This window comes from Suncus etruscus, chromosome 12 (assembly GCF_024139225.1).
Source record: "Suncus etruscus isolate mSunEtr1 chromosome 12, mSunEtr1.pri.cur, whole genome shotgun sequence".
Classification (NCBI taxonomy): Eukaryota; Metazoa; Chordata; class Mammalia; order Eulipotyphla; family Soricidae; genus Suncus; species Suncus etruscus.
In genome coordinates, this window is record NC_064859.1 from 59,868,853 (window position 1) to 60,013,031 (window position 144,179).

Genomic DNA, 144,179 nt, shown 5'->3' on the forward strand with positions numbered 1-144,179 from the left:
TTATCATAGAAAACAGCCTTAGATATAATTCTCTATCCCCAATTTAACAATTGGGGAAAATAAAAATGCAGTGATGCTCAACTTCTGAGTAGAGGAAAGGGCTTCTCAAATTTGGGGCTTTTCTTAGTTGTGTGTGGTTCATTCCTTGTGGTTGCTTAAATAATACATCTATGTGGAGATAGGATGAGTGGTTTTAATTTTGAAGTTGGGGGGGGGTGTTTTGCTTATGACTGAAACCCAACTACAATTATGCTTGTAATCATGGTGCTTAAATAAAGATTAAAAAAAAAAAGAAACTCGTCGGGGACCAGAGAGATAGCATGGAGATAGGGCATTTGCCTTGTATGCAAAAGGATGGTGGTTTGAATCCTGGTATTCCATATGGTCCCTCGAGCCTGCCAGGGCAATTTATGAGTGTAGAGCCAGGAGTGACCTCTGAGTGCTGCTGGGTGTTTACCCAAAAAAAAGACAGAAAAAAAAAAGAAAGTAATGAAAATTGTTAAATTGTTTCAAATATTCCCTTAACTCATTGATACTTTTTTTTTTTTACTTCCTTAAAGAAGTTACCCAGTATAGTAAGAGCTAATGCTTCCTGGCTGCTTCCCAAGCACCAGGATCTAGAGCAGGTGTTCTGCATCTGTTTACTCATTTACTCTCAGCAACCTTAGAGGCAGGAATTCAGTAATATAAAAATAATCTAGTATTTTAAGCTTTGTTCCTTGGAAAAACTTGCTTACATATGAGTACCTATATCAGGAACAAAATCATCTGCTATTTCAATCATTAACCATCATATACCAAAAATGGTCACATTCAGTCAAAGAAGAACATCTCAAACTTTGATGTTAAAATACAGGTAGTGATTCAGTGGAACCAAGAAATTACACGTGCGGCTGGGACTATTCCTAAGGACACACATGGAACAGCAAGAAAGCAGATTGCAGAGATGACATGAGCCACATGTCACAGGAAAGTCACCCACAGAGTGTTTGCACATTAAAGAACTGACAAAGCTAGATGATGATCTAGGCAGGGTCAGCACAAGGACACAAATGAAAGCAGGCTTTATTCCAGGTGCCTACCTACATCTACAGGGTATGTAAACCTGCCCTGCCTTCATTTCTGTTCTCATGCTCTGATTTATATGGCTAATAAACCCCTTCTAAATAAGCAATATTATTTGATGCTAGTAATTCCAAGGTGGCAGATCATTATGGTTCTTCATTAAGATTCTCAGGTAGTTGTTTTTATGCCTTATGTCTGAGATCAAGTTCAGATTCTTTGGTGAAGAATAAAGAAACCTGGGTACCCTGTACCCCTAAGAGTTTTCTTCTGAGAATAGCCAAAGGTTCTGTCCCAGAATAAAAGATAAGTATCCAAGGGAAGTTTTGTGGGTATTCACTTGGCAGAGAGAATAAAGATACTGAGACATGCCATGCTATAATGTAGAGAGTTGTCTAATTTATGTAGTGTTATATCCAGGAACTCTTGACTTATAGAATGCAAATTTATTTCTTAAAATTAATTCATTAGGCAGGGGCATTCCACTAATGGCACAAATGCATTTCCTCCCCCTAGTCTGTACCATTAGCATTAATTGCTTTGTTAAAAAAAGGAATTGGACCAGAGACTCTCCCAGTTAAGTGAGTGAAGAGATCCCAGGCCTATTACTTACCTATAACATGGTTGCTAAGGAACACTTTGAAAATGTGCTATTCTGTAATTCTATGTTTGGCAAATTACAGAAAGTTTGTAGAGATTTCTCAGTTCATGCAAGTGGAGAAGCCATATTTTTCCTAAATATTCCAACTCTAGAGATTATGTTTTCAACAAAATAATGAACTCTTTTCCAGCTGGCACTATCTACAAAATCCTCCTTATTCTTGCCTTTCTTCCCCAGTACTCCTACATAAATAGAGTATCAGTGGATTTCTCTGCACTTTCGCTCCTATTAACTTGGTGACTAGGCCAATGGGGATAGGTGGAAGGAGCAGAGAGAGGAGAAAAATGATGCTGAGACTATTTTCTGACTGTTCTCTTCCTGCAGATCACCTGTGTCTAGACTGACCCTGGAGCAGGTGATTTCTTTATGATGATCTCCTTTTCTTTTATCTTTCCTCCCTGGGTTTGAGTAAACCCTCCTTCTCTTGGTACTTCAGAACCCACTAGTCCCTGGTGATCCTTAGCACCAAATCCATATCTTTATAAATGTCAATTTCTCTTTAATTTGAAAGTAGGATATGTTTGCTATTAATGTTAATGTATGTAAAATATTTTTATCAATCCAATGCAACCCTCCAATCATCTAAAAAATCATACCAATTAGAAAAATTCTAATTTGAGATAGTGGTGGAAACCTGTAATCACTTTTTTAAATTTAGTCCAGTGGTTAGAGTGTGGGGTCTGTTTTCTGTTTGAACAACAGCATTCTTGAACTGATTATTCAGATGTATCTTCAATCAGCCTTATTAAATTCAAGTCAAATAAGCTGAGTGTGATACCTGGGTGTGATCACAAGAGAAATAGCTGACTTTGTACAAGAGAATGGCACATTGCTTCAAAGGCTTTTGGATGCTATGCTGAACTTCCATATTTTAACAGGTCTTCCTTATTTAAAAAAAGGTAAAGATCATCTAAGCCCTATATAACACAATGCCCTCTTTGCCTAGAGTGTCAGAAACAGTGGCATTTAGGATATTTTGAGCCTTCCTTCCTCTCAGTTCTCTGGGACACAAATTAAAACTGTCATGTTCAATTAACAGAGAAACCAGCTATAAGGCAGAAACAATGATCTTTTCAAGGTCACTGCAATTTGATGACCAGCAAAACAATGAAGCTCAGACTTTATGCCTTTCCCATAAATTACAGAGACTTCTAAAAAAAAAACAACCCGTGTAGTATATCCATTTTCTGCCTAGTGAGATTAGGTTAAGGAAAAAGCTCTATGGGAAAGGCAAATAACTAAAATGCAATTTCCATCCTCTTTGTGGAGAAATTGAAAACAAATTGAAGAAACCTAACTCTGAGGTTATGTATGCACAAATGTTGAAAATTGGTGGTAGCATTCAGCAACTTGCTGAGATATATTAAGCTGCTCCCTCTCTCTTCCCTGCCCCAATTCTTCTATTCCCCACATAATTAGAAAAATTTTCCTAGCTCTAAAATGGCAGTGGGAGTTGCTATAATGTACCAATTAATAAGAGCTAAATGCGCTACCTAATATTTTCTTTGAATTGAATTGGATTTTAACCTGTGTTACTTTTATTTTATTTAAAGGCTAATTGAGTTTTCTATGGTTTATTTCTTTCTTAGTTTCTGAACTGATATAAGAAGACATTTCCTACCCTACTGTGATCCTTGAGAGATTCCTGCTATTTCCACTCCCTGTCTCTCCATGAGCCTTTGTGGATGCTAGAGGCAAATGTCCATGAACTGTCTGAAAGTAGCTGCCTCACATCCTCCCAAAGACAGCCCCCTCTTTTCTAGATGGCTATCAGAAACTGTTGGAGAATAGAGGGAAGGCTTAATAGAACTGAAGAATTTTCACTATGGATTAAAGCACAGGGATTTCAGACTATAATTGATATTGTTTGTGTCTACCACCCAGAGATATTAAAATGCTTAACCAAGTGTTCTGACTTTTAGCAGCTATTACAAATAAAATACAAAGTGCTGCAGCTTATCTTATCTATGCTTAAACCCTGAAAGCATTCAGCTTAAAGTTTACAATCTCTTTTTGGCTGAACATTTCAGAGGAGTTGTAAACAAGAAATACATAATTTTTTAATTTTTCTATACTTTATTATAAAAAGATTAAATGTCTAACAAAATTGAATGACTATATTGAGCCAGAGACAAGCTACCTAAAATATGCCTGAATAGCCCAGTGGTTATTTAGAAACAAGATGAGAGGTTGGAGCAGGTATTTCCAAGAACAATAGTAATTATGCTAATTTTCTATTTTCTTAAAAACATCCCTAAATCTTCTGTGAGGTAGCTTGGAAAGAGGTAGGTGTGGGAGAAAATAAAAGATAGAGGAAAGAAAGAAAGAAAGAAAGAAAGAAAGAAAGAAAGAAAGAAAGAAAGAAAGAAAGAAAGAAAGAAAGAAAGAAAGAAAGAAAGAAAGAAAGAAAGAAAGAAAGAAAGAAAGAAAGAAAGAAAGAAAGAAAGAAAGAAAGAAAGAAAGAAAGAAAGAAAGAAAGAAAGAAGAAAGAAGAAAGAAAGAAAAGAAAGAAGAAAGAGAAATAGAAAGAAAGAACAAAGAAAGAAGAAAGAAAGAAAGAAGAAATAGAGAAAGAGAGATAAAGAAAGAAGGAAGAGAGAGAGAAAGAAAGAAAGAAAGAAAGAAAAGAAAGAAAGAAAAGAAAGAAGAAAGAAAGAAATAGAAAGAAAGAAAGAGAAAGAAAGAAGAAAGAAAGGAAGGAAGAAAGAAAGAAAGAAGAAAGAGAGAAAGAGAGAGAAAGAAAGAAAGAAAGAAAGAAGAGAGAGAAAGAAAGAAAGAAGAAAGAAAGAAAGAAGGAAGAAAGAAAGGAAGAAGAAAGAGAAAGAAAGAGAGAGAAAGAAAGAAAGAAGAAAGAGAGAAAGAAAGAAGAGAGAGAAAGAAAGAAAGAAAGAAAGAAGAAAGAGAGAAAGAAAGAGAGATAAAGAAAGAAAAAAGGAAGAGAGAAAGAAAGAAAGAAAGAAAGAAAAGAAAGAAGAAAGAAAGAAAAGAAAGAAGAAAGAAATAGAAAGAAAGAAAGAAAGAAAGAAAGAAAGAGAAAGAAAGAAGAAAGAAAGAAGGAAGGAAGAAAGAAAGAAAGAAAGAAAGAAAGAAGAAAGAGAGAAAGAAAGAGAGAGAAAGAAAGAAGAGAGAGAAAGAAAGAAAGAAAGAAGAAAGAAAGAAGAAAGAAAGAAAGAAGAAAGAGAGAAAGAAAGAGAGAGAAAGAAAGAAGAAAGAGAGAGAAAGAAAGAAAGAAAGAAAGAAAGAAAGAAAGAAAGAAAGAAAGAAAGAAAGAAAGAAAGAAAGAAAGAAAGAAAGAAAGAAAGAAAGAAAGAAAGAAAGAAAGAGAAAGAAGGAAGAGGAAAAAAACTTACGAGGCTTGATTTCCATGCATGTGGATCTGGAACACTGGAAAATTACTTTTCTTTAAACCAAAACATCTTTTGTTCATTTTTCCCTCTCCAAATTTATTTTTTCCTTTCTTGAGACTATATATTTTAATTGAGGTGACAAAAAGGAAATTTTTATTATTCTGGGTATATAAAGATAATATAAAACTTTATAGTTAAAAGTTTTTTGCCTTGCTTGCTAATTACTTTTATATTACTTTAATTAAATTAACAATAAAAAAACTTAGAAGGGTAGAGGAATAACATCTTTTCCAACAAATGCTAGAGTGAACATCCATAGCTTGAATATTTTCCAACAACCCTAATTCATATATTAAAATGCTATCCCCCAAACCAGCCCAGTCTCTAATTCATAAAGTGTCATTAATGAGATAGCTAAGTGGTTATGAAGTGTATCTTAAATCCAATCTGTATTTTTTTTTCTGTTTTCTGTTTTTTTTTTTTTTTTTTTTTTTTTTGAGGAAGGTCACACTTGACAATGCTCAGTGGTTACTTCTGGCTCTGCACTCAGAAATCATCCCTGGCTTACAGGACCATATAGGATGCCTAGTAAGCACCTGAGTTCATTTTCAATCAGTGGTATGCAGAGCAAATGCCCTGCTACTGTGTTACCATTCCACACCCTGGATTTAATCCAATCTGATTGATATTTCTATGAGAGGAATAAGTTTGAAGGAAATTAGGCACATGAGGGAAAAGTTAGGGAGAAAACAACATGTATGAATCCTCAGAAGAAAATTTTCTAGCTCTATGGGTTCTTCTTGGACTGAATGAGTAATTAAGACAGTATTAAAACACTTAGCAAAGGAAAATGATTTAACAACATAAATATGGAGAACTTACATGACTGTGAATTCCCAGGTAAATGGGCAAACTTGAGAAATATACTCTATGCTAAGGGATCTGGGTCATCAAGGAGAAAGGAAGATGATACTCACATGACAAGGAGAGTGTGGTAAGATGAGATGCTAGGAGGTAAGATGAGATGCTCAATTATAGAAAACATACTTACCTGACCGTCAAGATCCCTACCACATTATATTTTTCTGGGTCATAAAGGAGTCAAGCAATAGCTTCTTTAATTAGAGAGAAGGGCAAAATCTTGGAAGTAATGAATCTTTGATTAGAAAATCTTTGATTAGTAAAGTATGAAGATGAGAATAAGAGTCTCTCTTAATTAAAAACGACGTATAACTTTTCAAAATAATGACAGACTTTCTGGGCCCTACACAACTACTCTTAATCCTAATACCACAGTCCACACTAACACTGAGTTATGGTTGCAGCAATTAAACACTCTTGGGGAGGGAATGGTGTTTGTATGCTGTATACATAACCCTATATTGACAGTAAAATTAAATAAACAAAAATGAAATGATACTTATCAGAAAGGCCTACTCTACAAATACCGAGTAAAAGCTATCTGACTTTTAGGAAAAAAAAGCTTCACTCTGGAGTGCTCAGGTTTTATTTCTGGCTGAGCTCAGGAACCACTCCTGGTGGTTGTGGAGATAATGTGGGAGTACTGGGATCAAACTCGAGCCAGATGTGTACAAGGCAAGCATCCTAGCCACTGTACTTTCACTCTGACCCCTCTACTAAGATAATTTTCAAGCTATATCCAAGACCCATTTGATCTGTTTAGCTCAGTGCTGGTCCCTGTTACCTGAATTTTAGGAGAGCTGTGGCTCTCAGGCTCAGGTGAGGAAAAGAAAAAGTTTGTCCTGGCCTCCACCTAGGTTTCCTTAACTGTCAGTCATTCCAGCTTGACTTAAATTACGTACTGTTATTGCCAAAAAGGACACAACAAATGTTATGCTTCCCACTTAAGGAAAAATGGCCCCCAGATAATTGAGGGGTGCCTGTGTTATCAAAAAAGAAAATTGTCTTATGTTACAGTTGTGTTTTTGAATACATAAGCTTTCACATAAATCTGCCTTATGGGGAGTATGAAACTATATTTATAGAAATAGCAGTTCATTGGGTATTGGTAATTTATGCTTGGAGTCAGGTCTCACAGTAGTTTCCTTGAGAGAGAAGTCATATGAGCATCTTTCAGATATGGGAGGAATGGTGGAAGAAATGATGAGAAGAGGGATATGCAGAAAAGATTGTATAGAAGGTAGGGAAGACACTTGTAATTCTAAGTTGGGGACAAAGTTTCCTAGGTTACTAGGGTAGATTCTTCCCACTTAGGGCAGATAGGACTTTCGGGGCCTGATGGAGAGCAAGTCTCCTTCTGTACAGAGAGCATCATTCTGCCTCCAAATCCTCAAAACAAATTAATGAGAAAAAAGAACCTGTCTTCTTTTTTTTTTAAATTTACTTCATTAAAAGAGCATGTATGACATAGTTGACATAGTTTATTGCAATACATTTCTTTCTAAATAAGTGAGAGCAAATTTGTTAAAATCAAATAATAGAAAGAAGAAAAAGAAAGAGAAGGGGAGGAAGAAAAAAAACAGAAGTAGAGCAACAAGCAAATTTGTGAAAGTTATTGTACCTCCAATAGGTCATTACATCATTGTCAGAGGGTTAGTAAGCTCTTGTTACTAACTGGTCATTCTGTTTCTTCACTTATTTTTGAACATTAAATGATTTCAGCTACACATTGGCATCTAAACTGGTGTGTCCCTATGAAGATGACAGTATTAAACAAATGAAGTTGTTGCAAGACTGCAAATATGGCCAGGAATTTAAACCACTAGTGTTGATTCTGTGATTTTTGAAGGTGTGGTTATGGCTACCAAGACTCTCAGAAGTATGAGATGGTGTCTGTACTCACCCCCTAAATGTCCTTATGATATCAGCCCAAATACAGGCATACCTGGAGTTAGATAAGTTTGGTGTCTTTTCAGGGAGTTATAGATGAGTGGTGAGCAGGGCCATAGGCAAAATGGTGATAATGGGTGATAGATACAGAAGGCATGGCTTCTGTAGGGCAGGGGCTTGACCCATTCTCTATTCCTGAGTTTGACAACTTTCATCTGCATCATCTGGTTATGAGGGCTAGCAAGAACCTGACTGACATCTTAAGAATTGATTCTGGTTACCATCTTCATCCTGAAGATGGCAGGCTCACCTGGTGATAAACATTATTCAAGATGGTACCCCAGACCCAGATGACACGTCACATTTAGGATAATGGCCTCAAGTTTAAAGTCTCTGCTGTTAGGAACATCTTTCTGAAACTATTAAACTAGACTGCTGGCACAAGCTCTTGTTCCTTTAGGAAAGATTCTAGAGAGAAGTTCCTTTCATTTCGCCTTTAGAAATACTGTTTGACAGCCCTGAGATCTTTTCTTAATCTGCACTTGACATTTAATAAGTACTCTGTACTGCTAGCAGTGATCAGCATGCGTTTCTTCTGTATGGGGAATTGTATGCCTGAGGAAAGAAAAGTGATTATGTATAAAGATAATTACTTTTTTTTCTGCTAGGTTATACTGAAGGTGTATCTAAATTTTAATGATAAGCACTCCCAATTTCTTTTTAAAGCTTTCTTACCTGTACCTATTGAACCTATTCTTTGTTGATCAACTTGTACCTTCAAGTATTATTCTTACTTTCAAGATTCAGCCTGACTGTTTCTGATGAGACTTACAGTCTAGTACTTATATTTTTCCTGCTCAATCACTCAGCATCACTCCTCTCCTCTGCTTACAAACAGTCCTTAATCACCATGTTTGAATGAAAACTTGAATGCTAGAATTCTGTTTACTTCTTGGGATGAACATTATCCTTTGTTTTTCAATAGTCCAAATTTCAAAATTAATGGGTAATTTCAAAATTAATGGTTTCTCTGTAAAAGATAGTTGGAAAGCCTTATTTGGGCCCCACGAATTTGTGGGGCATATCACTGTGCTAAGATATATTTCACCTCTGTTGCCTTCTACTTTTTTTTTTTTTACTGTTTGTGGGGCACACATGGCAGTGCTCAGGAGATCTATTTAAATCAGGATTAGTAGCATGCAAAGAAAGTGCCTTCCTTATCTTCTGCACTATCTCTCTGACTCCTACTCTTACCATTCTTCACCTCTGTCTCTGCACCATCTAAATGATCTCTGCCTCATGCCACTACATACACGTCTACATTTTCCCCCAAATATGCAAATCAAAGCAGTCCATAATGTAAGGAAACAGTCAGCTTCTGATAAAATATGCATTTAATTGGATTTATAGAGATAGGTATTATAATATTTTATAAAAGCAATTAAAAGTAAGAATAACAAAATGCTAATATACAATAATATATCTTATATAAAATATATATTTTGAACCACTATTTTTTAACATTTTGGTTTCTCAAGTTAGAATTGTGAGAGTTGTGAAAGATGTCTACTTGATAATCACATTATTTTTGTGAATCTCATTCAGTTCCTGTGAAACCCACAAGACTGCTCTTCCTAAATCCTCTGGTGCCAAATGAAATGCAGAAATCAATTCTGAGCTTAATGCCTTTTGGAAAAAGGGGAAACTCCTCTAAAGCATATCTTCTTTTATTTGTTTTCATTTGTTTGTTTGTTTTGGGGCCACACCAGGTGATGCTCAGGGGTTACTCCTAGCTATGCATTCAGAAATCGCTCCTAACTTGAGGGACCATATGGGACACCGGGGGTGGTGGTGGTGGGATGAGGTGGGGACAGAACTACGGTCTGTCCTAGGTCAGCTGCATGCAAGGCAAAAGCCCTACTGCTGTGCCACCGCTTCGGCCTTAAGCATATCTTCTGGCAGGCACAGGGCACCATATGGGACGCTGTGATTCCTTTGTATGTATGTATGTATGTATATATATATATATTTATATATATCTAGTGAGTTTTTGGAACTGCTGTTAGGTGTGGTCTAGTGTTGTCTGTGGTTTGAGACTGCATGCTTTTGGAGTCCCTAGGATGGGGCTGGACTGCCTTATGGAACATGTTCACAGCAAGAAGGATGAAAACTTTGTCTGTTCATGGAAGGTTCCTGAGACCCGACTTCCTGGCCTGGAGGTCACATGCATACATAGAGGAATTTTCTTTGATCTGGAGGCTGGCACAGTTCTCATAGTATGGCAGTGAATCCTTAAAACTCTCTTGTCCCCAACAGCATGCCACTTGGTAGTAACTGAAGTTGAACTTTTACCATTATAGTTGTGTAGTTATGCATTTGTGGTATCAGGGTTAGCAACACACAAGAAACATGATGTATTTTTATACTGGTCCCATTATTTTTTTAAAGTTAAACCCACTGTATAGACACATGACATACAAACAGCTATATATACTGAATATATACAATGAATTTGGAGGGAAATTGAGACATAAAACCATTTTCACATTCAATGTTTTAGATCCATAACTTCCAAAAGTGTTCTCCTGCCTTCTTTCTTTATTTTATAATAAAACTCTTAACATCAGACTGATTTCTTAGCAAACTTCTAAATATACAACACATATGCCATGCCACATATTGTACTCGTATGTCTTATTTATCTTGTATTACTTGAAGCTTTGTACTCTTTGACTGATACATTCCAATTTCTCTTCCTTGATCTCTGACATATACTTTTCTACTTATTGCTTCTCGAATAGTTTAACATTTTAGAGTCCTTGTGTAAGTGACACAAGTAGTAACTGTTCTATTTCCTCTTACTTTACTTAACATAAGGACCTCTAGGATCATCAATATTCTCAAAAATCGGAGTATTTATCTTTCTGTAAGTCAATGTGGCTAATAAAACACTTAAAATTGCATATATGGATCACATTCTGTTTTCATTGGACAGAAATGCTCTGGAAAAAAACAACCTTTTGTTTTTGAGCCACATGTGGTAGTTCTCTGGATTTATTCCTGGTTCTGTGCTCAGGAATCACTTCTGCTGGAACTCTGGGGCCCATATACAGTGCTAGTGATTAAATTTGAGTCTCTATTATGAAAAACAGGTGAACTTCCCACTGTATCATTACTCCTGCCCCACAACAGTCTTTTTTTTATAAAAAAAATATGTTTTTTTGGTAAGGCATTTGTCTGACATGTAGAAAGCCTTGAATTCAATCTCTGGCACACATACACTCCATTCATTTAATATTTTAAAATTCACACTAGTATACTAATAATATTCACACTAATAACATGCTAGTTTAATTTCAGTAATTGATCAGGTGCTTCTATAATCCATATATTGTTATTTGTTATGAACTTCCCATGACTGATGCTCTATGGAACTAGCAAAGAAGTCAATTACAGTTTGCTTAAGTAAACCTCAGTAATTGATTTTAAATTGAGCAAAATAGTCTGGAAAAAATCAGAAATGGTTCCTAACTTAGTCTTACAGAAAAAAGGCATCAATCACCGATGATAATAATTAAACTTTAGGGGCCAATGAGGCATTCCACTTTCAGGAAGTTGACTCAAGACAGAATTGGGGAGTAAACACTTTACTCACACTGTCTATAAGTGATTAGATGTCATGGTTCTTTGCTGCTCCTGGTTTAATAATCATTGATTCATAAATTTTATTATGGTGACTAGAACATGATTGGTATATTTTATTAAATTACTTTGCATGTTCCATTGGTTATGAAATTAAAAAATGCTATTTCACTTGGCTCAACTGAATGTGAATAAATTCATGTGAGTAGATTAGTAGATTGTGATTATGAAAATATGATTTTTTAAAGGGGAAATGTATTAATATTTTATTGAGATGCTTAATCAAAGCAATAATAGTGAGATAGGTCAATGGACATACTTTGTAGGTTAAAACTCCAGGATTCTATTCTCAGCACCATGTTACACTAACAGATGTAATTTCTAGTTTACAAACAGGAATAGTCCTCAAGCACTTCCAGATATTGCCCCAAATAAATCCAATAAACTGTAGTATATTTTAAGAATATTCAGAATTTTCTAAAAGTATAGTCTTCATTAAACTTCAATTGCTTCCTTGAATAAATAATACTGCCAATCTTATTCTCTTCAAAAAAGTTAATATTAAGTAGTCAAACTTTATTCCCATAAGTTACAAATTCTAACACTAAGAAAATCACATATTAACTTTCCTATTCTGAACAACACTTGATAATCTCATAACTGTCGTTATTATAAATATAATGGAATCAATAAAACACCCATTATAGTTTCATTAGGTATTGTATGTTTTGTCTCAATCCTCCTAAAATTCCTCAGCTGAATTAGGTGATAATGATTACACTAAAAAAACAGACAGCTTAGGCAGAGAACAAAGGAATCTCTGACAAGTAATAGAAGATATTAGATTGAGATTTAAAATTAAATGAGTAAATCAATGAGCCAGAAAACAAATAGGAAGACTGCTCATCCTCCTCTGCAATTTTCAGTAAAGTAGGAGTGAACCTTCATAAAGTAAGAGTCTGAGGTTTGAACTGGATAAATGTCTGTACCAGAAAGGCTACAGCTCAGATAGCACAGAGCAGCTCCATCCTGAGAAGTGGGTGTTAATTATATGTTAGCCCCATTTTCTTATGATGGAGTGGACCCAAACATCAGTTAGGAAATGGACACAGTAAATCTATTATGCACTAAAGTCCAGAAAAGAAACTACCTAGTTGATGCTATATTAGCATACTCACATCAGTTGACATAAAAGTTGGAGATTGAGTTACTATGTTGAGAAATTGCTACATGGAAGACTCTTATGTGTACAGCCATCTTCTTATTTTTGGCAACACAAGCTCCTATTGAAGAATATCAGTGAAGTTAGGTATTCTACTAATTTACCAGATCAACATAAACTCAAGGGAAAAAAACTAAAAAAAAAAAAAAAAATCCTTCCCTTTAACTTTAGCATGGGGATAATTTGAATCTTTCTTCTAAGATGACTTGTCTCCCTTTTGGTTAATTATTGTAGCAAATCTTTTTTTTTTTAATTAAGTCATGAGACTCCTTTAATTTAAAAGAGCTGCTACTGAAGTGCTGTTTTCAGGGGAAGGATTTAGGAGTCTTTGATTTGATAAAAAAAAAATAAATAAAGACCTGCCTGGAGCTGTTAGCTTTGCCACTAATTTCAGAGATGATGATCTAACTTCTACTCAAAACTCAGTGTACTCAAACTTCTGGAAAAACCTTTTCTCCTTTCTTTCCCCCCATCATGTCACCTCTGCTCATAAAAATGGTATGGTAGGACTCTAGAGTTTAGGGGTTTAAGCACTTACTTTCTTATGACCAACTCCAATTTGATTCCACAGCATTGTATGCAATCCCCCAAGAACCTCAAAAAATAGTTCTTGTGAACTCTGAGCATAGAAGTAATCCCTAACCATAATTGGATGTGGCCAAAAACACTCCCACCCTACCCCACCATTCTCCCAAAAAGTAAGAATATTTTCCCTGTACAGGCATATTCCTCTTGAAATCTTTGCAACATTAAGTGAGAACTGCTCATGAAGATTTTTGCTTAATATTGGCTGAGGTAGATTCTCTGCAGATTCTTTTTTTTTTCAACAGAAAAATAAACATACTGGACCTGCTGTTGAGTATGACTGTATTTGAATACTTTTGCAAGGCTTATTTATTGAACACAACAACCCAAAAAGTGATCACTTTTAAGACAGCTACCTTTGTCTCACTGGAAAGAGAACAAGTATAAGAACAAGTATAAACACATACTCATGAAAAATAGAATTGACTTGAATTACCAAAATTTAAACAAGTTGTTTGGTCTTTCTATTCTCTCCAATTTGTTACTATTGTTATTAAACTATACTGAGACTTTTCAAGAGATCAAGGACCTGTCACAGCACTCCAACATTGGGAGAAATGCCTATCCTAAAGTGAAGTCAGAGGGCCAATTTCTGAGCTGGCATCCCAAAGGAAATGTCCTTTGATAATAGCAGTTAATGATGTTTATCTCTTAGCTAGCTTCTCCAAATGATTTGTAAATAGTTAAGAATATCTCACTTTTCAGAGAGCTGTGTGTTGTGTCCCATTGTTTTTCTAGATTCATATGGGGGAATCTAGTGTGGGGTTCAAAGAAAGGACAAAATAAGGAATAGTGAACATTGAGCAACCATTTATTAGCACATTTTTCTTCTACCCACAATGAATGAGAACATCTGGTAATTGTCCTCCCTCTGACTTATTTCACTTAATATAATACTCTCTAGTTTCATCTCTACTGCAGTGAACTGCATGATTTCATCTTTTCTTATAGCAGCATAGTGTTTAATTGTAGATGCATATCACAAATTCTTTATACATTTATATATAATTGAACACTTGTTTTTGTTTCTATATCCTGGTTATTGCATTCAGTGCTATAATAGACAGCTGTGTATTGCAAGATATTTTTATCTGTCCTATAAGACTTCCAAAATAAAGAGAATTTCTGTTTGTCTTCTTTGAATTCCCCACCTGCTACAATAATACCTAGCAAATAATACAGGCTTAATGTTTTTGTTTTTTAAGAAATACATTTTAAGAAATCATTTAAAAATTTTGTGGTCTATTTTGTGAGTAATGAAGCCCAGTATTCTATTCAAGACTAGTTTTTAGAACAAAATGAGAGAAAATGTTTGAAAACGATTCAAGATAAATGGTCTTAATCACAACATGTTTCATAAACAAAAGTACATAAAGCATTTTGGCCATTTTAATAATTTATCAGCCATTCTTATAAACTGTGACATTTCATAATATTCACACATATATAATTTTAGGCTCTTATTAATGCAAATCCTGACCTTATATTTACATATTATTGAGTTACAACAGTGATTATTGAAATGCATGAAAAGAACAAAATGAACAATGCTGTTATTTTATTCTATTTTTTGCTTAGGACCACACCTGGAGTTTTTAGGACTTATGCATACTTTCGTGCCCACAGATCATGCCTGGAGGCTCCAGAGTGACACATGAAATGTTGGATATTGAACCCAGATGGACTGAATGCAAAGCAAGTGCCCACCCATAGCATTATATTTGACCCAAACAATGCTATTTAATACAAGGAAATAGAAATGTTAAATTTTTACTATAGAAATTCTGGTGACTGATGTAAGTATAACCTTACTAATGAAGTAAATTGAGACACATTTCACTCTTATTTTTAAATTTAAAGCACTATAATAATTACTTGTTATGAACCTTTTATGCAGAGGTATGCTCAAGTATGTATACCCACTGCCCTGAGAATGCTGTGGTCTCAAACTTTCTAAGACTATTATTTATGAATAGGAATTACACAGAGAGTTAGCCATTTGAATGTAGTTCTTTTGAAATACAACAAAGGCAGAAATATTTAAATCCAAATTAAAATATAAATTAATTTGTCTCTGATCTGCAGCTTTATTAAAGTGAAAAGATAATTTTCTAGGTGCAATAATCTTTTTCCCCCTCCCTCTCTAGGAACAACAATCTTTTTAAATGTACTTTAGAAGAATAGGAAAGAAAGCAGATATTTATTGTGCATGTACTGTTGGACATACCAGTAACTTACAAAAATGTTTTGCACAAATAAAAAAAGTCTCAGGGGTTACTCCTGGCTCTGTGCTCAGAAATCACTCCTGACAGGCTTGGGGGCCATTATGGGATGCTGGGAAACGAATTTGAGTTGACACCATGTAGGGCAAATACCCTGCTCACTATCCTAACAGTCTGGATCCTGCATAAATACTTTCAAACAATTCCTAGATACTAGGTACTACCCCCAGGAACTGAAATACAAGAGTTGTAGGAATAAGGCTTAGAAATCCGTGTTATAATAGTATCTTGAGAACCAAATTTTGAGAAATACTTTGACCATCTCCCACCACCAATTTCTTTGTTTTGTGTTCTTTTTGGAGAGATGAGATATATTCCAGGCTGTGCTCAGGAGATCCAGGGCCCTGCTGGAAATTTTTGCCTAGCAAGGCCAATGCTTCAGCAGGGACAGTGGATACCATAATGCCAGAACCCTGTAGTGCCAGGGAAACCTGGCTCACCCCAGTGGTACTGGAGGTTTCCAACAGTGCTTGGGGGCTCCAGTGCTTTGCCTGACTATACTCAGGGACTATGTGGTGCCAGGCACATACCAAGCAGGCACCATGTTACTGCACTTTTAGGTCCTTCCTACACCTCAAAATTAAGTTACCTCTAGATTTGTCCCAAGTCATCAGCTCCTGCTTTTCTAACTTTTCTCAGTTGAGTTTGCAATGAGACTGTCCCTTTCCCTCTACATGTCCAGTTAGTTCAAATAAGTCTCTCAGTTGCCAGATATTTGCTGTATGGGAAGGCAAGTTTATCAGGAATAGCCTCTACTTCCAACGTGGTCTGTCTTTGAAGGGATACAGGCAACAGTTCACTATATTTGAGATGTCCCTAGGCCTACTTAGAAGTTTGAGGTTGAGTTTCTGATTTATAGCTCTCCCTCTCTGATGTCTCAGAACTGAGTCATTTCATTCTGGCACAGAGGATTGTAAACTCCTTTCAACTTTTGAGTGGGTTTGCTTCCTGTCCCCAAAATTCAGATCAAGGTTTCCCCTTCCCCCACAGAACAGGATCTCTTTAGGGTAATAATAGATAGAAACTGAAAGAATAGGTCAATGGGCTTACATCACATTGTTCATTGAGCACCACTAGAATCATCCCTGAGTAGTTCTTGAGCATTTTTGAGAGTGGGTCAAAATACAAAAATATAATAATTGTAACAGGAGAAGAGCTTTATTGTGTATGCATATGGGAATCTTTTTTTTATGATGAAATAGGAAAATTTTATTTAAATTAGAAGCAACAAAAGTAAAAGCAGATTTATTGACTTGAAACAGTGTTGGGGACTGTTTGGAATAATTAAAAAGCCCTCTCACTAATCAAAATGGAGTCTCTGAAAGTCTGAGCCAAAGTGCTGCATGCAAGTAGATGTGGCCTTTTTGCCCTTGGACCCAAAGAAATAGAAATAGCCTAGAGCTAGGGAGTCACTAGGCTCCAAGATGTCCTTGTAAAGATGGGTCAAAAGGCCCAAGCTGAGATTAGATTTTGTATTTTGTTGCTCAAAGATAATGTGGATCTCCTGACTGATGATAATCTTATTAACCTTGGAAAATCAAGATGTTCCCATGGAAAGTTACAGCCATTCCCATTGCGCCTCGCCCCTACTCTCTTTGTTTTGCATTGTCTATAAAAGGTCTATTTTTCCCTTTATTAAATGGACTCCTGATCAGAACCCTTCGTCTCGAGTCTCTTTATTTCCCAGTCCCTCTTCTATTTCAGGCCGGATTCCTCTTCGAGAACTGCGAATTACTGACGTGGTCCCCAGCTATACCCGCTGGTCGGGGTCCCTAGTGGGCTACAAAACAGTATGAAAAGATACTATCAAAGAAAAAATCCATGACAAAAGGAGGCCAAAAACGAGTTGAAATATTAAATTTAGGGAAAAATACATGTTTACTCATGTAAAATTTCAAAATTTAGCTAAAGTATAGATAAAACTTAAGATACATAATAAAGTAAAGTGGTTAAAGTGGTTAGAAATTTACATTACACATATCCTCTTAGAACTATAAAAAGCTACCCTAGTTATTTATTTTTGGATCAAATGTTATTCTCCTTTTCTGATCTATACCAAGTTTCCAGGGAGTGAGTAACGAAATCAGAAGTTTAAGTTCAAAACTCTTGTCACTCACTTTTTTTTTATAATTATCTTTATTTAAACACCGTGATTACAAACATGATTATAGTTGTATGATTACAGTTATGTAAAGAACACCCCCTTTCACCAGTGCAACATTCCTACCACCAATTTCCCAGATCTCCCTCCTCCCCACCCACAGGCTTTCTACTTCCCTCTTTCATTCACATTGTTATGATAATTTTCAGTGTAGTCATCTCTCCAATTGCACTCATCACTCTATGTGATGAGCTTCATGTCATGAGCTGCACCTACCAGCCCTCATCTCTCTTGTCTCTGAGATACTGTTAAAAATGTCTTTCATTTTTCTTAAAGCCCATAGATGAGTGAAACCATTCTGCGTCTTTCTCTCTCCCTTTGACTTACTTCACTCAGCATAATAGATTCCATGTACATCCATGTATAGGAAAATTTCATGACTTCATCTCTCCTGATGGCTGCATAGTATTCCATTGTGTATATGTACCACAGTTTCTTTAGCCACTCATCTGTTGAAGGGCGTCTTGGTTGTTTCCAGAAAAAATGTGAAGGCTCAAAATGACCTGGGATATAGGCAATTTTCACAAAGAATGATAATTTTTATTTTCTTCTTACAAAAATCTGTATTTAAGCACCATGATTACAAGCATGTTTGTAGTCGTGTTTCAGTCATAAACATAATACCCTTCCTTCACCAGTGCAACGTTTCCATCACCAATGCCCACCCTTTAACAATGTCATGTTATTTGTTAGTGTAGTTATTTTCCTAACAGCATTCACCACTTTCTGTGGTGAGCTTCAAATTGTGAGCCAGTCCTTCCGACCCTTCCAGCCCTTAACTCTATTGTCTCTAGGCCTTATTCCAGTAATGTCTTTCATTTTTCTTAAAACCCATAGATGAGTGAGACTATTCTGTGTCTATTTTTCTCCTGATTTATTTTACTCAGCATAATAGATTCCATGTACATCCATGTATAGGAACATTTTATGACTTCATTTTTTTCTGACAGCTGCATAATATTCCATTGTGTATATGTACCATAGCTTCTTTAGCCATTCATATATTTGGGGGGGGGTCACACCTTGCAGTGCTCATGGATTATTCTCTTTCTGTGCTTAGGAATCACTCCTGGTAGGCTGGGGGGACCATCAGGGATACTGGGGATCAAACCTGGCTTGGTCATGTACAAGTAAAAATGTCCAACCTGCTGTGTTAATTGCTTTGGTCCTAAAGAATGATATTTGTTTTAAAAGAAAGAATGATAAATTGTGGAGAATTAACAAGACAAATTGGTTTCTAGAATGGCAAATAGGATAAAAGTAATTATAAGAAAAATAAATGATGATAAGGACAATTTCAGTAAAATTTTAAGGCTGTGCATGATTTATGTTCAAGGCTGACATTCTCCTCCTGGCTAGAAAAGGAGAGAGTGAAAACTTAAAATCATAAATAAGGGGGAGATAGAATAGGGTTTAAAGTGCTTGTCTTACATGTAGTTGACCTAGATTTGATCCTCAGCACCACATATGGTTCTCTAAACAATAACCAGGAGTGATCCCAGAGCATCATCTTGTGTGGTCCAAAGAAATACTCTCTTTTTATGCAGGGAGGGAGAGATGGAGAGGTTTTCTGCAATTGTTCTTTCTTAATTGCCATAAGTTCAAATATACTTTAAGTCAAGTGTTGTATTTTGGGGTGACATGCCGGGTTCCCCATAGTCAAGACTGTGAACTTTAATAGTCCACTGTCTGCTTGCCCCATACTTGGGAGATGAGAAGGGAGGATGAGACTCATGTTATGGGATTAGTGCAATAAAAGAGTGGACAAAGCACTTGCCTTGCACATGGCTTACCTGGGGCTCTTCCTTGGCATCCCATACAGTTCCACATGTACTACTAAGAGTAATTCCTGAGCCAGGAGTAACTCCTGAGCATCGCCACCCTCCCCCAAAGAGTCACAGGTCTGTACGTTTTGTGTGTGTGTGTGTGTGTGTGTGTGTGTGTGTGTGTATGTGTGTATGTGTGTATGTGTGTGTGTGTGTGTGTGTGTGTGTGTGTCCACACCTGGCAGTGCTCAGGATTTACTCCTGGGTCTGCGTTCAGGTATCACTCCTGGCAGGCTCATGGAACTTCATGTGATGTTGGGGGTTGAAATGGGTCAGCTGCATGCAAAGCAAATGCCTTACCTGATGTACTCAGTCCCTTTAGGGTTTTGTTCTTCCACATATTCTCAAGGTTTGGTGATGATTTGTTCAATTCTGGCAGTGTATTTTCTGACTAAATCTCATCTTGTTTCTCATGTCAGGATTCCAAGTACAATTGTGGTCAGAATTCTCAAGCTTAAATTGTATTTTCTTCCTGAACCAATTTTCCTTTGTAGAAAATTTCTTCTGGTGGAAACCACCAGAGATCACATAAAATAACTACTTGGTAGAAAGTTATAATGTAGACCCAATATTTGCCTTAGAGGTGCGTGGGTCCCTTTACTTAAAAAAAGCATAATAATACTTTTTGTTGTTTTTGCTTAAAACCATTTGAGACTCTTAAATTGGTGTCTAAATGGTACCAACTACTTCTGTTTTGCTTTGCTTTGCTTTGGGAAATGCTCTGGGGTTATTCTGCCCTCAGGAATCATTTCTGGTGGAGCTAAGGAGACCATATAGAATGCCGGGGTTGGCTACATGCAAAAGGCAAGTGCCTTACCCACTGAACTATCTGGCCCCAATAACCACTGTATTTTTTTAACCTTCACATCTTAAATTGATGCAAATTCACTGTTCCCTTTATTTTTTATTTGAAAAGTATCAATGATCACCTGAATTTATATATATTTAAATACTTAGTAGAGTTGATAAAAGTGCTGCTGTTTTCAATATGTGGCTCTACAGATGATAGGCCTTCAGCTTCAAGTTAGAAAGCAAAAAATAACTTGCAAAAAATTTCTGAGGGGGTTTGAATCTACCAGGCAGGGATGTGACAGAGACTATTGCTGCTCAGATTCCACTGGCAATATTCAGTATGATGACTCCATACAAATGTAAGAGAGGCTGGTTAGTGAAGCCTAGTTATTTATGTGCTCAAATCCCTGGAAAATTACCATGTCCAATAACTTTCCACTCACTCAACAAAAATCCCAGTATAGCATCCTATTCCTTCCCATCATTGCCCCTCCGACATATGGGTATTTGGTATCTCACTTGCTAGTTTCAGGTTTGGAACTACATATTGATCCTGACTCCCCACAATCTTGAATGTCTAGAGCCTCCATATAATGCCTATGACAATGTTTGGCACAATTAGGAAAAAAAATTCTTCTCATATTTGAACCAGCTTCAAAAATTTATAGGAGGGGAATATCAGAAGCAATGTGGTACTGGGGACAAAATCTGGACATTGCACATCCCAGGCAGTACCCCAGCTCTTCTCATTATTCCAGCTCCCTGCAAAAGAGAAATTTTTTACCTCTGGAGCTTGACTTTTGTTTTGCTTCCTTGGGTGAAGATTAGAGAGTTTTCTATGACAAGCCTCCTCACTTGTCTGATATTTTTGTCTATTTTATTTGTCTATATAATTTTGTCTATTATCTTGTCTATTATTTCTTGTCTCTATACAAAGTTCTATAAATAATCTTGTATTTCAATTTTAAAACATTTTAAATTACTCATATTTAGGAAACTGACTTCTTGTTTATTTATTTGTGGGTCACACTGTGCTCAGGGCTTATTCCGGACTCTGCACTCGGAAATTACTCCTGGTGCTGCTTGTGGGACCATATGAAATGCCAGGGACCAAATCTGGGTTAGCTGCATGCAAGGTAAAGGCCCTATCCCTGTACTCTCACTATGGCCCTGGAAAGTGATCAACTTTAAAATATTTGGCTTGTATTCTATAATCTTCCTATTAATTTTTATCTAATTTTTTGTTTTCCCCCCTTTGAATTATTTGCTAAAATAATCATGTCATCGATACATAGTTTTCTTTATTTCTCCCTATATAAATATAATTTATTTTTATTGCATAGCAATAATTTTTAAATAATTCTAAATAACAGTAATTTCTCATATAACACAACAATAATTTGGTTTGTTTTTGAAAATGAGTGATGGACACATTCTTTTATGAGAGGATGTTGGGGTTCCCCCCAGGGTTCTCTGAGCTTATTCCTGGATCTGAACTAAAGATTACTCCTGGTGGACTTGGCAGATGCCAGGGATTGAACCTAGGATGGCCACATACTAGGCAAATGCCCTACCTACTCTAGTATCTCCCTTAACCCATAATGAAAACATTTTTGACTTGAGCATGATCTTGGTAAGAAACTTTTAATATTACACCATTAAGGATCATTATAGTTGAAATTTTATGTATATATTCCATATAATATTGGGAAAATACCTATTATCAACTTCATACTGTTTGATAATACACTTTGATAATATGGCAGAGATTCTACATGATTTGGAGTCTTGTTCTAAAGATCTTTTACCTATCGTCAAGACTTCTGTAATCCATCATCGGTGTGGAAGCCTGCATAACTCATCTGAACACGAATATCTTTGTTCCATGGAGCAGAAAAGAGAGTAGTCAAACTATAGTCACACATCAGTTGTGAGAATGAGATAAATCAGGAGCTAAGACATTCACTTCCTGGGTATGGCCCCACAAATACACCAAAGAGGAACTAGCAGGGAAATCATCCAATTAACCTTCAAAAGCATGAGGAATATTATATCATTCTTATTTTAAGCTATTATGGCTTTCCACACACCAGTAAGTAACATTGATCAAAAATAGAAACCATCAGATACAGTGAAAATAAAACTAATATTAAGTGTGCTATTTAAAACACTTCATTTGCTCCCGTTATTTTGTGGAGTGATTCTGACAAAAAAATTTTAGTTATGGTTGGCCCCTCTTTTAGGCTCACTTGATCACTGCAGGTGAAGATTTTTTTGTTTGGAAATACAAGGATAAAAACAAGAAAAAAAATCAAGAACATATTTTCTAGTTTCCTGTAGAGAGTCTTGAAAATAAATCAATACAAAGACTTTGTTTTATCCTACTTTAAAAATTTAAACAGAAGAGACTTCACTGAAAAGCAATCATCTACAATGTTTAACATCCATCAAATATTCTATATTAATATTTAGATATATTAGACTGAGATCAAAATATAATAACAATGATAACAAGACTAATAATTCATATTCAATTGATGTCAGACCCGATGCTCAATAATTTACACACAATCTAAATTAATAATTACAATAATTTAACAAGTAGGCATTGCTGTTATCTCCATTTTTATTTTTTATTTTTTTGGTTTTTGGGCCACACCTGGCGGCGCTCAGGGAATATTTTTGGCTCTGCTCTCAGAAATTAGTCCTGGCTTAGTGACCGGGGACCATATGGGATGCAGGAGTTTGAACACAGGTTCATCCTGGGTGCTCAGCAGCACACAAGGCAAACACCCTACTGCTGTGCTACCATTCAAGCCTCATTTAATTTTATTTATAAATCATTTTTATTTTAAAATTACATTTTTTATTTAAATTTTTCATTTATAATGTTGCTACAAATCCTTTTTATGGATCCATCATTCCAACAGCACCTCCATCTTAGAGTCCATTTCCCTCTACAAGTGTCCCAGGTAGCCCTCCTATCTCACACCCCATTAATCTTAGCTCTGTAAATCAAATCTTTGATTCTTATGAATTTGACCACTTACTACTTTTTCTTTATTGTGTTTCTTTTTATTTATTTATTTATTTTTTACTTTTTGGGGCCATACCTGGTGATGGCAGGCATTACTCCTGGCTATGTGATCAGAAATCATTCCTGGCTTGGGGGAGAATATGGGATAGTGGGGGGATGGGGGTAATCTGTCCTAGGTTAGCACATGCAAGGCAAACACCCTACCTCTTGAGCCACCGCGGCAGCCTCTATTTTAAATTTTTTTCTCATATTTGGGATAGACCTCTCATTTTTTTAAATTATGGAAAAGGTTACACATATACATATATAGAAGAATTAAGCTAAACTGAAATTTCAAAATAGTAATTCAATGTATTATCTCTATTTTAAACATGAAGAAACTGAACTACAAAATGATAGGTAATATAAATGATGTAATATGGCTAGTATAGTAGGGAGAGAACCCGTGTCTCTGATCAATTATTTACTACACAGGCTAGAAACTGGAGTTGGTTGTTGATGGCAATGACTGATGGGGCACTCACCTGTATTTGCAGAAACTTTGCAGCTCCTACTCTTTTCCCAATTGAATAAAGTAATGAATATGTAGGATGTGAACTTTCTCCTCTGACAACTCAGTCTGATGATGACTCTGGGTATTTTCAAATCTTATATTGCGATTTTATTTGTTGATATTTTTAATTTGTGATATGAAGTGCTAGGATAAGATCAAGCCATTTAGCTTTTTTAAATTATCTTTATTTAAACACCGTGATTACAAATGATTGTAGTTGTATGATTTCAGTCATGTAAAGAAAACCCCTCTTCACCAGTGCAAAATTCGCACCACCAATGTCCCATATCTCTCTCCTCCCCACCCCACCCACACCTGTACTCGAGACAGGCTTTCTACTTCCCTCATTCATTCACATTGTTAGGATGGTTCTCAGTGTAGTTATTTCTCTAACTGTACTCATCACTCTTTGTGGTGAGCTTCATGTCATGAGCTGTACCTTCCAGCCCTCATCTCTTTTGTCTCTGAGAATTATTATAAGAAAATAAATTAAAAATAAATCTTCAATCTATTTTCTTCTTCTTTTCCTTCTTCTTTTTCTTCTTCCTCTTTCTGAGATCAGATGAGATCGGGCACATTCAGGGTGGCATGGCTATAGACTCTTCTTCCTTTTTCTCCTTTCTCTTATTCTTCTTCCTTCTCTTCTTTTCTTCCTCCTCTACTTCTTTTTCTTTCTCCTCCTCTTCTTCATTTTCTTCTTCCTCTTCTTTCCCTTCTTCCTCATTTCTTGTCTTTTTCTTCTCATCTTACTCGTCTTTTCTTCTTCCTCCTTTTATTCTTCTTCCTCTTTTTCCTACTCTTCTTTTTCTTCTTATCTTACTATTCTTTGCCCTCTTCTCACTCTCTTCTCTTCCTCTTCTTTTTCAGAAGAAAAAAATAAATCTTTTTCATCTATCCCCATATTCTTAATATTTTTCACAATAATCTTACTCCTCTTGGCCTTATTCTTACTCTTCTTTGCCTTATTTTTCTTACTCTTCTTCACCTTCTTAAAATTCTTCTTCTTCCTCTTCCTGTTCTCACTCTTCCTCCAACTCGTTTCTGGGACTTCATTGATTCTTATATTGTTTCTGTTGAGTTTCTCAAAGACATCTATTTATATCATTTCACATTCTTTGAGTAGTTTAGACATTGTCTGATCATTTACTTTAAAGTTTTCTTCCAATCTTTTCTGTTGTATGGAATTGTTCTCCATTTCATCCTCTGGCTCATTGACTCCGTTTGCAGCTGCCATTATTCCAGTGGAGCAGTTTTCCATTGAGGTTTTCAATTCATAAGCCGAGCTTTTCAGACCTGTTACTTCAGAGTGAAAATTTCTAATTTCAGTCGTCAAATCCTCTTGATGCTTATTTGTGCTCCATTCAAGTCTATTGATGCTTTTTTTTTTTTTTAGCTCCCTGAACATCTTCCATAATTCTACTCTAAACATCTTATTTGAGAGGATACCTAACTGTTTGATACTTTTTGGATTATCAGAGAAACCTTCTTGATTCTTTAAACATGGGGTTGTACTACAAAATTTCCCCATTGTTAAGGTTGTAGATTGCTTTTTACAACGTGGAGAAGTGGGGTTCAAGGGTCAAAAGATAAGTGTGGCCACGGAGCGAAGCGGAGTGGCTGCTCCTTGGGTGTGGGTCCCGGAGAGATTATGATCCTTGGTGTTTCTGGGCTGGCTCTGCAGAAAAAGAAAGCCATTTAATTTAGCCGTGATCCTGAAATAATCACCTTAATTCCAATTATTATTATTATTATTATTATTATTATTATTATTATTATTTTGGTTTTAAGTCATGACTAGCAAACTTGGAGGCCACTTTCAAGTGCTCTGGAGACCATGTAGTGCAGGAGATCAAATCTGGGCTTTCTAAATACAAGGTATGTTGGGGCTGGAGCCATAGTACAGCTGGTAGGGCATTCAAATTTCAAGTGGTTGGGCTAGGTTCAATCTATGGCTTCCCATAATTATTCTTAGCATCACAAAGAATAATTCCTTATTTGTAGCCATGAAGATGTAACCATTGAGCAACACAAAGTGTTATCCCCCAAAATGAAAATCAAAAAAAAGATCTATAAAGCATGTTAGCAAGCACTTAGCCTATTAATCTCTCTCTGGCCCTATTTTCAAATTATGTAAAAAAATCATCAGTGACACATTTATATGTGGAAGATTTATTTATATTAACAGTTTTGCATATATGAGAAATTATAATTCAAATGAAATTTTATATCCTACCACATTATATCACAAACTTTGCCCAGGCCATAGCTTTCTTTCTAGCCATGTTTTTCAGACTCTATAGACTTTTCTTAAATGATTGGTTCAGTCATTCTATTATGTTTATCAAAGTTAGAATAAAGAAGAGTCAAGGAAATTTCTTTATTCATTATAAATTAGGTGATATTCATTATAGTGTCTCAATTTTTTACATTAATGAAAGTTCTGATATTTATTCTGCATTAATTTTATTCATTAGACAGATAAATTGAATGAAATTCAACAAATTGTTGATTGAGAAGACTAGCTTTTGAGTCCTGCAGTCAATGGTTAAGTAAATGCCTCCAGGCACAACATCCTCCCAGTATATCCAGCGAAGGTGATGAGATCTGCTTTCCAAGAGAGTTTCAAGGAATAATCTTGCCGAAAAACTTGCTACGGAGTAAGTTGTTATCAACTTTCTGTGTAAATTGTCACATTACTTTTATTTTATATATGTAATATTTTTGGAGAAAACTTCGATAATATTCATATCCTGACTATCTCACATTGTCCATTAAGTACCGATAGTGTTTTTAAAGATAATTTAGTGTGATGGGGAGCTCCTTTTAGCAGCTAATAGAATAATACCATGATGACCAAAAATCAGGACATTAAAACCAGCCACCTGGATCAGTTCAACTGCTATTAATAGCTTTCAAATTATTATTCAATTATTCTGTTTTTGTTTTTCTCATCTGTCAAATGGGGGAAATGCACTGCATCTGTAATTGCAAATAAAGGTACAGGTGATGTGGTGGTAATAATAATTACTTAATCATTTCATTTTTTATTATCAGACATCACATCCTTGCAGGGCACCACTTCACTGATGTATACATATTTTTATGGTACATATTCTCTGATCTACTTTCCATAATGTACCAGTTCATTAACAAGCAACTCTGACTTGATGGCCGCCTCCCTGTCTCAGCCTTATTTTCTCATCGCTAATATATTATCTTCTTTTGCCTGAAAAAAGACGATTATATTCTATGTATTATTTTATTGTTTTGCCTAATTTTCTAGTGCTTAATAAATAATATTTGAATTAATGCATATTACATTTAGTGCCTGTTCATATTTTATTTTCTTTCTTTTGGAGATTGGTTATACCTGTCTGTTCTGTGCCTAGATTTTTTTCCGGTTCTGAGCTCAGGTATTGTTCCTGGGACTGCTTGTGGGATCATATGCATACTTGGGATTGAATCGTGATTATCCACATGTGATAAAGATATCTTAATTCCTACTTCATCCTGTTTATGTTTCATTCTCAAAAATCTTAGATTATCTAAGTCAGTAGTATACTCAGTCTCCAAAGATTAATTCTATAAGCATTTCAAGGATCTTCATTTTTTCTGAATTACTATTACTATGATTAAAATCACTTTGAGTATAATTACAAATACTTACATCATACATATATGCATATATAAACTAACATATGTATCTTCATATCCACATATGCATATAGGTGCTCCTATTTGAGACATGAGTTAAAATTACTTAGGGTTTATCACTCATTTTTGTCTATTTCTTGAACATTTTTGGAGCAGTGTTTTGCAAAGTAGAATTTACAAACTTATCAATTCCCTCATGTGCATTATTGTTTTATGTGTTTATGCATATTTAAAATGTTATGCTTTTATTTCAGCAATAGAAGCAATGATAAATTGAAAGTGTGACTTCAAACTTTGCTAGCCCTCCCACTGAGAGGCCTGGTCTAATTATCCTTCCCTTGAATCTGAAGTGGCTTTAGTGCTTGCTTGACATTTTGAGTCTTGGAGGACAGAGAATACAAAACCTTCACTTCTCAGGGTGAATTGCCTTTAGGAAGCCTGTTAAGCTATTCTGCTTTCTGAGGAGAAAGAACTCATGTAGCCTTTTTTCTTTGACAGTCCTTGTTGAACCAGCCCTAAAGCCCTCTTTGAAAAGCAGCAGACATGTGAATAAGACTGGCAGGAAGCCCTCAGACCAGCCCATTTACAATCTGAGTATAGCAAGCAGAAGAATCACTTATGAAAATATGAACAAGAAAAATCACAAAACTTTTTAAGAAGATCATTGTTCAATTTAAAACTTATTAGTCATACATAAAGACCTGGCACAGGCCTCAGAAGAATGGGCATTCTCCATTCACCCCTGATCTAGAGAAGACATCTACAAAACATCCAAGGTTGTCTATAACCTGGAGGCAATCCTCTACAAGGGAAGACCCTACAGCTGCTCTGACATCGATCTACTCAAAAGAGACTTCCCTTAATACTGAGAAGACTTAACAAGAACAATGACCTGCTTACTGGACAGGGCTTGCTCTATTGCACCTTAATTGTGAGGTGAAACTAGAGGATACTCCACACCAGCCTGACTTCAATGTAGGATGTGCAGATTCCAGGATCTTTAATACAGAAACCTGATGCCAACAATAGGACTGTGTGAAAAATAAAACTGTACTGGCACTACAGAAATGACTTGGATTGAATAAACTAGTTTGCCTGGAGCCTAGAGTTGGTCTTATGCCAGGAAACTTCAGGGGTAGTGGTCTCCTTGTATTTAGACCAAGGCTATTCCTTTTTATGACCCCCATATTTTGGTGGGCCTATGCAAACAATATTTGCCACTCTTAACACCGTTTTTACTGTGCCCTTTTGACTAACCCTAAAAAAAAAAAAAACCTCTTAAACTTTTGATGTTAACTTAAACTAATATGTATGTGCATGAATATATAAAAATACTATGCCTTCAAAGTTAAGGAGTCACATAAATCTCATGGCTTTAGGTTGCTTTGTGTACTGCTAAGAAATGTTATAATGTACTACAATCTGGGGACTTGTGGACAAAGTAATTGTACATGGGTTCTGCCTTATTTTTCTTAATGTTTTTTTGACTGTAAGTTCAATATTTAGGCGTCAGCAAGGGGATTTCTTCTGAGAACTCTGTTTATGGGCGATAGTTCTTTCACTGTAACTTTACGTTGTCCTCTTTGCATCATTGTTCTCATAATTAAAAATAAAAAATAAAAAAAACTTATTAGTCATAATTTTTAAAAAGAAAAACCAGATAATAGTGACCATTTATTCTCATTCTTCTTGAATTAGACCTGTACCCAGTTTTCCATAAACAAGCAGTTAAGAAATATTTGGGCTTTGAGAAAGAAGTATACATTGCACATTTCAGTTATATATAGTCATACAAGTTGTACTTTGAAATTACAATATAGAAATAAATGTGCTTAACTGTGTTCCAACAGCTTTATTTAAACAAACAAATAGTAAATTATGTTTAGTTGTAGATCATGGCTTGAGCTACATGCTTGACCAAGCATTGCTATAGTTCAACATATGAGCTTTTTTACACTTAATACTCACTCAATTCATGCAATGTGATATAATTTAAATATATGTTATTGAGACATTAAAAAAGTGATGGCTGATAATGTACAAGGATCCAACAACATAAGTAAATCTCACATGATGTCAGGTTTATGTCAGGAGAAAGTGCTAGGAGAATTATAGTTACAAGAATTTAAAGAGCTTTTTATCACAGAAATTCTTATCCTATTCGTGTGATTCAGCTTCAGCAAACCTATATTATCTGTAACAGTGATATTGTAATAAATATTTAATTCATTTGATAGATTATTGTTATCTAATGTCAACAGAAGTTATATACTTACATGAAATAGTTAAGCATGCAGAGATTTTTCTATGATTATTTGGACACATTCCATCCTTGTTATATCAAAGAAAGTTTTATTTGGCACTGGGGGTACAGGAAAAATAGTTTTGTAAAATATGCTGTGGAAAAAATACAGGAATTACTGCTTACAGGTTAACAACTCCACAGAGTTCTTCACAGTGGCAAACATTGGTTGATTAGCATATCAAGTGCCACTTATCTGCTAGTGGTGGCAGAAAGTGACAAAAAGAAAAGTAGGAAGATAAATTTTGAACTTAAGGAATTCAAAAATCAGCTCAGTGCTTTGTTTTATTGTTCTTTAGGTATTACCTTGGTTATAATTTTATGTTGAACACATAATAAAGATATATTTTCTGCAGAGATAAAGTTAGCGTATCATTATTCTAAAGTTTCACCAAAGCCTTCAGGTACTAAGAGTCATTAAGTTGACTACAACACAAGTACAGACCAAGACTATACATAATAATTTCTGATTTTCACTTTGCCAAGAACTTGAAAATTTGGTATGAAAACATGTTATAAACTAATTTAAGATTATTAACTCCTACTTTCTACTACTCGTTTCTCTTGTCAAAACTCAGGAAGATTAGGAAATATATTATCGCTATTTCTCCAAGAAGGGCAACAACTATAAATATATAGAGGAATAGAGTCAGATTTCTAACTTCTGATTTCCATTGGTTATAGGTTGCCTTTAAAACTTAAGAACATGATACCATAAATATCATAAAATCTATATTTTCATCTTTGTCCAGTTTGGCTAAAGATTTTCCAAACTGATGATGAAAGAAAAGTAGAAAAGCAAATACTGGGAGGGGGGGAGTCTGTCAGAATGGTGGATAATTAGAAATGTCAGAATCTCCTTTCCCCACGTTTTTGTAATCAATGAAGTGAAATTCAGACTTTGAAAAATAACTCGATGGCTGGTATCACAGGGAGAGAAAGAAGGCAGCAGCAGAGGAAATCAGAGAGAATAGGAATTAATATAAAGGAGATCATTCCTGCACCTATGGGACTACGTGACTTGCATAATGGAAGAGACTGCCAGTCAGCGCATGTCCAGGTATAAACCAGAAAGAATTTCTGCCTGAAATCAGTGTGACACTGATGTCTATTTTAGAGCCAGAACTAGGTCTGAGAGCTAGCAGATGTAGCCCCTCAAATGAGAATAAACCAAAATGAATAAAATACATATGTTAGTGGCATTGAATATTTGGTGCATATATCACTATTATCAAGTTGCAAAACATTTATTCTTATGATGCTTGAAAGAAAGTAGATACCAATATTCAGTTATTTTCTATCTCCTCTTCTTTCCAGAAGCAAGGAATCATTAGCCTACTCTATCTGTAAATTATTTTTTCTAATTTTGAAGAATTATAGTGGAGAATACTTTGCCACTAGTATTAATAAGGTTGCTATGGATATTCATGTATAATCATGTTTATAATGCATTGTACTTATAATTATTTGTAGGCCTGTAATCATTTTCTTTAGCTGCTATAACAAATGACCACATATAGTGCTTAAGACAAAGTTTCTTGCTACTGTTCTGTAGTTAAAATAGGTCTTACAGAGCTAACATCCAAGTGTTAGCTAAGCATTCCCATTCCTGATCGTACCACTCACAATTCTCTCCATTCCGAGAAGTTTCCAGCTTTGGAAGTTGTTGTAGTCTTCAAGGCATGACAGACTTATCACCAATGACTGCTATTTCTCTGTTATCTTTAGATCTAGCTCTCATTTTTCATCATCCAGGATAATCACCTTAAATAATTATCTTTGCCATGTAATTTATTATAGTCACAGGTTCCAGATATTAGAATATATGTATAAATATTTCAATTAGTCTACTTATCATTTGTGTATACAAGTACTTTTTTGTTCACTGTATTTTAAAATAATTTTGGAGGGTCCACCTCCAGTAGTGCCAGAGCTTATGCTAGGTTTTGATCAGGGATCACTCCTGGTTAGTTTGAGGAACCATATGTTGTTCAGGGACTGAACCTTGGCTGGCTATGTACAAGGCAAGTGCTCTATCCACAGTATAATCATTTGAGCCATAAAACTTCAATTTTTTTGTGTGAAATTGCCAAAATATTCTCCTAAGCTAAAATATCATTTTATATGTGTATTTCTACCAACAATGAATGAGAAAACTTATTTTTATCTTATAAATGTACATTTTTATGATTTACATTTATATTTCCAACAGTTTTATAATTTAAATATATTAGAACCCTAATTACTGTGAAGAATAGTGGGTTTCACTTACATTTTCTAATGACTAATATTAATATTTTTTCCATGGACTTAATGCCTATGTGCATGTTTTCTTTTTAGAAGTACATAGAGATATTTTTTTCTCATTTAAATTTGGTCTTTACGGTTTCATTGCTTAACTGAAAACGTTCTTTTCATATTATGGATATTAGAATGTAATCAGATATGACTTTTATACAATTTTTCTAAAATTATGACTTGTATTTTGCCACTAGAAGATTCTTTGAAATAGTATAGTTTATTTGTGAAAAAAATTTATTAATTTCTCACATTTCATTATAAAATGTATGTTGCAAACAAGTTGATTAACTTATGTGTGTATTTTTTTTAAACCCGTGGCTTCAAAAACTCAGGATTTCCCTGTCTTTTATCAAGCAGAAGAAGACACTGACTATTGCAGTCAATAGGTTTTCATTTTGCTCTTTATTTTCTTCTCTCAAGCTTTGAAAAAAAAGTCCTCTATATAAATTAAACAAAAAAATGTAAATTCTATGTCATTACAGTCAACAATTATAATAATCATTCAAAATGTGTGGCCATAAAATATCAGGTATGTTTGAAAAAAAAAAACAAAAAAAATGACATTCTAGCCTTGTTAAAAAATAATGTTCTAATATTTTTATTAACAGGTTAGCAAAATAAAATCCAATGGAGTACAACATTTGCATGTTATTTGAAAAATAAAGTAGTGATAAAAGCATGTCACAATTATTTCCTTTATGTTTTTGGGCCACACCTGGTGATAATCAGGGGTGACACTGGCTCTGCATTCAGAAATTGCTCCTGGATTGAGGGACTATCTGGGAGGCTGGGGATTGAATCAAGGTCCGTCCCGGGTCAGTCTTGTGCAAGGCAAACACCATACCACTGTGCTGTCGCTCTGGTCCTGGCCCCTCACAATTCTTTTCTTTTTTTTTTCTCCTTTTCTCTCCCTCCTTTTTGTTGTTGTTGGTTTTTTCTTTTTTGGTAATGAAACACAATAGTTTTAAATTTTAGAAGGATCACTTTGGATGTTTCTATATGCCTTCATTATTTTTCTTCATGTTAAAGTATGTCTAACATATTTATATACATCCTCAACACTTACAAATGTCTTTATTATTGCATTCTAATGTGTGCAAAGGGGTATTAGCAAATGTATTTGTTTTGCTTTTTTTGGGGGGAGGGCACTCCATGGTTGTGCTTAGGATTAACTTCTGGTTTGACACCCAGGGAATACTTCTGTCAGGCCCCTGGAACCAAATGCTGAGGACCAAATCCGGGTCTGCCACATGCAAAACAGGAGCCCTACTTGCTGTGGTACTGGTATTAGAAATTTTTATTTAGCAAGTTTTATTTCAGATACTGTAGTTTTCAATGCCGAAATTTTACTTGTTTACTTAAAACATCTATGCATCAGTAATTTTCTATTTCCGTACATTATTCTCTTCTTAGTTAGACATGATCATCCTTAGTCTTTGAACATATTTATAGCAGCTGGCCAAAAATCAATTTCTTCCCTTTTTTTTGATTATTTTTTTCATCAACAATTTTTATTTTCAGTGTTTAACTGGGTAAGAACACAGACATGGCATAGGTTTGGAGTCACTATACTTTTAAACAGAATGCTTAAATATTCAAGTCACACAAAATAAAAATGCTATTAAAATTTGCAATATAAAATTTAGAGAGCAATTTAGAATGGTTAGAGAATAGATGTTCTGTATCTGCTTGTGTTGAAGCTGAAAAAATGGTGTGGAATTTGATACCAATAAAAAGTCTTTATTCTGGGGGCTGAATCAATAACACAGGGGATAGTGTGTTTGCCTTATACATGTCAGACCTGAGTTCAATCACGGCTTTCTATATGGTCCCCAAAAGCCTGTCAGGAGTGATTCTCAAGCACAAAGTCAGGTGTAACCTCTGAGCATCACCTCGTGTGGCCCAAAAAGAAAAAATAAAGCCTTTATTCATTCCATGGAAATGATCTAATTTTAACAATATGACACCCTATGCAACTTAATGTGTTTTCAGGATGAGGCACTTTTATTAGTGATGAACCCAATGAATAGGTTTGCTGCACACATAAACCAGCTATTAATCATCAGGAAGCTTGGAAATATACTTTGTAGGTTGCAACAAATACCTTGCTTATCTGTTTGCAACTACTCGATATATTTTTAAATATATATATTTGTTTCTATGGCTGTAGGAATGCACTGTAAACCTCTTTCACAGTGCAAAAAAAAAGCTCAAATGAAGGCAGATTAATAAAAACTCTTGTACAAGCAAGTGTTTACAGAATTTCAGAGATATGTAACAGTAGCTTTTTCTGAACTTGATGGAACTGTGTTTAGCTGCCTGAGGTTTCTGTCAGTTTGTGAAGTTGGGCATGGGCTGCAGAACTTGCATTCAGAATGGCATTCTGGAAACTTTCTTTGTTTACTTCAATGGTTCAATGGTGCTTAGTGACTTTCCTGGATTAATCAGATAAATTCTGTATTTTTGCTGATTCTTATTGCAGTCTATATTCAATTATATAATTATAGACAGCAATTTCCTTAAACTGACTTGACTTATAAAAGACACTTTAGCTTTTTCTACATGTCCTATATGTATTGTCACATAAAACTTGTCTTTCTGCTTGAAGAGAGACATGGTTTTAGATGTTTTCCATGCACAAATGTGCATGGTTTTCTGAATGCAGATGAATAGCTCAAAGTCCTTCAAAGTTTAATACAGACATTTTCCCCAGCGTTTTTTTTTTCTTATAAGGATTTTTGACTAGCTGTTTGCTAGGACCACTATTTCAAACAGCTGCAGTGTTCTTCCATGGATGCTATTTGTTTTTAACAAATATGCTAGCAATGGGGTCACAAGCCCAAGATGGTTTTGAATCAGGAAAAATAAATCTCTAAGAAAGAATATTATTTCCTGAGTTGCTTAGAAGGTCAAAAACAAGAATGTTCTCCAAGGTTATTGTCTTTTTTTTAATAAATAAATTTTTAAATTGAATCATCATGAGACACACAGTTACAAAGCTGTTGAAAGCTTTAAGAAAGCTCAAAACTTGTGATTCTCCAGAGACTGCTACTGTAAACAAAAATAACTTGTTTTTAGAGCAACTATAGTTATGAGACTATTGTTCAGGTCTCTCATGGGAAGAAAGGGATGTGCTTAGGGCACTACCAAAACACTCACTGTTATAACTGAAATCTAGTCACTTTTTATTCCCGAAATAAATATTGGGTTGCTGCAAGATCTTACTTTTTAAAATGTGCTGATTTTATTTCTATAATTTTTGTCAGTGTTCTGATCAGATCTCAGAAATCCCTGTGAGACTATATCAGAAGTTGATTACTTAATACAGAATTTCAGAAAAACTCTGAGTAAATGATGGAGTTAAACTCAAGCCAGAACATAGGTTTTCATTAATATGTAGCTGTTTTTCTTCATGTTTTAATATCTCTGAAATAGATATACCATGTCTAATTTCCAATTTGAAGTCCTTAGGAATTTGTAAATGTCCACTTATGGACCTCAATTTGATAGTCACTTAGAAAGAAATAAAATAAAAAATATTTGTAGAGTACTGTTATAAAAGTGGCATATAATCATTAAGTATGATATTGGACAATATCTTAAGCCATATACTTGTATATTTAAAGTAAATTTCAGTTGGTCATGGTATATGCTCTACATCACTAATCATCATTGAGATGCAAATCAAAACAACTAGAAGTACTATCTCATGCCACAGAGACTGGCACACATCACGAAGAACAAGAACAATTGGTGCTGGAGGGGATAAGGAGAGAAAGGAACTCTCATTTACTGTTGGTGGGAATGCCTTCTAGTCCAGCCTTTATGGAAACCAATATGGAGATTCCTCAAAAATCTGGAAATTGAGCTCCCATATGATCCAGATATACCACTTCTAGGGATATACCCTAGGAACACAAAAATACAATTAAAAATCCCTTCCTGAAATCAAGCTCTGTTTGCAGATGACATGATACTATATTTAGAAAACCCTAAAGACTCTACCAAAAAGCTTCTAGAAACAATAGATTCATATAGCAAAGTGGCAGGCTATGAAATTAACACACAAAAATCAATAGCCTTCTTATACACCAATAATGATAGAGAAGAAATGGACATTAAAAAAACAACCCTTGGAGCTGGCGAGGTGGCGCTAGAGGTAAGGTGTCTGCCTTGCAAGCGCTAGCCAAGGAAAGGACCATGGTTATCCCCTGGTGTCCCATATCGTCCCCCTAAGCCAGGGAAAATTTCTGAGCGCGTAGCCAGGTGTAATCCCTGAGCATCAAATGGGTGTGGCCAGAAAAACAAAAAAAAATTAAAAAACAACACCATTTACATTAGTGTCACACAAACTCCAAATCTTGAAGTCAACTTAACCAAATAGATGAAGGACCTATACAAAGTAAAATACAAAAACACTGATTTAAGAAATAAAAGAAGATACACAAAAATGGAGACACATTCCCTGCTAATGGACTGGGAGGATTAATATCTTTAAAATGACAATGCTCCCCAAAGCATTGTACAGATTTAATGCAATCCCTTTAAGGATACCCATGACATTCTTCAAAGAAGTGGAATAAAAACTCCTAAAATTTATTTGGAACAATAAACACCTGTGAATAGCTAGAGCAATCCTTCGGAAAAGGAAAATGGGAAGAATCACTTGCCCCAACTTTAAATTGTATTACAAAGCTATAGCCATTAAAACCACATGGTACTGGAATGAATACAGACCATCAGATCAGTGGAATAGACTTGAGTATTCAGAGAATGTCCCCAGACATACAATCAATTAATCTTTGATAAAGGGGCAATAAATGCAAAATGGAGCAAGGAAAGCCTCTTCAACAAGTGGTGTTGGGAGAACTGGTCAGCCACTTGCAAAAATGTGAACTCATATCTCCATCTATCACAAGGTACATATGTCAAATCCAAATGGATTAAAGACCTTAACATCAGACCTGAAATTATAAGGTATATAGAACAAACGTAGGCATGACACTCCATTACATTGAGACTAAGGGCATCTTTAAGGAGGAAAAGCACTTTTCAAACAAGTGGAAGCAGAGGTAAACAGATGGGACTATATTAAGCTCAGAAGATTCTGCACCTCAAAGGAAATAGTGCCTAGGGTACAAAACTCAGCCACAGAATGGGAGAAGCTATTCACCCAATACCCAACAGATAAGGGGCTAATATTTCAGATATACAAGTTAGTGACAGAACTTTACAAAAAAATAATCTAACCCCATCAAAAAATGGGGAGAGGAAATGAGCAGACACTTCCACAAAGAAGAAATAAAAGTCCCAAAAGACACATAAAAAAGGCTTCATATCACCTATCATCATTGAGGTGCAAATCAAAACAACAATGAGGTACCATCTCACCCCACAGAGACTGGCACATATCACAAAGAACAAGAACAATTGGTGCTGGAGGGGATGTGGAGAGAAAGGCCTTCATTCACTGCTGGTAGGAATGTCATCTAGTCCAGCCTTATGGAAACCAATATGGAGATACCTCAAAACTGGAAATTGAGCTCCCATATGATCCAGATATACAACTCCTAGGGATATACTCTAGGAACACAAAAATACAATAAAAAATCCCTTCCTCACACATATATTCATTGCAGCGCTATTTGCAATAGCCACTCTAGAAACAACCAAGATGCCCTTCAACAGAAGAATGGCTAAAGAAACTGTGGTACATACACACAATGGAATATTATGCAGCCGTCAGGAGAGATGAAGTCATGAAATTTTCCTATACATGGATGTACATGGAATCTATTATGCTGAGAGAAATAAGTCAGAGAAACAGCATGACAGAGTCCCACAAAACTTGCTGATGAGGGCCGGAGTGGTAGCACAGCAGTAGGGTATTTGACTTGCATGTGGCTGACCCAGGATAGGCACAAGTTCGATCCCTGACTTGCCATATGGTCCCCCTATTCAGGAGCGATTTCTGAGTGCAGAGTCAAGAGTAATCCCTGAGTCTGTGGGATGTGGCCCCAAACAAACAAACAAACAAAACACCCCCAAAAACAACAACAACAAAAACTTTCTTATAGAATATTTGCTTGGTGGCATTTTCTCTTCAATTTTTTGAATACATCATGTTATTCCTTCTGGCACACACAGTTTTAGTTATTAACTTTGCATTGAGTACTATGGTAGTTTCCTTATTTATGATTTTATTTGTCTCTTGATGCTTTTGATTACCTATATCTTTGCTATTTTTTCAACTTAAATCACAAAGATTCTTATGTGCTGGTTTACATTTTTTCAGGGAAAATCTTTGGAATTTCGTGATCTGGATATGTCTCTCTTTCTCAGTTTGAGGACATTTCTTCAACGAAAAATTCTATCAATGATTTTCTTCTTATGAAACCTTTATGATGAGAACCATTCTCTTGATGGTTCACAAATCTTTTATGTTCTTTTCATCTTTTAAATTTACTTTTCTTTTTCTTTTTTCTTTTTTTTTGGGGGGGGTCACACCCAGCAAAGCTCAGGGGTTCCTCCTGGGAGGCTCAGGGGACCATATGGGATGCCGGGATTTGAAACACTATCCATCTGCATGCAAGGCAAATACCCCACCTCCATGACATTTCTCTGGCCCTGTTATTTTTCTTTCTTTTTAAAAATGGTTTCCATAAACTTAACCTCAAGCTCACTAATTAAATCTTGGCTTTTTGTCACTATGCTATTTAGTCCCTCTATTTTATAGATTAAACAACATATTTAGCTCTGTGATATCTGTTTGGATTTTTCACATACATTGTTTGTCCTTGTTCATGTTCTATTCCATTGACATTCTCATTTCAGGAATCACTATTAGGAGTTTGCCACAATGTCATCCCTAGGGAGTTAAGAAAGCTCTCACATGCTTGGTTCTTCTGAGTCTTTGTATATCAATGGAAGTGGATTTTTTCTTTATTCATTGTGACTGGCGCTATTATTTGTGAGGATCTGAGTTTGAATAGTAAGATATGATGAGCAGGAGTTTATGATCATAAATTACTGGCAGTGACTGTGACTCTCAGTTTCTGTGGGTCTAAATGACTGCCAGGAAATTGTGGTCACAAATGCCCTGAAGCAGATTCACTGCAAAGGCCAAACAGTTCCTGATACTGACCCATAATTCTCAGCTGCTATTCCCAGGATAGGACATTATTAAAAAATGATCTGGACTGGGAAATGACTTGTAATTTTAGTCAGAAGTGCCCCCCTCAGAGTTGCAGTACTGAGAAGAATTTTATATCAACTGGAAGACTGTTTGCCCAACCTGGCAATGGTAGTGCCAAGTTCATGGTAGCATCCTATGTTCCAAAATGTCAAGCTTTTGTTGAGCCCCTGGCGGAAACTAATTCAAAATTACAATTTCCTTGGGGTTCTTCTGCATCCCATTTGAGCAGAAATGGACAATAATGAGAATTGAGCTACCAAGTGCTAACGGCATCTGATTATCAAGCTTGAACAAGTCTGGAGGAAGAAAACAGCATTCAAAATTGTTGCAACCTGGATATTCCTGTGTCTCAAGTTATAGGAGTTATTGTTGGTGACTAGCCACAAATGCCCAGGAGACAGTCTGTACTAACTTGGACAGGACTGGGGAATAATCTTGATATATGATTGTGAGAATCAGGGGCATGTAAACAATAATTTCTTACAGAACTGGGTGGTGAATTCTAGGAGTTTGAACTTGTGATTGCATGGGGACAACAATGCATCAACTTTGGGAAAATCAGGGTTTATTTGAGTAATGCCCAGAGACATTTGTGCCCAGACACACAATCAAGAGGTACTGAGTCACAACCAAGGATTCAAAACAACAGTTTTTGGCAAACTTCCTTGCTAAGGTCATGCAGGAATGGGAAACAATTGTGAGTGGCTGGGTTAAGAATAGAAGTGGAGGAGCTGCAATGAATATAGGTGTAAGGAAGGGATTTTTGTATTGTATTTTTTTATTCCTAGGGTATATTCATAGGAGTGGTATAGCTGGGTCATATGGGAGCTCGATTTCCAGTTTTTGGAGGAATCTCCATATTGCTTTCCATAAAGGTTGGACTAGACGGCATTGCCACCAGCAGTGGATAAGAGTTCCTTTCTCTCCACATCCCCACCAACACTGCTTGTTCTCATTCTTTGTGATGTGTGCCAATCTCTGGGGTGTGAGGTGGTACCTCATAGTTGTTTTGGTTTGCATCTCCCTGATGATTAGTGATGTGGGGCATTTTTTCATGTGTCTTTTGGCCATTTGTATTTCTTTTTTGTCAAAGTGTCTGTCCATTTCTTCTCCCCATTGTTGATGGGATTAGATGTTATATTCATTGCAGCACTATTTACCATAGTAAGACTCTGGAAACAGCCAACATACCCTCCTTGGCTAAAGAAACTGTGGTACATATACACAATGGAATAATATGCAGCTTTCAGGAGAGATGAAGTAATGAAATTTTCCTATACATGGATGTACATGGAATCTATTATCCTTAGTGAAATAAGTCAGAGAGAGAGAAAGATGCAGGATGGTCTCACTCATCTATGGGTTTTAAGAAAAAATGAAAGACATTCTTGCAATAACAACTTTCAGGCACGAAAGAAAAAGAGCTGGAAGTAACAGCTCACTTCATGAAGCTCACCAGAAACAGGGATGAGTTTAGAGAAATAACTACGATTTGAACTATCCTAATAATGAGAATGTACGAGGGAAATAGAAAGCCTGTCTAGAGTACAGGCGGGTTTGGGTGGGGAGGAGGGAGATTTGAGACATTGGTGATGGGAATGTTGCACTGGTGATGGGTGGTGTTCTTTACATGACTGAAACCCAAACACAATCCTGTATGTAATAAAGTTGTTTAAATAAAAAAACGAAAGAAAAAAAGAAGTGGAGGAGCTAGAGTGATAGCAGAGTGAGTAGAGCATTTGTCTTGCATGCAGCTGGTCCTGTTTTGATCCCTGTTATTCCATCTGATACCCCAAGTCTGCCATGAACGAATTCAGAGCACAGAGCCAGGAGCAACCTCTGAGCACCATAGGTTGTGACCCAAAAACAAAAATGAAAAGAACAAAAGTATGTCATTAAGATGTGATGCATATATACAATGAAATATTACATAGCTGTAAGGAATGATGCAATCATGTAAATCACTGCACCATAGATGTAACTAGAAGAAGATATGAATTTAAATGAAGCCAGAAGAAGGACAAATAAAGAATGGTATTACTTATATATAGTATTTAGAATATTTAAAATAGTATTTAGAAGTAATGCAGTGTTTTAAATGGAGATGTCTAGAATACTCTTCGCTCCAGAGTATAGAGAGGGTAAGGAAAGAAATTAAGTGGAGGTGGAGAAAGACTGATGTGAAATAACAGGGGACAAGTGTCAAGGGGACTCAGGTGCATTTGTGGTGTAAAAGAAGGACAAAATTAAATATCAAAGCCACAGAGTCAACAATAATAAAATCGTGACACCAAAACTATAAAAACCAAATTTATAGAAGTGTCTGCTATGATGACAGGCTGTGGTGGAGTGGTTGATGGGATGGGATGGACTCTGGGAACACTGGTAGAGGGAGGTTGACATTGGTGGAGGGATTGGTGCTAAAATATTGTATGTCTAAAACTTAACTGTGAATAACTTTGTAAATAACAATGCTTTAAATAAAAAATCAATTAAAAAAGGCTGGATCTCAGTGGCCCATGCTCTCAGTGGTTAAACAGGATAGCCTAAAGTGAGTCTTCTCTTTGGTGGTAGCTTCAATGAGTCTCATACACACATAGAGGAATTACGCTACCATACTTTTTGTTCCATAAGATGTATTCACTCCCCCCCCCCAAAAAATGGGGGGAAATGTCTGTGCATCTTATATGGCAAATGCCGCTTGGAACTGAAGCATGGGTATTTTTCATTTTTTTATGTTCTGATAAAAAAAAAAACATCAGGTAAATGTGTTAAACTAGCTGTGGCCTGACATATTGTAAATATACTTCGCCCTTGCAGGCTGATTGTTCCTAGCAGCTGATGGCACCTCATGTTGCACCATTTGCTTTAGAATATTTTCTCACACCCGGCAGTACTCAGGGGTCACTCCTGGCTCCACACTCAGAAATCACTCCTGGCAGGCTCAGGGAACCACATGGGATGCTGGGATTCGAACCACCGCCCTTCTGCATGAGAGGCAAACACTTTACCTCCATGCTATCTCTCCGGCCCCGAAACTGGTTTTTTTTTTTTTTTTCATTTAAAAATTTATTTTATTTTTTTTATTTTTTTCTCTTTTTTTATTTATTTTTATTTTTATTTTTTTTATTTAAACACCTTGATTACATACATGATTGTGTTTGGGTTTCAGTCATAAAAGGAACACCACCCATCACCAGTGCAACATTCCCATCACCCAAGTCCCAAATCTCCCTCCTCCCCACCCAACCCCCGCCTGTACCCTAAACAGGCTCTACATTTCCCTCATACATTCTCAATATTAGGACAGTTCAAAATGTAGTTATTTCTCTAACTAAACTCATCACTCTTTGTGGTGAGCTTCCTGAGGTGAGCTGGAACTTCCAGCTCTTTTCTCTTTTGTGTCTGAAATTTATTATTGCAAGAATGTCTTTCATTTTTCTTAAAACCCATAGATGAGTGAGACCATTCTGCGTTTTTCTCTCTCTCTCTGACTTATTTCACTCAGCATAATAGATTCTGTGTACATCCATGTATAGGAAAATTTCATGACTTCATCCCTCCTGACAGCTGCATAATATCCCATTGTGTATATGTACCACAGTTTCTTTAGCCATTCGTCTGTTGAAGGGCATCTTGGTTGTTTCCAGAGTCTTGCTATGGTAAATAGTGCTGCAATGAATATAGGTGTAAGGAAGGGATTTTTGTATTGTATTTTTGTGTTCTTAGGCCGAAACTGGTTTTTATTTTATACATTAATGTGTGCTTTCTGCTGTTAAGTGTGTAAGAATCTGATGCCTTTATTACACCAGTCATGTAGAAGTTATGTAATCATTGCTGTACTCAAATATTGGGAGCTTTTTTAAACTAATAATTATTAATTTTAAAATATGGGAATTGATGTCCTATTATATATGTTTTATCTAAAGCTTATGTATTTAGATCACTTGTTTGGAGGCACCAGTAAACAATATGTTTGAACATAACAAATAAAAACACATTCCAAATAAAAAAATATTTTTCTTTCTTGCTTTTCTCATCTAAGAATTATGTGCATCTTATGGTCAGGTATGTCTATAGAGCAAAAAATACAGTATATGCTTGAAATTTTGTTATGAACTAGTGATAAATCAATACAAAATAGAAGTAAGTTAAATTACATTTTTAAAAATACATACCCACTACAGAGTTGAAGTGAGAGTTGTTCAAGGTACCATTGTTGGTTTCTCATCTTGGATAAGCTCTTTGAATTGCTCCTTTTTCTTTGTCAGTGAGACTATGGTAGTTCTGTCACTATTGTCCCTTGTATTCAGGCCTCATATGCAAAGAGAAGCCTCTGGATGTCTTGCTCTAGTGCTTTCTTGAAGTCACTCAAACAAGTTTCACAGATGAGAATAGGAACAGTTCAAAAGTTCCCTCACTGATCTCTTTATGCCAGAATGATTTTCAAAATGTTTGAGAGGTATGCTGCTGTTCTAACCCATTCTCCTCTGTCAGCAAGTTAGAAGGTTTATTTTCCAAAGATATTGATTTTTTGGTTTACTGTAACTTTTTTGATCAGTTTCTCAGTTGGTGCCTCATTCTCCAGATTAAATACTATTTCTTTCCCTAGTATGATACAATTTAGTTAGGACAGTGGCAGCAAAAGGAGTGTGTGGAATTTTGACTCTTCCTGTCAGTTTTTCTATTTTATATCAGAGGCTGCCTTTTGATTATTTTGTGATAGAGAGCTTACTGCTGATAACAGAAAAAAAACTGAGCCTGACTGACATATAGAGTGAAGACACATCTCAGTGTTCTGGAGGTTTAGAGAACTAGAAAAGCTTGGTTGATCCATATATTTCAAGACAAATTGAAAACTATCCCAAGTATAATTATTCTTCCAAGATAAGACTTTGCAGTATGGTTGAGGTATGAAGAATTTGAAAAACTGAAGCAGTATATCAGGGAAAATCTGCTTTGTTTGTTGGTTTGATGTTTTGGAACTACACCCAGTGGTGCTCAGAGCCTATGAGACCACAGACAGGTGCATGCAAAAAAAATGCTCTGTTAGCTATACTCTCTGACCCAAAGTGAAGAGTCGCTTTACAAAGCTTAGCTTGATATTTACCTTTGTGGGCTTTGAACATTAACAAGACTGATTCTTAACATGGCATTGTCAACACTTGACAGGTCAACCAGACTGAAACACAACAAGAATATACTAGACCTGAAAAGGGAAATGGAAGAAAGAGGCCTAGTAGATATATACAGGACAGTCCATCCCCAGAAGCCCGTATACACATTCTTCTCTAATGTATATGGGACATTCTAAAGGATAGACTACATGCTAACACATAAAACATACCTCCATAATATCAAGAGGATAGAAATTTTGCAGGCTACCTTCGCTGACCACAAGGCCCTGATATTATATGTGAACTACAAAGGGACACAGAAGAAAAACTTTGATACCTGGAAGTTAAACAGCGTAATACTGAATAACCAGTGGGTCCAAGATGAAATCAAATAGGAAATCAAAACCTTCCTAGAAACAAATGACAATGGAGACACAAACTATCAGAATCTATGGGACACAGCAAAATAATACTGAGAGGAAAATTTATAGCTTTGCAAGCGCACATCAGGAAAGAAGAAGGGGCATACCTGAATAGCTTAATGACGCAGCTCATAGAATTAGAAAGTGCTCAACAAAAGGACCAAAAAATAGGGAGGTAGTGGGAATAACAAAGCTGAGAGCAGAAATCAATGAAGTGGAAACCCAAAAAACAATCCAAAAGATCAATGAAAGCAGAAGTTGGTTCTTTGAAAAAACAAGATTGATAGACCACTGGCAAAACTAACAAAGAAAGAGAGAGAAAGAAACTTGATAACTCATATTAGGAATGAAAAAGGAGAGATCTCTACTGATATGGTAGAGATCCAAAGGGTAATCAGAAACTACTTTGAGAAACTCTATGCCACTAAAAATGAAAACCTAGAAGAAATGGATAAATTTTTGGACTCATAATCTTTCACGGTTGAATGAAGAGGATGTAGCATATCTAAACACACCCATCACTATTGAAGAAATTAAGACAGTAATCAAAGTTTTCCCAAAAACAAAAGTCCAGGCCCAGATGGATTTACTAATGAATTCTTTCAAACCTTTCAAGAAGAACTTCTATCAATCCTGGCAAGACTCTTTCATGAAATTGAAAAAACAGGAACACTTCCAAATAGCTTTCATAAAGCCAACATCACCTTGATACCTAAACCAGACAGAGATGCTACCAAAACAGAAAATTACAGACCAATATTGCTGATGAATACAGATGCAAAGATCCTCAACAAAATCCTGGAAAATAGATTTCCATGCCTCATTAAGAAGATCATCCACTACGATCAAGTAGGTTTCATCCCAGAAATGCAAGGCCGGTTTAACATCTGAAATCTATCAACATAATACACAACATCAACAACAAGAAACATAGAAATCACATGATCATATCAATAGACGCAGAGAAAGCATTTGATAAGGTCCAATACCCATTCTTGATCAAAACTCTCAGCAAGATGGGAATGGAAGGAATCTTTCTCAATATAGTTAAGGCCATCTACCACAAGCCAGAGGCAAATACTGTACTCAATGGAGAAAAACTGAAAGCCTTTCCTCTAAATTCTGGCACAAGACAAGGCTGTCCTCTCTCACCACTCCTATTCAACATAGCACTGGAAGTACTTGCTATAGCGATTAGGCAAGTAAAAGATATCAAGGGAATCCATATATGAAAGGAAGAAGTCAAGCTCTCGCTGTTTGCAGATGACATGATACTCTACATAGAAAACACTAAAGTCTCTATGAAAAAGCTTCTAGAAACAATAGACTCATATAGCAAGGTGGCAGGCTACAAAATTAACACACAAAAATCAATGGCCTTTCTATACACCAATAGTACTAAGGAAGAAATGCACATTAAGAAAATGACCCCATTCACAATAGTGTCACACAAACTCAAATATCTTGGAATCAACTTGACTAAAAATGAGAAGGACCTATACAAAGAAAACTATAAAATTCTGCTCCAAGAATTAAGAGAAGACACACGGAAATGAAGCACATACCCTGCTCATGGATTGGCAGGATTAACATAATTAAAATCACAATACTCCCCAAAGCATTGTACAGATTTAATGCGATCCCTCTAAAGATACCCATGACATTCTTCAAAGAAGTGGATTAGGCACTTTTGAAGTTCATTTGCAACAATAAACACCCTAGAATACCTAAAGCAATTATTGGGAAAAAGAATATGGGAGGAATTACTTTCCCCAACTTTAAACTGTACTACAAAGCAATAGTTATCAAAACAGCATGGTATTGGAATAAAGACAGGCCCTCAGATCAGTGGAATAGGCTTGAATACTCCGAGAATGTTCCCCAGAATACAGTCACCTAACTTTTGATAAAGGAGCAAGAAATCCTAAATGGAGCAAAGAAAGCCTCTTCAACAATTGGTTTTTGGCACAATTGGCTAGCTACTTGCAAAAAATTGAACTTAGACCCCCAGCTAACATCATGTACGAAGGTTAAATCCAAATGGATGAAAGACCTCGATATCAGACCCCAAACCATAAGATATATAGAACAACACATAGGTAAAACACTCCAGGACATTGAGACTAATGGCATCTTCAAAGAGGAAACTGCACTCTCCAAGCAAGTGAAAGAAGAAATTAACAGATGGGAATATATTAAACTAAGAAGCTTCCGCACCTCAAAGGAAATAGTGCCCAGGATACAAGAGCCCCCCACCCCCACTGAGTGGGAGAAACTATTCACCCAATACCCATCAGATAAGGGGCTAATCTCCAAAATATACAAGGCACTGATAGAAATGTTGCACTGGTGATGGGTGGTGTTCTTTACAGGACTGAAACCCAAACACAATCATGTATGTAATAAAGTTGTTTAAATAAAAAAATTAAAAATAAAAACAAGACTGATTCTATCATTTCCTGGTGTGATTATAGGTTGATAAATTAACATCTGTAATCCACACTTCCTTGGGACTCATAAGTCAACATTAGAAGTGATTTTTTGAGGATCATAGAGATACCATATAGCTCTAGTCTTGCTAAATAGTTCTTGATAAATTGTATTTTTAATCAAAGGTTGATTATAATCAATGAAGGGCCAGAAAATATTTAGGCTTTTTATATGATAAGTCTCTGTCACAATGATACTTAAATATAAGTAGCAGCTATGAGCATTAAACAATGTAAACAATGGGTGTAGTTATATGTCAATAAACAAAAGTGACCTATGGGCCAGCCACTTAATTCCTGACATAGATAGAGGGACTAACAAAGATTTAGTGTTGAAGGACCTATCTTTCTCATATTCTGTGCAATTCAGGTTTGCTGAATATAGCATTTCATTACATAGTGCTGTTGATTTGTTAAGACTAGTATTGTAGTTTCCAGAATTAATTTCTTTGATATGCAAATAGCATTGAAAATCCTTACATTTATATACTTACTCTCTCTGTGTGGTTTTTTTTTTTTTTTGGTGTTTTTTCTTTCTTTTCTTTTTTTTTCTTTTGCTGTTGTTTTTGGTTTTTGGGTCACACCCAGCAGAGCTCAGTGGTTACTCCTGGCTCTACACTGGCAGGCTTGGGGGACCATATGGGATGCTGGGATTCAAACCACTGTCCTTCTGTATGCAAGGCAAATACCTTACCTCCATGCTATCTCTCCAGCCCCACTCCCTCTGTTTAGTCTTTCATTTCCCACTTTCTCACTCCTTCCCTGGCCTTCCCAGTAAAGGTTCATATGTCAACCCATGTTTTAATTATCTGGAAGCTAGCAGTTACTTGTGGTAAATAAAAAATGATGATAATGCAAGTTGAAGTCTTCTCTGAACTACCATTCTTAAGTGATTTATGTGTCCCAAATTCCTCAGCCCTCACATTAGTTCAAAGACTTCTCTGGATTCATGGATTCCTTCACATTCTAACCAGGATGTACAAATGGAAGGAACTTCTTTCTTGCAGTCTAATAAAACTTTTACTTCATATGGTCTGTATGATATCAGGGTTATATTTTTATATAATAACCTGTATTATTATGATTTATAAAAAAAGAGTTTATTTGATATTGTAGTGGTTTGTTGCTAACTTTATTTGTCTCTAGGTATTTTTCTACTAACTTACATTTTTCTAAGGTCTAAAGCCCTAATGAACTGAAGAAGTCTCCCAAGGCAATACGTTAATCAAAATGTAGAGTCAACTTTAATAACTAGTTGCCAAAATATGCCTTCCAGCTAGGTTTTGCTACTCTCATTTGTCTGATGGTAGCAACTAACCTCGAGTTGAACAAAAGTAACCTGCCTCTAGCTCATATTGTGTCCACAATCACAGTATTAAAACCTTCTATTGTTATTTATTTCCACATTGCTAATTGGATTTTGGCTTTCTGCCAGATGTTTTGGCTTTTCACTTTTGTTTTGGGGATAGCTCAGTATTTTGCCACTCGCATATTAAAATGAAAACAAACTTCTAGACAAATGAAAAATGTTTTATTTACAAGAAAAGTCTGTACATTGTGTATACATAAAAATATACAAAACCAAAATAGAAAATATCAAAGTGCTAAAATGTGTACAAACGCTCTTAAAATGTGACTCTGGAAAGTTTTAATTAATTTGAAGAGTACACATTTCACTTTTAAAAATTATCATACAAAATTCCTAAAACCGTTAAAAAAGTTTACTCATTTCCATCAGAAACATTTATTGATACTAAAACAGGATGCGCAGTATCATGTAGTTTGGATTTTTTTCACATTAGCAATGCAGTTGACATGTTCAACCCCTATCCTGTAAAAACCATTTTTCTATATAATGTTACTCTCCTGATCTTGTCAAAGGCATGAGCATTAGGCATATGACAGGGATACAATCTTTAGGTAATATGTTCTACCTTTAGAATACTTCCTAAATATTTCTGTCATGCTTTAGAACATAATCATAATTTTTTGAGCCATATGCAGCTGTGCTTGGGGTTTATTCCTGGCTCAAGGATAATTCCTGTCAGGGTTCAAGAGACCATATGTGGTTCTAGAGATTGAACAGGAATCATTCACATGCAAGGCAAGTTTCTTATTCACTGTTCTATCTCTTTAGTCCCAAAAGCCTTATTTTTTAACAGGACATATATCAACTTTCTTTTCTTAATAAAAATGATGTTTGCATAATTAAGATAAATTTATTGTAAATATTTCAGAAATAATATTTGATGAAAAGAGACATTATAAACCAACTATATATGTAGATATGTATATATACAATTATATAACTATATCAGTATGCACACTTTTATAACAAGAGTAAGAATAATAGCAATGTCTTTGATTCTTTAAATTCTATTAGCCCATCATTTGTAGAGAAATATGCTAGGTTATTCTTTCTTACTAAAAGGTTTCATTCACTTAATAAAACAAAAATTAAAACTGAGATTTCCTTGAGTTGACAGAAATATCTTTCACTAAACAATTCTGTAAATAATGTCCAAGTGACAGAAACATGCATAATCATTTCACAGTGGAAAGACCCAGAGTATAAAAAACAGATTTTTACTTTGTTTGAAACCAGGTACATTTTTTACCTAAGCACTTACTTTCTAAATGTGGCTGCTTTTATTCATGGAATCACTGAGTAAAAGTCTAAACTTAAGTGAGAAGTTGAAAAGATAATTGGACAGAATATATTTAGAGACGATTTGATCTCTATATTCTATCATGTATTTCTCAGTAATTCCCCATCCTTTCTGTCTCTTCCCACAGCAAAGAGAAAGGAAAGGCATGGTTACTTTTGTCACCAGCTGCAGACATGTACTGTGCACTGATCTCTAAGAGAGGTGAGAGAGAGAACTTCAATCATGACATTTCTCACACAAATTCTCCCATCATGCAATTACTCATGTGAGAATTATGTTACATTTAATGAAGCCAAAAAGGACATAATTAATTCAGTGAATAAAAATATCCCTGCCCAGAAGGCTCTACTAAAAATGGTATTAATATTCCACTAGAATGAGCTGTTTCATAAACATTTAACAAAGCCGCCGTACAGTAGCCTTAAGTACCTACTTTTATTTTCCTATTTTGAAAATGTTGTTGTATCACTTATGCATTACTTTGCCCAGATGCATTGGCAACAATGGCAGATGATTACTGAAAAATCCAGAACTGGGAAAGTGCCTGCTTCAAAGACCAAAGAACACAGACATGTGAGAAGGGCTATGACTGAAGGAAGGTTCTTTTAAGTTCTGGATTCAGTCAAAAGACCCAGTAGATGAAAGATGTGCAAAAGTTCTTCACTTTTTTTTAACTCACATCCCTGATACTGTATGATATTTGCATGCAGCTTTTAACTTACTAGACTGTACTCCTACACACAATTTCTTGATAAGTGTGCCTAGAAGAATTTTCTGGAAATAGCCCTAGTATTCCTTGGAAACAGTAGGAATACCATACCTATTAAACTTGTCCTGGTACATGGTGGGCAGATTGGGAAGCCAGGAAAGAAAACAGAGATGAAGATAAAATTATCATTCCTGATCAATACATGCTCATTTTATCATAAAAATAAAATAACAAAATCAAGTGAAATTATCTTTAAATGTGAGCAACAAAACGTTGTTAGCCCTGAGAATTAGAAAAGAGCCAAGTAATGGCTTCATATTGCACCATAAGGATTTCATCAGCATCCTTTCACAGAAATGGATGGAAGATTCTGGAAAGGACAGAGCCTATGAGGAACCAACTGGGGCACATGCATTGTTTACTCCAGATATAACCATGTGGTTATTGGAGCTCAGTAAATATGACATAGAATAATTTAATGTCTGGCAAAACATTGTCTCTTGGGACCAATATGGCTAATATTAACTATAACTGTCTAATTTATTTGGCACTCTAAACAATTTAAACTTTTACACAAAAGAAAACTCAATCCATGCAATTGTGGTATGGGTATCACATTTTTTAAATATTTATTGACCCAGGTTCCCAAGGGTCTATAAGGCCTTAAAGTTCAAAATTGTAATTGTTTATTTTGTGACCTTAACTCTTTCAACCATAGTGAGACTAAAACTACTTTTCAAAAAGTGTATGCTAAAATTAAATGCTATTTAAAATCTCTGAAATATTTTCTTGGGTTTTTCAACTTGCATAATTATATTGACCCCTATAAACTTCTCTCCAACCAAGGTCTCAAGTCACCCAAGTGGGTGCCCTGGATAGTACAGACAACTTATTAAGATGGTAAGGAAATGATGTTACCTGTGAGGGTAACCCCATAACCATAGCATCTGAAGAGAGTTGGCAGGTCTGGGTAGAGCGTACAGCCAAGCACAATAGAGTACACCACACAGTAGAACTACCTCACCAGAATTAGATTCACTTGATTCCACCCTTGGAAGACAGGACAAAATGAAATCATAAACAAAGGTGTCTTGGCCATTTTGATGTTAGCTGGTACGTGAAGGACAAAGCCATCTATTTCTACTCATAGATTTTTATTTTTTTTTTGTTTTTTTTGGGGGGGGGCACACCCATTTGATGCTCAGGGGTTACTCCTTGTTAAGCGCTCAGAAATTGCCCCTGGCTTGGGGGGACCATATGGGACGCCGGGGGATCGAACTGCGGTCCTTCCTTGGCTAGCGCTTGCAAGGCAGACACCTTACCTCTAGCGCCACCTCGCGGGCCCCATATACTCATAGATTTTAAAATAAAGTTCTCAAAGTGGACCTCTGATTTCATAATTAAAATGTTATTATTCATTTCATTTTCTAATTACACATAAATAAGAAAACCAAGAAATCTGTTTTCCAATCTTATTTTTATAGCATGGACTAACCAATAAACAGGATCTGTTAGTTTCTGTTAAACATTCTTATTGAAAAAAAATTGGGAGTTCTGTGGAAATAAATGATTCTGGAAGAAAATAATTTTTTTCAACTAACTCTTTTGATATTCATTTGGTATAAACAAATTTGTAAGGACTAAGCTGCTGTTGTCCTTGCCATGAAGTTTAACAGCATCAGTGAGATATATTTTGGTTATATATTAAAATTAGACCATGCTATAGTTGTTTCTAAAATATGTTTTATTTTTCATAGTCAGAAAAACAGGTTATTTATATATATAAGAGAAAAAGTTGAAATATAGGTGGAGAAATGGCTCAGTGGTAGGGTGCCTGCCTCTGCCTCTTGTATGTGAAAGAAGTCCTGGCTTCCTCAAAAAATGAAAAAGGCAAAATAAAAATAAATAAATGTAAATGAACATAACTAATACACTGGGATGACGATATTTCTTTCAAGCTTCTTTCCATTCTAATATATATATATATATATATATATATATATATATATATATATATATATATATATATATATATATATATTCCTTGTTAAAAAACAAAGACTTTGAGGCCAAAACAATAGCACAGTGGGTAAGGCCTTCGCCTTTCACATAAGTTACCCAGATTTGATCCCCAGCATCCCATATGATCCCCCGAGTACCACCTAGAGTGATTCCTGAGCTCAGAGCCAGGGGTAACCCCTGAGCACCTATGGGTGTGGCCAAAACCAAACAAACATAAAAACGATGAATTCACAGAATTCTTTTTTAAATTATGGCTTTGTTATGCTAATGACAAATATATCTACAAAAAGTGAAAAAGTTCTCTGGGGAGAGGGAGAGAGATGAGCATCCAGTGTTACTCAAAGGACATATGGTACCAGGGATCAAACCTTGGACTCTTGCATGAAAAGCCTGTTATGACTCATCCTTGGTTCTAGGGACAAATTCTTAAATGTCTGAAGGAAGAATAAGTGAAAATTTACTTAAACTTGTCAGGTTGATAGCTAATATTAACCTGCAATAAATTAATACAAAAGAAATGTACATCCTCCCCAAACAAGTATGACTGCATCCAAATATTTCTTCTTGTTTGGGAGATACCATCTTCTCAGAGCATGCAAGATGCCAGTACATTTTGTATTATCTGAGAGAGTTAGAGTTGGATTGCATGTGAGGATGAGTCCAGTGTTCCATGGCTGTACTGCCTCACAGATAGTGGCCTCTTTCATCTGGCTTACCCTACATCATTTCTAGCTAGATTTCTAGAAAATATCACAGAAAAGTGTATCCTCTATGGTTGCAAACCAGAATAAGCCTTTTCTTGGGCTGCTCAAAATTATTCTTTAGAAATTTGTCAAGGTACAAAGAAACTAGAATTCAGCAAGCAATGGAAAGCAGAGAGGAGCAGAGATATTTGGAAAGATTTTCATCTATTATGAGAAATGTCTGCTGTCAAAAACATCTGTGTGATAGGTCAGATATTTGTTATAAACTCTAGAATCTTTAATGATAGATAAATGCATGTAGAAATGACACTAAATGATACAGACACTATTGCTCAACTTGAATGTTTCTAGGTAGAAAACCACTTCATAATGGTTCAGATCAAATATATCACTGAAACATGTTGCTGAATGCAACAGTAAGGGGTTTGTTTCCATGACAAGGAAAGTTAAATTTTTTGAGGTACAGCATTCTTTTGTTTTATAATTGCATTCTCCCCCTAAATTACTTTCCCGTTTAAAATCTTTCTCAAGCTTTTTTTTCTTTTAATTTCATTCTATATTCAAAAGAAATAATACTCAATGGCTTAGAAAGAGAAGAATTCTTATGGCCACCTCTAAGCTATAATTTAAACCCTCGAGACTAACATTGCCTAAAATATATCTTCAAGTATTCTTTTGTGACTTATTGTACAACAGTAGTACCTTATTGCACATTGACCCCCAAAAGTCTCTTTTCAAAAGTGAGGAACAGCAGGATTGGGAGCAGGGCAGCGCACAGCTCGTAGCCCTGGCAGGACCACCTTCCCCTTGTGGTGCAGGTCCCCCATGGCACCTGTGTTCAGACGCTGCACCAAGAGCTTCTCATACAGCAATGGATGGTAGGCACCGAGTGTGCAGGCCGCATCGTAGTATAACTCGTGGTAGTGGCAGAGTTCTGTCTGACGGATAGAGGGTAGATATTCATACACGTGCACCTCACTGCACATAGACATCATGATGAGGATTCCTGATGTGGTAAAAAAAGAAAAGGACAGGGTAGGAGAGGAAAATGAGAAGGGGAAGGATAAAAGATGAGAAAGAAAGGAAGGGAAGGGGGCAAAGGGAAGAGTAAGGGAGGGGAGGGAGAGGGAAGAAAAGAAGAAAGTAAAGAAAAATGAAAAGAATGATGAAAGGATATAGGGAAGACCAAGAGAGATGAAAAGGAGGGAAGAGGAGATGGGGAGAACATGGGAGGGAAAGGAGGTGACAGAAGAGGAAAAGGGGTACGGGAGAAGAGAAGAGATGAGAGGAGAGGAAAGAAGAGAGGAGAGGGGAAGACAATAGAGGGAAGGGAAGGAAGGAGAGGGAGGCAGAGGGGAGGGAAAGAGAGGGAGGCAGAGGGGAGGGGAGGAGAGGGATGGACAAGAGAGGGAAGGGGAGAAAAGGAGAGGGGAGGAGAGGAAAGAGAGGAGAGGAAGAGGGGAGTAGAGGAGAGGAATTTAGAACTTAGTCAACAACTTCAAATGGAAGGATGATATTTTTCTTCTTTTTTCTTTATTTCTTTTTTATAAAAAATCTTCATTTAAACACCATAATTACAAGCACCATAATTACATAATTACATTGTAGTTCGGTTTCAGTCATAAATAGAACACCCCCCATTCACCAGTGCAACCTTCCTACCACCACTGCTCCTTCCCTCCTCCCACACCCCTGCGGAAGAATGATATTTTTCAGCGATGGCAGTGAACGATTATTATCAATAATAACTTTGGAAACCCACGTTCCTGTTATCTTCACATTTTCCCTGTTCTAACCTCTGGTGAGAGACTGATAGAACATAAGGTTACCCTTAAGATGTAAAACTCAGTTAAGACTGACCAGGAGTTGATATTCCCAGGAACAAGAGAGGAAAAGATAAAACTATTAATTTTAAATCCATAATCTAGTGAGTAGCAGTTTTATACCCTCCAAAAAAGAATACCATTTATCATATTTTGCATATAAGTCCATCAACCATTTATTATGGTCAATATATAGCCCATGAAATTTGCATATGTAGAAACACCATGTTCCAAAGAAACACATATGAAGAACACTGATAGGGATCAGAGAGATAGTACAGCAAGATAATTTGAGTGCCTACGACATTTGCCTTGCTCAAGGCCAAGCTGGGTTCAATCTGGCACCCCTGATTGTCTCCGAAGTCCACAAGGAGTAATTTTTGGGTGCAGAGCCAGGAATAAACTCTCAGTATAAATGGTGTGTCCACAAAGCAGAACCAAACAAGCAAAAATAATTTTCTAGCTGTATATGTATTATAAATTATTTGCTTGAAAAAATAGAAAGCTGAGGGCATTGGTTAAGAGTCATATTAACAAAACTGTTTCCTCTGAAACCATCAGTATTAAAATTGCTTTAAATTTTCTATTATTGTGAAGGAGAAAATGTTTTGAGCTACACTGAGCAGTGCTCAGAATTTACTTCTGGCAGCCTTGGGAAACTATATGAGATACTGGGGATTGGACCTAAATTGGCCACACGCAAGGCTAAAAGCTTATTTACTGTGCTCTCTAGTTGAATCTGAACTTAAAAGGGTTGCTTGGTAGACAAGGAATGGAAGAAAAAGAAAGGGTGCTTCAGAGACATCAAAATCCACTTCAGGAGACTGTAACTTTGTTTGTTTGTTTGTTTGTTTGTTTTTTAGAGCCACATCTGACAGTGTTCAGACCTTACTCTTGCACTCATGGGTTCAGAGACCAGATGGCATTCCAGGGATTGATCCCAGGTGAGCCAGGTTCAAGGCAAGAACCCAACCGACTCATAATTCCTTGTTGCCAGAGAAATAAAATGAGGAAACACTTCTAGAAGCATCTCAGATTAATTCTATAGCTAGCTTTGAATTAATTTTTGGTTGTTAGACACAGAAAGCTTTTCTATTATCAAAATTTTCACAACCCCACATGTAGTTAAGTACTCAGTGCCTCACTCACTGTACTAATCCCTCTGGTCCAGGAACTATACTTAAGATTATTTAAAGAGAAAAGTATATGTGAGATTTTTCAAAAATATTTCTTTTAAAAGGAAATTTGAAATTTAAATTTGATATCATAAAATATTTAAGAAGAATCTGTATTCTTTTTTTTTTCTTTTTTTAGGCCAGTCAAGTGAAGCAGTGGGAGTGGAGAAGGAACAAAGAAATCTGTAACTGGCTGTGAAGGAATCTGTATTTTAATATAAATTTTTGTAGAAAAATCTGACATTTAGTTAAAAATAGGTTAGTGATATTGATAGCATGCCTGAAGTAAACATGAATACATTAATTTCAGCCAGATAATTTGAATTTAGTGTTTCAGTACAGATATTCTCTTTTTAATTTCTTTATTTAGACACCAGAGTTTACAAAGTTGCTCATAATACATTCAGTCTCACCATCAAGGTAACATTCCCTCCACCACTGTCCCAGTTTTCTACTCTTCCCAAGACTGCCCCTTGGCAGGTACAATTAATTTTCCTTATATTGCTCGTTACAACTAAATGGTAATGGAATTAAAAACTTTCATTAAAAGAAAATTTGTGAAAATTGTCCTATCTCACGATGGGACATTAAGTCATTGTCTGAAGATTTGCTAGGTGTTGCTAGTTTAGAATTTTGTTGTTGTTTAGTTTGTTTAGCTTAGGTGGCTTCTAAGATAATTTCACATCTAATTTGGTGCATTTCTATTCCTAGATGCAGTAATATCCTAAAATAATTTAAAAAAGAATTACAATTAAAGTCCAATTTTGACTCCTTTATATGCTATTATTTTATGGTAATGGACAATCAAGACTAATCATTTATAAATGTCTTCCTTACAATCGTGATATTAGTACAACTACCAATATGAATATTAAGTAACCTATTATTTTATGTTACTGCTGTGGCTTCTATATATCAAAAGTTTGGGCAGCAACTGGAAACAGATTTTAGGAGCATCTGATAATCATATAACACAAGCAGGCCTTACAGATACCCATATATCTACCAAGACATTTGCTTGCTATACATGGGATTATTCATCAGGCTCAAACTGACATTGGAAGTGTCCTTTGTTCTGAACTGTAGGAAAATATCTATCATTCATGGGAGGTCTGGATTTGTATATAGCAGATATATGATAGGGAGGGGTCACAGGGGCCGCAGCCACCACTCAACTGCCATTTCACTCTATCATGCTGCCCTCAGCTTGCAATGGTGCATGGTTCCTTTTGTGCTATTTCAGGTTCATAAAGGACTCAAAGCTCCATACAGGGTGGCAGTGGGCATCCAGCATACATACACCTATTGTAAATGTGAGATCTGGGTACCTTGTCTAGCCTAGTTCTTACTTCCTTCCCAAGTTTTGTGGGTAATGTGTGGCACCAACTTTCCCCAACCCTATTCCCAGGCACAGCTCTGGAACCACTTCTGCTCATCCTTCCCCCTTCTGAAAATGTACTTAGCTCTAAGTCTGGCAGCTGTTCTTACAAACTCCTTGGCCACTGGGCTCATCTGTGTGCTTTCCACACAATATTCTATGTTTAATTCTGTTTGATCTATGCTTTTGTTGAATGAACAAGGTTGAAATATACTTTTTCTCCCTTTTTATTCCATTTTGCACCCCACCTCTCCCTGGACATATTTTTATAACAAGAGGAAGCTATACATATCAGATATCTTGCTTGAGTCCATACTCATTTCTTTGAAACAATCTTTGTCATCATATGAGGGTCCCTTCTTCAGCCTGCTGGGGATCAACTTGTTCACATGAGAGTAACATTTGCTCTGTCTTATCTTTAGTTGAATATTAGAGATTTTATCTTATATTTGGTATTATGAAATTATGTTGACAGTGCCAAAGCCTGAATTAGTTTACTTTTTATTTTTTTATTTGAAATCCAGCAGCCTCCTTCTCTTTAGAGAGACATACTTATAGTAGTTGAGAGAGTTTATCTGGGTTAGAAAGTATAAATGTATTTATTTGCTACTTATATATAGCTAGGGCAGACCAGCAGGTACCAATTTTACCACTTCATTCAATTTGAGTGACAACTAGAAGACTGACATTCTAGCAAGGCTCTCAGTCAGCAGCAACAAGATGGAACTCACATAGAATCTCTAATTGGCAATATTTTTATTTCATAAACCACCAGCACTTCTTTAACCTTTATAAAAGGTATACCATATTGCTTATTAGGCAAGAGTTCTAAAATTCGTAGATATAACACTATAGTTTCAAATTATTAAAATATTATATATTATATATTAATTATATATTATATATTATAATATAATTATATATTATATATTAATTAATATTAATATTAATACGTTATATTAATATTAATATTAATTAATATTATATATTAAAATATTATATATTATATATGAACAAATTTGCAATAATATTCTTTTAAAACCCTTTAACTTTAACTTTATTTTCTATCTAAGTTTCTACTATAACTTTATTTTCTATTTTAGACTGTTCTTGTTTTCAAATAAATCATCAAGATTTATACAAAATAATAGCACAGTAAAACAAAATAATAGGTTACTTAATATTCATATTGGTAGTTGTACTAATATCACAATTATAAGGAAGACATTTATAAATGATTAATCTTGATTGTCCATTACCATAAAATAATAGCATATGAAGGAGCCAAAATTGGACTTTAATTATAATTCTATATTTTATGGATAAAATTTGTACACATACATGGCGTATATCTGGAATCATATACTTGAAAACTAAATTCAAAACTACTAAACAATCAGTGGATCAGAGAAGAAATGAAAGATATTCCTGAAAATAGATTCCTGTAAACAAATGAGAATAAAGAAATAAGCTACCAGGACATACATTCATACCAGGATACACTCAAAGCTGTTGTAAGACAGAAGTTCAGCTTTTTGAAGAAAACTCTCTATAAATCTATAAGTCCCAGCTTCCCTAGTTTCTTATTTAGGGCTCTTATGTGCTTACTGTTATCTGCCTAGTGAATCCATACAATGGCGAGAGTGGTGCATGTAGTGTTCCTCACCCAACATTTGGTGAGTATGTGTTGATTAGACTTATTACTTAATGGTCTATTGTTCTCCTAATCTCTAATTACTTTGTTCAGATTAAATGTATCTCTGTGATATAAGCATGGCTGTCCAGATTTTATTTTCCAGTGACTTGTATTTTGTCCTTTTAATCTGAGCCTATGTCTATCCTGCAATTTTAGATGTTTCCTGTAAGCAGAAAATGGGTGCGTTTGGTTTCCCGATCCATCCATCCAATCTGTGCCTTTGGATTAAAGAGTCTAGTCCATTGACATTCTGGGAAACCTTTGACATAAAGGGCTATCATACTTCTATATTGTCAGGGTTGTGCCTTTACAATTGGTTGTTTGTTTTATATAAGTGACTTTTCAGTAGTTCATTTGGTTGGTTTGATTATCACAAATGTTGCCAGTTCTTTTTAGTCTAAGAATGTTTTCCTCTCTCCTTATTCTATAAATTTAAAGTTCTATGGGTACTAAATTCTAAGTTAAAAACTTATTTCATTCATTTATTTGAATATGTCATTCAACTCTTTTCTTTTTTTGGGGGGGGGTTGGTTTTTGGGTCACACCCAGCAGCGCTCAGGGGTTACTCCTGGCTCTATGCTCAGAAATTGCCCCCTGCAGGCTCAGGGGACCATATGGGATGCCCGGACTCGAACCACCATCCTTCTGCATGCAAGGCAAATGCCTTACTGCTGTGCTCTCTAGCCCCTCAACTCTTTTCTTGACTAGACCATTTCATATGGAAGATCTGGTGTCATTCTATGTTCTTTTGTTTGTATTTAAAGATTTTCTTCTCCCTTACTGCTTTTAAGAAGTTTCTCTCTTTCTTTAGTTTTTACCAGTTTGATTACTGTATGTCTTGGTTTTGTTCTCTTTGAGTCTATTTTTTTTGTTTTTGTTTTTCATTTTTTTTGTTTGTTTATTTTGGGGTCACATCCAGCAGTGCTTAGGGGTTACTCCTGGCTCTACACTCAGAAATCGCTCCTGGCAGGCTCGGAGGATTATATGGGATGCTGGGGTTCCAACCACTGTCCTTCTGCATGCAAGGCAAACACCTCACCTCCATGCTATCTCTTCAGTCCCGTTGAGTCTATTTTGTTTAGTTCTCTTTTGGCTTCTTGAATCTGTGCAGCTGCCTCTTTCCAGAGAGTAAGAAAGTTTTCTGCTATTATCTCCTCCATTACTTGTTCTTTTCCATTTCTTTTCCACTCACCTTCTGGTATTCCTATATTTGAGGATTAATCTTTTCTTTGTTCATTAAGTACCTAATACTGTCTTCCATCTTTTTATCTCTCTTCTTTTTAGACTTTATTAATGCTGTCTTGAAATTTTTCTTCTAGTTTGTCTATAGGGTTCTTCCACTGTGTGATTCTGCTACTATGGCTTGCTACAATGTTCTTTAGCTCTTTGAATTGAATTTAATTTGTATGAATTTTCTCACCTTCTGAAAGAGTCCTTTATTTAGCTGGATCAATTTCTCATCTATTGACTTCTTTCTCATCTATTTACTAGATGCTTCTTCCTTTATTTCTGTTGCCAGCGCATTGAGTGTTGAATATTGGTCCTTATCAACCAGACTCAAGTGTTTTGACAGGCTTGCAGATTTACTGTATCTCTCCCTATCTGCAACTGCAGCAGATCTCCTTAGTTTGCTCATTGTTCTTTGCATTTTGTGAGTTTTAATGAAGAGACAAGATCTGTTGAGCTGTTTCTACTAAATGGTGACTAATATTTCATCTGCATTTCATATAAAAGATGCATTAAAAACTTACAATAGCCCATTCATAAAGGAGCTACTGAACAGACATTTCCTCAAAGACAGACAGAAAGCCAGGCTTATAAAAAAAGAGTTCATCAGCACTACCAATACCACAAAAAACAAACCAACTCCTCAACAACTAATGAGTGGATTATGTAAATGTGGTATTTGATACAAGGAATAATTTTCAGTTATAAGAGAATATTAAATATTTAATTTCACTATAATTTGGATGGAACTATAGGCTTCAAGCAAAGTAAATTGTAAGAAGAACAAATATGATTCATATGTAGAAGGCAGAATAGACATTGGCCAGTGAAAACTAACAAAACTGATCCCAGTCTACAATGTAGGAGGTAATGAAGGGCAATGAAAGGGGAAACCAAGAAAAGAAACTTGCGTGTGATACAGTCTTATTCCATGCCTGAAATAGTAGTACTTATATAAACCATGGTCTCAGTAATTAAAAAATTAAAAAAAATAAAGTACATATGCCATCCAAGAGGCTTAAGAATTTCTTTAATGCTGCTCTAAAAGGCAATGGTTTTATTTTAAAAATATTTTCAATTTATCTATCAGTGTTCTGTATGAGCTCTGAGAAGCTTTGTGCTTCTAAAGCTTTATACTTAGAGAGAGAGAGGGGAGAGAGAGAAAGAGAGAGAATAAAGTAATAGATTGCTTGTTTTGCATGTGACCAACTTGGATTCAATCCTTGGAATCACATATGTTCCCCAAGGCACTTCCAGAGTGATCCCTGAGCATATAGCCAGGATTGAGTCATATACTTAATGTTTGGTGAAAGTTCTAGACAAGTCAAAATATAATCTGTCTTAAATCCTCTGGGTCATGTTATAAAGTCAAATATATTCACATATTCACATTATTGAAAAACAACTGCTTTGAGTTCTTTCACCTGTAACTGCAGAAAATATTCACCTCTTTAAAATAGTTATTTTAAAATGTTTGTTTAATAGTTTGGTAGTAACATGTATTGATGCTTTAAAAAAGCTGAAAACAAAGTTTCAAAAATAGTTAATTAGAAATATGAGACATTGGTATATAGCATCAATATTAAGGCCTTAATAATATCTTATTACTATTAAAAGAATAATAATACTTCTTATAATAGAAGTATATGTTAATTTAATATTAAAACATATGTCAATGCCATAAATGTTTATGTTCTAGATTCAGGTTTATTATATATTATTTAGATAAATTATCAGTGCATGAAATGACAAATTCCTAAAAAAAGAGTTTTTCTGATGGTAAGGCAAGTTTTAATAAAGTGTTTTTTAGAGTTTACTTTCTGTATTACCAAGTATTATGTTTTGGTTTTTTTTAATATATAATTTATTGCTTTCTCTCTAAGCAATCCTATTGCAAATGAAATAAGAATACTTTATTTAGCTGAAAATTAAGTATTTTGCTCCAATCTGATTTCACTAGGCTATTATGTCCAAAAGAAAATTTTTCTATAGGAACAAATATTTCTCATTCAGATTTTATATATTCAGGAAATAGCACAGCCCTGCCCTTCGAAGGCACTGTGATCAGAGACATAACTAAGCTCTATAATGTAACACTCAGAATGGCAGAATAGTGCACTGAAAAATTGTTCTAGAATTCTTGCCTTTGATATTTCTAATACCTCTTTTTCTAACATAACCCACAACACACACAGCTCCTATACATCAAGATGGGTTTCCATGATTTGTGTGTCATCAGCAATATTGCTGGTACAGTACTTAGAGTTGCTCTTGAAGGTACAAGAAAGATGTTGGTCTTTTTGAAGAGAATGTATTAGGTAAACTATTCCCCTGAGAATACTTTCCCCAGATCATTGAAAGATGGAAACTTGTTTGCTTTTCCCCAAAGGAACATTCCTTTGATATAATGTATCATGATCATCATTATATCCAAAAAATCTGGACACCAAGATGACAGAACCAAACAAATACATGAACAAACAAAAATCCATTTTGTTTCGTTTGGTTTTGGGGCCACATGCAGAGTGCTTAGGGGCTGCTCCTAGCTCTGTGCTTGTGAGCTTTTTCCAAAGTCTTTGAGTTCTTAGTGTTGAACTCAGGCTTCCTGCATGCAAAGCATGCATTCTGTCTTTTCAGTTCTCTATTTGATTCCCAAAATTCATTTTAATGATATTTACAGTAAGGGGCTATTTATTCCATTTCATAATAGTTTTTCAGAACATAAAATAAGTCCATTAGCTATAGTGGGAGTAAATTTCATAGCTATGTCTTTAAAGAAACAAAATAATCCATTATCTAAAGCCTAAAATATAGAAATTGGAAATATGGAAATTTTGGAATATATAATTTAATATTACAAAATTTTAAAAGATGTAATTTTTTACTATTTTAACAGCAGTTAATTAATCTGCTTGTATTTAAACATTTCAACATATAAAGAAGTCCTAATATTTAAGAATTATTTGTTCTCCTAATATGCCAAATGCTTATTATCATATGATAGCACACTTATCAATACAGACTCCAAGGACTAGATTTTCTTTTTTGTTTGGTTTTTGGGTCACACCTGGTAGCACTCAGGGGTTACTCCTGGCTCTACACTCAGAAATCTCTCCTGGCAGGGGACCATATGAGATGCCGGGATTCAAAGCACCATCCTTCTGCATGTAAGGCAAACACTCTACCTTCATGCTATATTTCTGGCCCCAAGGACTAGATTTTTAAAGTTCCCTCCTGTTGAATTAACCTGTTTCCATTCTATTCAGGATATTTCTTCTTTACTGGTACTTATTGCTTGTTGGATGGAAGCACCTTTGGATTGAAGCACTTTTTTGAATGGCTTCTTACCACCCAGGGTATGGTCTTTCACATTCCAATAAAGACCCTGGGTCTCAAGAGGAAGATACTTGCAGTTTAGGTTTTTTACTACTGAGCTATATGCTTGCTAGTCTTACTACGAGGAGCAGAAAGCTTGTGGAAGAAGTTTCTGAATCTGTTTCATCTCTTTCACTGTGTATGGATTATTTTCTGGGTCAGAGTTTGTTTCCAGACCTCCATCTCCCTAATTTTCATTAATCATCTGGGATTGGGCCATGAGGCTTCTGATCCATCTGGTGCCCAGAATAGAGACCCCATCTGTGACTGTTGAGATGTTTCATGGTTGCTCAAATGAATAATTCTGTCTTGGTTTTTAAAATTCACTTCTAATTAGTTCAAAGTTATGACAATAGTTTGATTTTGGGTTGAGGGGCACTGGCTTCTCCTCATGTACTTTCTTAATTCCACAGACATAGTAATTTATACATTAGTTACTCTGGTACTGATTCTTATTGGCATTTTAGTTATTTTAGTTTATATGGACCATGAAATGCAAAAAAATCAGGCGGAGCATTCAGAAACTGCACCATTTCTGAAATGCTTTCAACTGCTTAGGAATTGACCTCTAATGTTCTTTGAAATGTTTCCATCTTCAGAAAACAAAAGCATTTTCCCAGTAGTAACATGTGCTCAAACCCAAAGCCCTGAGAATGGTAATTTGCCACCCCCCATTGGTGCTAGGCCAGAGGAGCTGCCAGCTGCTGACATTGAATTACAAAATGAAACGAATGTCGAAAATGAGATAGTAACAGTACAATCAGATGCTGAGTCAGAAAGCGGATCTATAAGGTTACCACTCAACCGACACACAGCCTATCACAGCTCCATTGACAATGTGGGACATATCCTACCGTGAATTCTCAGATAGTTTGGTAATAAGATCCAGAATCAGCTTCCTCCCATCAGAAAAACAATCAAATCCCAACCTATGTGGGTTTAAATATGGAATATCTTAGTCAATTTAAAAAAATGTGAATGAAATATGGTTCATTTTCTCTGTTTTGTGTTTATTTTCTTGCTACCTGTGTGACAAGTAGCAGGACTTTAATACTCTCTGAGTGCTTCCCAAATTTTACAGAAAAAATGTGGTTTGATGAAGGAGCTAAAATAAACCTTATTAGCCTAGATCACTCTTGAAGGATAGTTGCTGGAGTTACATCGTATAATGAGCTGTTAATAGGGAAAGGGGATTTCTCATTTACAAACAAGCAGAGTAAATTACCCAGTGATGTTTTGGGACTCCTCAAAAAGCTCACATTAAAATCTTTGAAGAGTTGATGTAATTGCCAAATTCAATGGCAGCTTTACAAAAGATGTTTCAGGCAGTCTCAGAGCTATATGTGGAATTTCTGGGGGAAACTGATAGAGGCTATCCAGAGAGATTAAAGATAACAAAGCACAACAGGTCCTATCAAAAACATTTGCCTTTGAGAGGCTGGAGCACTGGCACAAGCAGTAAGGTATCTGCCTTGCCCACACTAGCCTAGGACAGACCATGGTTCAAACCCCTGGCCTCCCATATGGTCCCCCAAGCCAGGAGCGATTTCTGAGCATTCAGCTAGGAGTAACCACTGAGCGTCACCAGGTGTGGCCCAAAAACCAAAACCCAAAGACATTAGCCTTTGAAAATAGTCAGGGTACATTATATCCCACTAGGGAGAGAGAAGATGTTATGGGATTTCTACATACTTGTAGAAATATTGGAACATTCATTTCTACCACCTCTTTACCAACCTATGCAATAAAGAGGAAAACTCCAGGGAACTAGAATGGATAAAATTATCCTGTTAGAGGACACGGTGGATTCTGCCCAAGAAGACCACCTGGACTTTGCCCAAGGTGTGGCAAAAAATTCATCTGGGCTAGAGATGGTTTCTCACCTTATCGTGTTCTGAAAAACTGGGAAAGGGTTCCAAAATCAGCCCCATGAGTTTAGATCAGATTCTTTACCTATGGCAAAATGGGATATTTAGAGAGACTTTTCTGCTCTGGCTCTTGGACCAGGCCCCTCAAAGTCAAGACTTAAACATCCAGTCTTGGGAAATTTGGTCAGGGGCCAATCTCAGGCCCCACAAAATCAGAAAACTTTTAAATCAACATTTTAGCTTTAGCACTTCCCAAGAGAACTTCACAACATAAACTCATTAAAGCCTGCCACTCAGGAAGCTGTGCTATCAATATTCACTTTTCCTGAAGAATTAACCATAATACCAGCTTGGTGCCTCTACAAAATAAGATCTGGCATGAAAGGGCTGATTCCTTCAGGAACGGTGGACTTGGCATTTATATTCATCTGGGAGTTAATTATAGATAATGACCACATTGGAGAAAATTGTTCTTGTTTCTTTGCCCACAGTTTGGATTTAAAAAAATAAAAATATAGTTCAATTTTTATTATTTCCTTATGCTATGTCTGGCAAATCTGAATGCATTAGGAAATGAGGTTTTGGAAGTACAAATCTTGATGCTTATGCTAATTCCTTAATGCTAATCCTTGAAATTTGAAGGAATGTTTAACTCTGGCACTGAAGTTTCTGTGATTGAAAATCACAGAAAGAAAATACATATCCTGATGCTTCTAATAATTTCTTAATAGGCTATACTGCCAATCTTAAAAAAGAAAATACAACAATATTTGTATAAATATATAATTAGTTGCTTGCAGGTTGCTGTTTTAAAATAGCCACAAAAATTCAGACTTTGTCTCCATTTTAATACTTGGGTTTTGCATTAAAGTGTACTTCAGTTCTTCCCCAAAAGGATGCCTATATATATCAGAAAATTCTACAGACTCTTAATTATTTAAAAAAAACTCTTAGGTGACACAAATTGGATCCGCCCTCTCTTGGGATTCCAAACTCTGAACTCAGCAACTTATTCAGCACACCAGAGGGAGAGTCAGACTTAAATAGCACCAGGTGTTTAACTCAAAAAATCCAAAAAGATTGTATTTTTTCATGCAATATTTTCAGGTTCACACTTGGAGAGGTGTGGCTTTTAATGTTTGAAACACTTCATTCTCCTATGGGTGTACTACTCAGCTGTCTGGGTATTTAGAGTGGGTTTATTTACACAACAAACAACTTTGAACATTTGTGTCATATTTAGAGTTGATTTCTGCTCTTATCATCAAAGCAAGACTCAAAACAATTTATTCACATTTTTATCTTGAAATAATAATCCTGCCAATTCCATAAAAAATGTAGAATGCATGTTACCTTTCAGTAAGCCCCTTCAGTGAGACTTATCTGATTTTTTCAGAAGTTTCATCCCATTATCCTGCTGGAAAGGCCTGGGTTTTTTTTTTTCAAAAGGACCCATTTTATAATTCTTAATTTATGCTTATTCACTTATATCTGATGTCCCTGTGTTTTACATTGATGGGTCATCATCAGAAAAAGGCAGTATCACTGGCCCTTCACTGAGCACAGTGTTTACAAATTACAAATCCACTCAACAAGTGGAACTGGCTTCTTTAAATTACTATCACGTATTTTAGAGCCATGAAACATAGTAAATAACTCAGCCAATGTGGTTAACCTTTTCCCTGGAATCATCACTGCTTCCCTAAATTCTCATAAATACGTGGTCCAGGAATTGCTTCAGAAATTACAAACTCTTCTAAAAAACATTCTGAGCCAATCTTCATCACTCACAAAAGAGCCCAATCTGGCTTCCCATGGCCAATGTCTCAAGGAAATAAAGCCATTTAGCCATGAGAATATGATATCTGTAGAAGAATATGCAGTGCTACATAAAAATGCCCACCACCTTCATGTGAACTATCATATTCCATGGAGGCAAGCCAGACAGATTTTATATAAATGTACCATTTGTGTCTCTTTTAATAAAAGAACACATATAGCTGGGCTAAAACCAAAGTTTTACAGACAAATTATTTATGGCAAATGGATATTACACATTTGACTTCTTTCCAAAACACCCTATCTTCATGTGATTGTTGATACATATTCTAATTTTATCTGGGAGCACCAATGATTTCTGAAAGAGACAAAGCTGTTTGTACTTTTATGTGACAATATTTTTCTGCTATGTGTGTCCACCAATCCATAAAAACAGACAATGGATCCATCTATAGCAATAAAACTTTTCAATCATTTTGAAAAGAATGAAAACTCAAACATCTTTGAAATCCTTTATAATCTGCAGGACAAGACTTAGTTGAAAGAGCTTACAGAACCCTTAAGCTCAATTATTAAAACACAGAAAAAGGGGCAAGTCACCACTGGACTTTTTATTCTAACACTATTTTCACAAAATTTCTTGAACTTACCCCAATGAGAGCCATAAAAAGCTGCAGAAAGACACTTTAAAGAAGATATACTCAGTTACAAAAAAGCAATTCTTTTTAGCTATTTGAGTAAAAATTGTTAATAAAAGTATTGTTGGTAATCTCTTCATTTGAAAAAAAATATACTTATGTTTTCACAAATAACAACCTTGCAAAAAAATTCTGGGTCCTGTTATGCCTTGTAAAAAAATAGGATTCTCACAAATAAAAAAAAAAAAAACCCAGGCACTGGTCATGATAATACTGCAAGCTTTACCTTAAACCCAATACAGACTACTTGAGAGAACGAGAGTAGGAAACAAACTGTGACCTCAACAAGTAGCTGGGACAATAAAATGACACCTCACACTGAAGCAAATACTACCAGGAGTAGAAATGATCAATTCCAGAGCTTTGGTTCTGTAGATGAGGAAAATGATCAGTTCCAGAGATTTTGGTTCTATAGTCTAACCAGAGTTTATAATTTAGGAAACACTTATTACTTGAACTCAAGTTTACAATGCCTGTCTAATATTCCAAGTTTGACTAATTACTTTTACCAGAGCCATTACAACAAAGACATTAACGCATCAAATCGGTTCACTGGGACATAAAGGCAAAGTGTCAGAAAAGTTTGGTAAAATTATAAAAGCCCTTGCAAGTGCTAGCTTAAGACAGACCATGGTTCGATTCCCCAGTGTTCCATAAGGTCCCCCAAGCCAGGAGCGATTTCTGAGCCTACTGTAAAAATGCAGCAAGACAATGTTGTTTTAAATTTGGTAATCAAGAAGTTTTAGAAATCTCCAATTCATCTGTGAAATCTTCAGCAGTTTTTAATCTTTTTGTAATTCTAAGAGTAATTCTAAGAGACCTGCAGCAACAGATACAGCTGTTTGGATTAAGCAGGTATTCAGTTGAACTTCTCTTTATAGATGTCTCTAATAATGTTCAAATAATTTTACCCACATAAATAGCTGCAGAATACATTTGGAAGCTATGGACTCCCACTACTTAACTTAATTTAAATACTGTTATGTTTAAAATAACCTTTTAATGGTTTTATTTACAGTGATCCTTTGATATGCAGGTTAGATGCTCTACTTTTGCATTACAGTACTATGTTTTGTTAGACTACTAATATAGTGTTCATTGTGATTTCTTATCAAATATTTAAAATTGTTCATTTTCCATTTGAGTATACCTGCTTGCATAGTCTAATGTTTCTCTCCACAGATATTTTTGAATGAGGTAGCTGCATGTCATAAACTCTTGGTACAGTACTCAGTCATTGAGTATGTTTTTTTAATTTACTTTTAATTCAGGCTAGTTTTCTCCTATATTATATGCCTTTGTTCTCAGTCTGCCTTCAGGAAAGGAACCTGGATGCTTAAGATCTATAATACTATATGCTGTGCACTAGTGCTCATTGCCATATTACTTAGTGTTATAGACTTAAATATTATAATTGTTTTAAGAATGTTCTATGCACATTCTACCTATGAAGTCTTTTTCAACAAAAGTTCACCTTCACCAATGATGATTTCTTCTAGGAATTGGAAAAATTTTCCTGATATATTGGCATTATATTTTGAAGCACTTTAACCCATCCCACCTGGGTCATTTTCTCAATTGCAACCTAAGGATTTATCTTCATTGTCTGCCTGCCTGTGCACGTGTGCACCTGTGTGTGTGTGTGTGTGTGTGTGTGTGTGTGTGTGTGTGTGAGAGAGAGAGAGAGAGAGAGTGAGAGAGAGAGAGTGAGAAATACAGAGAGGAGAGAGGGCATGGTGGTGGCTACTTCTATGTCTTTAATATCTGTCCATATTGCACATGTCTATCTATGTTATATATAGCATTTCCTTTCTCCCCCGTTCCTACTTAACACTTTATAAATCTTTTTCTATTGTTTTCTTTTGCTCTCTGACCCTCATTTGTTATTTTTTCCTACTTAACCCTATTTACCCTCAGTTCTTAAATCCTCAGGAACTAGAACATTCTCCCACAACAAGCCTAACTTTTCCTTTGGCCTTGGGAAGTAGATGCTATCCCTGTTGCTGCAATTTGCTCTTGATCTTGGTGACCCCTTTTCTCTCACATAACTTCATTATAGACTCTTGTACACAACTGGTTTAGGGTTTTGAGAGACCCTTAGGTCTAGGACATTTCATGATCTATGGCACAGCGAGCCAATTTTTTCAGACACCATAAGACCAGATTGCTGGCTGTGATCTGGGATTTATTCCCCACTCAGAATATTTCAAAAGAATTAAAGGGGATAAGTATACCTCCTTTGTATGTATCTTTAGGTATATTTTCTCAATGTGAATAATTCTTTATTATGTGTTTCATTATGTAGATAGTTTCCTCCTTTTCCTTTGGATTTATTTAGTAATAATTTATAGTAGATAGTATCTTTTGAGTTTTGAGAGAACTAGGTTATAGGGATTTTTTGGTTTGGTATGTTATTATTTTCTTCTTAGTCACTTTTTGCTCTTTTCACATAGGCACATTAAAAAGAGGGAAATCTTAGATATAGAGAGGAGTTACTATCTAATAGGGTTAGGAACTCCAAAATTTTTGTTATGGGGGGACTTCTACACTGAACATTTGTCATAGTGACTTGACTTAGGCTTTAGTCACTTTGACAATGGATGGTCATGCCTGAACTTTGGATTCCATCTTTGGAACCAGCACAGTTTTGTTCATCAACGCTAGGAATAAAACTTTTACCAAGAAGTCCCAAGTGCTGCAATGGCACTTAATTGCTCCATGGTGGGCTCATATGCCATCCTGATATGACTTGGAAATCAGCATCGACTTGCTTTCTAGACAGATTTCTAGACCACCTAAAGGAGAGATGATACTGGGAGATGTTTTGTGACATGCTGACTATGACATACAAAATCAAGATATCTAATTACTGAAGCCAGTCTGCAACAATTATGTTTGAGGAGAACTTTTCCTTGGACCATAAAGAAAGACGTTAGAGTTAGAAAAGTTAATTTGTGTGGAGCCTTTAGCTGGTCTTAAAACAAGATGCTTCATGGGAAAGGACACTCTGTTTTTAGGCCATTAGTTTTTCTTTATATTTTGCCCAGCTTTTGCTGTATCTATGCAAAAAAATGCCATCTTTTTTTATCTATTATATAGAGCATAAAACTTTTTCTTAGAACCTTGGGACATGAATTACTTGGTTTTACTTCATATTTCTGCATTTTTCTGTAAAGTTAAAAAGTGGAGATATTGGATTAAATGGTTTCCATTATATTCAGGATATTTCTTCTTTGCTGGTGCTTGTTATTCATTGTATGGAGCACTTTTGGATTGAAACATCTTTTGGGATTGGCCACTTAGCCTACCTGTTTTCCATCCCAGAGTGTGTTCTTTGACTTCCCAATAAAAACTCTAGATCTTAGGAAGAAGCTGTTTGCAGTTTTGATTTTCCACTACTGAACTTTCTGCTTGCTTATCTTAGTGCTAGGTTCATAAGGCTTGCAGTGGAAGTTTTTGAAACTGTTTTATCTCCTTAACCATATGTGGATTATTTTCTGTGTCAGTGTTCACTTCCAGACCTACATATCCCCAATTCTCCCCCAACACTCTGGGATTGGGCCATGAGGCTTCTGCCTCACCCTCCAATAAATCACCTGTGGTAAATATGCTTTGCCATTATGAATAAAATTGTGCCTTTTGGAATAAAATGGATGCATTGTAGTAATTGTAGTAATTGGTAAAAAAAAAACTGGCAAGATACAATAAAACGTTGGTAATATGGTAGCTACCATATCTAAGGGGGAAAAGAGGTGAGAAATATGGGTAGGAATATCTTTTTGTTGGTGTATATATTGAACTCTAGTGGGACTTTGAACTTCTGATGACATACATATAAAGCCTAAATATATACCCCTCAAATCTATAGTACCATATGTCCAGAAGAAATAATAAGAATTTTAAAAGCAAACAAAAGAGTTGTTCTCTAATTGCAGGCCATAAGCAGCAGAATTAGTTGAGGACATGTTAGTAATAGACATCCTTTGCAATCTGTACTAGTAAATTCTAGAGGGAAAACCTTTAGAAACTGGTTGCCAACGTGTATGTAGCACTGTATCATGTATCTGGTTTGGCATTACATCCTTGCAATGCAGCTGACATGTAACATACAGAACATGTCCAAAAGATTATAACATTTTCCTTGCTTTTGTCTCTCTCTTGGGTCCCTTACTTTGCCAAGTTGTGAGAATATTCGAGCAGCCCATGGAGAGTCCCTAAGCCTAAGAGAACTTAAGTGTCAGGACAAGTGGTCAAATAAGTGAGCCATCTTGGAAGCAGACTAGCCTGAGTCTGGACAGTTCAAATGAATCATCAAAAGACATCAAGCTAATCATCCAAATGATATGTTCCAGTTTTCTAGTCCAAAGAAACTGTGATATGATAAGTGCTTTTTTTTTTCAATACCTAAGTTTGAGGGAAATTTGCTTCTCAGAATTAGATGAGAAATATGTAAGCTCTCCCGGCAATTCTTATGTATGTTGTTGACCTTTAAGAAGCACTGAACTAGAACATTCATTCACACTCATCTAAATAATTCTATTTTGTGAATTGAAGAGCTAGGCTAGAAGGAGTACTATGTCCTTTATTGCATCTAAGAGTCACAATTATATTTTCTCTGTGTGAACACACACTCCAGAGACATGACTCTATCACTTCGCTGAGTTCTAGGTGGCAAATACTTGTCTCTGATTCCATCTCCTCCCCTGCTACTCACATCTGGGTTTGGTCTAAAAGGACTGTTCAAATGTTCTCCATTTTGTGATAACTTTCCCTTCTATTTCTACTGCCTTTTTGCCTAAACTGTAATTCAGATTCAAGAATGGGCATTTGACCAGCAGCAGTAACACTGAAGAAGTCCTCTGGGTTTCTAACTGCCGTGGACTACATTTACAGAAAAATAAATAATGTTCAATGTCAAAATAGTTTTTAGAGCCTCTCTGTTTTACATAAACAGATGCAGATCCAAAGAAGACATAACAGAATTAGAAACAAGAGAAAGAAGAGGCAAAGCTCTTCCCCATACAAGGGTGAGCATAAAAATGAAGAAAAAAAGATGCCACACTTCAGGCATTGTTCTAATGAGAAAACCTGAAGGTCAGGGAAACACAATGATGCTTCTCTCTGCTGAGAGACAGACTGGTCCTGCTGACCTGCCTGAGCCATAACTGGGCTCTGAGCTCTGAAATATTAAAACGGTGAATCTCACTTAGCAGCTACACCTGGGGTTCTTTTGTTCAATGACTGACATTAGAGGTGAATGTGTTGGAAATAACGAGGTACTGCGAAGTCATGTCAATAACTTTCAACTTGACCTTACAGCATAAAGGGCTATTCACAGGACAGTTTGACAACAAAAAATGATCATTGATTTTTAAAAATTCTTGTGCCAAAATAGATTGAGGTGTGGGTGACATCACTTAACCTATATTTAAGAGTACCAGCTAAATGCATTTCTGAGCAAGAACACTTAAAAGGTTCAAAACTGCAACATCATTAAAAGGGTAATAAGAGGGTGCCTGGTCTACCACTGGATAGTGTTAACCTAGGTAATATCTGACTCCCATCTTTAGGGAGGGTTTCATGCTAAAATATGGTAAGAAACAAGGGCACAAACTGAATTTAATGATGGTGGTTTTTTGTCTTCTGGCATATCTGTACTCCCCAGCAAAGAGCATAGCCTGCCAAGCAGGAACTTAATTAATGTTTTCTTTTCCATTCTTTGCTCTTTTTATTCATTCATTTATATCTGTCCTATACAACCTTGGTGAAGATGTCCTCTGCATACACTAACCAACTCAGTGGACACCACAGGCTACCAAGAACTTGATCAAGGAACTGAAGTTTTCTTCATACTAACCTAAATAATTTAAATGTAAATGGTCACAAGTGGTTAATAGTTACTCTACTGGACTGAATAGTGCTAGCATATAATAATAAAGAAATGGCCCAGTGACTCACATTTAATAATCTTTATTATCATTACTTTAATTTCTCAAATAAGCATGTTGAGTTTTACAAAAAAAACTTGCCTAAGATTAGTTAATAGGTGGCAGAGACCAACCCATACTTCAGTATTGACACTAAACTGCATCCCTCCTTCATTATATAAATGAGACTTAAAAGCAAATATATGCCTCGAAAAATTCTAAATTCTGCATGAAAAATATAAAAAGAAGCTGACTTTTCAGGACATAATTTCACTTCACTAAAACAAATGAAAAGTTATATTTATCTACATACAAGTAAGCTATATGTCAATAATGAGCATATCTGACAGCACGTACAGTGAACTAAAACTTTGCTCTAATCCAATATTATCCAGATGAATTTATATGAAGGCAACAATATGAAAAACACTATTAAATGTCAGCAACATTCAATTAAATATTCTAAGCAATTTTCTTTCCTGTTTACCCTTTGTTGATAAGGAGGTTCAATTTCATAAACCAACAGAATTGTACAATTTACACTGATGATAAAAAATGGATTTCAAGAAATAAACGGGGGGGATGGAGAGATAGCATATTGGCAGGATGTTTGCCTTGCACGCAGCTGATCCAGGACGAAGGGTGGTTCAAATCCTGGCATCCATATGATCCCCTAAGCCTGCCAGGAGGGACTTCTAAGCACAGAGCCAGAAGTAATCCCTGAGTGATGCTGGGTGTGACCCACAAACAAAACAAAAAAGCCAAAAAAAACCTGGAAAAAGTAGGGCCAGAGCGGTGGCGCAGCAGTAGGGCATTTGTCTTGCACATGGCTGACCTAGGGTGGACAGCAGTTCGATCCTGAGGCATCCTATATGGCCCCCCAGCCAGGAGGAATTTCTGAGCACATAGCCAAGAGTAACCCCTGAGAATTACTAGGTGTGGTTTAATTACCAAAAACAAAACAAGACAAAAAACAAATAAACTGGAAAAAGCATCAAAGGCATGATGAAAAAGATTGAAGTAAATAAGAGGAAAGGAAAGATATTGAATGTTTTTTTTCTTATTTGTGGGATTATGCAGTAAGAGCAACAAAAAGCCAAACAAAAAACTGGAGTTGTTCCACAGAATTGAGGTGGGGAGCCGCTCAGGAACTTGGAGGAATAATGGTATTCTGGTGATAGGTGTGGCAATGTATTATTAGATCTATTATTAACAGTGCTGTAGATCATAGTTACCTCAATAAGTATTTAAAATAAGTAAATAGGATCTGAGTGGTAGCACAGTGGTAGGGCATTTGCCTTGCACAAGGTGGAATTGTTGCTAAGACACTGTCTAAAACACAACTGTGAATAGCATTTTATTTTATTTTATTTTGGTTTTTGGGTCATACCTAGCAGAGCTCAGAGATTACTCATGGCTCTACACTCAGAAATCACTCCTGGCAGGCTCAGGGGACCATATGGGATGCTGGGATTCGAACCACAGTCCTTCTACATGCAAGGCAAATGCCCTACCTCCATGCTATCTCTGTAGCCCCATGAATAACATTTTAAATCACAATGTTTGAAATAAAAACTTAAAATATGAGTTAGTCCCATTTCATCTGGACCTACCAGAAATCATGCAACACATAACATATGCCATGTTTGAAATTCAGCTTGCTCTCATGTCAACTGTTTTCCTGAATGAGCTGCAAGTGGGTCAAAGGTGGCTGAAATGTTACTTATCTATGACCACTCTGACCCACAGATTTCATCCTCATTGGTCATACTGAGGGAAGTCAGTCTTATAAAACTGACAATTTTGAAGGACAATAGTACAGCAGGTAGGGTGCTTATATTGCACATAGCCAACCCAGTTCCAATCCCTGTCACTCCATATGGTGTCCTGTGCCTCAGAGTGATTCCTGAGAACAGATCCAGGAGTAATCCCTGAATATGGTTGGCTGTGCTCCCAAAAAAAAGAAAAAAAAAGGAAAATAGGCAGTTTATATCTTGTCCTTTGTGAACACTTTCCAAATGCCCTTGCATTTAAGAAATCCTATTACCCTGAGGTCATCAGTCAAAGTCCATATGCAGATACAAGGTGAAAGGTGTTGCCATCCATAACCAGGGACTATGGCAATGAAGTAATTTGACATCTAATAATGTATAATTTAATTTAATGTCTAATGCCATTGATACCCCACTCCTACATGATACATGTAAAATAGAGGAATTACCCATTCAGGGGTATTGTGACTTACAAAATTATAGGGGAAAATAAAATAGCTCTTGTTTTACATCTCAAACTTGGAAAGGTTTATATTTATGCAGTAGTAGAGTGTAGAACATAGATTTCTTTCTTTTTTAATTCATCTATTTTTCCCTCTAAATATACCTTTAACTTGCTCTTATTATATAACATGGCTGCATATTTTATTAAATATTAGTTTATACTTTCCTGCATGCTAGAAATCATCATTTTCAAAACATACCTACCAATGAAACCAGAAGATGGTGGATTGGGCTGAATCTTCTCCTTAGTGTTCTCCTGAATTATGTCCCAAAGCTGCCATATAAATTTAGGATGAAGAATGTAAAATGGCTGATTTGGGTTTCTCTGACGATGCTGAACATATGGAGTGAAGAGGTTATAATCTGGTTTTTTGTACCACTGAAAGAGGAGAGAAAAATTAACACAATCAATTTCATATGATCACACAATGGAAAAAAAAATCAGGGAAGAGCTTAATCTATGGAATCTGATTCTATCTCTGGCATCACTGCCAGTATCTTTTGTTGGTTTTAAGGATGTTACATTTGAAATGCATTGAATGAGTAGGTGAGAGGGAAAAGAAATCACTTTAGGAATTTGTAATAATGCTGTCTCTGCTGCAACTACTCAAATCTGTGCAAAAGCAGCCACATAAAAAGGAATAGATGTAGATGATTTCCAATAAAACTTCGCTTAGAGAAACAAAGCCAGATTTGGTCCATGACTCTGGTGTGCTGATCCCTGGAGAAAACTAGTGTATTTCAAAGAATTTAAAAAATAGTGACAGCATATTTGTCAGTGATAGCCTAGGTCTGGAAAGGGTAGATTGACTTGAGTGGAGCACAGGAAACTACATTAAAAGATGCAAGTTATTATTAATAGTTTTTGGAGGCCACAATTTGTAGTATTCAGGATTTACTCCTGGCTCTACATACAGGGATCACTCCTGGTAGCACTCAGGGGACCATATGTATTGCACTTGACATAAATTGGGTTATCCTCATGCAAGGCAAGTGTCCTACATATTGTGCTATTACCCTGGCCCCTACAAGAAACGCTTTAATTAAAATGATTATAAAAATAATTCTACTTTTGGTTGTGATAGTAGATACAAGCTATACAAACTTTGTAACACTCATTGAATAAACATATTGTACATGTAAATTACTGCACATATATTGTATGAAAAATGAGTAAATTTGAAATTTTTTAATTTTAATTTTTAATATAATTTTTATTTTAATCATAATGGCTTACATATCATTCACAGTAATATTTTAGGTATACATTAACATTGAATCAGGGGAATTCCCATCACTGAGTTGTCCTCCCTCCACCTCTGTTCCCGTCCTGCCTCCCATATCCTCCAGCCTCACCCCCCGGGCTGCTAGAATGAGTGGTCCTCTCTGTACCTAGCTTAGTGATCTTACAACTGTTTGGTCATGGTATATCTATTATGTCCCCCTCTAATTGGGAGGCGGGACTAGATAGTTCAAGTTACGTGGTTTTGTTTGAAGAATAGAAAAGTAATAAAATGGGGTAAAAATCAAATACACCGGAACTGGGCGGAGTCCTTGGCTCTCATCCTCGGTTTGAGAAACGAAGAGGAAAAAGAATTGTGAGCAGAAGTATACTATGTGCCACTTAATGGGCCTAAATATTAAGGAAGTATATGGGGTGCTCAAGAGATACCATTAACATTTAAAGCAATTAGCATCTGTACTTCTTTAAAAGAACATAAATAAATAGTAAAAATATATTAAAAAAATAAAATTCTTTGGAATACTATGCAGCTGGTAGAAAAACATAATCATGAAATTTGTTTACACAGATATGGTTATGGAGAGTATTATGCTGAGTGAAATGAGTTAGAAGGAGGAGGAATGGACATAGAATGATCACACTCATTTGTAGTATTAAATATAAAGATTTTCTGTAGGACCAGTCTATGCTTTGAAGCTTACCACAAATAGAAGGAAGTGCAAATAGGGTAGAGAAGGGAACACTATGACAATAATAGTTGGAAATCATCACTCTGGAAAAGAACTTGTTGCTGAAAGGAGATAAAGTGATATGTGTGATACCCTTCAGTAAAAATATTGCAAACCACAGTGTCTAAAAAAACTCAGAGAGAAAAATCATGCATGAAAGAAGAAATATGTCTGCCACAGAGGCAAGCAGTGGAGAGGGAAAGGGGAGGATGGCAGGAAAACTGAGGACATTGGTGGCAAGTAATATGCACTGGTGAATGGTATTGCATATTGTATGAATGAAACTCAATTATACACATCTTTGTAATTGTGTATCTCATGATAATTCAATTAAAGAATTTTTTCATAAAATATATGAAAAATATTCCTTGGTAAAATGGGTTCTGGGGCTTTAAAAGTTCTGAGGATCATTTTTGTTCAACAATGCCTACAAGCCATGAGTAAGTGGAAAGGCAGCAGGAGGAATAAAGGACTAGACCCTTTATCCTTTCTCCTCCTGATCCTCATGTGGCATTATCTAAAGAAAGAAAACAGTCCTGCCATTTGGATTTTATCCCTTCCACTGCCCAAAGCTATTGGACATTTCTGTGTCCCAGGTTCAGTCAGATGTTCCAACACAGAAGAATCAATGTTTAATAGCTAGAAGCTATTGTCTGTCCACAAGTAGCACCATAAAATGTCAAGGCTTAAAACCATAGAATATCAGAATGGGAAAAAGCAGAAAAGTTTGAAAATACTCATTTGATACTACATTACCAATACAGAGTATAAATGGAGAATTTTCTCAAAAATACATAATGGGGCAGAAGAGATGGTTCAGTTTGTAAGACTTGCAAAAGGCCAACCCTGATTTGAGCCCTGGAACTACATATTTTCCCCTGAACACTGCCAAAAATGACCCCTGAGCACAGAGTAGAAGTAAACCCTGAGCACCTATAGGTGTGGTCCCAAAACAACAACAAAACACAAACAACTAAAAATATTGATGTACATTTCTGGAAACTTGGGGCCAGAGAGATAGCACAGCAGGTAGGGTATTTGCCTTGCATGTTTCTAGCCAGGTTCAATCCCCAGCATTCCAGATGGTCCACAAGCCTGCCAGGAGTTATTTCTGAGTAGAGCCAGGAGTAACCTGTTTGCAACTGGGTGTGTTCCAAAATCAAATACATTTTGGAAACTAGGCTTCAACATGTATCTTGAAAAATATTATCCACATCATTTGTATTTGTATTCCTGATTAAGAACCAATAAACAATCATGCTAGACTAAAAATCAAGTCTCAGTCTCAAGAGGAACAGTGACATTGATAGTGGCAGAACACTCTTTGCAGAGGGGCCAATCAATAAGCAGCTGTATTCAAAAGGTGCCTTCTCTAGGCAGGCCACATATATATATTTTCCTGTGTTCATTTTAAATTTTATCCTTGCAGGTCAAGACAGAATAAGTTATAAGACACTCACTAGGACAACTGGCATGATCTTTCACAAGACTGAATTATTACCCATCTTTCCCAGTCTTCTTAAGCAAACACACTGACTTACCATTTATCAAAGGTAGCTACTTGTTTAAGAAGTCTACAGTTTACCATAATGTCACGAATATAACGTGTTTGTAATTGATGACTAGTAATTAATCTTGTTAATGTTATATTACCAAAGATTAAAAAGGTTAGAAGAGAAGTCACAGACTGTCAAACTCAAGAAAAACATGACTCCATTGAAATAGAAGCTATTGATTCATATAATTAAGACTTTCTTACTAAGCATTTCCAATAACTTATTTCAAATGTTCTTGTAACAATTTGGGATCATGTAACTATATCACAATAAAAATTTTTGTTTAATAAGCCAAACCGCTAGTATAGTATAAATAAAATATTTTTGTGTGTGTTTTTTTGGGTCACACCTGGCAGTGCTCAGGGGTTATTCCTGGCTCCAGGCTCAGAAATTGCTCCTGGCAGGCACGGGGGACCATATGGGGCATCGGGATTCGAACCAATGTCCTCCTGCATGAAAGGCAAGCACCTTACCTCCATGGTATCTCTCCGGCCCCTACTAAAATATTTCTAAACACTTATTGCATATTATCTGTTTCTTATTTTAAAAATCACCAATTTAAAAAATACTTTAACATTCGATGATCAACTCTTTCCAAGAAAGCTGCCATAATTGCATATCAAAATGGAGTTACAACATGTATTTCATAAACGAAGGTAGCTACTGAAGCATTCTACTTCTCCTGAAGCGATTTTAACTTGTTCCCATTGTTAATCACCCAAAATCGTTGTTTAAATTATAGGTAAAGGGTACAAAGAAAAACTCTTACAAGATTAAGATTTGCAGAATAAGGAGCAGGATCCCAGGCCACCAAAATGACATCTTTATATAACGAATTATCAATGAAGTGATGGTTAGGGTTGGTCAGAATCTGAAAATGCAAAACAATCATTTAAAAGCATACATTAGATTCTTTAAAATTATACTTTAAAAAGCAGTGAAATTTTATAAAATAGGTAGAGCAAGAAGAAATGTTCCAGTATTAGAACAGTAATGTTCAATAGTAATGCTCCACAAACTCGATATTTCCTCTGGGGTGGGTCAGTACTGCATTCTAAAACACAGAGAGGTTAAAAAAAAACAATCAACTAGAAAGGGTGGGCTAAAAAGACACCAATTTTTATTGTCAAAGCATTATACTCTAGAATCATTAAATTAGTTTATGAAAAATGAAACTCTCAAACTAATCCATGACCCTTTTCCCAAACGTCTTCTAGAATTGCCTTGACAGGTAATTTGGAAATAACGTAGCTGGTGTGAGTGAATCAATTATTAAACTGTGTCTATAATGCCAGGTACAAGACAAATGGGACAAGGAAAAGCCAGTAGACTTTAGCCAGCGTCATATGACTGTCTACTCTCTGTAGACTCTACTATCTGGTCCTGGGTAAATTCTTCAAACTTACCTACCAATAATATTTTTAAAACTACACTTATGGAAACAAATAATGTACAGATTTTCTTCTATTTTAAAATGAAATCTTTTAGTTTATAAGATGATTTTTCCATATACATTTAAATTCTTTCCAAGTCAAAATGTATTGTACAAGTGACACAAATTTTAATTTGATGGGCTTAATCTCCTCTCTGAAAAGCTATTATTAAATGAATGATACATTTTATAATCAATGACATTTAATAATTAAGGAAGTATAGTGATTAATATCTATTCTAAATTCCATTACTCTCTGACATCCCTTCCACACTCCTCTTCTCAGATAATCTTACAAAAGTCTTATTTTTATACTCCTGGGAAATGAACTTTTACTCTTTCCATTATTCCATGTTTTTCTTAATAGTTCAATCTCCCACAGGTTAGTGGTACACTTAACTCAAGTAGTCAGTTTCCTATTTACACACATGGCTCAGCTCAGATCTTCCGGTAGGGCCCCCCATTTACACAAGTGGCAGCCTGAGTGTTTGGAAAAAGACAAAAAGTAACCCTAGTTTTTCTAGTCAGATTAATAGACTGCTGCAGAATTCCTGGCACAGGATTCCCTCTTACATAACTGTCAGTGGTCTGAAGTCTTTGTTTTCTGAAGAAAGACCACTGCTTTGCTGTTTCCAAAATATCTTGTATTGGGAAATTCCTTAAATAATTCTACTTTAGACAATCTAGGTCTGGATTTAAGGTATCTCTTCATTTTGCCTCCCAATGTGGCACCAAGATCTCTCTTTTTATCTCCAAATGAAAGAAATTTCAGGGATTCTGCATGAATAAAGAAGTCTGACTAGGACAACTCTCTGGTATTCAAAAACTTGGGTAACTTGTTCAAAAACTTGGTTCAAAACCTTGGGTAACTTGTGACTCTCAATAAGAATGTACTGATGGTGCTTCATCCCTGAAAGAGAGGCATTTCATTTTGCTGGCAAGGCCTTTGGAATGGGTCTGCTCTCCAGCAGAAGGTAAGTCTGGTCATCTTCAGATTTATCCCCTGGTCAAGAGGTAGGACTAGAGGTAATTGTCTTACCCACTCTCTGACCTTTCCCTTTCCTCAATAAACTCATGTTCCCAGTTCTCAGAACCAACAGTTTAGTCTCTTTTATCACCATTTTCCCTGAATGGGTGAGATAGTATTTAACTGGCTGAAAATTGAAGTGGTTTTGGATTGGAGCTACTGCTCAGTAATTCTCTAAGTCTGCCAGTTTGTTTGTCCAATTTGTCACTAACTGGTGACATAGATCTCTTTCCCTTTTTCTCTTCCATATGCCATCCCTACTGCTACCTTGATGTGGTGTGTGGGTTCTGAATTGGCAAATGATGTCTTCAGACTTCTACTACATTGCTTAGAAAATCACCATTACTTTTTATCTGTCATAAATGAATCAGTCTACAGAGCTGGGAAACTCAGAACTCAAAATTCCTACACAAGTTAGTTATGTGATGGAGACTAAGCACTTGGATTTCTGCTTTGAAGATGCCTAAACTGTCTAATTCATCCCCATTGACTCATTCAACTTTAAGGTATATCCTTAAATTCCACCCAACCACTTTTCAAAGGAGAGTAAGGCAAGCAAAGCCTTCTGATCAGGAATCCTGATCATCCAATAGGCACCTTGCCAGTATTCCCATGCTTCAAATGGACCTTGCCTGCCCCAAACTAGTAAAATGATAATGACGTAGGGTTTCAGAAATTTATCAATAAGTGAAAATATACAACAGATTTTTCACCCAAAAAAGATAATATCTAAACTTCCTGCTCCTATCCATTATTAGGCTATTGTTTACCCCTGTTTAATCAAGGTAGTTCAAGCTTCCTATATCTAATAATATAAAAGTATTCTCTCTTGAAGTAGGAACATTGCCATTCTCAGAGTAAACTTGGGCATTGTCCTAAAAACATCAGAAAATATTTATCTGAGAATAAAATGATCAAAAAACAATAAACTAAAAACTTTCACAGATAACATCATTGACATGTGCATGAGACCAGGTCTTAGAGATAAACACAGATTTACAAAAACTTGAGTCTTATTCTCTTTTAGTTTGTTAAATGAAATGGATTGTGCCACAGAGCTGTAAAATTCCCTTTCTTTGCACTGCTATTTCTCAACCTTCAGTTTGGTTAAATGTAAAAAAAAGCTCTTTCTCAACCCATCCCCAGTACAGTCAAAATTGGGGTTCAATGTTTGGCTACTCTTATAACAGAAATTCTGTGTTAGTCTCTTTACCTAGAGTTGTTTGCCCTAGAGATTGTCTACTCCAGACTCTAGGTTTAGTTGTCATTCATGCCACTTCTGATGGGTCAAGTAAACAGCTAGAATAAGTCAATCAACTATAATTGTGCACATGTGTGTGATCATTTATGTCCATTATTTGTTATATATCATGTCATCTTATATATTGTGGCATCTGTTTATTCTTTTTTTTCTCTTTATTTGGATATCTTGATTACATAAATGATTGTGATAAGGTTTCAGTCCTATAAAGATCACCCCTCTTCACCAGTGCAACATTCCCGCCACCAAAGTCCCAAATCTCCCTCCATCCCACCCCACCCCCACCTGTACTCCAGACAGGCTTTCCAGTTCCCTCATTCATTCACTTGATTATGGTAGTTCTCAGTGTAGTTATTTCTATAACTGTGCTCACCACTCTTGTGGTGAGCTTCATGGAGTGAGCTGGTGTTCCAGCTCTCCTCTAATTGTCTCTGAGGATTGTTACAAAAATGACTTTTATTTTTCTTAAGACCCATAGATGAGTGAGACTATTCTGCGTCTCTCTCTCTCCCTCTGACTTATTTCACTGAGCATGATAGATTCCATGTACATCCATGTATAGGAAAATTTCATGACTTCATCTCTCCTGACGGCTGCATAATATTCCATTGTGTATATGTACCACAATTTCTTTAGCCATTCGTCTGTTGAAGGGCATCTTGGTTGTTTCCAGAGCCTGGCTATTGTGAATAGTGCTGCAATAAATATAGGTGTGAGGAAGGGGTTTTTGTATTGTATTCTTGTGCTCCTAGGGTATATCCCTAGGAGTGGAATAGCTGGGTCGAATGGGAGCTCAATTTCCAGTTTTTGAAGAAACCTCCATATCGCTTTCCATAGAGGCTGTACTAGACGGCATTCCCACCAGCAGTGGATAAGAGTTCCTTTCTCTCCACATCCCCGCCAGCACTGATTGTTCTCATTCTTTGTGATGTGCGCCAATCTCTGTGGTGTTATTCTTAGTTAAAGAAAGGAAGTCTTTGAAATTAAAAAGACACAAATTCTCAATATTCAATCAATGGTCTTAAGGAACTGCCTAGGTTAAAAAAAATGGGTATCTAAGGAATGGAGCAGTAGCACAGTGGGTAGGGTGTTTGCCTTGCATGTGGCTGACGCGGGTTTAATCCTGAGCATTCTTTATGGGCCCTTGAGTCTGAAGTGATTTTTGAGATCAAAGCCAGGACTAACCCCTGAGCACCGCTGGGGATGGCCCAAAAACAAGCAACAAAATGGGGATATAGATAAATATAAAAATCAGGCAAACTCAGTATATTGGATCTTGATGAAAGCACTGAAAAAAAAAGCTCAACCTTCTTAGCATGTATGTAAGTGATAATATGGCACTCTAAAATTAGTTGAAAATACTAATATGTTCCAGTTAATTCCGGGTATTTTAAGTATGTCACAATGGAGTAAGCTTCTTTGCCAATTTGGTCTAACAATATTTTTCATTGTGATCATTCCAAAAACCTTTAACCATTTAATAAAACTGTTCTAATACCAAACAAACAAAAATTAAAAAAATAAAAATAATTTAAAAAATCTTAAAGAAAATGTTAAGTTGCCTAATAAGCTCATGATTATCATGCTTCACACCCCAGGTACTCAAAGCCTCTAAACACTCCTCTTCTAGAGGCCAATATACTTCCCAAAGAAAGATCTTTCTTCTTCTCCATGCTTGTTACTTTGCTGCTATTTTTAACTGAGAGATGAAGAGCCATGACTGTGGACACTACAAATAAAGTGTTCACTTCACTCTTAATATTTGATTATGCTGGGGTCGTGTTACTGTTCATCCTGACTCTCAAGTTGTCATATCATCAGTTCACCAGGAAAAATCCTGTGGCCAACCTACAACTCTCATGTTCATACACTGCTACCTAAAGGCACCTAAAGAGACCCATGATAGACACCCACGTGGGCTACTGAATTAACCAGGAAATGGGCTGCTTTACTTAAGAGTTCTAATCTGCTCACTGTGTAAAAAGTGAGCCCCTTGGATACTTTTAAACAAAAAATTAAGTAACCTCCAAATGCTATCATTTGGGAGGTTCCTAATGATAAATTATCTTTTCTGTAAATTCTCTAAATTTGTCATCTGAACTAAGACCCATCATTGCCTTAGAGTTTGACCTTATTGACATCCTTATGAGTCTGGCATTGAGTCTTGAAAGACTCAAAGAAGGTAACTATGCTATTAGTTTACAACATGGAAGAGTCTTTGAGCTAAGAAGATGGAAAAATAGCAGTATGATAGGAGACAGAAGCTAACCAGACAGGAAAACTAACCTGTTTCTTATTTTCTCCAAAACCTATATAGAGGGGCCCGAGCAATAGCACAGCAGTAGGGCCAGCATTTAGCTTGCACATGGCTGGCCCAGGACAGACCTTAGTTCTATCCCCTGCGTCCATTATGTTCCACCAAGCCAGGAGCAATTTCTGGGTACATAGCCAGAAGTAACCCTGAGCCTCACCAGGTATGGCCCAAAAACCAAAAAAAAAAAAAAAAAAACTCAACACAAACAAACAAACAAAAACCAAACCTATATACAAAGACTCTGGTTAAGCAAACTAAAAAAGACTGGCTGAAGGTCATTTAGCAATTTGGGAACTGTAACATAATGCTTCTAGAAAAAGTTACCTTAGTCTAATTTGTTTATTTCTGAGTCCAGAGATGTCATTCAAGCTCAATTTAAACTTTATTCTGAAATAGTCTTCACTGTGTCAAATCTAGCCAGTGTATTTTTCTAATAGTCTTTTTGCTTTGCTCTTGCTAAAATGTTTTGCTACAGATAAATTTGTTACTATCCTGTCACTTGTGCCCTTTGGTTTACAAACCCAAGGAGCCCTTCAAATCCTCAACAATAAAATAAAAATTCATCTTAAAAAAATGAAATTGCTGTTGGGCAGGACAAGCAGGTTGTGACAAGATGCACACACGATATCGTGAATCCAACTGAGTAGTTAATGCATTCCAATTATTAATCACTCCCTGAGGTACCATCCAGTTAATGATAATTATTTCTTACCTTGCTGCAGGCTGCCTGGTTCAGGGAACTATGCATTGTGCCAATCTTTCATTCTGCAAACAACTTATCATAAATGACTCAGCACCTCCAGTTTCTATATGTTTTGAAATGTTAGGAGTTTGAGCTAATTTTGAGAGCAATTTGTTATAATTTTGAGAAATATTCTTAATAAGAAAAAAGTAATATAAATATTTTGTCTTTTTTATTCCTTTCATTTGTTTTTGTCTTTGAGACACATTCATTGGTTGTCAGCTGCTCAGTAAGTACTACTAGCTTGGTAGCCAAGGATCACTTCCTGTGGAGCTCAGGGGAATATGCAGCACCAGAGATAAAACTCAGGCTTCCTGTACACAAAGCATATGCTTCAGTCCTTTGAACTATCTCCCTGACCTAATATTTAGTGTTTAATTAAACAATCTATTTTTATTTTTAAAATTTCAAACAGATTGAAGTTTTCAAGCTTCACTACTATCCCTCACATTCATAACTTTTTTTTCTTTTCCCACTGTCTTTCTCAAAACCAAGATGTCTGAGTTTGACTGTCTTTTTCAATATATAAAAGGCAACAACATGTAGACAGAATGACTATACACATTGCAAATAGTTATTTATTTTATATACTCTGGTTTTACTTTTGACTATATTTATCCATTTTTTTCTATTCACATAATGCATTAATTCTCATTTCATTGTCTTTTCCTCATTATTTATAATTGCAAGAACCATAAAATAGGATTAGAAGAGTGATAGTAGAGTGAATAGGTTATTTGGCTTGCATGCAGTCTATGTGGGTTCAGTCCCCAGGGTCCCCATATGCTCCCACTAACCCCACCAGGAGTGCAAAGACAAGAGTAACACCTGAGCACCACCAGATGTGGTCCAAAGACAGAAAAAAATTAAACTCCCAAAAATAAGATTACTGAGAGATAGTACTAAAGTTAATGCATGAATCTTGCATGTGTGGCTGACCGTGGTTTGATCCCTAGTACAGCCTGGTATCCCAAATACCACTCTCAAGCACAGAGTTAAAAGTACCTCCAAGCCCTCCCAGATGGGATTCCAATCTCCTCTCAATACATGCACATGGCAATAAATAAAAGGAAAAAAATCATAAAATATTAATGTATAAGATATATATTTGTGAATTTTACAACCATCTCTCTTACCTGGGAATTAATGATGCGCAAGGTAGTTTTATTTCCAACATCTTTCTCATAACCACGTGTAGGAGCAGAGTTAAATCTTAAAACTGCATCATGAGAATCTAAGGGCATATAAGTAACAAATTTATTGCTGTTCCAAGCCTATAATCAACATGTTATAGAAAATAAGTTAAAGCAAATATTTCAATAATTTATCTAATAATGCATCAATCAATAAAATTCAGATACCTATACATATATTTTTCAGTATATTGTTTAATCATGATAGGATCCTGGTTAGGGGAAAATTAACAGAAATTTATAAGCCCATTCAACAATAAATGGTTCTATATTATTTACATAATCATCTACATCTATCCAAAATATTCTTAAATTCATTGAAGGTGTTCACATTCTTTAAGTGGAATTTTATGGTGCTATTCTCCTAAAGATTCTAAAACATTTCTAAGATGAAATGAATTATTCTGATAAGAATAATGTAAAATAGGACAATTGGTCTGCAACTCACATTACTTGTAGAGCATGCAGACAGAGTACAGCTACTGTTATTGTTAAACGATGCTGCTTTACCCTAATGTAAGTGATTCTCCAGACACAAAACTGGGCTGCTCACTATTATTCTGTTTAGTAAGATTACAATAAATCAAAACAACTATGAGGTACCATCTCACGCCACAGAGATTGGCACACATCAGGAAGAATGAGAACAAGCAGTGTGGGATGTGGAGAGAAAGGAACTCTTATTCACTGCTGTTGGGAATGCCATCTGGTCCAACCTTTGTGGAAAGAGATATGGAGATTCCTCCAAAAGCTGGAAGTTGAACTCCCATATGATCCAGCTATACCACTCCTAGGGATATATCCTAGGAACACAAAAATACAATACAAAAATCCCTTTCTCACACCTATATTCTTAGCAGCGTTATTTACAATAGCCAGACTCTGGGAACAGCCTAGATGTCCCTCAATAGATGAATGGCTAAAGAAACTATGGTACATATACACAATGGAATATTATGCAGACATCACAAGAGATGAAGCCATGTAATTTTCCTATACATGGATGTATATGGAATCTATTATGCTGAGTGAAATAAGTCAGAGCGAGAGAGATAAACACAAAATGGTCTCCCTCATAATGGGTTTTGAGACAAAATAGAGGAGGACTGGAGGGTCCAGGGTCCTGACATGAAGCTCACCACAGGGATCATTGAGTGCAGTAACAGAAATTATTATATATATATATATATATATATATATATATATATATATATAAAGATAAGGCCTCCCAATTCTTACCACAGTTTGTGTTCTTTACACTGGCTGTATAGAAAGAGGAGATACATTAAAGCACCCCATATATACCTCAACACAGGCCCTCTGCCTGGTCTGTATTGTGAAATGGGGAACAAAAAAAACCAGTAAGTAAGTATAAGTAAATAAGTAATAAGTAAGTAATTAGGTAGAAGAACTAGATGACCTGATACTACTCTTAGAAAACCTTTAAGATTTTATTAAAAATGGGGGGAGTAGGGAACCCCGGCGTCCATGGTGAGTGCACTGTTTTAGGGCGCTCACACGTGGACGACCCGCGGCCGCCAGCCACCCTGCGCGCGACCCCCCCCTCATAGACTGCAGAGGCCAGCCGCGCCAACGGGGAGTAGGGAACCCCGGCGTCCATGGTGAGTGCACTGTTTTAGGGCGCTCACACGTGGACTACCCGCAGCCGCCAGCCACCCTGCGCGCGACCCCCCCCCCTCATAGACTGCAGAGGCCAGTCGCACCAACGGGGAGTAGGGAACCCCGGCGTCCATGGTGAGTGCACTGTTTTAGGGCGCTCACACGTGGACGACCCGCAGCCGCCAGCCACCCTGCGCGCGACCCCCCCCCCCCCATAGACTGCAGAGGCCAGCTTGTTGGCACAGAGACCACACCACCCGTTGCCTCAACTTCCAGGCCCCAGAGTTCATCCCACCTGACCCGAGCGTAGACTGGGGAGGACATTCCCTAGTACCTAGTGGGCCGGAGTCACCTGCCCAGCTGGGACAGGTGGGACGAATAGACTAGGTGAGCTTGGGCCTGCCCCCTGGACCTTTAGGTAACCTAGAGCAACCTAGCCCCGAGCCCCAGAGTGGACCTGAGACCCCCCCTAGGGCTGAGAGCAGCTACCGGGAGGGCTTGACTGGGGGAATTTCTTCCGCGGTAACTCGGAGGAGCAGAGCTTCATTGACCCCCAGATAAGGGAGGGAACAGAGAGTCAGGCTCAACAGCGCCCGCAACCAGTGTGGCCAGAAGCGGAACTACACCTGCTGACAGGAATAAAGAGGAAGACTGACTTCCAACTAGTAGAGGAGAGGAGAAAAAGGAGAGGAGAAACAGTGCCCCCCACCACTGTGGTCAGGAAAGGGCCAGTACTAGCTGCCAACAAAAGAGGAAAACAACTAACCAGGCCACATAAAGAGTACAGGAGGATCAAAACCTCAGCGAGTTCACCCAAAAGTCCCTCTAGAACCACCCTCAGGGAGGGAACCAACTCCCACACCACAGGGGATCAAAACAGGTGAAAATTAGAAGCACAGCACTCTAAAACACACCATTAAATACAAAGAAATATGCTTAAATCAAGGAAATCACTAATATCTGGAGATATGGTGACGAACTCTTGCAAGCTTCCAAGTCCACCAAAATACACAGATACACGCGATGAAGACCTAAAAGCAGCCATGAGGAAGGAAATGCAAGAATTAATAAAAGGAATTAGAGAAACCCTAGCTATCGAGTATAAGAAATCTATGGATGAACAAATCAGCCAAATTAAAGAAGAAATGTTAAAGAACATGAGAGATTCCATACAAAAAGAAGTGAAGGAATTAACAGACAAAGTAACAAGCCTTACAAGCAGAAACACAGAATTGGAGAAACACATTGAAGAACTCGAAGGAAAACTGCAAACAAAAAATGATCAAGAAACCAACAAAGAAATAAAAGGCAAAGCACTGGAAGGAAAGGTCCAGTATCTAATGAAAAAGGACAAAAGAAACAACCTAAGAATTGTGGGTATACCAGAAGGGGAGGAAGTAGGGAAAGGGGAAGAACAAGTAGTCAGAGAGATAATAGCGGAGAACTTCCCCACCCTCTGGAAGGATACTGCAATGCCAATACAGGAAATAAAAAGAGTTCCCAATAAGATAGACCCCAATAAACAAACACCAAGACACATGGTAATCCAATTGGCAAAAAACAAAGAGAAAGAAGAACTCCTTAAAGCAATAAGGAAGAAAAGAAACCTCAAGTACCAAGGTAGGGACATAAGAATCAAACCAGATCTCCCATTTGAAATAATTCAAGCAAGAAGACAATGGAATGACATATTTAAACGACTGAATGAAAGAAATTTCCAACCTAGGGTCCAATACCCAGCAAAACTTACATTCATATGGGAGGATAGACTAAAAACATTCTCAAACAAGAACGAATTTGAACTATTTGTGCAAACAAAACCGATCCTAAACGACTTACTCAAAGACGAATTACACAATCCAAACCCCCGATTGTAACAAAAACCACCCTACACAACACAACTACACAACAATCCTCTCTCTCAATAATCTCCCTAAATGTTAACGGACTAAACTCTCCAATTAAAAGACACATAGTAGAGAACTGGATTAGGAAAAATAAACCGGACTTCTGCTGTCTGCAAGAAACACACCTACAGATGCAGGATAAGCACAGGCTTAGAATAAAAGGATGGAAAGTGATTATTCAGGCCAATGGAAAACAAAAAAGAGCAGGGACAGCAATTCTTATATCAGACCAAATTGCATTCAACCTCAAGAAAGTGATCAGAGACAAAGAGGGTCACTACTTACTGATCAGGGGAACATTAGATCAAGAAACACTAACCCTGGTCAATATCTATGCACCTAATGTAGAGCCAGCAAAATATGTGAGGCAACTACTGGCAAACCTGGAGAAACACATGAAGGGAAATGTGATAATAGCAGGGGACCTCAATACTCCACTATCACCACTGGACAGATCCACCAAACAGAAAAATAGCAAAGAAATAAGAGCTCTGAATGAAAAATTAGAAGATTTAGGGCTAATAGACTTATATAGAGCCCTCCACCCCCAGAAAGCAGAATACACATTCTTCTCAAGCCCACATGGAACCTTCTCCAGAATAGACCATATATTAGGATACAAAGCCAACCTATATAAGACCACAAAGGTAAGGATCATTAGAAGTACCTTCTCAGATCACTATGCCACAGAGCTCAAAATTGAGGTCAAGAAGAAGCAATGGAGAAAAACTAATACCTGGAGATTAAACAACATGCTGCTCAACAACAGCTGGATCAAAGAACAACTCAAGGAAGAAATAAAAAGATTCCTTGAGACAAATGACAATGAAGAGACAACATGTCAAAATTTATGGGACACAGCAAAAGCAGTAATTAGGGGGAAACTCATAGCAATTCAGGCCTATGTCAAGAATCAGGAAAATAACAAAACCAACAGTTTAAAAGATCACCTCAAAGAATTGGAACATCAGCAACAGAGAAGTCCAACCACATCCAGAAGGCAAGAAATAATAAAAACCAGAGCAGAAATAAACAACATAGAAACCAAGAAAACAATACAAAAAATCAATGAGACCAGGAGTTGGTTTTTCGAAAAAATAAACAAGATAGACAAACCACTGGCAAAACTCACCAAAAAAAAGAGAGAAAACACCCAAATCAATAGGATCACAAATGAAAGGGGAGAGATTACAACAGAACCCCAAGAAATACAACATATCATGAGATCATATTATGAACAACTATACTCAACTAGGCTAGAGAACCCAGTAGAAATCGATAGATTCTTGGAAAAACACCCTCTTCCAAGACTGGAAAAGGAAGATCTAGAAATCCTAAACAGACCAATCACCTCAGAGGAAATTGAAGATGTAATTAAAAAACTCCCTAAGAACAAAAGCCCAGGCCCAGATGGATTTACAGGTGAATTCTATCAAACATTTCAAGAAGAGTTACTACCACTTTTCCATAGGCTCTTCCAAACCATAGAAAAAACAGGAATCCTCCCCAACTCCTTTTATGAGGCTAATATCACACTCATTCCCAAAGAAGGCAAAGACACTACCAAAAAAGAAAACTACAGACCAATCTCACTAATGAACATAGATGCAAAGATACTCAATAAAATATTAGCAAACCGAATCCAGCACTTCATCAAAAAGATCATACATCACGATCAAGTGGGATTCATCCCAGGAATGCAAGGTTGGTTCAACATACGAAAATCAATCAACATTATACACCACATCAACAACATGAAAGACAAAAACCACATGATCATATCAATCGATGCAGAGAAGGCATTTGACAAAATCCAACATCCTTTCATGTTAAAGACACTCAGCAAAATAGGGTTAGAAGGAACCTTCCTCAAGATAGTTACAGCTATCTATGAAAAGCCTACAGCCAACATTATACTCAATGGTGAGAAACTAGAAGCATTCCCACTAAGATCAGGAACTAGGCAAGGCTGTCCACTCTCTCCACTCTTATTCAATATAACCTTAGAAGTCCTAGCAATAGCAATCCGACAAGAGAAGGAAATCAAAGGAATTCAAATTGGGAAAGAGGAACACAAGCTATCTCTCTTTGCCGACGATATGATGATATACATCGAAAAACCTAAAGAGTCCACAGTAAAACTCCTAGAAACAATTAACCAATACAGCAAAGTGGCTGGTTACAAAGTCAATACACAAAAGACAGTAGCGTTTCTATATACAAACAATGAAGTTGAGGAGAGAGAGATTAAAAATACAATTCCATTTAAGATAGTATCAAAAAATATCAAGTATCTAGGAATCAACCTTACAAGAGAAGTGAAAGACCTATACCAGGGAAACTTCAAAACACTCCAGAAAGAAATTGAAGATGATCTAAAGAAATGGAAGAACATCCCATGCTCATGGATAGGTAGAATTAACATAATCAAAATGACTATCCTACCCAAACTCCTATATAGATTTAATGCAATCCCTATCCAAATCCAGACACAATTCTTTAAAGAATTAGAACAAGCATTCACAAAATTCATCTGGAACCACAAAAGACCCAGGATAGCCAAACAAATACTGAAAAACAAGAAGCTGGGAGGCATCTCCTTACCTAACTTGAAACTATACTATAAAGCCATAGTAATCAAAACAGCATGGTACTGGAACAGAGACAGGACATCAGACCAGTGGGTCAGAACAGAATTCCCAGACATAAACCCCCAGGTATATAGCCAACTAATATTTGATAAAAGAGGCAAGAATCTGAAATGGAACAAAGAAAGCCTATTCAACAAATGGTGTTGGTACAACTGGAAAACCACATGTACGAAAGTGAAAATCAACCCATACCTTACTCCTTATACAAAAATCAACTCAAAGTGGATCAAAGACCTTGAAATCAGACCCGAATCCATAAAGTTTATTGAGAATAAAATAGGCAGAACACTCAAAGACCTATATATCAAAAAGGTCTTTGAGAATGGAGCACTAATGGCAAGAACGTTAGCATCAAATATAAACAAATGGGACTACATCAAACTAAAAAGCTTCTGCATGGCAAAAGAAACCCTGCTTAACGCAAGAAGACAGCTAACAGAATGGGAAAAAATCTTTTCACTCGACATATCAGATAAAGGGCTGATATCTAGAACATACAAAGCACTCAGAAAGCTGAGCCCCCCAAAAGCAAACAAAGCTATAAAAAAATGGGGAGATGAAATGAATAGACACTTCTCTGAGGAAGACAGAAGGATGGCCAACAAACACATGAAAACATGCTCACCTTCACTCATCATCAGGGAGATCCAAATCAAGACAACAATGAGATACCACCTTACACCAGTGAGGATGGCCCACATCAAAAATAATGGAAACAACCTTTGTTGGCGGGGATGCGGTATGAAAGGAACTCTCATCCACTGCTGGTGGGAATGTCCCCTAGTCCAACACCTATGGAGGAAAGTCTGGAGAGTGCTCAAAGAACTCAGAATTGAGCTGCCATTTGACCCAGCAATTGCCCTCCTAGGCATATACCCACAAGATGGAAGGACATTCATTCCAAAATACATATGCACCCCACTATTTATCGCAGCACTCAGTATAATAGCCAAATCTTGGAACCAACCTAGGTGTCCAACAACGGATGAATGGATCATTAAGATGTGGTACATATACACAATGGAATATTACATGGCAGTTAGAAATGATACAATCACAGACTTTGCAGCAACGTGGATGGACCTAGATCATGTTATGTTAAACGAAGTAAGCCAGAAGACAAAAGATAAACACAGAATGGTAGCACTATTCTGAAACACCTAGAACATATATTTTATACACAACTAATACCTAACAATCATATAACAGGGTTTAACAGGGTAGAAACTCCGATCACTGTAATAGTCAACATATACGTGGGAGCGGTGTCCAAAATACATGAAAAAGGAACAATGCAAACTCTTGACTGCACATTATACCACAAAGAAAACAGCAACAACAGAAACAGCAACATGGAGAGAACAGGTATGTAACCAGACTCCTACAACAAAGGCCCACAATAATCCCTTAGAGATCGTAAACAGGAACACAAGTATAGAACACCACGGGAAATCACGTAATGCAATGGCAACATACCATAACACTACGTTTTAATCCCTTTACCTTACTATATTTTAAAAATAACCTCTCAGCTTTTCTTTCCACAGGCGCCCTTAGATACAAAGGGCGGACAAACTAAGATGGCAACTCGGGATACCACACGAGATACCATACCTTGCTTGCACTATGAGATGGCCACGAGAAAACTCTTTAACATTCACTTTATCTCTAGGTTAAACCTTCTTTTAGGAATCGAAGCACGTGACCAGTCAGACCACCAAAGCAGTACCTGCGATGTACAGACCTAAACTACAGGCTCTAGTCATCGAACACATTCAACCAAACCAGCATTCCCTTGCTATTCTCTCCTTTCTTCTCTCTATTTTTTTTTCTCTTTTCTTTTTCTCTTCTACTCTTCTCTTTACTTTTTTCCCTTTCTCTTCTCCCTTTCTACGGTATTTTCTCTTTTCTCTTCCTTCATACCCCTCCCATATATCTTCCCCTTTCTCCCCCCCGGAAATCCAACTATCCCTTCACCCCTCAATCCCATCCAGATCTCCCACCATATTAAAACTCTCCACCCTCAGTCCTTAATCTTTTAGGCATCAAGATCGACCTCCTACCCAATGAACCAGTACCCAGCACCCAGGCGAGGGGACACCCAACCGAACCCACACATAGTCTCCTGCAAGAAAAGACAGCCAACTCCCCTGTGGACACATGCTGCGAGACCCTCCCTACCAACTCCCCCTAACATGGACTGTTTCTTGAAACCGGACTTAGGTCCAATAGTATCCCCAATGCAAGAACTCTTCCAAGACCTCCCAGCTGCAAATTTTTACCAATCTGAAGGGGGGCAGGGGGTGTGATTGGAAGATGCCTGGGAACCCACACACCACAAGAAAAATCCAAAAGACAATGGGAAAACTGTACTTCCAACATAGGCATAAGACCTGTAATACACCAACTCTTTACCTGTTCTCTCCCAAATGCAAAGTAGTCTTTTGCACCACATTGGTCCTTTAAAAACTTCGCTAACTCATTTTAATTTTTTTATATTTTTTTAATTAACTTATTTATTTAAATGTTTGCCTTACATATACATTTGTGGGCACATACACTTTTATTTCCTTTTTTTTTTTTTTTTTTAATCGTCTTTGGGTATGTGACCTATCTCTGTTACTCACTCTGTCCACCCCAAATACTCCGACATATAATGGAGCACCACTTCCCCCTGCAAAGGCACACTAAATAAAGGGGAAATCTTACATAGTAAAAAAAAAAAAAAAAGAGCTCTTATCTACTAGAGATAGGAACTCATAGTTGTTTACAATACAGGGTTATCTCCTACCTTGAAAATATGTCATGTGGAATCAACTTAGACCTCAGGTGATTAGATACCATTCAACCAGCCTTGAACCCTGGATCCCAGACATAGAAACGGCACAGCTCCTCACAACAGCTGTAAGAAACAATCTCCATCTGGGACAGCCTTATTACTGCAGGGTCAACAACAAGGGCCAGCTCTAACATGATATCTCGACAATGAGGAAAATGTGAACAACTTGACCTTAGAGCAGTTTAGCCTACCTCACCAGCTAACGACAAGACAAAACCAGAAGACGTGGCACCCTTTGGTAGGTCCAAAAGCCAAGATCGTGATTTACAGATGACTGGATACTAGAACCACGACCAGACTGTATACATCTTGGGACCAATAAAAAAGCCCTAGTCTAGGGTTTGAACTAAGACCTGCACAATAAGCATGATCCCCAGTCCCAAAGGTCCGGCAGAGACAATTGTAACGGAAAGGGGCTTCTGGAAGAACAAAGAAAGACGCTATCCTAGATGCCTTCCTAGGTTCAGCGCAAAGACCAAGATCACCAACCACAGAAGATGGATTAAAATGGCACTGAGGTAACAGAACCTCCAGATTCACAAAGACTGACTTCACCATAAGTCCCACCTCAGGATATGTACAGATACTGGGACTGCTAAACACAGAGCTCTGACGGTATCACACTGGACAGAGCAGAAGCTTTCCACACACCAAAAAAAAAAAAAAAAAAAAAAAAACACAACCTGGAGAGTAATGATCCTGAGCAAAGACTAGAGCTGATTCCATGACAGTATACTCCAAGGACGGAGAAACCCCATATCTTATAGGGCAAGTGAATTCCTTTTCGAATGACCCCAATATTTACTGTGCCAGGGCAGGAGGGAAAAAAAAATACAAAAAACACAAAACCTTGGTTATGTATATATATATATATATATATATATATATATATATATATATATATATATCTTACCTTCATTTATTATTGTTATTATTATTTTTATTTACCTAGCTATTTTGGTCGATTCCTCAGTTTGGATGTGATTATTGAAATTGTTGGCCCCAATTATTCTTTTTTTTTTTTTCTTTCTTTTCTTTCTCTTCCTTTCTTTTCTTTCGTTATGTGCTACGCCATGTTTCTTATTTCAAGACCACGGCGTGTTTTTTGTTTGTTTGTGTTTGTTTTTAGTTTGTTTTGGTTTATTTTTTATCTGTTTTTTTGTGGTGCTTATCGTTATAGCTGGAGTCCTCACTGGATATTTGACACTTCTTTTGGTACTGGTGGAGTGTTTCAACTTCTTTTTCTCCTTCATTTCCCAAATCGATGATGAGAACCTCTAGAAGGATTCTGCCCATTTTCGGGGTATTAAACTCTTACCCCGGTTTATTTATTTTCTCTTTTTCAGGCAAAACCACGCAACTTGAACTAGCTACCCCTGCCCCTACTTAGAGGGGGAAATAAGGGAGGCATCAAGACCAAACTGATGCAAGACTACTAAGTAGTTGGTTAGAGACAGAGGGGACCACATATTCTAGCCGCCCTGGGGGTGCGGGAAGAGGAAATGGGAGGTAAGACAGAAACGGGGGAGTAGGGAGGACAATTTGGGGATGGGAATCCCCCCTGATTTTATGTAAATATGTACCTAAAATATTATTGTCAACAATATGTAAGCCACTATGATCAAAATAAAAATTATATTATTAAAAAAAAAAAAGATTTTATTAAAAATGTTCTTGAAACAATAAACTTGCACAGTAATGTGGCAGGGCACAAAATCAACATACTGAAATTTATGGTGTCCTTACAATCAAACACCAAAATAAAAGAGAGAAAAATAAAATAAATGTCACTCTCACATTGTATCTAAGAAATTCAAAATATGAGAATAAGCTAAAAAGTGATGAAAGAAATATATTTGAATATAAATATATGCACATCACACATATATAAATTTTACTGCTAAAAGAAATGAAATAAGGTATATGGAAATAGAAACACATCCCCTATTCATGATTGGAAGAAATAATATTGTCAAAATGAAAATCCTAGCCAAAGAAATACTACATATTGAATGCAGTTTCTATAAAAATATCCAAGATAATTATTAAAGACATAGATAAAATGCTGTTGAAATATATAAAGCAAATTTTTTAAAAAAAAATTAACAGTCAAAACATCCTAAGAGAAAAGAAGACAATGGGAGCACTTGGGAAAGCTTTTCACTTTGCAAGTCCAAATTATCTAGGTCAGTGTGATCTGGAATAAGGACAATATTAGACCTGTGGAAGAGAACTAAGAACCCAGAGACAGAAACTCAAGTATAGAGCATTTAGTCTTAGACAAAGTAGCTAGAAATATGAAATGGAGTAAGAAAACTTCTTCAACAAATGGTACTGGGAAAACTGTGGGTCAAATGCTAAAAAAAAAGGAGTCAGACACATTTTCAACATAGTATGTCAAAGTCAATAAAAAGTTGATATCTAATCTAACCTTAATCTCTAATCTAATTCCATAAAGTGTGTTGAGGAAATATAGGCAAAACCCTTCTTGAAATAGAATCTTGAGACATTTGCAATGATCTAATGCTACTGGCCGAGGAAACAGAAGCAAAGATAAACAACTGGAAGTTTGTTAAATTAAGAAACTTCTGAACCACAAAAGCAATGATGACTGAAATTAAAAGATAACTCATAAATAGGAAGAGAATATTTTTTCTCACCATTTATCTGATAAATGAAGCACTTTTTAACAAGAAAAAAACTCACAAAAATGGAGAGAAGAGATTAGAAGAAAAATCTTTAAAAATAAAAATGCCTAAAATGTATATGAAAAAATAATCTATATTATTTATAAACTAAAATATGCAAATTAAAACAATGAGATAACACCTCATTCCAGTGAGACTGGAACATATCAAAAAAGAACAAAGACAACTAGTGTTAACATTGATATCAGAGAGAGGAAATCCTCATCTATTACTGGTGGAAATGTTGACTAGTTCATCCTTTTTGGAAAACAATTTTTTAAAACCTAAGAATTGAGATTCCTTATGACCCAGAAATTCCATTTCTTAGCAAATATACCAAGGGCCCCCAAACTCTAATTAGTAAAGAAATATGCACTTCTATGTTCATTAAAACAACTTAAGTGTCCAAGAATCCATAAACTATGGTTACTACCCAGCTTTAAGAAGTATGAAATCAGGGACGGAGAGATAGCATGGAGGTAGGGTATTTGTCTTGCATGCAAAGGGATGGCATCCCATATGGTCCCCTGAGCTTGCCAGGGGCAATTTCTGAGTGTAGAACCAGGAGTGACCCCCCCAAAAAAAAAGAAATGAAATATGAAATCAATCAATGTGTCTCCATGTCTCTCTATGGAAAGAACTGGAGTATCATGCTAAGTGAAAGCAACCAGAAGACAGAGAATGATCTATCTCATATGTGAGATAAAAAGAGGAATAATGAAAGGGTCAGACTAATGCAATCTTATCCACACAACTGATGGCAGTTAGATGTGAGTGGATATGGAAAACGGGGAGTTGAGGATGGAGGGGAGAATAAAGGTAGACAATGGAAGAAGACACAGACACTCTGGTTTTGGAATGCTGTACTTATAAAATCCTATCACTGGGGCCAGAGCAATAGCATAGCAGGTAGGATATTTCCCTTGCATGCAGTCTACAAGAGTTTGATCCCTGGCATCCCATATGGTCCCTTGAGCCTGCCAGGAGTAATTTATAAACTCAGAGCCAGGAGTAATGTCTCAGTGCCAGTGAGTATGACCCAAAAACAAACAAATAAACAAAAATTCCATCATTAAAGTATTGTAAAATTATAAAACAGTGATTAGAAAAATTTTAATTATTTCTAATTATAAAAAATAAAAAACCCTGTTGGGTGAATAAGCACATATCTCATGTAGCCAGAGATATAACCTTAAGGGCAATCTTATCACTTATGGGTTCCAATTTGGGATTAAAAAGAAAATGACCCCTGATTTCTGTATAAATGTTTATATTCTGTAAAAAATGACAAGAGGACATGTTAGAACAACTTTAGATCATTCTTGATTTCCTTCAATGTATGACTAGTTTATTGTTAAACCCTGAAAAATAGGAGCGGTCAATATCACTGGTTACTAAAGCTCTTTATATTCTGTAATTGCATACCTTGGTTCACATAACTTCAAATGCAAGACAAATGTCTTAATTCTAGACATTTGACATGATAGACACTCCAAGTCCATTAAGTTCATGTATAAACAAAAATCCCCAAACATGGGATAATCTGATTATAGGATGGGGCTATGTTTTCTTTACATAGGTAATATGTGCTTTGAAATTCCTCATCAGCTGTTTTATTCTATAAATCATCTTTTACTAGATGATTTTTGTATAACCTTCTTGTACAATAATAGGATTTCTATGGCTATGGCTAATTATGATTCAAAAATTCTAGACTAATTTTAAGTGAAAAGTCAACAGTATGTTGGAAATACATTTAATCTGCACAAGAGTTTTGTGGACACATGATGCATTCACTATGATGACACCCTACACAAATCCCCAATGTTTTAAAACCACAGCAATCAGAAAGAAAAAACTATATCAAAGTGTCAAGGGGAAGAATTAAAGTATGACTATTTGCAGATGATATGATAATATGCATATGAAATCTTAAAAATTCACAAAAAACTTTGTATAAATGATAAACTATAGCAAAGTAGCAGGATACAAAATCAATAAAAATATTGCATTTCTATATGTGAATCATGATATAGAAGAGAAAGAAATAAAAAGGACAGCCCTATTCAAAAGTTTCTAAAAGTATTAAATACTGTGGAATTATATTATCAAAAGATATGAAAGACATATAATGTAAGTAATTATTGAAAGAAATGAAAAAACACTAGGAAATGGGAAAATATGCTATGTTCATGAGTTGGAAGAATTAATATTGTCAAAACTATCCTACCAAAGCACTGTATAAATTTAGTGAAATTCCATTAAATTTTTATTAATACTTTCCAATGCCTTTAAAAATGTTACTACAATTTTTATGAAACCATAAAAGGCCTCAAGTTAATTCTTAGGGAAAAAATCAGATGGGAGATATTACTGATTTCAAAGTGTATTATAAAGCAACAGTAATCAAAATCGTGTGGCTCTAGAATAAAAATAGACTCTAAAATCACTGGAATAAACTAACTCAACTCTATTCTAACAAATCAGAAATAAGACCACAAACTTATGGACAGCTAATTTATGACAAAAGATTTGGGTACATAAAATGGAACAAGGAAGGTATCTGATAAAAACTGGTACTAGAAAAACTAATAGTAAAAACTGTAGAAAGAAAAATCTTTAAAAATTAAATGAATTAAAAATAACACAACACATACAGTTTAATTTAAAGTAGATTGAAGGCCACCCTGCTACAGCTGCCACTGAAGCAACAAGGCAGCCACTGCTGATGCCACCAACACATGGTTCCAGTGCATCACTCTATAAGAGGAGGGACCCACCCACAGAGGAATCCGCCCATAGGTAAGAAGACATCAACCCCCAAACAGCAGCTCCGCTATAGCTGCTGGTGCAACAAACACACAGGTTCAACATGTTACTAGAAGAGTGTGGCTACTGTCTAACAGTGAGGTGAAGACAGAAGATGCTTCATGCCACCATGACTTTGACATAGGATCTGTACAAAAATCAGGATCTCTAACTACAGAAATCTGACTGTAAACAACTGTGATTGAGAAGTACTTTTACTGGCACCACAAAGAAAGACTTTGGGGTTAGACAACTTAGTATGCCCGGGGTCTGAGGTTGGTCTTATGACAGGATGATTCATGGGTAGGGTCTCCCTGTTTTTAGACCAAAGGGTTTGCTTTTCTATTTTCCCCATCTTTTGCTGTGCCTCTGAAAAAACTAAAACAAGCAAAAAACACAAAAACCTCAACAACCTGCCACACCTTTTTTCTTTTATTTTTTAATTTATCTTTAAATAGGGCCCCCAGCTTTTTCATAGAATATTGGGATACAAATTACTTTGTTTCACCACATATTTTTGCATTTTTCTATAAAACTAAGAAGAAAAGAAAAAGGAAAGGCTGGGGGCCAGGGACCAAATGGTCTCAGATGCATTGGTGGGGGAAAAATAAGGATAGAATGAAATATCCAAGCCAAAGTTAACAATAATAGAATCAAGAGATCTAAACTTTAACAATCTAAACTTAAATGGGCCTATAATTCTGGCAATCCAGGGGGCAAATTTTTTATAAGATGCACTCTGGATTCATTGGTGGAGGGAGGTTGACACTGAAGATGGGAATGGCCCTGACTTATGGTATATCTCAGATTCAACTATGAAGGACTATAGATCACAATGGTTTTGATAAATAAAAAAGTGTCTACTCCTCCACTCTGGGGCTGTACATTTCTTCTAGTTAATGAGCCCCAACACAACACACAGGAAACACCACCATGATGTAAAGTTCATCAAGGGGAAACAATACAGAACATCACCATTCTTAGTGAATAAAGAGGATAGTTTGGAAGACTCTATTACCAACCACCTATAGAGACTCTATGATAAGGACTTTAGAGAGGAAATGTGGAGTATGTTTAAAGAACTCAAAGAAACTATGTAAAGAAAAGAATTTTTAGCCAATAACTCAAGATAATATAAAATAGAAGTAAGAAAACTTCAATCAGAAATAACAGGACTGAACAACTTGCAAGGTACACAAAATAAAAACTCACTAGATGTCCTTACCAACAGAGTAACAGCTGATGAGGATGGAATCAATGAGCTGGAAGATGACCTGCATAATAAATATATACAACAGAAGATGAAAAATAGCCTTACTATAAATGAACAGGTTAAATAAAAACCTTAAAATAACTAAAATACAATAATAGACCTATTGAATAAATTCAAAATGAACAACATGATAATTACTGAGGTCCCAAAGAGGCAGGAAGAGAACCCAAATGAAGAAGCAACAGTCAAAGATATCATTAATAAAAATTGTCCAGACTTGAAGAGTGCATGCAACTATATCCTGTATGCCCAAAGAGTGCCAGTCAAAAGAGACCCAAATAAAATTAATCCAGGGCATATCTTAGACACAATGATGAAAACCACAGATAGAGATAGGATACTGAAAGCAGCAAGATCAAAAAGAGAAATTACATGTTGTGTATGTAAATATTTTGGGGGATTACTATGTTACTCACCCTAAACTGATTGGTGATTGTGCCCTACCCTAGGGTGTGACCTGGCATTCTGCCCCCACCCTAGGGTAGGACCTGATTCTGCTTTCACCATTGGTTGGTATCTGATCCCACCATGGGGTGGGACCTGACTCTGGAGTATAAGAGCAAGGGTCTGTGGAAAGCGGGAGCTTTTTGCTGGCTGGAACTGAATCTGAGTCTTTGGACTTCAGTTTTGTCCATCCGAATAAAGCAAATATTTCCACGAGCCTGATTGTCTGCGAGCTGTTTACCCGCCGTTTCACCTCAGAACCGTGGGCTAGACAGGGTGGCAGACGCGTACTCCGAGCTGGAAGAAAAGGGCCTCATTCTCCATCCCACCATCAGTCAACCTCTTCAGGGGCTGACTTGCTACAATTACATACAATGACGCATCCTTAAGATTCATAGCAGATTTATCACAAGCCACTCTCCAGGCCCAAAGGAAGTGGAGGAATTTAGTGGAAAAAAAATCAACAAAATGAACGAACATCTCATCAAAATACTTCACCCAGCCAGACTTTAATTTAGGTTTTAAGAAAAGATACACTGATTCACAGATAAATGATAGCTAAGGAACATTACAGACTCAAAACGAATATTAAAAGAAGCACTGTAACATCTACTTTCAGGCAAGAGAAATCACACAAACAAACCAAACTTCTACCAAAAATTGCACAAAATCCCATTAACAGTGATTTCTCTCACTGTTAAAATGGATCAGATAATTCAACCCAACATTTTGCCATTTGCAAGAAACACATTTAAATATTTAGAGCAAACACAGACTCAAAGTCAAAAGGTTGGAGGGTAACCCTTCAAGTAAATAACTCCATTAAAAATGCTAAGTTGCACCAAAAAGAACTATGGACCAATATCCCTGATGAACACAGATGCAAATATCTTCAATAAAATCCTAGCAAATAGGAACCAATGCTTCATCAAGAAGCTCATACACCATAACAAAGTATTATTCAGCCAGAGATGCAAGGGTGGTTTAACATATGCAAATCAATCAGCATAATACACCATATCAACAAAAGAGAAAATAAAAGCCACATGATCATATCAATAGATACAAAGAAAGCATGTAATAAGTTCTACTAAAATACATGGATGGGGCCAGGCGGTGGCGCTGGAGGTAAGGTGCCTGCCTTGCCTGCGCTAGCCTAGGACGGACCGCGGTTCGATCCCCCGGCATCCCATATGGTCCCCCCAAGAAGCCAGGAGCAACTTCTGAGCGCATAGCCAGGAGTAACCCCTGAGCATCACAGGGTGTGGCCCAAAAACCAAAAAAAAAAAAAATACATGGATGGATATGGAGATTAATTTGCTAAGTGAGTCAGAGCAAAAGGGATAAATATAGAATAGCGTCATTCATTTGTGGGATAAAAATAAAAGAAAGTATGGTAATAATATCCAAAGACAATAGAAATGAGGGCCAAGAGACTAGACCATGGCCATAAGCTTGCAACAAAGAACTGGGATTGCAGTAGGGTAGAGAAGAGCCCACTATGGCAGTGATAGTTGAAACATAACTTAGGACAAAAATGGGGTGCTAAAAGTGGATAAAGTGATATACATAGTGTCCCTTCATTAACACAGTATTAAAAAGGGGAAAAATGAAGAGTGAGGGTGGTGGTGAAATGTCAGGCAGAGGCAGGCAGGTGAGAAAGTGGAAGGAATGTTGAAGACACTGGTGACAGAAAACATGTACTGGTGAAGAGAGGTGTATATTTTTGACTGGAACTCAATTGTGAACAATTTTTTAACCATGGTGCTTAAATAAAGTAATTTATTTTTAAAAAGTAGATTACAGACCTTTAGATAAACCAAAATTTATACAATATGGGGAGATAAACATAGACAAAACTGTTTAGGACATATCCGGGAGTCTTAAAGGTTACAGTTCAAAAAATTTAAATAAAAATATTCCAAGACACAACTTAATAGGAATGATAAAAACCATAGAGATAGAATACTGAAAGCATCAAGATCAAAGAAAAGAATCATATACAAAGGACCATCCTTAAGATGCACAGCAGGCTTATCAAAGGCAACCTTCCAGGCACACAGGCATTGGTGGTATATAGTGAAAAAACTTAAATAAATAAAGTCTCACAAAGAATACTTTGCCCAGCCAGACTTCTCATTCAAATTTGTAGAAAATATACATAACTTCACAGAAAATCAACAGCTTAGGAATGTCATAGACTCAAAACAAACTTTAAAATAAGAATGGAAGGAGGCACTTTAAGACAATTTAAGACAAAACAAAATTCACAGACACACCAAAATTCTACAAAAAGATTGGGACAAGATTTCATTACAATGATCACCTTCAATGTTAATGACTAGATACACCAATTAAGATACAGAGTGGCAAAATAAATTAAAAAATTGAATCTGACATTCTACTTCCTGCAAGAAACAACTATTAATAGAGAAAAATCAAAGTCAAAGATAAGACTCAAAGTCAAATATTGGAAGATAATCTTTAAAGCAAAAAACTCCATAAAAAAGACGGAGGTGGCCATACATATAATAGTCGTATTACACAGATGACATAGACTCAGGCTCAAAATGTAATAAGAAATAGATTAATATTTCTTAATAATCTAAATATATATCACCTAATTTGAGGTAATTCAGCAAAATACTTAAAATAACTGCAAACATACTTGAAGACATCAATAAAAACACAATAATAGTTAGAGATTTCAACACTGCTCATTCTCTTCCTCATAGATAAACCCGGCTAAAACTTAGCCAGGAAAAACTCGTTTTGAAGAAAGAAATGGAAGAGAGCTTTTTATCCCCCAAAGCCAAATACATATTCTTCTTCAATCAACATGGGGCCTTCTTTAAGATCAATTAGATGCTGGGTCACAAAACATACTTCAATAAAGTCAAGAGGAAAGAAATGGTATCCATTCTTAGATAATGGTGCACTGAAAATTGAAGTGGATTACAAACAGAAATGGAGAAATAATTCAAATACTGGAAAATAAAACAGCTATCTACTAAACAAATAGTGGTAAAAGAGAAATCAAAGATTACTAAAAAAAATACAAGATTAAAGACACAATCTATCAGTATTTGAGGAACACAGCAGAAATGATATTAAGAACATTTATAGCTTAGCAAGCACTCATCAGGAAGAAAAAAGGTCCACAATATAACTGAACTATACAGCTTAAGAAACTGTAAGGTGATGAAAAATGAGCCAAAAAGCAGGAAGGAAGAAAGAAATAATAAAATTTAGAACATAAATTAATGAACTAGAAATCCAAAAAACAATACAAAAGGATCAATGAAAGCATGAGCTGGTTCTTTCAAAAAATAAACAAGATAGATAAATCATTAGTAAGAGAAAAAGAGAGAGAATCTGAATAAACTGTGTCAGAAATGAAAGGGAGGGGAATGTCACAATAGATATTACAGAAACTCAAAGGAGAACCATATATTACTTTGTGAATCTTTATGCCATAAAATGAGAAAATTTAGAAGAAATAAACAAATTCTTGGGACTCCTATAATCTCCCAGGGCTAAATCAAGTTGACTTGGAATACCTGACTAGTCCCATCACTATTAAGAAAATTAAAACATTAATAAAATTTTTCTCTTTGGGCCCAGAGAGATAGTACAGCGGCGTTTGCCTTGCAATCAGATGATCCAGGACCTAAGGTGGTTGGTTCGAATCCCGGTGTCCCATATGGTCCCCCGTGCCTGCCAGGAGCTATTTCTGAGCAGACCCTGAGCACCGCCGGGTGTGGCCCAAAAACAAAACAAAACAAAACAAAAAAAAGATTTTTCTCTTAAAAGCCCAGGACATGATGAAATTCACGAATGAAATCTTTCAAATCTTTAAAGAGAAGACCTATTGTCAATACTTTTCAGGAAATTGAAGAAATATAAACATTCCCAAACAGTTTCTATGGAGATAAAAGTCTCCCTGGATGGTTTATTCAGAGACACCACACATACACAAAGAGAATTACATTAAACACAGATGCAATGTTCCTAAATAAAAAGCAAATAAACAAATAAAAACCAAATAAACCTAGCAAATAGAATCCAACAACTCATCAAAAAGGTCATTCACCATGACCAAGAAGAACTTACTCCAGGGATGCATGAATGGTTTCACATATGGGTATAAGTCCACATAATACAACATATCAATAAAAGAAAAGAAAAACCTTTAACAAGATTCAGCGTCCATTAGGATAAAAATTCTCAACAAGATGGTAATTAAAGTAACTTTTGTCAATATTGTCACTGCTATTTAACAGAAGTCCACAGCAAACATTATACTAAATGGGACAAAAACTAAAAGTCTTTCCTCAAGATTTGGCACAAGACAAGATCACCATTTCTACTTAGTATCATTCTGGAAGTACTTTCCATTGCAGAAAAGATATCAAGGTCATCCAGATAGTAAAAGAAGTTAAACTTCAAATAGGAAACTGTTTGAAGATGACATTATACTATATTTAAAATTTCTAAAGATTCTACAAAAAACTTCTAGAAACAATAAATTTTTATAGTCAAGTGGCAGAATTCAAAATTAATACAAAAAGAAACATGGATTTACTATATACAAATAATAAAAAAGAAGAAGGTGATATTAAAAAAATCCCATTCACAATTGTGCCTCAGAAAAGCAAGTATCTCAGAATCAATTTAGTTAAAGAAGTGAAGGACCTATACAAAGAAAACTACAAAACATTACTACAAGAAATAAAAGAGGACATAAAGAAAAAAAATATCCTGTTCATGAGTTATAAGAATTGATATAATTAAAATGGCAGTATTCCCCAAAGCATAGTACATATTTAATATAATACCTATAAGGATAACCATTACACTTTCCAAAAAATAGATCAAAAAACTTCTAAAATTCATATAGAACAATAAACCTACAGGAATAACTAACAGAATTCTTGGGAAAAAGAAGATGGAAGGCATCTCTTTCCCCAACTATAGTGCCTGGAAGAAAGATGATGTATAAAGAAATTGGAACATCTATAAAATAAAATAAAATAAAATAAAATAAAATAAAATAAAATAAAGCTATTAGAAAAAATGATGCCATGAACTTTGCTTAACTATGAATAGACATGGAGAGCATTATGTTGAGTGAAATGAATTAGAGACAGAGGGATAGACATAGAATTATTGCACTCACTTTGGGAACATAATAAAAAGGTAGCATGATCCAAAGACAATGGAGACATGAGCTAACACAACTAGTTCATGGTAGGAAGTTTGCCACAAGAAGGGGTGAGAGACCTGAGGGTGTTGTTAGGGAAGAAAAAGGACCACTATGACAATGACAGTTTTTTACATTCACTGGACAAAAACTGGATGCTGAAAGTAAGTAAAGTGATATGCATGATTATTTTCAGTAACAATATTGTAAAGCACAGTGCTTAAAAGGAAAGAGAGAAACTGACAGATATAATGAAAACAAATATGAACAAATGGATACATCTACTTCTTTTGCCCAGCACAAGGAATGGTCTAAAATAAAGATACCATTCTGAAATTAAAAAAATATTGTATATAGGGGCTGAGTGATAATATTGCTGTTAAAACATTGAATTGAATGTGGCTGACCCAGGTTTGATCACTGATAAGCCATATGGTCCTGTAAGCTTCCCAAGAGTGATTTCTAAGTACAGAATATCCTTTGAGCACCACTGGGTTTATTCTGAAAATAAAAAAAATTTGTTCACAATACTTAAGATGAAAGGCTAATATCTAAGATCTATAATATATAATAAGATATATAGGTCAATATGTAAGATATATATAATGTATATCATATATAAGATATATATTATCTGAAATATACAAAGTTCAAGAAGAAAATCCAAAAATGGGGAGGGGACAGAGAAATAGTTCAGTGGGTAGGGAGTTGTCTTGTGTGAAATCAAGTAGGTTCAATCCCTGGGACTCTATCTAGTCCCCTAAGCACTACCAGAAGTGATTCCTGAGAGTAGAGGAAGGAGTAAGCCTGAGAACTGTTGTGTATGGTTCAGCTCCCCAAAAAAGAATGGGGAGAGGAGGGAGATAAATATAGACTTCCCCAAAGAATGGGGCTGGCAAGGTGGCGCTAGAGGTAAGGTGTCTGCCCTGCAAGCGCTAGCAAAGGAAGGACCATGGTTCGATCCCCGATGTCCCATATGGTCCCCCCAAGCCAGGGGCAATTTCTGAGCACTTAGCCAGGAATAACCCCTGAGCATCAAATGGGTGTAGCCTGAAAAACCAAAAAAAAAAAAAAAGTAGCTGGCATATGAAAAAGTGCTTCTTTATACAAATTAATTGATAAATTGCAAATTATAATAACAATTTATAACTTCAAATCAATAATGATTTTATAGATCTTACAAGCTTGGAAGCAATCAGAGCTACTGGGGCAAACTTGGGGTGTCAAACATTGGGAATGTCACCTCGTTCAATCTTTATGGAAGACAGTATGGAGACTTCTCAAAAAATTAAAAACAGGACTTCTATACAATACATTGTTTCCAAGTCCTATAAGCTATCTCTAACAAAGAAAACATTTGAAAAGATATATGCATCCCTACCTATATTTATTATATCGTTAGTCATACAATATAGCTATGGAAATCAACAACAAGGACATGGAACCAACCCAAATGCCCAACAACAGACTAATGAATAAAACTTGTTACAAACACACACAAACACAAAATTGAATACTATACAGTGATAAGAAATGATGCAATCATGCAGTTCTTGAGAATGTATATGGGTATCATATTGGAGACAATAATTTAGAGGTCGAAAAAATATTGGACTATCTCACCAGACTGTGGAATACAGAGACAAAAGAAAGTTATGTAGACCATACAGGACAAAGTCAAACCCTTAGCCTTGAATTAAAAATTTATTAAAAACAGAGGGTGGATGGCAGAGGTGAAAGAAAATCCAACCATAGGTGACATAAGATAGTGATGGAGGGTCATTGCGTATTGGTGGTGGTGGCATAGAGTAAATTTGTACACCAATATCATAAACTTTAACATTATTGTAACATCCTAAAATATAATAATAAAAACCAGAAAAAATAATATTCAAAGGCTGAAATTTAATAAAGCCAACACTTTTGTTTTTACTGCTTTTTCAAGAACATCCACAGTGAAACTGGCTCTCCTTTTTTCCTATTTCCTCGTCAGGAAAAATTCTGTGATACCTAGTACATTTCATTCAAACTATCTTGATTTGTGCAAGACTATTTATCAGTGTTTTAGACAAAAGTCACTGGGGGAAAATTATGAACAAAGTTCATGATCAACAATTACATAAAGACCTCAGTATTCTAGAGTCTAATTCATTTACTGTTTCTTTTTTTTCATAGATTGTCTTTGGACCACACCTAGCTGTGCACAGGACTTACTCTTAGCTCAGCACTCAAGAGATCAATCAATCCTAGCAGTACTCAGGTGACCATATGCAATTCTAGGGATTGTGCCAGTGCCTTGGCAGCACCAAAGTAAGCTCCTTATACCTGTATTATCTATCTAGTACTCTCAGTATTGTTATAAAATTAATTTTCATCATGAACCCTGGAAAAGTAATAATTCTAAATTAACTCATCATTCCTAAAGTGAATTTAAAAAGAAGAAGAAAAAAGACAGTGAAGTACACTGAGGTGTCTCTGAAACCTTCAAACTCTACAAGACAAGCAATGTAAACTAGCATCATTTGAAGTGGTGTGAGTCTAAACTTCCTTCCAGTTGTCAGGCTCCGGAAAGCTGTCAGCACAGAATGTGAATAAATAGATTCCAATGGAGGTTGGAGGTTGTGAGGGGGCCAAGCTGAGAGTGTCTGCCACTCAGACATGCCTTTAAATGGACGCCTGCCTGTGCATCTCCTTGATAACACACTTAAAAAAAATAAGCTGTCCATTCATATTTAGAAATAAAGGCCTACATTTGACAGCCAGCACAAGGGGATAAAGTAAAGCCTCATTTTTGGAAAAGGCAGTTCCAGGCTGGACTTATTTCACACTGAACTTTCGAATAGAGCCAGGATAAATAGATTCACTGAAGGAAGATGAAAACTCTCCTCAAAGCAGCCCTTCAGAAAGAATGTGCTAAGTCACAGCTCTGGCCTTGAGCATGGCTCCCTCCCTTATATTTCTACAGTCCTTTAAATCAAAATCCATTTGACCCACAGCCCCTTGGCTTCAGAGATCTTATTGACCCAAAGGTCAGAGTAGAATTTCTGGACACTCACAGTAGGGTTTAAATTGAGGCCAACTATTGTATCTGTCCAAGCCTTTATTCCCTTATTTTAAAATTAGGAATCATGTAATCTATAATTTAGGAATGTAAGCTTTACTTACAGAAGCAGCTAAAACTTGAGAGCATGTAGTACAGGACTGAGTCTGCAATAAACACCCCATATGTGTTACCAGTTACTAAAGTTAAAAATGAAGGCTATTTGGGGCTGGAGAGATAGCATGGAGGTAAGGCATTTGCCTTTCATGCAGAAGGTCATCGGTTCGAATCCCAGCATCCCATATGGTCCCCCGTGCCTGCCAGGAGCAATTTCTGAGCATGGAGCCAGGAATAACTCCTGAGCACTGCTGGGTGTGACCCAAAAACCACACACAAAAAAAAAAACCAAAAATGAAGGCTATTTAATTGGAAAAAATACACCTGTATATCAGTGAGTGATGTACTGATGTACTGTCCACATAGCCAGCTACCTCTTATCTCTCTCCACTTCCCTAGTGCTCCTACGAATATTTTCAACCAGTACACTGCTTTAAAAAAATGGTTTTTGGGAAAAAAAAAAAGAGCTTGAGTTTTGAGCCACACCCAGCAGTTCTCAGGCTTACTCCTGGGTCTGCACTTGTGGATCACTTCGGGAAAGCTTAAAGTTTGGGTACTGAACCCAAATCAGCTTCATGCAAAACAGGCACTGTACTGTCTCTACTGAGTCCCTTCACCATCCTATTTTGCTGGCTATTGGCCTATATTTCCCTCTTTACATAAGTCTTTGCTAACCCCATGATAATCCCAGCCATCAATCCCATAATGGGTTAGGATTCTGCTGCCATTCCTTCTTTGCCAGTAATCCATCTCTTCATCCATTTCCTGCTCATGTTACTGAGATTTCCTGTCTTCATTCTGTACTGAAAGAGGAACTTGAGGTTTATGTTTCTTCCTTATTATCATTACACTCCCAGTACTAAGCAACACTTATGATGGAATGTCTCCTTGAAAGACTTTATTATTTGCTCTCTGGCTTTTCTTCTTAAAGGGACACAGGACATGTTCCATAACAAACTCACAGAGATCCTGATGTTCTATTAGTTCAGCAAAGACAATTCTCCTCCAAAGGACTGCTCCCTTTTGCTCCATTCCACAAGACTGTAGGTAGATCTTAATAACAAGTTCTTATTGTTTACATGTAAGGATGAAAATGGACATCTATGACTCTAGAAAAGAATGTTCCATGTCTCAAGTAGTTAAGCTTGTTTTTAATAATCTGTTCAAAGCAGAGGCATTTATAACTGCTACATTTTTATTTAAAGCAATTATATCTGACTCACTTTTAATATTGAAATAGTGTAGAGGAATCGACAATAGTAAAATAATGCAGAAGGAATAACATTGGAGCCAATGGAGCAAGCACAGGAGCTGTGGGTCAGTCAGAAAGCAAAGCTAAGCCACACAGTTCCTCCTCGCAGTTGTGTGTGTGTGTGTGTGTGTGTGTGTGTGCATATGTGTGTGTGTGCGCGCGTGTGTGTATGTGTGTAGGGGGTGGTGTTCAGCATGGGTTGGCATCTACTAGGGAAGATAGAACTAACCTCAGGTCCTTTACTAGTTCTGCCCTCACTTGAGGGCTTGTGACCTTTTAAATCTTTATTTTGGAATTTTTTTTATATCTTTAATTAACATGTATATAAGTGGAGACAAAGATTTTGTTTTGGTTTGGGATTACCAGTAGTGCTCAGGGCTTACAACCTGCTCTGTGCTCAGGGATCACTCTGGCAGGGTTGAGAATCATATGGGGTACTGGATATTGAATACAGGTTGGTCACAATAAGGCTTTCTACTCCATGCTATCACTCTGACCAGGGACCAAGTTAATTTAACTGAAGAGCTTAGTTGCCCTGGTATTCTACATTAGTTTCATTAAGAGATCCATTAGCAATCAGGTGTCAGTAAGCATATCTATGATAATGAGTAGGACGGAAGCATGGGGTAGAAGAGAAGACAGCGTTAAGTTGCTTGCCTTGCATGCTGCTGACACAGTTTAGTCCCTATCATCCCATATATTACCCTCAGTAAATCAAGGAGGAAGCCTTGAGTCACAACCAGGTCTAGCCCCAAAACAAAAGAGACAAGACAGACAGACAAGACAGACAGAGACTGAGAGATATAGAGATGGCAGTACCTGGCAGAGAGAGATTACCTGGATATCAAAGGCTCTTATTTTACAAATTGAATTATATTAAATTTACACATTCCTAAAATGCAGGTACAAAACTGAATTTAAAAGAATCAAGCAGGGGCCAGAGCAATATAATAGTGGTAAGGTGTTTGCCTTGAAGGCGGCCAACATAGGACAGACCTTGGTTCAAATCCCAGCATCCCATAAAATTTCCTGAGCCTGCCAGGAGCAACTTCTGAGCACAGAGCCCAGAGAAACTTCTGAACACCATCAGGTATGACCAAATGACCAAAAAAAAAAAAAAACAAAAAACAAAAAACAAAAGCAAAAACAAAAAAACAACAAAAAAACAACAAACAAACAAAAAGAAGAATCGATCAAAACAACAGGAGAATTTTCTTTTTAAGGGGCCACTCCCAGTGGTGGTCAAGGGGCCATGTGGTGCTGAGGATAAAATTCGGAAATGCACATGGAGTAAAATCATGCTTTGCTACTATCACTGAAACTCTAAAGACAAGAGTTTTATTTTAATTTTCTGAGCATAAAGTTCACATATGATTAGGTTATTCTAATCATGAAGTTTTATATATAGGTACACACAATCAAGACATTAAATTCGGATACTATAAATAACAAAATTTTAACCGAAATCTCTTGTTGCTCAAGAAATAGAGAAAAATCTCATATCTTTCACACTGTCTTCCAAATGCTAAACAGAGCAGAGTTTACAAGATTCTGGTCTGAGATATTGATGCCACAATAAAGAGCAAGGGAATTATCCCTGACACATAAATAATCCAAGTATGCAAGCACATGGCAGAGGTATTTTTAAAAAAGCAACACAAAATTAGAAGCAGGCTATGCAGACTTTGGCAGTGGTCCTCAAACTTTTTAAACAGGGGGCCAGTTCACTGTCCCTCAGACCGTTGAAGGACCGGACTATAATGAAAATAAAAACTATGAACAAATTCCTATGAACACTGCATATATCTTATTTGAAGTGAAGAAAAAAAACAGGAACAAATACAATATGTGGCCCACGGGCCGTAGTTTGAAGACCCCTGCCAGTAAAGCATAATACTTAAATTCCATCTTACATTATAAATAATGGCTTTAAAAACAAGAAAGAACTGTGGTGTCACTTCACCCCAGGGAGCTCTATAACACTCACTTTCTGACTAATAAACTGAAACCTGCTCTGTGGAGGCTTTGGCTATAATTTTATATGACACATAGACAATGTTATATTGTACCTGCTATAAAGTATGCGTGGGGATGCAGTAACCCCAGAACTCAAACACGAATCTGTGTCCTGTCTTATAAAAATACAAATTTTACACTTTGTCTTATTTCTAAAAACAACTGAGATGAGGTATAAGTTGTAGAGCCTTACGTGCCCTATCTCCACATGGCTTTGCAGTATCTTTTATTCCCAAAGGTAGAAAAATAAAACAAAAGAAATAAAACCAAAAGCAGAGGCTTTTCTTTCTAACATTTGAGCAATACTCCCCTGTATGCCAGTTCTAGATTAACAACAAAGTCTATTGTAAAATGGTTTAGATAGAAACCAATGTCTGCTACTTATACATTATGCTATGGCTATATCTAGCTCAGGTTTGCTTTTTAAAGCCTAGTAGAGAAGTAGGTCGCAGATCAAATAGATATACTGAGTGAAGGGAGGGGTTTAAAGACCTGAGCTTCCTAGACATAAATATAAAATCTGAGATCTTAAGGCAAAGACTGGAGTTGACTAGAAGTTAGGAATTTACATTTAGATTTCAGGTTGAACCTTGGCTGAGCTTTCAGAGAACTGGTCCCGCAGATTCTAGGCCCAATTACAATCAATTTTTCTTCCTGGAAAGCTAGAAATTGCCCACCAATATCAGATCTGTGAATTCTGACTACAGCAGGAGTAATTCTCTTAAAAAACAACAACAATAACAAAAATCCTACCAAACGTTCTCCCTACATCTAATCCTATGGTCTGCTTAAAGGATGGGAAGCACTTGTACAGAAGTAGAGATGAAAGCACAGGGCATGGTCTTGTGGATTTTTAGGATGGAAGTGGGTATCCTGCTAAGATAAATGGGCCAGGATTTTGTTGGAGTAGCCTGTTTTCAACCTATTCAGTGTATTTCCTCTTTGCATGTGCTTCTCCCACTTAGGCGGGAAGAACCTCTTAATTGGTTCTCTCCACCTACCTGTTCTCCACGCATAGGGGTGGTCCTTCTCTTCCCAATAGAGACCTCATATCAAAGAGACTTCTTCCAGTTTGGGCCTACAGCATGTCTGTCTGCCTACCGGTGCCCTTTTGCCTGCTGGCAGAGAGCTGGTGGTGGAAGTTCCTCGACCAGTTTTATCTCCCTAACCTGTGTGCATTATTTCCTATGTTGGTTTCACTTCCAGACCCGCGTTTCCCAATCCCCCAGGACTGGAGTATGAGGCTTCCTGTACAAGGCCTGAAGATCAGCACTGGGGTCAGGAATCGAAAATATTACCCCTTGTTGGGACAGAAAATCTATCTTCAAAAGCACATGGACACTAAACGATCCTGTATTCTCATCCTGTCCCATGGAAATCTGTTTTCTTTTCTTTTATTTCTCTCCCATATATCTACCACCTAGAAGGTTCAACGGATTTTTGTCGGACAGGGATGAACATCTGGCCATGGAGAGAAAGTGGTTTCCATCATTGATGGAATCTGAAACCTCATGGAAGGTGGAAGCTAAACACCCGCCCTGGGGACACAAGTCTCTGCTCTCCAAAGTCCTCAAATCATGCTTCCCTTGGCACTTTTGCCAGATCCTGGCCCAGGGTTGCAGGACCCATGGTAGAGATGCAGGGATGGCGTTGCTAGCTGGCAGATAGACTCAACAAACAGTGTGCACCCTCGGTGGGAGTGTGTGAAGCTCAGCTCGACACTGGGAGCCCCCCTGGAAGGAAGGAAGAAAGGGTGAGCCCCATAAGGAGTTCCCCGCCGCCACACCCACCGATCTCCGGTCCCAGCGAGGAGTTGAGGATGGCACCGGCGGACATGACCACTGCACAGCTGCGCAGGCCGTGCGGGTGCAGCCGGCTGAGCGGCACGGCGGGCACTAGGTGGCGCCAGCCTAGAGCGGCGAAGGGGGCCTCGGTGCCGTCGAGCGTGCGCACGCGCACTCGGCCCCGCAGCTGACACAGCAGCTGCGCGCGGCTCCGCGCAGCCGCACGGCGTCCCCGGAAGCGCACGCCATGCTTGTTGGTGCTCAGGTAGTCCCGCATGGCCTGCTGCAGGCGCGGGGCCAGCATCTTGGACGACACGTTCCCCTTCCAGAGGCGCCGCAACAAGGCCCTGGACATGGAGGAGGACAGCTGTTCGTCGTCGTCGCCCTCCTCCAGCCCGGGTCCCCAGAGGGGCTTCTTCCTTCGTCCGAGAGGCCACACTTCAGGGCGCAGGCCCTGGTCCTGGGGGAAGAGCGACTCCCATGTGGCCTGCGTATGGCGGCGAGGCCCTGGTTGAGCTGCAGCAAAAAAGTCATCTTCATCGTCGACGTCTGTGTAGAAAGCTCTCCCTGGTTGAGAAAAGAACTCATCTTCCTTCTCCAGCCCACTAGGCCCTCGAGCCCATTTTTGCAATGCCCCTTGACCTGGATGTAATAGGTCTGGAGTGGATCCATCAAGGAGCCTGCGACCCGAGTCCACACTCTTCAGCCTCACAGGCTCCTGCAAGGCCCCCATGATGGCCCTGCGCTTCCCCTGCAGGGGTAGGAGCCGCCTGGTGTCCAGGAGTGAACAAGAGCTGGGCACAGAGGCAGCAGGGTTGCTGTCAGTGAAGTAGAGGAAAAGCGCCACGAAGAAGAGCCCCCAGGCAAATATCCCGCAAAGCATCCCTTGTCGCCACTGCTTCAAGTGAGGTTTCATGGCAGGTAGTCTGGAGTCAGCACGTGTCCGAAAGCAGTAGAAGGCCAAGAATCTGCAAAACATCCAGATGCCAGAGTTAGCCAGTTATATGTATGTGGGTAGGAGAGAAGAAATCTGAAATCAGAACTTGGCTAATTCAGTGTCAGAACTCCTTGCAGCCTGACCTAAGCAGGACAACAGGGAAGGATTTCGTGAGGGGACACAGAGTGTCCATTTGTTTATTGCAAGACTTTCTGTAGCTAATTCAGCAACATGTTTCCCCCTTGCTCTGACAGTGCTTAATTGGGGCTATTCCAAGTCAAGTCTGGTTGCAAGTGGATTTATAGAATTATAATCTGTGAACGTTGTAAAGCAAAAGGACCACCAAAGGTACACAGCCATAAATTGCACAGCCGTATAATGATGCCTTTCTAAGGGGTAAAGGATTCTTCATCAAACTCTGCACCAGGAGGAGGCTGCCTGAAATACTCTCCAGGATACACATTCATGGTCCTGAATGCTCAGTCTCTGTGGTTATGGCTGTGAAAAAGCACTAGTTAGGGTTACTGGGAACTTAAACAAAGCTCACCAAAATGCCCCCCCACTCCATTCTCACCGTGAGTCTAATGGAATGGGTGGGGGGAGGTGAAGGGCCGTAGGATTTTAAATACGGAAATGAAGATGGAGCTCATTGATTCCAGATAAGGTTCCAGCAGGGAAAGGATGCCAAAGGAGGAGGCATAGATAAAAAGTGAAAGACAAAGAGATGGAAACACTCCTCCCTGTGCATTGTTATGCCCTAGCAAGAGCACAGGGCTAAATACTATAGGAAACAAAAGAACATTCATACCAAACTCACCTAAGTTTCAAGAATGTTAAGCCAAGCTTCAGAAAGGGGAATACACAGACATGTTTGTGGAATAATAATTGAGCTTGCTGGCATTTGAAGCTGAGCACGGTGCCCAGCGCAGACAGACAGTGAATAAATATTGGCTAAGTGAATGACAGGAACATGTGGTGTGTGTATGTTGGGGAGAGGAGCGTGGTGCGTGTGCATGTATGTGTGTGCGTGTGTGTTGGTGAGAAGGCTGTGTTTCTAGCTATGAGTTTGAATGAGTGTTAGAAAGAGCCAGGAAACCATGAGGGAAAAACTTGACCAAACAATGAGATACCTCTAAGGCTGATCCACATCCTCTGTGAAAAATGGGCAGGGTAACAGGTTCTGAGCACATAAGCTAGATCTGGTTTGGAGGCTGTAAGGCAAGAACTGGGAGGAGTGTAGCAGTTCTGGGTAAAGAGGAAGGCAATGGTAGAAAACAGTATTCAGTCTGATAGGAGGAACTCACAGGGGAATTACTTAATGAATTGAGCTGACCAGGAATTCTGCGACTCACCCAGTCCCTCTCTGGCAGAGGTAAACAGGAAATCACAAAGAAGGCACATGAGCTATACCCACAATAATCATTGCTGTATTTATTCAGAATACCAATGAAATATAGCTGCTTTAGAAAGGTACACACTGCTTTTCATGGGGAACATGTGGAAATCTATATACATAAGCAAATCACTTCTGTGCTCAGTGGTCCACTCAAAGCACACTGTTTATTTGATTTTCTTTGCATGGAGGATGGGTTCCACCTCATCTCCTTGAGTAAAGGAAGGTCTTCAACAAGGTGTAGCAGCTTCAACTTTCTGCCTTCAAAAATGTCCTTCCAGGGAAAAGCTGGCTGCCAACAAAGCTGGCCCTCTTAACTGACTCAGCCATGCAGTGAGAAAACCCACGCTAGCTACATGGAAAGTTTGCAAAATAAACAGGTGACCAGCAACTCTAGGCTGCTCCAGCTCCCTCAGCCATGGTATCAAAGAGCACGTAGACATCATCTTTATTTTCCCAGTAAATCTCTGACTTAAAAACCAGCGAGAATCTATTCAAATATAATCCACCTAGAGAATCATGAGTGATAAGGATAAACCTGTTTCAACCTTCTGAATTTTAATTTTTTGTTTGTCCTGGTGCTAGGGATCAAGCCCTGGACTTTATCCTGCATATCACATTATCTCTGAGACATATCTCAGGCCATAAGCCACTACATTTTGAGGTGATTTTTTATGAAATGGATCACTGAAATGGACTCTGATGCAAAAGCCAAATAACAGTCTCCAAATACTTCTAACAATTGCAGCAACCCTGAGGTGAGAATTAAGCCTCCTAAAAGGATACTATAAAAAGCATTTCAGAGTATAAATGAAACCTCAGTATTTTAAATCATGGTACTGCAATAAAAATTAGGTGGTTGTCTACAAAACTAAAAAAAAAACCAACATATCATGAAATGTGTATGTTGTAGATTTTAAAGTGTTTGGTTAAAAAGCAAGAATGTGGACATCATACACAATCTTAAACACAGTTGTATAAAGCACGCTTCCACCAAGCCAGAAATACCAGTGCCAAGAACTGAACATAAAAGTAATAATACTGGATTTAAACTCACTGTATGCCAGAATGTGTGCTTAGTGCTTTTCTTGCCTATTTTATTTGGTCTTCCCATACCTAATTAAGTAAAAGATATTGATATTTCCATTGAATTAATATTAAAGTTTAGAGATAGTTCAAGTATTTAAAGGTAACTTGCTTTTTTAGATTATTTTTTATTTAAAGAAAATGCATCACCATAATGTTCATGATTTAAGATTACTTTTAGAAAAGGAAACTGGATGCTCAAGGCCTGCTAGACCAGGGGTCTCAAACTCAATTTGCCGCAGGAGGCAAAGTCGGGGTGATCCTTGAGTGCAAAGTCAATAGTAAGCCTTGAACATTGGGGTGTGTGGCCCAAACAACTAAAATAAAACAAAACAAAACAAAAAAGATTCTTCTAGGGCAGGGCCACAAAATGTTGTAGGGAGGGCTGTTTGCGGGCCGTGGGCTGTGAGTTTGAGAACCCTGCGCTAGACAATATTTCACAGTGTAGACTTTTCTTACAGTGTTCAGTACCATATAACTTAGTTTTCTAGACTTGAAAATTATTATTGTTTTTAAGAATGCTCTATATGCAATCTAACCGGCAAAGCCTTTCTTTAGTAAAGTTTACACTCTCCAATCATGATTGGCCTAGAAAATGGAAAACCATTACATCTGACTTTCTGGCTTTATATTTTTTAAGCTTTCTGCCCCATTTCACCTGGGTCAGCTTTTGAACAGTAACCCATGTATTGATCCTCAGTGCCTGTCTATGTGTGCACATGAGTGTATGTGCTGGCCACCTCAGTGTCTGTTTAATTTCCATCTGTAATAAATATAATGTTTATCTATTTTGTATACTGCCCTTCCTCCAGTTATATATAGTCCCTCCTTCCACCCTTTGCTTATCACCTTACAAATTCTTTTCTAGCCATTCACTCTCTCATCCACACATTTGTTATTTTTCCCCATTTATCCCTTTTTACCTTCAGCTCTTAACTCCTCAGGAAGCAGACACACACACACGTGCACACACACACACACACACACACACACACACACACACACACACACACACACACAGCCAGCTGTAAACCAGCTCCCAAAGTGAAAAGATAGATTCTCAACCCTAGAAGAAGCTGCCACTGATGCTGCTGTTGCTGCTGACTTGCTCTTGGTGCCCCCTTCCCCCCACCTCCCTTTGCTGTGAATTGTTGGTCGCTACCAAATTCAGTTTCCGAGAAGTCCCTGGCTCAAGATAGTTCTTTTTTTTTTTTTTTTTTTGGGCCACACCCGTTTGATGCTCAGGGGTTACTCCTGGCTATGTGCTCAGAAATCGCCCCTGGCTTGGGGGGACCATATGGGACGCCGGGGGATCGAACCGCGGTCCTTCCTTGGCTAGCGCTTGCAAGGCAGACACCTTACCTCCAGCGCCACCTACTCGGCCCCTCAAGATAGTTCTTGATATGTGACTGCTGGGAGCCATATTTTAGACTTCACAAGACCAAATTAAAGGCTGAAGCTGTGTTCCATATTTTATCTGCCCCAGACTTTTTCAGAAGACTTAAAGAAGACATGTATATCTTCTTTGAATATTTCTTTAGATGTATTTCCTTAATAGGTAAAACCCTCATTATCTATTTTCTTATGTAGTAGCAATTTCCCCCATTTTGGGGGCATTTATTTAGTAGGGAATTCTAGTAGATAACAGTGTTTTGAGTTCATGTTAGAACCAGTTTATAGATATTGTTCAGCTTGTTATTTTTACCCTCATATGCACCAGTAGTACCATGTGGCATTGTTCTTTTTTCATAGACACTTTAAAAAGGAGAAATCTTACATGTCCAAACAAGTTTTTATCTAATGGAGATAGGAACACATAAATTTTATATTGCCTTGGGGCCTTTAACCCTGAACCCTTGTCATAGTGACTTGGCTTAGGCTTTAGAAGATCGGACATTGACAATTTACGCCTAAACCTTGGATCTCATCTATGCAAACAGCCTGTTTTCTACACCAGCACCAGGAATCAGACTTCTCCCAGGGAAGGCCCAACTGCTGTCCTGGCATTGACTTACTCCAGAGTGGGTTCATATGACAACCTGATGACTTGGTACAGCAAAAATCTGCTTTCAGGGTATTGCCACCTGATGGCAAGTTGAAACCAAAAGACACTCTCTGTCACCCTGACTTTGACATAGGATCTGTACAGAAATCAGGATCTCTAACTACAGAAAACTGACAGCAACAACCAAGATTGTGAAGAGCTTTTACTGGGACCACAGAGAAAGACTTTGGGTTAGACAAATTAGTATGACGAGTTTGGAGTTGGTCTTATGCCAGTATACTTCATAGGTAAGGTCTCCTTGTTTTTTAGGCCAGAGAATTTTAAAAGCATTTAAAAGCAATGTAGGTTTATTAGAAATAGCAAGCAGCAGATACTATATACAAACCCATCTTACTCTAGGTTACAGTTAATGCCCAGTTTTGATCGCATTTGATCATGTACATTGATATATTCTTTTACAAAGCAATGCTTCTTCAATTATTTGTGGTAAAACATTACGTCTCCCCAACTCACACTGTCATAGTTATACTTTTACCTAAACATATCATTCCTAAATGCCTTAGCAATGCCCATTTTCTGTCAAAAGTTTTCACATGCTTACCAATGTGGGGGAAGTACCCAGCAGTACTCAGGACTTACTCCATGATTTATCAGGAGTAATTATCAGGAATTACTCTCAGAAGGGCTCAGAGGACCATATGTGGAACTGAGAGTCAAACCCAGACTGGTCATGTGCAAGGTAAAAGCCTAACCTACTTTATGATTGCCTTGGCTCTCAAATACTATAAACTTATGTACATATTTCAATAAAAATGGTAATGACTAGTTTGCAAATGTTTATAGGATGAGGCCACACTTTGTGCTGAATCTAGTAAATGACATTTCTACATCAGGAAAAGATTACTTCAAACTGTCATACTCAACCTGAAGATCAAGAAACGGTTTCTAATGTGTAGTGTATTTCTGTAAGATTGTTCTTTCCTGTCATCCCACCTGGGTCTTCCAGGTGGGGGCGATGAAGTAGAAAATAAAAGGCTTGTTGGTGAGACGAGAGAGGCTTTTTGGCAGAGCTGATGGCTGGTTTTTGGGAGCTGCCATCAGAACTGTTAAAGGACTCTCCTCACCAACTTTTGTCCCTAACCTTTCTGTCTATCTGGATTATTTGCTGTGGATAATTATCACCTAGGTCTCCCCCAAAAGGGGGGATGGAAGAATGGGATTTAATCTCTCATTTTGGGAATTATTTGTGGATGCCCAAAAAACCAACAAGGGGTATACTTTCTCCCAACACTAGTGGCTCAACATTATATTAGAAAACAGAAAATCACCCTTAATAATAGACATTCTGCTTTTACCCTGACTGAGAAACTATTCCAACACTGGAATTAATTAGTACAGCCCACACAAGTTAAGTCAGTTGCAATATAGATATTAACAATTAATGGGGTTCCAGACCACTTATATTACTCAGAGTTTGGTTGCCAATAAGGGGTTTTTAGGATAATCCCCTGGGTTTGTGAATCTGCTAGAAAAGCAGCATACAAGGCAAGTGTCCTACCCTCTGTACTCTACAGGCAAGTGCTTAGCCTGTTAAAGTCCTATACCTGAGGAAAATGTTTAAATACTGTTTTTAAGTTATAACATTCAGATTTACAAAGTTATTCATAGTTGAGTTTTAAAAATATAATGGTTCCAGCATCAATTCCAGCACCAGTGACAACTTCTTTTACACCAAAGTTCCCATGTTTCATCCTAAGCATCCTCCCCTCAGCTTACCATTTTGGCAGGGAACAACATTCAGTTGTTAAAATTTGGGTTTCAGGATTTCAGTATTGTTGATTCTGTGCTTTGGATATGCAGTTCTATCATTCCTTAACATCAGCCATGTACCTGTGTTCCTTTGACTCCCAACTTCCATTATTTGTTTTTGTTTTGGGGACACACCCAACAGTACTCAGGGCTTATTCCTGGCTTTGTGCTCAGGGGTCACTCCCGGTAGTGTTCTGGGGGCAATATAAAGGAGCATGAATTGAATTTTGGTCTTCTGCCTGCAAGGCAAACATCTTAATCACTTTATTATTACAGTGGCTCTGTCCCTACCTCTGTTATTTACCATTTCTCTTTATCCCCCTCCCTTTTACTCTATTTCTTTCCTACTCTCTGTACTATGGGACCAAGGTTGATCTAGATTTTTCTATTTAGACCACTGTATTCCTTCATAAGTCATTCTAAATATCACATGTAAGTGATATCCTGTGTTATGCTTGAGAATTTTTTAAATGTTAAAAGGTCACATGCATATGAAACAGATTTGTGTTCTCCTCCTTATATATGTTGGGGAAAAATAAGAAACTTCTGATCTAGTAGCTAGCATCTGAAGTTCGTATCCTCCAATTCAAATTACCCAAATATCTTCATTTCAGTGCAGTGAGGAAGATGAAGGAACTGGAGCTGTTGAATTACACAGGGTTATTCAGTGTCAGAAAGAGTATTCCATTGAAATGCCTCATTCAACTGAAAATATTGACCTTTTCTTTTTTCACCATGACAAAGAATATGACAGGAGGAAAATAATAGGAAACTTGAGGGCACAAATAATATAGAGACAAGATCTAGTAGAACAGAGGGGAAAGACGTTAGAACAGGACCCTGGAACAATATTTTCCCTCTCCTTCCCTACTCCTCCCCATTCTGCTTAGTCTCTCCCTCCTCTCTCCTCACACTCTTCCACGCATTCTCCCACTCTTCTCCTCTCCTGTCTCCTTCTCTCCTCCCTTTTATTCCTTCACTCTTCCTATAGTTCCCCTCTCCCCCTTTACTTGACTATCCTTCCTTTCTTCTCCTCTCCTATGCCCCTCCCTGTTTTCTCTTTATTACTCTATTCCTAGTATCCCTCTCTTTCTCTCCTCTCTTCTCTCTGACTTCTCCCCTGTTCTCTCCAGCCCCCATCCCTACCCCATCCCCAGTGGGTATCTCTGCCTCCATTTTGCAGTATGTAGAATAGATGGGGGAATTTGTGCAGTTCTCAAAGCACATAAAAGAAATTCTATTTACAATGCAAAGCAGGGTGGTTTTCATTAGATGAGCTTTATGTGGTTCTGAGTGCACAGTAATAATAGAAAGGAGTGGGTTCCTGTCTCACTCATGATTAGGTTCAACTTTTAATAATCCAAGAAGCCTTCACTGCAACCTCTGTCACAGCAAACCTTCTGTTACCAATTAAGGTAATAGTCTTCAAAATGATTAAATCTCAAGGTAATGGCAAATCCACTCATAACAAAATCCTACAGGAACCGTTTAATTTAGCATGGGTCCCAATTCTCAGCATGTTTATATCAATTCTGACTGTAAAGTGGTGGAGAGCATCATCACTGGTATAGCAAAATGAACCCACAGACTAAGAGAAAGAAATGTTTGGTTAAGCAATATAAAATAACACTTTCCCCCTATTATAGTACATCTGAAATGTTATATAGCTTAAACAAAGTCATGTCTGTAATACTCATTGCTTTATCCCATCATTAGCTGATGTGATATAAATTGCCGTCAGAGAAATAAGAGGCCCATTAGGCAAATTATCTGTCCCCAGGCACCAATGATAAAGTGCTCCCTAATCATTTTTCACATGTACTTTGTTAAGGATGGGTTAAGTGACAGGTTGTTCAGTTCTTACTAATGCTTCCCTGAAGAGAGTTGGTAAGATTATAAGCAAAGTTTGTTCAGTACAGCTCTGTCCATAGTTCTTCTGACATTTATTGCCTGGCTGTCTAAGGTTTAAATTTTAAGTTGCTTTTTTTTTTTTTTTTTTTTTTTTTTTGCTTTTTGGGCCACACCAGGTGACACTCAGGGGTTACTCCTGGCTAGGTGCTCAGAAATCATTCCTCACTTGGGGGACCATATGGGACACCTACTGGGGATTGAACCTAGGTTCATCCTGGGTTGGCCATGGTAGGTAAATGCCCTACTGCTTTGCTATTGCTCTGGCCCCAAAGTAGGTTTTTTTTTTTTTTTTTTGTATATTTGAACTATTATTCTATGCCCCCACTTTTTGATGCCTTTCTAGTTAATCCTCCATGAAACTTAACAACATAAAGATGATGAGTATGGTTAATGATTCATTGCCAGAGATTATTGCTCTGCGTGCTCAAGAAATGTCAGTGTCCAGATCATAGATGTCAATTCTCAAAGAAACCAGTCCTATTTCTGCAAGGATATTTAAATAACATGAGAAAGCTTATAAGCCAAACATTCATAAAGATACCAGAATTTACAAAAGTATAATGTATTATAAGCTATCAGAATAGAAATGTAAAAATAGAAATGTAAGCATTTATAGTGAATACTGCAATGCAACTTAAAGTGATAAGTGATCTGCTTCTTTTGTGCAAGAGTAAAAAGAAAATAATTCTGGGATTTACCGTTTTAATGATAACCTCTTAAGCCATCCTGAGGTGGAAAATCTTGATCAGTTTTCTTGAATAGAGTGTTTCTAATGCATGTTGATTGATGCAATGGCCTCAAACACCATCTGGTCAGGTTTTCTGCTGGTGTATTGTCTGATCTAATCTTAAATCTTACTACTTATTTTAACATTGAAATCAAAAAAGATTTAGTGCAGGAGCAATAGTGAGACACTTGTGTATCTTAATAGCCTTTGGGAGTCATTTTCTCTTTCAAGAATAATTTTTCTAAGATTAGCTCTTGTCACATATTCAAGAAAACACTTAAGTCTGCAGAAAACGAAAACAGCACTGCCCCAGATGGATTCTGTATCTTCACATCCTCATCAGCTCCTTTTCATGTTTTTCTTTTTATAAATATAAGAAGGCTCCCAGAGAGAAGAAGAGGGGGCTGATGGGAGAATAAGGGGAATCTAGACAGTTGCAGAGATGCTGATAGTCTGGTATTGGGTGTGATGTAACAACAGTATGTTGCTAAAACATTAATACTGATACTGCTATAAATCGCTGTGAACACAAATTTTTTTTGGTTCATATATCCAGCTATGTTCATTGCTTACTCCTGGGTCTGTATTAGTGGATCATTCCAGGAAGGGCTCGGAGAATATATGTAGTGTCACTACTGACCAAATTTGGGCTGTAACATGCAAGACAAGTGCCTTATTCATTGTACTATTGCTCCAGCCCTGAATATAAAATATTTTGTTTGTATTTTGGGCCATAACCAGCAATGTTCAGGGCATACTTCTCACTCTATTCTTAGTGATCACTCTGATAGTGCTCATAATGCTGGGTATTGAACCCATGTTGGCTAACTGCAAGGTAAGCACTCTACCAACTGTACTGTTGTTCAGCCTCAATGCAAAATCTTTTAAATAAAAAGAAAACTTGAATGCGTATATTTTTCAACAGTACAAGGTTTTTTCCTTGAGAGGCAAGGTAGATGAGAGAGTTTAAAAGGCAGAGTCCCTTATGTATGAACCACTCTGGATAGCTTTTTGCTTTCAATGGCAAAATGGCAGGTACAGCTGGGGTAGGGGAAGTAGAAATGATTTTAAACATCTATTAATGCTTGTGCAGAAACAACACAAGCTGCCTACCAGTGAGATCTGCTGGCTTCATGAAACAGCATTTGGATTTGGTGGCCTGCTTGTTTTACAATAATGAGTGCTAAAATATTTGTACTTTATACCAATATTATACCAATAATGGGCCAGGGCTAATGATTCAAGTTGTGATCTAGCTTCAGCTATGATGCTTAATAATTCAAATGATGAAAGACTGCATACCTGTCACTGAAATTTGAATATTACTGATGTCTGAAATGTTTAGTGAAGCTAGATGGATTTTACAAGGATAAAATCCTTGTAGCAGCAGAACTCACACTTTTCTGAGTAAGAGCATGCTCTCTTTCTTGCCCAAGAGCAATTCAAAGAATCACAGAATGAAAAGGTGGTGTTGAACTCAAGTGGCAGATGAGGGTCACCAATCAGGAACTCAGACAACTCTACTTGTCAGAAGGAATAAAAGTGATGTAAGATGCTTAGGAAAGCCCTGTGGTCAGTCTTTAAGATCCTTGTTGGTAGCGTAATTCTGGATCAATCCTTTGAGCCTCAGTTTTTTCTTTTAATGTAAGTCATAAAACTGTCTGAATCTTCACTGTTCCAAGTGACAAATGAAAAAATTATGCATGCAGCTTTCTCTCTACAACACCTGGACCAATGTGAGACTTCAATAAGACTTATTCTTCAGTACAGATTTCGAAATACTAAAAATGTTTGAAGAGTAGTATAAAAAGTATACTTAACTATTACTTATAAAAACTGATTCTATGCATTTATGCTCAACAGTTTTCAAGTATGCATCCCTCAAAATGGACACATTATCCCAGGTTGAGGTAAACGTGAGTATCTGATTCAAGATAATCATTACTAAATAAAGCCTTCCCCCAAAAAGACTTCTTATTGAGGTTTTTTAATCTTCACAACTACCACTGAGCCCAACTAGGAGTAACTCCTGAGCCCGTACGGAGTCATGAGTAAAGCCTGAGCACATTTAAGAGTGACTCAGCCAAAAAGGAGGCAATGCTTGATTTTCTTTCATCTTGAGGATGTTGAAACAGGCATGCAAAATGATGTAAGCAAGAACATTGCATCTATATTTTAAATAGTTTTTAATTTATTCACCATGAGAGACAGTTACAAAGTTGTTCATGATTAAGTTTAAATGTATAGAATGTCCAACAACTGTCTCTTTCCCAGTTTACATTTCCTGTCACCAATGTCCCCAGTTTTTCTCCCACCTACCCCCCCAACTGCCTCAAAGGTAGACATTTTTTTTTGTCTCTCTTCCTTTTTTCCTTTGTGGCACTGTAGCTTGCTATTGTGTTAATAAAGGAATATCATGCATATCACTTTATCACTTTTCAGTACCCAGTTCTTGGACAGAGTGATTATTTACAACAGTCATTGTCATAGAGATCTCCTCTCCTCCCTAACTGTACTTCTCCATTTTTTGCAGCAAGTTTCCTACCATTTATTGGTCTTCCCATTGGTCATCTCTATTGTCTCTATATAGTAATACCATACTACCACCTATTTTATTTTATTTTGTGACTACTACATATCATACAAATAACTGTGATCATTCTGTGTTTATTCCTCTCCCTCTGACTCATTATGCTCAGCATAATACTCTCCATATCTATACTCATAAAAGCAGATTTCATGACCTCATTTTTTATAACAGCTATGTAGTATTGCACTCTGTAGATGTATGGATTTTTGTTCTCCATCCATCTGTTCTTGGGCACTTAGGTTTGTTTCCAGATTCTGACTACTGTGAATATTGCACCAATGAACATAAGAGTGCAGAGGGCTTTTTGTACACTGTACTGTTGGATTCCTAAAGTATATTCCTAGGAGTGGTATTGCTGAGTTCTATGGAAATTCAATTTCTCATTTTGAGGAATGTCCATATTGTTTTCCAAAAAGGCTGGACCAATCTACATTCCCACCAATAGTGAATGAGTTTCCCTTTCTTTCTGAAACTATACCAGGACTGGTTCTTGTTCTTTGTGATATGTGCCAGTCTCTGTGCTGTAAGATGATATCTTATAGTTACTTTGCTTGCATCTTTGATGACTAATGATGTGAAGCATTTTTTATGTGCCTTTTGACCATCTGTATTTCTTCTTGGAGGAGGTTTCTTTTTATCACTTCCACCCATGTTTTAAAGGGGTTAGAGAATTTTTTCTTGTTAAGTTCTACCAGTATATCTTAGATATTGATCTTTTATCAGATGGCTATGTGGTGAACAATTTATCCCACTCTGTGGGCAGTCTTTGTCTCCTGGTAATTGTTTCCTTTGAAGTGTAAAAGCTTCTTATTTTAATGTAGTCAGTTCCATTTACTTCTCTTTGCATCTATTTGCTTGAGAATATCTTAGCTTAAATGGCATGGAAAGTTCTACCTATATTTTTTTCTATGTAACTTTTGGTTTCAAGTCTAATATCAAGCTCTTTAATCAATTTTTTGAACATCTGTTCATGGTGTTAAAAGTAGCCTGAATTCTTTTTTTTTTTTTCCTTGAATATACTTGGCCAGATTACAGCATGAGTGATTGAAGAGGCTTTCCTTCTTCACTTCATATTTACTGCTCCTTTAACAAAGATTAATGATCAAATATCTGAGGGTCAGTCTCAGAATATTCAGTATTCCTTTGACCTGAAGATCTATCTGTATTATAATAGCGTGTTGTTTTTGTGACTACTGCTTTATAGTACAGTTTAAAGTTAAAAAAAAAGTGATTCCTCCCATATTCTTCTTTCCAATGATTGCTTTAAATATTCATGGATGTTTATTGTTTCAGATTAATTTTAGAAATGTTTGATCTATCTTTGAAATATGTCATGGCTATACTTATAGGGATTGCATTAAATCTATACAGTGCTTTTGAAGTATTGCCATTTTAATTATGTTAATCCTTCCAATTCATGACTAGGGTATGTGTTTCCAATGCCTTGTGTTTGCTTTTATTTTTCGAAGAAAGTGTTTTGTAGTTTTATTTGTATTGATCTTTCACTTCTTTAATTAAGTTGACTCAATTTTCTGACTGATTTTCTGAGGTACAATTATGAATGGGATCGCTTATCTTTTGACATTTATTTCTTCTATTCATTATTTGTATGTGGAAAAGCCATGGGATTTTACATATTACATTTGTAGCCTGCCCCTTTCCTATACATATACTATAAATATACTGTTTTTAGAAGCTTTTTGGTAGATTCTTTAGGATTTTTAAATATAGTAACATGTCATCTGCAAACAGTGAGAACTTGAGTTTTTCCTTTCCTAATATCCTAGATTTATTTGTTTTATTTTTCTTGCCTAATTGTTATGGCAAATACTTCCAATATTCCACTGAAGAGAAATAGCAAGAGTGGCAATTTTATCTTATGCCAAATAAAGGTTTTTAGCTTTTCCACCTTGATTATATGTACCATGGGCTTGTACTAAAAATGAACAGCTTTGACTATGTTAAGGAAAGTCCCTTCAATTCCCATCTTGTTCAGGGTTTTTATCATGAATGAGTGCTGAATTTTGTCAAATTCTTTTTCTATATCTACTGATGTGATCATATGAATTTTATATTTTTTATTGATATGGCATTTTATGTTGATTGACTTGCATATATCAAATCATCCTTGCATGAATGAATGATGAATGATGAACCTAGATAAATTTTATTTGGTCATTTTTTGATGAGTTGTTAGATTCTATTTAGTAGTATTTTCTTAAGTAACTTTACATCTATGTCATTAAGGATATTGGACTGTATTTTGTGTGTGTGTGTGTGTGTGTGTGTGTGTGTGTGTGTGTGTGTGTGTGTGTGTGTATTGCGGGGATGTCTGTCTGCTCTTGGTACAAGGATGATGTTACCTTCATAGAAACGTTGTGGGAGTGTTTCTGTTTCTTCAATATCCTGGGACTGCTTGAAAAGTATTGGTCCTCTTTAGAGGTCTGAGAGAATTTACTAGTGAATCTATCTCTGCTCAAGATTTTATTTTGAGGAAGAATTTTGATTACCATTTTAATTTCCTTAATAGTAATAGGTCTGTTCAGGTATTCCAAATTATTTAGGTTTAACATTGGAGTTTATAGGAGTTCAAAAATGTGTTTATTTCTTTTATATTTTCTCATTGTTTGGTATAAAGATGCTCAATGTAATCTCAGATTATCCTTTTAATTTCTGTAGTGTCTGTTGTGACATTTCCGCTTACATTTCTGATTCGGTTTATTAGAGTTTTCATTCTTTTTGAATCTTTCTAATCTTGTTTATTTTTCAATAACCAACACTTTCTTTTATTGTTTCTTTCAATTTTTTTTTTTACTGAGTTTCCAGCTCACTAATTTCTGCTCTAAATGTTATTACTTCCTTTCCTGTCTTCTTTTGGCTCATTTTCCAACTGCTGATACTGCACCATTGAGGTACTTATGCAGGCCCTTCTTTCTTATGAATGCTTTCAAAGTTATACATTTTACTCTTAATACCACTTTTGCTGTTTACCCACAAATCCTGATTATTTGGCTTATCATTCTCATTATTTTTAGGAAACTTGATTACCCCTTTGAGTTACTTTCTGATTTAGTGTTTATTGAGTAATGAGCTGCTTACTATCTAGGTATTGAAGTTATTTTGTTTCTGTTTGTAATTTATTTTCAGTCATATTATAAGAAGATATTTGATACAGTTTCTATCTTCTTGCATTATTGAGTTATATTTGTGGAACGGCACGTGGTCTGTCATGAAGAATGTTCCAGTGCTCCATGTGCACAGGACAAGAATATGTATTTGGGGCTAGAGCAGTGGTGCAAGCTGTAGGGCATTTGCCATGCATGCACTAACCTAGGACGGACCACAGTCCTCCAAGCCAGGAGAAATTTCTGAGCTCATAGCCAGGAGTAACCCCTGAGCATCACCAGGTCTTCCCCCCCCCCCCCAAAAAAAAAGAAGAATATGTATTTGGCTTTAGGGAGATGAAAAACCCTGTATAACTATCAATTCTCTTTCATTTCTTCCAAGCCAGTATATTCATGTTGAGTTTTTGCCAGGTTGATCTATTAAGAGGTGACAGACCAATGTTGAAATCTCCAGTTACTACTGTATTGCTATTGATTCTTAAGTTGTTTTAAGTATTTTACAAATTGTGAGTACATATATTTTTAGGAGTGTGATTTCTTCCTGAGAGTAATATGGCCACATGAGCCATTTTAACAGAGCTATTTTCTTGAAGTATTGTCTTCCTACCTTTGACTTTGAGTCTGTGTTAGCTCTGACTATCTAAATATGTTTTTTTGTACAGGCAGCAGAACATTGGATTTAATTATCTAATCCATTTTGCCAATCACAATTTCTCAATCAGCAGAATTTAGTCATTGTCATTGCAGAGACAATTTTATGGTCAAATTTATTGTCATGAAATTTTATGCCATTGGTTTGATAAAATTGATGTATTTATTGGTTTTGTCTTTCTATAAAGAAACCTTTCAGTTCTTGTTTTAAAGCTGGCATTGAGTCTAAATTTCCTGAGCTGTTATTTATCCATGAAGCTGTGTATTGTTTCTTAAAACCTGAATGAGAATATGGCTGGGTGAAGAAGTATTCTTGAAGAAGTGTTCTTTACATTGAGGTTTTATTATTATTATTATTATTTTGTTATTATTATATAACAACTGCCTTTGGGCATGGAGAGTTGCTTGTGATAAGTCTGCTGTAAATATGAAAACTCCTTTGTATGAAATTTCATTTTTTTTAACCTTCCTTTTTCGTATCTGTTTCTAGCTATAGTTTTTATTATTGTGGCTAGAATATTCATTGGGAAGTTTTTCTTTGGGATTCTTTCAGGTGGTATTCTATTGCCATCCAGGATGCAGGTGCATGCACTCTTTACCTCTAGTAACTTCTGAGAAATGATGTCTTTGATTGTTGCTTCTTCATAGAGGTTTTCCTCCTGGCTCTATGGACTCCAATAAATCTATGTTGCTTTTATTGAATTTATTCCAACATCTATTGTCATTTTCTGTTTATTTTGAATTTCTTTTTCTATCTTCTGTTTAAGACTTTTTCCATCCTATGCTATTATCGAGAGATGTTATGCAGCTCTCTGTTGAGCTCATTAATTTAGCCCTCAGCAGTTGTTACTCTTCTGGTAAGGCTTTTCAATTAATTTTTCATTTTGCTTACCAGGTTTTTCACTTGTGACATTGCTGTTTGTATTTTTCTCATTTCTGCTCTCATGTCCTACTGTATTTCATTGGCAATATATTTCATTGTTTCTTTGAGCATTCCCATGCTAAACTCCATTTCACAGAAGATACATAGGGGATTAATACTGATGGTGTCTGCAGGATTGCAGTCTTCACTCACAGGTGTGGTGCGGTTTTTCACTGGTTTACTTTGATTTCTTTTGTAGTCTCAAGGTGCTTCTTTTCGATGTCACTGTCATTCTTCCCTACTGCCTGGAATGTTTCAGGGGAGTTTATTTGTATTAGAGATTATCTTATGGCTACTGCACAGAGGCATGGCTTCAGCTAGGTGTGTGAGCCAAGTTCATTCTGTCACAGCCCAGCACAGGTCCACTACTATGCAAGAATAGTTTAATATTTTATAATGTTATTCTTTATTATATTAGTACTTTTCATAGTAAACTGATTTCTGTAGCTTTAATTATACAAATTAACACAGCCAAAGTTTGGCTTTAAAGTTGAAAGTTATAAAATCTTAGTAAGCAAAAATGCTGTGGGTTTGAGAGATAGTACAGGGATTAAGATATTGTCCTTGTATGCATTGGTTCCAGTTTGAATCTCCTTTATTTTATATGTCACCTAGCAGCAGCACTAGGAGTGGTCCTTGATCACAGAACAAAGAGTAAGACCTTACTACCACTGGGCATGCCCCTCCCCCCCACACACACACACAAAAAAAAACAGAAGAAAAAATAATTGCATAGAGAAAATGACAAACTGTTAAGATACTGAAGCTGGTGCTGCAATCTGTGTTAATTAGCTACTTCAAGGGTGGCCACTGGTAGTACTTTCTTGTGTCAAGATGTTCATGAATGAGGTTTTTAACAGAAAAAACACTATGGCTTTTACCAAGAACATATTTTGTTTTTTGGGCCACACCCGTTGATGCTCAGGGGTTACTCTGGTTATGTGCTCAGAAATCACTCCTGGCTTGGGGGACCAGATGGGACATCATAGACCGAACTGAGGTCCATCCTGGGTCAGCCTCATGCAAGGCAAATGCCCTACTGCTGTGCTATCGCTTGTACCAAAAACATATTTTACACAGAAATCATAGGATAAATCAACTATACTTTCCTGGATTGCTGAGTAGTAATAGAATAGGTTGAAAAATGCAAGACTTTATATTATGCACATTGTATTATGGAACTAAATATAAAATTTCCTTAAATGTTTAACATGAAATGTGACATGCAATAAATGTTATTGTGGAGCTTTCAACTAAGCTTTGGATTGTCCAAAATGGAAAGTTCTGAATATAAAAAAATATCCCCAAATATAAAAGTTTAAAACAGCTAGAATGAGACTCAAAAATGAGGTTCAGCAAAAACCACGTATATATAGTCAGGTTGTAGATATAGAAATGTGTGAGGGCCTGATTTCTATTAGCAGCATTACCTGCTCCCATCCAGTACTGCCAGTGCAGATGGCTCCTGAACACCACTGAGCTGCCAGGCCTTTCATTTCCAAGAATGACTCCAAGTACCTCATTTAAATTCACAGTAACTCCTATAAAGAGTAGCTTTCCCCCACTCCCATACAGACTTGTAAAACACTTAGACAAAATGCATTATTTTCTCTTCACTTTTTCTAGTTTTCATTTTCTAAGACCAGGGCAAAATTGGCAGAGTATAAAATGGCCTGTAAGTTTCTATTTGAAGATTAGTCTACACTTAAATCCTATAAAGGATGTGTGCCATTCTCTGTGGTGTGAGGTGGTATCTCATCGTTGTTTTGATTTGCATCTCCCTGATGATTAGTGATGTGGAGCATTTTTTCATGTGTCTTTTGGCCATTTGTATTTCTTCTTTGTCAAAGTGTCTGTTCATTTCTTCTCCCCATTTTTTGATGGGATTAGATGTTTTTTTCTTGTAAAGTTCTGTCAGTGCCTTGTATATTTTGGAGATTAGCCCCTTATTTGATGGGTATTGGGTGAATAGTTTTTCCCACTCAGTGGGTGGCTCTTGTATCTTGGGCACTATTTCCTTTGAGGTGCAGAAGCTTCTCAGCTTAATATATTCCCATCTGTTAATCTCTGCTTTCACTTGCTTGGAGAGTGCAGTTTCTTCCTTGAAGATGCCTTTAGTCTCAATGTCCTGGAGTGTTTTACCTACGTGTTGTTCTATATATCTTATGGTTTTGGGTCTGATATCGAGGTCTTTAATCCATTTGGATTTTACCTATGTACATGATGTTAGCTGGGGGTCTAAGTTGAATTTTTTGCAAGTGGCTACCCAGTTGTGCCAACACCACTTGTTGAAGAGGCAGTGTTGGCGGGGATGTGAAGAGAAAGGAACTCTTATCCACTGCTGGTGGGAATGCCGTCTAGTGCAACCTTTATGGAAAGCGATATGGAAATTCCTGCAAAAACTGGAAATCGAGCTCCCATACGATCCAGCTATACCACTCCTAGGAATATACCTTAGGAACACAAAAATACTATACAAAAACCCCTTCCTTACACCTATATTCAATGCAGCACTATTTACCATAGCAAGACTCTGGAAACAACCAAGATGCCCTTCAACAGACGAATGGCTAAAGAAACTGTGGTACATATACACAATGGAATATTATGCAGCTGTCAGAAGAGATGAAGTCATGAAATTTTCCTATACATGGATGTACACAGAATCTATTATGCTGAGTGAAATAAGTCAGAGAGAGAGAGAGAAAAACGCAGAATGGTCTCACTTATCTATGGGTTTTAAGAAAAATGAAAGACATTCTTGCAATAATAATTTTCAGACACAAAAGAGAAAAGAGCTGGAAGTTCCAGCTCACCTCATGAAACTCACCACAAAGAGTGATGAGTTTAGTTAGAGAAATAACTACATTTTGAACTGTCCTAATAATGAGAATGTATGAGGGAAATTGAGAGCCTGTTTAGAGTAAAGGCAGGAGTCGGGTGGGGAGGAGGGAGACTTGGGACATTGGTGATGGGAATGTTGCACTGGTGATGGGTGGTGTTCTTTACATGACTGAAACCCAAACACAATCATGTATGTAATCAAGGTGTTTAAATAAAAAAAATAAATAAAAAATAAAAAAATATCCTATAAAGGACAACAGACCCCAGACATATCCAATCATTATATCATAGTTCTCATGGATTTAGAATAAATTAAAGCCACCGGAGAAACCCTGTATCTCTTAGGCCACAGGAATTCCCTTTCTAATCTCCCCATTATTTACTGTGCCTATGCAGGAAAAAAAAAGAAGCAGCAGCATAAAATATTTCTTTTTATTTTGGTTTTGTTACTGTTGTTGCTTCTGTTGTCTTCATTCTTTTGTGCTTCGTTTTGTTTTTATTTCAGGACCGTGGTTATTCTGCCATGGTTGTCTTTATTGCTGTGGTGCTTTTTGGATTTTTTTGTTTGATCTTTCTTTTTGTATTGTTATTGTGTTTCTCTTCCTTTTTCCCTTTCTTCTCCCAAATTAATATTTATAGCCTATAAAAGGACTCTGTCCATTTTTTGCTTGTTTGATTTTTATTCCATTTTATTTTTTTGTTGTTGTTGTTCAAACAGAACCACATAATTTGAACTCTCTTGTTCTGTCTCTCAAATTGAGGGGGAATAATGGAGGGTACCAAGACCAAACAGTTGTATTATCACTAAGTAGTAATAAAAATGATCAAACTTAAACACCTTAACCAAAGCCAATGACAACAGAATCGATACCCAATCTACAACAAGCTAGACACAGAGGGGGCCACTTATTACTAGCATATTGGGAAAGGGGTGGTGGGATGACAACTTTGGTGGTGGGAATTCCCCTGATTCAATGTCAATATGTACCTAAAATATTACTGTGAAAGATATATAATCCACTTAGGTCAAAATAAAAATTATTATTATTATAAAAAACCCACTTCTATGCATACTTAATTTGATTTGATCTATTAAAAATATAGTGATTTTACAGACATCAATAATAATAATGCTAAGTGGAATGGATATCAAAATACAGTCAAATTTAGATTAAGTTTAATACTTGTGAATATGAACAGAAAATATACTTTCTATATAAATACCTGATTATAATTTTATTCTCATTTCCTATCTATGAATGCCTCTTATATTTATGTCCATTGGCTTAGTTGTTCCCTTGAATTGCAGATTCATAGAAACAAATGCCTTTGTGATGTCTGAATTTAAATACTTTCTTAGAATTTAAAGTATACATATTAATACAAAACACATTATTCTCTTTCCTCTCTTAGTTTCCCCATCAAGTAAATGATATGACATTCTTCTAGTTACCTAGCTTTAAAATGTTCCATATTGGGTTAAGAATACAACTCCTTGATAGAAGATGCTTTACATGTATGGATTCAATCCTCAAAATAAAAAACAAACAAACAAAAAATAAACAAACAAAAAACCCTTTTTTAACTTGAATCCCTATCCAATCTATATGATTAGCACACCCTGACATCTCTAACACTGAACTACACACCTGGTTGCCTTCCATACTGCTCTGGCATGGTCCTTGCCACCTAAGACTGCACTAGTGTAGCTTTTCTGTTATAGATTTGCCAAGTTGCAGAATAAAACTTAACATGGAAATCCAGTATAGCCCAAGTCTTGATCTTTGTCCACCGTTAGGTGGACATCCTTGATTACCAATATGGCCCTTGTTTCCCAGTACTACCATTTGTCCTTGCTCCTCTTTACTGCTGTTTCTGCTTCCTGAACAAATTCATTTCCTATATATTTTGCGTTGAACCACATCCTATATGGAGTAGCCATGCATCAATCCTCTGGGAGAAAATGACTTAGCATCCTCCTGGCTTAATTCAAGTTCCAAGTGTATTCAGAATGACTTTTTGCAACACTTTCTCATCCTCTCTATCTCTCGTGAGTAAGAGAGTATTTACTTTTAGAACTGACCATCATGGACTACATTCATTTCTTTACTGTCTTTCTTGTGTATTTTATAAGCTTCATGTTGGCGTTGCCCTTCTTGTTGATCATTGGCATCATTAGTTTCTAAAAGAGTACCTTGCACCTAGAGAGTATTCAGAACCCCTGGAGATGGCAAGGAAGGAAACAGATGAGAGACTATGAATTGGGTATGCAAGAAAGAAGACATTATGGTATAAGGAAATAATTTAATCTAGGGAAGGTGGGTAGGCTGTTTGGAGGCAATACAATGTAAGCTGAAAACACAGGAACTATGAAATTAGGTACTAACTGCAGAGTGCAGTTAAGTGGAAACACAAGAATTTCCATGTGAGAAAAGTAAGAATCTGCATTCTTGTATTTAATTTTGATGTGATCTTTACAAAGTCTAGACCACATGCTACATAATCTGCAAACATTCCGGAATATGAAAAAATAGGTTTCTATAAAAATTGCCCTATAAACTCACGAGAATCACAGTAATTTTAACATCTTTATCACAGTTAATGGCATAAATTAAGTGCAATGGATGTCAATTTCTCCACCAGAGCATAATTCAAACATCTTTTTACAAAGTATATGCACTAAAGCTCAATCATAAACAAGTGTCATGCTGTGACATGGAAACTTATATGTATGACTTACCGAAGTTTTATTTTCTGCATATCAAACTAGGAAGAAGAGAGGAAGTGAAAATACTAGCTCCCCACCCACTCAGTTTTGGACTTCAAATAGACTTGATTTTCTGCCCTTAAGGGGGCATACTTGATAAATGCTGGGATTACAGATCTGCTCTGGAGGGGAATCAGTTCAATTCTTGGAGTGTCAAGGATATAAATTAAAGAAAGATGAAAAGGCAGGACAATAATCAAGACTAAGTAATTAAAGTTTGAACTTATTGAAGAAAGTAAATATGTAACATATCAAAGAAAATAAAATATCCTGTCTCTATGGTGATACCATGACTCATAAATATTGATAAACTTTGGTTTTATATCTCTGTTAACTGCAGAATCTAGTTATCTCCTCTCCACCATACTCAACCTATTTTCTTAATGCTATAATTTTAACTTCTGTCAAAACCTATTGTGTCTAGATTTTAAGTGTCGTGACACACATAATCTACGCCCCCATGCCTGAGGTAAGTACATGTACACATATGTACATAATAGCACAAAATATGTATTATATTTTTAATATATGTTCAGACATTATACCAGATAATGGGTTAAAGCCCAAGAAAATAGAAATGTCTTATTTTTTATGAGTCTATAAAACTTATTAGAATTAATTATTAAAACAGTCTTTATGGTATCACTGTCAGTCAGGAACGCTTTATTATACTTTAGTGAAGTTAAACAATTTTTATTTAAAAGAATTTAGACAAATAGGTATGAAAAAAACAGAGAACACATGCTCAAGAGCAAATATGAGCTTCTCAAGAACTCAACAATGTTTTAATATCAAATGAAACTGAGGGTCATTCAGTAATTCATTTAGCAATTTTCATATAGCTTTACAATTAGGGTGTCTATTTTATTTACAACATTTAAAATAAATGAAAGATCTGTAACAGAAAAAAAATAATGGGTCCAACATTTTTTCACTCAACAAACGTCTCTTGTAAGGCACACACAGGCATGAAATTATTGGCAGTCATGCCATATATTCCACACAGATTAAATGAGATGCTGAAACTACTGCACCACAGTCATAAAACAGTGCCATTCTTTATGTTGCTTCTCATTCCAGTGTGCTTTTGCTCACTTCATTTCTGCTATTGGCAAGATTTAAATAAAGGCTTTTTTTTCCTCCTGTGTGCTACAACTGTTTGCAATAGCTATATTACACTGACTTAACACAGCATTAACTACAGTACAAACATATACTCCCCAGATTGCTTTTTGAAAAAGGAAAATGTTTATAATCTCTATCACAGAAACACTGAATTCATCAGTCTAAAATTCATTTAAAATGTCACACAAGTTTGATAAAAATCTATATCTGGGACTCACTATTATATAGTGTAGCATTATTATTCCAAATTCAAAATAAAACAGTATACCTAAAACATCTTCTGGATCTCAGAACGTAAAGTTCCAGGTCAGCCATATATGGCAACCCTGTCTCATATTATGAATGTGCTTAAAAAAGCTTTTCTGACTTGTTTTTCTTTCTCACAGAATAAGTTTTTAGTTTAAACTGCACAATGAAATGAAATATCTGTTATAAGTAGAACTGTGGAAACAATAAATTTAATTTTATTCTGCTTTGTTTTATAACCTAGACACCAAACAGAGGCAGATAGAATAGAAAAACTAATGGTGGCATGGCAGAGTAGCCAAGAAAAGTGACTCAACACTTAAGAAAACAAATAACTGAATTATTTTAATTTAATTAATTTGGAAGATTAAATATATTTCTCAGTCCCCAAAATAAATGGACTCAGTAATAGAATCACGAGGTCACTGTTCACAATATAAATGTATTATTTGACTAGGAAAAGTCAAGGAACGTGACAAATCACTGATGCAACTTTCTTCATCCTGGAGACAAAGGAACTCTAAAATAAAAGAAAAACATTATAAAATGTCATTATAAAATGTCCTATAGACCTTATATAAACTTCTACTTACCTTTAGTTTTTCTTCCTCATTTTTTACTATGAGGAATCCATAGTATGAAGAAGTGAAATAAGTGACAAAGTCAGTTGAAGTCACTGAATGGAAATATAGCTTTTCTAGTCCAAGCTCTCTCTCTCTCTATCTATCTATCTATCTATCTATCTATCTATCTATCTATCTATCTATCTATCTATCTATCTATCATGCTCTGTCATTAAACAATGAAAAGAGACTGATATTCTATAAAATCTGTTGAAATCTATTCTGCTCACAATCTGATTCTTAATCATTTGCAATGATACAGCAGAGATAGAATCATGAATATGACATCTAGAGTATCTGAAAGATCTATAGCTGGAAAAAGATGGTAGAAATTGAGAAAGAGAAATCTAATTCATTCTAATGTAGCTCAAAATATTGTGTGGAGTGTGTGTGGTCACCTGTTTAAGTGTCTCAGGTTAGCTCTGGAGCAGACCAACACCAAGTATCATCCTGGTATGATGGCAGCACCTTACCTCAAGCCCCAATTCAAGCAGTTTCTTTCTACCTAAAGAAAATATGATGGCTAAGACTAAGAAATATGAACTGGATCAATAGTACAGAAGGCAGGAAATTTTCCTTGCATGCAGCCAACCTGAGTTTGATCCCTGGGTTTCCATATGATCCTCTGAGCCCCACCAGGAATGATCCTTAAAAACAGCCAGGAATAATCCCTGAGCATTGCCAGGTGTGCCCTGCCTCTCCCTCCCCACCACCACCAAAAAAATTAAGGAAAAAATTTATGTATATATATACATATATATGTATATATAAATATTTGCCACCAGTGAGATCTAGCACAACCTAATGGACCCATCTAATCTTCAGTCTCTCAGTTTAAAAAGAGAATAGTAATAACTAGCATGGAGGTAAGGCGTTTGCCTTGCATGTTGAAGGTCGATGGTTCAAATTCCGGCATCCCATATGGTCCCCCATGCCTGCCAAGAGCGATTTCTATGCATAGAGCCATGAGTAAGTAATCCAAAATTTTGGGTGTAACCCAAAATCAAAACAAAATAAAAGAAAACAAAAACAAGAAGAGTGACACTAGTAATGATAATGATGTTGGTGGTGATAATGTGCAGATTATTCTGTCTTATGAATACTAACAGTAATCTAGAATAAAATCACACTTTCTACAGAGAAAATAAGCGCTGAGCCACAGCATCTATATTCAAACAATTGTCCAACACCGCATCTTAGCTTTGAGTTGGATGAGTTACTGAATCAAATCTGTTTTTTCAACTGCAAGAGAGTTAATATCACATAGGCTTTTATTTAAGAGGAACAAAATTGTTCTTCATATACATTGAATATTGAATATACTTCAGGGTGCAGATGCTGAAAATACTGAAAGAATGTTCATTTAATCTGTCTTTTTCTTTTTTTCATACTTCCTACCATTCTATCAGTTTACAACAGCTACAGCTTTTCATATAACTTCCTCAAAAACTTTTTTATAATAATTATTTTTATTTTTTTATTTAAAGCATCGTG

General features: G+C 36.6%; 1 protein-coding gene and 1 non-coding gene across 2 annotated transcripts; one reads left to right on the forward strand and one right to left on the reverse strand.

The window, feature by feature from the left end:
• Positions 1-54,190: 54,190 nt before the first annotated feature.
• Positions 54,191-118,860, reverse strand: ST6GAL2 (ST6 beta-galactoside alpha-2,6-sialyltransferase 2). The gene is made up of 5 exons (XM_049784407.1): positions 117,931-118,860; positions 88,227-88,324; positions 81,084-81,185; positions 76,992-77,166; positions 54,191-54,571 (listed from the first exon to the last, which is right to left on the reverse strand). Exons 1-5 carry the CDS (start codon positions 118,838-118,840, stop codon positions 54,300-54,302), a joined length of 1,557 nt encoding a protein of 518 aa, XP_049640364.1. The 5' UTR covers positions 118,841-118,860; the 3' UTR covers positions 54,191-54,299.
• Positions 89,506-89,637, forward strand: LOC126024858 (small nucleolar RNA SNORA51). The gene has a single exon (XR_007500956.1). It is a non-coding gene; the product is annotated as a small nucleolar RNA SNORA51 (small nucleolar RNA).
• Positions 118,861-144,179: the final 25,319 nt, after the last annotated feature.

Excerpts from the sequence above, each read along its gene's own strand:
- ST6GAL2 (XM_049784407.1), bottom strand. The coding sequence starts at position 118,840 with ATGAAACCTCACTTGAAGCAGTGGCGACAAGGGATGCTTTGCGGGATA. Across the intron at positions 88,325-117,930 it reads CTCGCTGGGACCGGAGATCG|ATTCTCATGATGCAGTTTTA; the intron begins GTGGGTGTGGCG and ends ATATGCCCTTAG. Across the intron at positions 54,572-76,991 it reads ACCATCTTCTGGTTTCATTG|GAATCCTCATCATGATGTCT; the intron begins GTAGGTATGTTT and ends TTACCACATCAG.